General features: G+C 51.6%; 1 protein-coding gene across 3 annotated transcripts; it reads right to left on the reverse strand.

Annotated features, from left to right (window-relative positions):
* Positions 1–14231: 14231 nt before the first annotated feature.
* Positions 14232–121075, reverse strand: NECTIN1 (nectin cell adhesion molecule 1). Of its 3 annotated transcripts, XM_056322754.1 has the most exons (10): positions 120308–121074; positions 73083–73433; positions 72081–72383; positions 71541–71658; positions 67182–67333; positions 34175–34322; positions 32073–32160; positions 31428–31538; positions 25796–25980; positions 18337–18444 (listed from the first exon to the last, which is right to left on the reverse strand). In XM_056322754.1, the coding sequence occupies exons 1-9, from the start codon at positions 120387–120389 to the stop codon at positions 25840–25842; spliced, it is 1494 nt and encodes a 497-aa protein (XP_056178729.1). In that variant the 5' UTR covers positions 120390–121074; the 3' UTR covers positions 18337–18444; positions 25796–25839. The 3 variants fall into 3 exon arrangements, with proteins under 3 accessions (XP_056178727.1, XP_056178729.1, XP_056178728.1); XM_056322752.1 differs by lacking the exon at positions 25796–25980 and having other exon boundaries at positions 14232–18444; positions 120308–121075; XM_056322753.1 differs by lacking the exons at positions 18337–18444; positions 25796–25980; positions 31428–31538; positions 32073–32160; positions 34175–34322 and adding an exon at positions 55193–57463 and having other exon boundaries at positions 120308–121071.
* Between the last annotated feature and the right edge of the window lie 21243 nt (positions 121076–142318).

A 142318-nucleotide genomic window follows, 5' to 3' on the forward strand; every position in this document is an offset into this window, starting at 1 on the left:
GGCAGTCTAAGGGAACCCACAGTCCATGGGCAGACAATGGAGATGTGGAGAAGAACCTGTCACCCCTGGGATTCTTCTCCTGGTGTGGATCAGGCCAGTGTTGCTGAAGGTGCTTGTTCTCTTGGGGGCTCCAGGACCCCATCTACACCAGTCCTGCTGCCCTGAGTGAAGAGGAGCCCAGCTGCTGGTCAGCAGAGACAGCAATGGCTGGCTGGACCAGAGAGGCCTCCTGGCAGTGTCCCATGGCCCATTAGGAGAGACGCTGCCCTGAGACAGTGCATGAGTTGCCATAGTAAATGGAAATAAATGGCCTGCAGTGTTGCACTGGAACTTTCCATGAGGCAGCGCAGCTGGAGGGGATCTGGTTATTACATGTGATGGGCAGGTTCCAGTCTCTTCTCCTGCTTGAGGGCTCAGAGAGCATGAGTGGGACTAATTTCATTTCACCTAAAGCATTCAGTGAATCCTTTTCACCATGTAAAATCCATTGCAGTTTTCTCATTAATCCTCCAAAGTACAGACACTTACTCCAGGCCTAATCCCGCTCTGCTATTGTGTTTCTCTACTGCAGCCTTCCCTCATCAGCTTAACAAATTCCCTCTATTTCAATAGAATATCCAAAGCTGAACATGTTGGGCATTAAACTGAAACCGTCTCCTAAGGGATGCGCTACCTTCTTCATCGGCAGCCTCATTTCCTGGCCCGGGCAGGGAAGAATCCGGAAAGCAGACAGGAGAGGCGGAGGTCATGAGCTGTGACATTAAAAAATTGCTTCTCTGAGTCTGTGTCAGGTGAGACAAAAAATGCAGCATGTCCCAGGCAAATTAGAATTGATCGCAGCTTGGTTTGGGGTTGAGATTTTTTTTCCCCTTTGTTTCTCATCTGGGGCTGATACTAAGTCAGGTGGGGAAATATATCGTGAGCCCATGCTGGTGATAAGGCTCTGAATCTAATTAAAGACTTTGTCAGAGGGCTTTGTTTTAGAGGCTTAGCTCCGACTGCCGGCAGCCCCCCCATCCATCAAGTTTAAGCAGGCCCTTTCTATGCATAGATACTGCAGCCCAAAGCGAGCGATGTGCTGAGGACCTCCGACCCCCCCGGCACCTGCCCCTCAGCCAGACTGGTGACACTTCAGCACAGAGCTGCTCTTGGGAAGGTTCCTCCAAGGACATTTGTTTCTTCTCACTTGGGTGCCTGCTTGCTTTCCTCCGTGTTCATTTTGCCTTCTGTTCCTTTTCGCACAGAGGCAAGGCTCCCAGTTCCTCCTTTACCCTGGTTATTGAGTCAGGGTCAAGCTATTTCTCTCCCTCTCTGCATTTTTTAGTCAGTCACCTCCACAGTGGAGAATGCCTGCCCTCCCATTCGCTTGGAGATCCTGAGGGAAGGGCTGAAAGACGGCTGTATTAATATTTTCATCTCCAACTGCTTACGCCTTGCTCACCATGTAATTTCCACAGCTGTCTCCTTGATTTACACCATGAAATCATGTTTTTGTCTAGTCCACGCTGTGGCTGCCCCTTTCCAACGTGGCACCTGTGAGTCACGGCAGCTCTCAGGCGATTCCCCAGCTGGGGTGGTTCATCACACAAAGGATTTCAAGCCAGGAAGAGCTAAAAATCTCCCTCACTTGGGTGTCTGTCAAGCTCTAGGGCACGAAGGACCTCGTGACTACTCACCCGAAAATCAACTGGAGGTGTAACCACACAGCCTGATTCTATTGCAGGCTGCCATTTCCGAGCTGCCCCCTTACTTACCAACAGCCCATCCACAATTCATGGGGGACATGGGGTGACCGACACGGCTCAGTTTTCCTACCCTACCTGCCCCTGCTTTAGCTCTCAGGATGCACCTAACACCTAAATAAGTTTCAGAGGCATATCTGGCCTCAGACCACTTGTCAATAATACAGGCTAATACCATTTGCTGTGTTTCCATTTATAAGGTATGATTCCCATGTAAATGTTCCATTTGCTTCTGAAATTACTTTGATCTCTTTTGAATTTTTTATCTCTTTTTATTGCAGTCTGGGATCATAATCCTGCTTTATGCCCTGGTATCTTTTGGATAGGCCAAATGCCTGCATGCATTTGTTTTTCAGTCTGGCATTTTCACTGTGCAATTGCTACATGAGCACACTTCTGAGGGAAAGATTCACAGTGGAAATTAAGCACAAAAGACTAAATGCTCCTGTTGAGCTATGAGCTGTTGTGTTGTTTTGTTAAATTTTTAAGAGTATTTGGATGGAAATCGTCCCTTTTTTGGTTTAGTTTTTACAAATCTCCTCTGAGGAACCATAGCAGCCTTCTGGAATATGCAGGAAAGACTTGTCTTTTTTAATAAAAGTGAGAAGGAAGAAACAAAATAAACCCAGAAACAACTATATATCCCCTGAAATTAGTAATGTCAGGCATCCTAGTAGAACTAACTTGGGAATGATGGTGTGACACAGACAGAAATGGGGGAGAGGCTTTTTATCTCATCAGGCATCATTCAAATACAATGCTGGGTAGAAAGGCTAGTCTTACCCTAGTCAAACGCAGCTCCTGGTGTGATCTCTTTTTTAGAGCACAGCTCTGTCAGCACAGTGCTGAATTCATGCAGTGGGGGGAAATGGGGATCATTGGTCTGAGCCAATATCCGAGAGAAGAAATATAAGGATCCAAAGGGGTGGGAAGTAAGTGTAGGTGAAAACTAGGAGCAGATTAACACAGTGCAGAAGGGAGAACATGTATTCGGTGTATTGTGTGTGCCTGTGCTGTGAGAGAGCAGGATCTTGTTTTCCATCCTTGCTACACCCTGATTTGTAAAGTGAGCTCACCCAGCCGGGAGGTTGCTCTACTGCTGGCTGCTGAAAAAAGAGAAGGCGGCCTGTCCATAAAGGACCAGTCTGCAATTCCTGGCGTTACCTTGATAGTGCCCCACGTTTCCATGCAAGGTCTCCTGTGTTTCATTTTCTAGCACTGGTGAGCCACTTCTGCTCCCTTAGATTGGGGAGGGGATTAACCTGCAATGCATGATTGCTTGGTGAAAGGCCAGCTGAGGTCTGGTCTGCCCATTACATATGCATATGATCTTGATGTGTGCCATGAATGGGTGCTGAATTTATACAATCAGCCTCTGATCAGCTGGCCCTGAGGCATTACTAAAACATAAAGCACAGGACAGGCCTAGGGAATCCTAAAAGCACCGACTCGGCATGATCAAACCCGTCGGTCCCTGTTACGCTTCAATCCTGTCTTCCTGTGGATCTTTCAAAACAAAGTACAGCCAACGAGACAGTCATGTCCTTAGACAGACACAGCAGCCGCTGGTGCTATCTGTGAACAAAGCATTTCATGCTGTTCACAACATTTAAAGAGAAATCACTCTTTCCCAGCCCCAGCTCTCACCACTGGCAGAGGGTCCATGACAGCCCCTCTTACCCCTTTACCTCCCTCCCCATCATTGCAGCAAGTGGAACGTTTCCACTGCGTATTTGTCTAAGTTACAGTGTTATGGTTGTTATTAAGTTTGGATATTTTTATAGACTTCTCCACTTACAATATACAAGCGTGCATACACACATGACCCTTTTGCTTTAATTTAGTTCTCTCCTTTCCTGCACCCCATCAAGTGACTTCTAATAAATGATCGAATAAATGCATTCAGATAGTGCTGTAATGGAGAAAAATTCAGTGTCTAATGAAGAGATTGTTCGTACCCTGAGACTGTAAAGATGAATGATGGTGACTACAGTTTGAAAACTCCTTTTAGTTTAAAATATTGCTCCATGGTAAGGAAAAAAAAAAGCACAAAGAAAAAAACAAACCCAATCCTGTATAGTTTTTACCAGGAAGAAGCTGCATGCACACAGAACAGAACTGTCGCAGCCAAAATTGCTTCATATATCATAGACCAACACCAGGCAGATAATGGGAAACAAGTTCTGATCAGGGAGTGATTATTGCTCCGTGCTCCAAGCGCTGATGTGCAGAGAACTGACTACAACTTGATTTTCTTTAACTGAACTGACCTTTTGAGGTTGAAATTAAGAATGTGATCACACTGGCTGGTACGATGAGGTGCCAACCTCAAGGAAGATTCGTAAAAGCAGTCAGTCCTTAGTCCTTCCTCTCTCACGCTTCCATTTTCTGTTTGAAACAGGGTTCTTTCTCGTGCTTAAAGGCAAAAAAAGAAAGCTCTTGTCTTCCTGACCTGCTACTGGCAGATACCAAATTATCTCAAAATCATCCTGCATCTGATGGAAATCCGTGGTCAGACGAGTGATCAGATTTCAGACCCTGGCAGAAATAAGAAGCAGAGTGGAGGGAATTATGATGAGATCATTTAGTTTAGTATCAGTCTGCTCTCCCCCAGCTTACCTGGCGTGACACTCAAGCACCCATCAGCTCCTGTGCAGGCGCAGCCGCTCGGGTGTGTTTGTTTTGCCAATGCGGGAGAAGAGTTGTTCAGACAGAACAAAAGGCAGGCTGCTAGGAGCGATTTGGGAGCAGAGGGGCATGACAGGGGACGCATTTGCAGGCAAGGCACAAGGCCTGTTAGTGCTATGTCCACTGGCCAGGAACGTGTAAGGAGCGCTCATCCTTCTGGCCAGCCTTGCTCGGCAGCGTAGGTCCTTTGGAGGGGATATAAACCTCAGCAGACACCAGTGGACATCTGCTCAGTGCCATCTGCTCTGTTACACCCCTCTGGTCATTAGCTCATTTCCCTGGGCATCACTTTGTGCTCTTTGCTTTGTTTTGCTCTGACTGTAGGACTGGTGCTTACGAACACGTTCAGGCTTTTCAGACTCACAAAAGACACCAGGATCAGATGCTCTGGCACTGGAGGTTTAGGCTGGAACAGGGGAGACACAGAGGCAGGTCCTGTTCTGTGCCGCTACGATGGGCCCATCGATCAGCCCGTTTGGCCAGGCTCAACATTCTTCCCTTCTGCAAATGCTTTGTCTGGTTGGGCCATATGAGTTTCAGAACAGGGACACTTCCTACCTGGTACAGCACCCAGCTGGACAGGACCTGCAGAGACCGTCACAGTGCAAACAATAATCAAATGCAACAACTAAATTCCACCCGCTAACGACAGAGCTGTGAGCGCATCTCTCCTTCACCCCTTGAGCCCAATGCAATGGGTCTATACACAGTGTCAGGCTGGGTTTGCGGTTAATACGATGCCTTGACTGCGACTTTGTACCTTAAGGCCCGGTTGTTGGGTTTTTTTGCTTTTTTTTTTTTATGACGTAGGCATAGTCTTAGAAAGGATAGTAAGTTGGATGAACCTCAGGCTTGATCAAATTTTGCAATTCCTATGTGCCTGTTATTAACATTTCACTTCTGCAGAACAAGCTCCCAGCTGAGAAAGGCATCCAGTGGTTAAAGGAGCATGGTGGGGGCACAGCTCGATGGAATGAGACACACGCACATCTCAAGTACCAGGAGGTCTCCAGAGCAGGGGCAGTCAGTGAAGAGAGAAGCTCAGATTTCATCCTTGCCTAGAAGCTTGCAGGGTATGTGATATGTCATGTGCATCAGCCTGCATCTTGTGGAGAAAGAGCTAAGCCTGGCTGCATCTTCCTTCAGTGTAGATGCAAATCTAGAGTCATTCCCTAGAGGCCAATAAGCAGGAGCAAACGGAGAGTTAGACCCAGTGCATTCAGTGCCAATGGTGGAGTGCTAGGCTGCAGCTTGACTGGGTGCTCCGGTTCGGTACCTCTGCGGGGGCTGGAGGGGAGATGGTGCCTCAACCTGTGAAATGGTGAGGACAAAATGCCACTGCATTGCACTGAGCAGTTGCCCAAGGTGAGTCCTGAGAGGGGAGTTCAAAGTAGCTAGCAAATAATACAGCGAGAAAAGTCATGCATAGATGAATTTCCTGCTGCTAAGACAAGTCACACTTTCACCTTTCATGACTAAGACAGCACAATAAAATTAACTGAATGAGCCCCAACTTTCATGAAACGGATGTGCTATGGCTGTTCATCTGAATCCTTGCTTCCCTTCAAGATGCTTTTGTGTCTATAATCTAAACTTGCGCTGCTATACTCTTTCTTGCAAAGCACAATGAGACACAAAAGACCCAGGATCTGCCACAGTTTGTTATTGAGTTTGTAATATGCAATTGTGGGAATGATTATAATATCGCCAACCGGATTTCATCTGTCCCTGCACATTCAAACATGCAAGCTGAAATGAACAGTGACAGGAAAATGTTCTTGTTTGCACACAAATACTTCAGTAACTAGCAATTTCAGAAAGAGAAAAGTAAGAGAAAAAAAGTTGAAGGACAAAGAACTCGTGTTAAATTCTACAGTGAAGTTAACTCTTAAAACCAATATCATTAAAGCTTTCAATATTCCTTGAAGAGTGGTAAAAGCAACCACAAGGGTTAATTCTCCCCCTAATTCTCTCATCCAGCGACCACCACTTTGCATGCCTTTTAAGGCAGCCAGGAAATTACATTAATTTCTCTAATGTGTGCAATGCCATAAGTTCTTTTTTTAATTATGATGATCAAAATATTGCTTAAAATTAAAGGCAGCTGCATTTGTTTCTGACGGATATCATAATTGCAATTGTAAATTGGGAAATGTAATGTTTCCTGGTGCTGCTGTGAGTAATGGTTCTGAAATCATTATAGATAGGTAGATATAAATAAACCAAGCGATCTGTGAAAATAGAGCAAAAGCAAACTAAAAGGGTAATTAGCAGAGCGAACAGGAACAGAAGAATCCAGTGCTCAAAAAAAGTCTAAAAATCCTGTGGAGTTCTGTGGCTGTATTCGTAGCATTTTATGAAAAAAGGAAATTGCTCTCCAAAAAGGGAGGAAAAAAAGCCCCAAACAGAAAAAGAATTAATTTGAACTCTGGATTTACCATGAAGTTTCTTTGCTGTCTTTTATACCCTGCAGAGAAATAAATTCCTCCGCATGAGATACTCAAATGCAAATGTCACAAGATGGACTCCTGTTCCTTTTGGTTTGTACTGCCCTGGGGCTTGACTCGGAGCAATGCTTACACATTATGCTGACTGCCCTGCTCTTCCCTGGGGACCAGCAGGTGAAAAGTGAGTGGTCCTGGGGCTCAGTCAGCACCGGTGATGAAGAAAACACAAGTCACATCTTTCAGAGTAGCACAGAGGGGGATCAGCTGCCTCTCTTCACCTACTGCTCCCAAAGAGGGAACGTTGGGTGGGCTTGGGCTCCTTGCCCCGGGGCTACGCCTGTTCCCAGAGGCTGTCACCCTCTGGGAGAGGGATGGAGTGGCTTCAAGCCCAGGAAGCATTTCCATTCCACACAGCTAAGGAAGAGCTGAAAGTATTCAGAAAAACCCTAAGACACCCGGTGAGGTGCAGCTGAGCTCTTTTTGTGTCACTGAATGCCCTCCCAGCACACAGGGAGCCAGTTCGGCAGGGGTGAAAGCCTGGAGGAACGCACCATACATCACTTCAAGCCATGGGGTAGAAAACAGAACAACAGAAACAGTTTTAAAAACTGTCTTGCATTTGCCCTAGCCAGCACCCATCTATTTAGTCTCTAGAGGAAAGAGAGGAAAAGGTAAAACTAACCTTAATTTTAAGGTCTTTGGCTCCTTTTTTTTTTTTTTTTCTTTTTTTTTTTCCCCTTTTTTAAAGAAATGAAAAATAAAGGTTTTCTGGTACTGAGACCCTGACAACTGGAAAATAGCCAGCTTAAGAGCGACATTTATCAGTAGACCCTGAGATATAACAAGCAATCACACTCCAGCTGGTTTATCATCAATAAGCGAGGGATGGAATATTAGTAACAATTCTGTAGGTTTTAGCAGGTGAACACTGAAAAAAAGAGCAGTTGCAAATTGGAGACCTCAGCCTGGATTTCCCGGGCTGCTAAACTCACTTGTTCAACAGCTCCAGGTGGTGTTGCCATGTCACTACATCACGAGAGCCATACTGGAAATTGCCGACTGAATGGATGACTCATGGAGGAGATAAACAGACGGAAATGGGAAAGCAGACAGCTGTACAAGGCCCTGCAACATCCCAGATGGAAAGGAGCTATCGGTGGGCCAGCTGACCACAGGGCTGGGATTGCTCCTAGCACAGACAGAATGAGCAGGACACAGAGATCTAACACTGCTTTGAAGATACTTGCTAGAAAGAAAATCAGAGGCATCGGAAACGGCAAAAAAACGTGGAGCTCTGATGCTCTGGGACAGACCAAACTTGGCTTTTAGCGTTAGGCCCACAGAATTTGCAAGCACAAGTAGAGCTGATTTCATTTAACATCTGCTGAAGAAATGCGTGTTCTTGCATGCGTAAGAAGACACTTTGACCTTAATTGGAGCAAAACCTAGCACCAGAATTTGAACAGGCAGGCAAAATTCCAAGAAAAGCCGGTCCATCCCATAAAGTTGATTACCAAGAAACACTTTCCCTCTACTGGGGGCAGGGGCGGAAGCCTAGAGACTTCTCAGGGTTCATTAGAGAAATGAGAATCATTATTTTCCTTCTTCAGCTCATAGAATCACCTCCTGAAAGGATCTTTTGGCAGCCAGAAACGAACTTAACAAGGACACTGACCGATTGAAGAGCCTTTGTGGATTCTATAAACAGTATTGATTTTCACATTCACAAATAAATGAATTAGATGCCAATTGTATATGAACTGAGCCGCTGCCTCTTGTACGCAGTGTGTCTCACCACCTGTGTGAATAGAAGTAGGTCTGTGAAACACTGGGTGCCCTCAAGGAAAAAAAGGGTTGAGGAGGGAGGGAGTACAACTGTGGGATTAAAAAGGTTGTCTCCACTTTAGTCCTCGCTGTTGTCAGCAAGCGCCTTAGGGAAGGCCATTCCTCAACTAATCAGGCTGCTGTATAAAACCATAGGAAATAGATTTAAACTCCATGATACCAGGGTGTTTGACGTACAAGATTACAGACTAACCTCAGACATACCAGCTAAAGGGGACCAGAAAGGAGAGAAAATGATGGATACCAAGTGAATAAAGTGAACATGGACTCTCCTCTGCTTCACAGGACTTTTCACTTGCACAAATCCCGCTGCGTATTTATTCTCATGCTTGACAAATGGCAAAATAGACATGTGGGCATGGAGCATCACTATCACCTCTGTGCCAGTCACAACGACCTTTCCCTTCCAGAGCATCAAAACTGCTGTTCAGGACAGTTGTCCACCTCTGGGAGACAGAGGGATGCAGAGGTCCCTGGGAATGGACAGGATACCAGTGCTGTGTCCCCTCCTGGGCTGGCCACGTCTGACAAGGGCAGACCCGAGAGCCGTGAGAAATGACATGACCCCGTGTCATAAAGCTCTATGTCTTACTCTAATATTCATCATCACCATCAAAAAGAAGAGCTCAGACTCTGATAGTCGGGGCTGATTTAATCTTCTGCAGGTCTGTGATGACTCCGAACCCTCTGTCTAACATCCCTCAGCGTGACTGCTTAATTACAGTAATTAGGGAGCACGGTAGAAACCTGCGCGGTGTGAAGGAGGCACTGCACTCAGAAAATGGATTCTCTGTCAGTTGGGTCCATCAGGAGGTGAGTGCCTGTCACTTCCATCTCCTGTGGTGCTCCAGTCTGGAAGCTTGGGAAGCCTGCCTGGAGCATACTGGGCTGGACCTGGTGTCCTAGGCAGGGGACCAGCAGCTTCCCATCTTCCTTCCTTTCCCCCCCTTCCCAGGACTACCTTTACACTCCAAGATCAGGGCCACGAAAGCCCGATCCTGGCTACTCTTTAGAAGACTTGGGCACTGTTTGCTGGTTAAAGAGGTGCCCCCAGGAGAGATGGTGACAGCGAGGGACCTGTCTTACCATCACCCCCCTGGAGAGTGGGAGTGCTCACCACAGCCTGGCCACTGAGTCACAGGGAGTCCAGGTGGGACTGCACAGCAGGCTGAGCCCCGCGCCCCGAGGAAAAGCGTCTGGGAGCTGACGGGGGAGAGAACACGGGCATACCGTCACCCCAAAGGCATAAGGCCTTTCCCATCCATGGCGTGTTAAGGATGTGATCAGAACTTGCCCTTAAAGCAGGTGTGATGTCTGGAGAAGCATCTCACTCCTGTAGTCCAGCCACCTAACCAGGTTGCCTGAGGTCAGGCAGCATAAATCCTCTCGGCCCTGTGCTTCCGCAGGCTCACAGCAGCTCTGTGCCAGGCTTGGAGCCGGATCTCCCGAGCGAGCACAAGTACAAACCTTTTCCCACACCACCAAACATGTCCTTGTCGATCCTGATCCACCCTGGCACGCAGCCCACCTGCAAGTATTCCCTTGGCTGCTCTCACTCCGCTTGTCACACCTGATCTTCCCTGAACTGTAACAAAATGCACTTCACACCGGGTCTGCACCAGAGGTGTTGACCTTTCCCGTCCTCCTGTGGCTCAGAAACACGTTCCCTGCCTGGTGTGAGACCCCTCTGCAAACACACGCGACTTTGCTCACACTTCAATAGGCGATGCCGAGCGTGGCCAAGGGACACGGATTAAAACTTGCCCGCAGCCAGGACAGAAATAATCCTGGCCCCACACCAGCGCACCGAGGAAGGACTCTGGCTCGGAGTTAATGAACCATAAATTCCAGCTTAATGAGTTTTATACTGAGGAGAATAATTAATGTAATTAGTACTGATATGAAAATGATGGTACTCAAGCCTGGATTACAAGAGGGAGGGAAGGATATGGGGGTGGGAAGAAGCTTGGAGGAAGTTCATTCCGTCTATGGTGCTGTTCACCCAGAGGAACAGGGCTGGATGCGTTCTTGGCAGGCTTTGAAACCTCACCTCCCATCCTCCATAAAGGGAAAGAAAATAGAGCATGACAGCACAGCAAAAAAGGGATCAGCCATCCCTGTTTGCAGCAGAGACATGGAATCTTTAATGCAGCTCTTCCCTGTGCTGTCCTTTAATTTGCAGCTCCCCCACCCCACTCCATGCTTATGGTGCATCGGCTGCAATCCACGGTGCCGATTTTTTGCTTCCATAGGAAAAGCTCTATGAAGGTGACTAGCTCCAAGGATAAAACAACAGCTCCTTAGTGATATGAGCATTTTGATACCTTTGATATATTCAGTGGGGTCCAAGAGGCAGTAATACCAATATTTTTGTTTTATACATATAGATTGATACATAAATTTCTATATATACATAGTGACCCAGCAGGAGGTTCTCTGTTCTGAGTGAGGCATTGATCATAGTAGATCCATCGCTGGAGAAAGAGACCTCAAAACTCATCTTAAGTGCTGACCCTGCTTGCACATCTGATAGCGGTGGGGAAATAAAAAAAAGCAGGAACAGATGTGTTTCACAGCACCTCTGGTTGAGCAGGCATCTTTTCCACCTATTTGTGCAAAGAGTCTCTGATACTAGCCTCGGTGTTTGTGCGCCTTTTCAACTCAGATGAGCAAAGCTCTTGCTGGGCATTGGTGGGAGTCTGTGCAAATGGCACCTGTGTTGCAGACTGCCATGCACGAGGTAAATCCAGAGTCTCTTCCCCATTCAGAAAGTAAATACAGTCCCGGGGGGAGATGCCAGGTTCCAGAAATACAGGATAAGCTTGTCTGTCTCTGTGCAAAGTGAGGATAACTTTGCCAGCAGCCTGCTTTCACCATCCTCCACTAGTGCTCGGATCTGCACGCTGTCCTGGGCCACACTGTACCTGAGGCTCTCCTCAAACCATTCGGAGAAACAACCAAGAGCAATGCCGGAGCTCTCAGCAAAATGTGCCCTGGTCATGACAGCTTATCTCGTGCAATCCAATAAACACCTACCCGGTAATGACCAGCTCTGGCTGCTGCTGACGCAGGCTGTGTTCAATCCACTGGCTGCAAGGCAGAGACCTTTTTGCCCTCCCTTTATGACCCCCCACCCAGCCCCCTGCCATTTGCTAGCCCAGATCTGTGGCTGAATTGTTCCAAAAGGTCTTTATCTAGATGCAGAGGCTCTGTCCTTGTGCAGTGGAGCTTTTTTATTAAAAAATATCCTGGGGTTTTTTCATTCTCAGAGTTAGTGGCTTGTGCTAAAAATTCTGTAATGGTGTATTGATCAGATCTGTCTGATAGGGCACCTCCTAAGTGAGCGTGAGCTTCATGCTCAGCTGGGCTGGATTGGTGCCCCATTCCCCCGTGCGTGCACAAGTGCTTGCACAAGCACAGGCCAATGTGTCTCTCTGCTTGTAGCTCCTCTGCCCACCACGGATGTCAGCATGTTACATATCTGCTATTAGTTAGAATTAATTAACCACATGTGATTAGGAATATAGAGTTATAAGAAATATTTTAGTGGAGTTTGTGTTTGCATAGCAACCGACAGCTGCTATGAAATCCTTTGTACAGCCCCGTACCAAGGCCGAAAGAATAGGTCAGAATCACCTAGTAGGAATGATTAGAACTTAGATAACAGACTTAAGATTCAAAATGATTTGATACAGTATTTACGTGTAGACTAGGAGAATGCATTGAGATGTCAAAATGTAGAATTAATGGGAACTGGGGAGAGTCGACTGGAAAAACTCATAGTTACCTGCCAAGAAACAAGTAAATGTAGGTAAAAGATAATTCCGGCAGGGGGTAGCGCGGCCACCAACTCATGCACCACCTACCCGAATAACACCCCAGACCCATTTCTAGACCTTTCTAACCTTTACTGCGGAGAATTGGATATGGGAGGAGAGTATGTTAATGATTTTCGGGAAATACTATGTTTATACATGAATACTTAATGAATATGTATGAATAAGTTCTATATATGGAGTATGATTTTGAAACTCGGTGTGCGTTGATCGTGAGAGGGCTCACTCACGCACCCGGCCCTCAATAAAGAAGTGTCTGCTTATCTGCATCACGTTGGTGTTGATAAGTTCTTTATTCTGAGATTTCGGTAACAAGCATGCTCAGCAGGGCAGGCAGGCACTACAGCGGCGGTCTGCAGGTTGAGCGAGGCGAGCCCTAGCCATGGGAGCAGTGCTTGGGAAGGGGAACGGCCGGGAAATCCCGCAGCCTGCTGGGCCCTCCTCCTGCCATGGTCCCAGCCCAAGGCTGGGGTGCTGGGGCTGTGGAGACACGCAGCCAGGCTGGGGCTGTGCCACCAGTACCACGGCCACCTGTCCCTGGGGTGCTGCCCGGGGGCTGCAGGGCGAATCCCCCCGGACAGGAGCGCTTTCCCCGGCTCGTCCCCCATCCTTTCACCAGACCGCTTGCTTCTCTCTTTTTTAACTAGAGGACCCCCTTTCAAGATGGGGGTTTATTCTGCTGCCTCTTTCTCATGTGAATCCAGCTATTGCTAATCCCAGATCAGCCAGGGAGTGCTTCCTGCCAGCTGGTGCAGGGCCTGATCCTGCCCCTGACCGAGGTACATTTGATGGCAGTGTGCTGCTGGTGAGGAACCACCCGGGACTCCAGCGCTTGCCTGCTCACTGCACTGTGATTCATGGGTGTTAGTGGAGCATGTAATTAAGCAGGAGCAGAGATGGAGTAGTCGCCTTCCCCCTGCGTTATGGATGGGGTAGAGGAGGGGGTCTCTGGGCTCCCCATCCCTCTCTGACAGCTCCCCCACAGCGCACCAGAGCGCAGCAGGGGCTCTCCAGCAGTCCCTTGGAGCAAAGGCGGCTGCAATGCATTTGTTGTCTTAAAACAATGTTCAGTGTCTACCTGCATACAGAACCAGGACCGCTTGCTTGCAGAAGGAAATCTGGGCACTTGCAAGAGAAGCGGGCTAGAGAGGAGGGGGCTTCGGGGATGACTTCACCTATACCTTCCCTAAATAGCTGCTGGCCCAGGGGACCGGCTGTTTGTGACACTGAATCTATTCCACCCACTTGCACAGGGAGGCTGGGGGGAGGCTTCCCAAAAAGGTAACAAGTGAACCGAATGAAGTGAAAGAGGCATCTCTCACAGAGCACTTGGGCATCATAATTATGTTTGTATTGCTCTGAGGGCAGAGCTGTAGTAGTGAAGGGCACCAGGCACGGCCTTGCAGGTCACCTGAACGCTGCTCCTCTGTTTACCTTGAAGCCCCACATCCCCACCAGTGCTGCGGACAGTGAAGGAGGCAGCACGAAAGGCTGGTTAATGCAGCCCTGAGGACAGCTTCACGAGCTCAGCCAGTAACTCCTGGGGCTCAGTGCGAAGGCAAGGGGGGGTGGTGTGCACGTGTGTACGTTTTTGGGGAGTGAACCTGCAAGGGATGGTGGGTGTCGTGAGCAACTCCGGAAAAAGTCAGCACCAGGAGAAAGGAAGAGATCAAGCACCTCACACCAGTTGCACAGCTATGAGAGAAGTTGTCATAACTCTTCAGCTGACTTTTATTTAAGTTCTGTGATCAGTCTTTTCCATCTGCAAGAGCTCTTGTGTCATTGCCACCAACATATGGAACAGAAATTATGACATTTCACCCCAGTAACAGGAAGAATGGCTTCATCTTAAGGGTCTTTTCCGACTGAAATGGTTCTATGATTCTATGATTCTATGTCTCACACCAGTAAGACACAGAAATAAAGCACCAGTTCCTCCCATATACTGCTAGCCCACTGGATGCAGGATCACACTCCACCAGTTGCCTGTTCAACTTGGTCAGCAATCTACGCCCAACAGTGTTACTGGATGGCTCTGTTCCCGGAGAGGGGCTCTTCTAAAATCAATTTGCACCATGGCAGGAGGAGAATGCCTCTCATTAGCATTGCTGCAGCAGGATTTCTGTGCCTGAGAGGTTACCACAGACAGGGTAGCCTTATCACAGAGCAAAGCTAGCGTTGAGCTTGTGGCAACAGGTGCAGCAAAGTTTGGAAACGGCAAATATTGTGCAACTGTATGGAGAGGGAGGGAGGAATAAGAGCCCTGAATCAGAACCATTTCTAAATGCAGCTTTGTAAAACCAAAACATGGACCTGAACCTCACTATCTCTTTCTTCAGGGTTTTTCTTCAGGAGTTTCCCCCCTTTTCCTACAGTACAAGGGAATGTGTTAGTGTGTGGAGACTCCCTTTAGCAATTTTTTTTAGACCAACCCAATTCTTAAGGAGAAGAGAGGCAAAGAGAACCAAGACATTGCTAAGCTTAATATATGCGCTGGCATAAGTCAAACTACTGCTTTGAATTTAAGCTTTTCTTGCTTTTCCCCTTTCTAGGGAGGACTGAAATCCTTCTGTTTTGCTGAAAAGCACAGTAAACCCCTTCGTGGCAGTCTTCTGTGGGTAGCTCAAATTCAAAGCTGCACAAGGCAACGAGAATTTCTCTGTAACGCTGCAGCCTGCACCTCTGCCTTCCCCTTCCTCATCAAGGCATCGTCCCTCCAGCCACAGGCAGCGCAGAAAACCACCTGCAACATGTCCTATGCCTCCTCAGGCCAGCCAGCATTTTGTCTAACTTGGTTCCTTCTGTATCTGAAGACCTGACCATATTCTATTTCTTATTTAAACTCTTAGATCTGTCTGAAACTGCACCAGGCGAAGGCTGCCCCAGTCAAATCCACTCTAATTGCCACTGCGCAGGCAGCATCCTGCTATCACAGGCATGCAAACAGGGAAGCGTGTAATGGACTTCTGCTTGCTTTTTCTCCATGGTCAGTGGTGCTGGGTTGATTCCAGGATGTCAGAGACACCTGGGTTTTCCAGCACCTCATCACCTTTCCAGAGTGACCAAAGGCAGATTCGGCAGACTCCAAAGCATGGTTCCCCTGCTGGGGTGAATGTGTTGACTGTGGCTTCTGTTCAGAGTAAATCCAATTTCCAGCTCTGTGGTAACCAGAAAGTACCCCAAGGTATGTTGAGAAGAAAAGAGAGAGAAATACATTATCTGAATCGAGACACATAGCGCTTGAGTCCATTGGTATAGGGAAATGACTGGCTGAATTCTCTGGAGACTGGCAGGGGAAATGTGAATCCAAATGACTCCAGGGTCATTAAAGACCAAAAGGATGGTATTGGAAAAGTTGTGTTTAACGCTCTAAGGCTATGTCTGTGTAGTCCCCTGATCCTCTGGGAATGAGAGCGCTCCATGCACTAGCACGTGTGAAGCTGCTGTGCCTGTTGGAGGTACTGGCCACTTCAGCTTGGCCAAGAAATGCACCAGTGCCCTTTCATCCACACCGCACCCAGCCAAGCCCAGCCAGGCCACAGCTGGTACAACACTTCTCAGTCTGGTGGGAAACCAGCTCCCAGCGGGAAGCTACCTCCCCACATGGTGCAGCGATTTCCCACCACAGAAACAAAATCTTGTCCGCGTGACCAGCTACCATGCCGTCTCCACAAAGTACGAAGTAGCAACATGCACTGGGGAAGCAGGGGAAGAGGGGTGGGAAGAGGCAGTTCTCCACGGGTGTGATGTATGCCATGCAAGGGCACCGGGGCATCCATGCATGTGCCGTCATCCTCACACAGTGCTATATTGCCTAACTAACAGAAGTATAAACTTCTCTTTTATATACAGATCTATTTATTAGCCTGCAGGGAATCCACGAGGTAGTGTGAACACAGATGTGCTTCTCTGTGGAGGAAGAGGGACAAGCAAGGTGAGTCTCAAGGCTGCTCTAGGTGATGGGGACACAGAAAGTGCATAGAACAACTATAGCTGTTTAGATTCAGATATACAAAAATAAAATGGTACTTCAGTCCATGTGGCATGGCAGGAGCTGGGCTGGTAGCATCCAACATGGTATTCACGCCTCCTCTCACGGGGAGGCTTTCGTCTTGATGGTAGTTTCACTTATTTGTACAAGTAGCGCTGAAATGCTGTTTGGTGTCTGGGCAGCAGGATAATGGTGTGGTTCCCATGTCTCCCTCCCACATGCACTTTGCTCAAACATCCTCATGGTTTCCAGAGTGATATTACGTGTGCAGTGTCTGTGGAATGCCAAATACCCAACCCGAGACAAAGGAAAGTAAATGCCCATTCGCCAAGAAGGCATATCCCCTTGTTCAGAACTGTCCCAGACGTCATCTCTTCTATGCCATACCTGGGTGAAACAGATGAAAGTTATCCTTGAAACCAAGCTCGTATACAGGATGCTCATTCCTTTTTTTCCTCTTCCTCTTCTTTGCTTTTATGTACATTTAAGTGTATATCTATAGTTATTTTTCTTTTAATACAAGTGAACACAAATGTGATGTGGAGATAAATTTCCTTCTCTAAAACACTTTGTGGTCACAGGAATGTACACATTTGGATTTACACACCCACACGCATTCCAATATCAAAAAATGCGTAGTCCCAAAACTAAGATGCTTTTAAAAAAGTTAAAAGGCCAGATTCCTCTGTTGGCTTTTATCCTTCATTAAGAGCAAGAAGATTACCTGAAATGACGATTTATGCTTTATATTCTGCCTGAGTTCATTTTAAAATTCCAATCAACAGATGCAAGGAAGAGAGGGGGAAAAGCTAGTGGGGGGTCATGTTAGGCTTTGAAAAAGAAAATTAGAGAGAGTGTTTCCCTTTCTAATTCTTTTTCCCCTTTGGGTTTCAGGTTGTAAGACGGTTATTTAAAGGATGCCTTCTCCAAATGTGTTGATTTCAAAATACGTGTCTCCATGCTGCCTGGATTTAAAAGTCAATCCAAGAGACTGGGAGTGGGAACAGGAGGGGACAAGGACAGAAACAAAACCCCTAAACCAAACCCTTTTCTCTATTCTTGGGTTGGTTTTGAGCATCTTTCATTATAAGCATCTTATTTGGTTCAGCAATCTTGACTGTTCAGCCATTTACAACAGGGATTTCCTATCCCCATTGCCAAGGGGGAAACAAATTTCTCCAAAGGAGGGGGAAAAAATCCCAAACCCCACTACAGCCTTAGATTTGAGCACTGGCTGTGCTGTAAAACTTTGGACAAGCTGGAACAAGGGCTGTGAAGAATCCACAGCTGGCTGCTCTGGTGCAAACAGTGTAGAGATTGACACAAGGGAACCTACGGACATTTAATGAGGTTGGGCACGTCCCATCGGACACAGGGCAGCTGTCACCCACATACACATGCACACACGTAGCCAGCTTGATACAGGAGGGCCAGGATGAGAAAAGAAAGATGCAAGTACTGAATGAGACGTGGGCAAAGGCAGAGTGTTCCCTTGAGCATTAGCAAGCCAGGCAGATACTTAACCTAATCATGTCAATTACAATTGCACCAAAATTTTAAAATCAATAAATAAAATAAGCAATGGCAAAGGGGGTATCTAAAAGGCCTTGGTTGTTGAGCAACAGGGTCAGGAGAAGTGAAAAACATTAGCTTCTTCATTTTGCTGTGTTGACACTTTAAACATACTGTTCCTTAGGACAGATGTAAGGAGCCCGGGAACCGGGAGGTGGGCAGCAGAAGGAGATGTCAGAATGATGAGGATAAAGATCTTGTGGGAGATCTGACAAGGGGGTATAGACATGAGGGATCTTCTCCAGATATCGATCTTCATGTGAGTAACAGCGGGTCAGGTAATCACTCGCATTCGATATCTCTGAGTGACACTTTCCAAAGTTCTGTAAGTAGAGACAAAAGTCAGCGGGTGAAAACTCTGGGATTGTCAGCCATAAAACATACAACCCTCCAGCTCCTTGCTGAGACACACACATACAACAAGTAGGATGGAAAATTAAGTAGTTCTGCTTACTGCTTCAGGAAAATAGAAAGCCAGGTGATCAGTCCTCACATTTCAAAATTTTTGTCTCACTTCCCAAAATATCCATATGGCCCACACATATGTATAGGTTTTGCATGGTTTGCCCCTTGTAAATGCCTTGGCCCTCTGGACAAAATAAGCAGTTGGCCAAGAAAGGACAGTTTATTTTCAGTCTTCCTAACTCTTCCACGCCTCAGTTTTGAAAAAGCAGTGCTTGTACGCATCACGAATCTAACCCAGGCTCACGCTCTTCCATCGAAAGGGCATGTGTCCGGGCAGGGACTTTGGAGGCGACGTGAGTTATTGTGCCTACTGGTTACCTAGCAGGTAGGAACGCATGTGCTAAGCTCCACCTGTGTGAGCAGCTCCACTGAAAGCCTTGGGGCCAGTTTTGTAGGTCACATCAACTACAGAGAATACAAAGCACTTGCAAGATTGTGACTGCTCCGTGGTCCCACGACCCCTCCGACGGAGCGTACCCTTACGGATGCTTTGCAAACTCTGATTCTTCCTCTTTTAAGTGCCAAACGAAATGAAAACCCCTCCGAGCCCAAAGTGTTTTGGTTCCTACTGGGACAGTTTCGCAGAGGTGCAGCGAGCAGTGCTGAGGAAGCGCTGGGGGCTGGGGGCGAGGGACGGAGACCCCAGGCAGGGGCAGCTGCAGGGGCGCAGGGAGCGCAGATGGAGACCCCCGGGGGGGGGGCAGCTGGTGGGAAGGGTTCCTCCCTGCTCACAGAGCCTTTCCTCCAGTGTGCAGCCCTGCAAGATGACCCAAGCAGGAGGGACATCTAGCGAGGACAGTGGGTTTGGTTTTTAAAATCAACCCACCTTCCTGGGCTCTCGCCCAGGGGCGTCTCAGAGAGCAAAGGCACTGGCAGTCACCTCTTCTGCCTGTGCTCACTGGGGCTGGTTGAAGCGAGTAACTTGCCCTTGAGTCCTTCCTTGCTCTCTTTCAAAATACCAGAAACAGTCGGTTTAGAGAAAAGGACAAGGATTTGACCCTCAGGAGAAAATGCCTGAAGGAACAGAAGAATCTGCTTATCTGCTGCCAGTTCCTGGATACATATTTCACCAGGACACTTAAAAAAGTCATATAGAAAACAAAGTGTCAACAATAATTTATTGATGGTTCAGACTGCTGGAAAGAGGCAACAAGCAAGTTGGAGGGCTGCACGGTTAAAACAGTTTCAGGAACGGTCTCTCTAAGAGCAATGAAGGCTGCTAGAGGATGGAAAGTTTGTCTGCAAACCAGGCAAACAGCAGCAATGCTAAGGTCAATCTGATTTTCATTTCCCTTTCCTTGGCAAAACTGTATGTCCCACTGCTTAAGCTTTTAAAAGTCAGTGATCTTGACCTGGCCAGATAGCAAAGAATAACAGGCTCCAGGCCCCTTCTATTTAGAATTGCTCTGTTGGTATCTGACATTCAAGTGGGACGTCCCCACAGCTACCTTGTGAGGTTTCTGTCCACTTCTGGCTTTTAATTGCAAGGTGAAAAGGTGGAGAGGTGCTGTGCAGCATTATAGCTGTGTAACTGGAGGAACTCAAGCCACAGAACGTGAGGAAGCCTCGCTAACCTTACCTTAACCCCTGCCATCTCTTCCTAGCTGCTTTAGGCAGCCCTGACACAGCTCTCCCATTCCCAGGTGGGATCTATATTTACGCGGAAAGTTTATGCCTCTACACAACTCAAGGCTCAGGTTTACACTGTACCATACACAACCCTGTGGCTGGAAAAGTAGGCAAGCTGTGGCAACGCATACGTCAAGCCTGGAGACAGTTATCTTCATACAAATTGTATAGCATAAACAAGGATCCATACCATAAGGGAGGCAGGGAACAAGGAACAGCTGTTTGCTATTCTTCTGATTGCACCAGCTGATAAAAAGGGATAAAGAAGGGCTGACAGCTAGGGAGAGTGTTGGTTGGTACAGACTGTGCAAAAGTCCTCTCCTGGAATAAGCTACTCTCAAGAAATCTTAAACACAACAGAACTGCTTTCATACCTGCAAGGGGGTGGGGTGGGGGTGGGGTAAGCATTAGCTCTGTGCCTGCTTTATGGGGGTAAGTCATTAGCTGATAGCTCAACTTTCTGGGTAAAGCTAACCTGCAAGAGAAGTTGTTCCAATGATGGAAATTTGGTAAGACATGGCAGGCAAAATGTCTCTTAGCAAGGGTAGCAATCTGTTCCCAATTAAATGGTAGGGTCGGTTTATATGCTTTTTGAGCATGCAACAGAAAAACACGGGACTTCACACTAATAGGTGCACTCAAAAGGTCTAATAGACAGAAAGGCCTAATAGGAAAGAGCTTCTCAGTTAACGTAAGTAGACATCTTGTGTATAAATTGAGCTGGGTGTTGGCATTTAACACTGAAAGAAGCAGAAAGGGCCATGAGATGCTATTTTATGGGCTGCATATTGACAATATACTGGGTGAGGAAAGCATATTTCTTTCTGTTTATCTATCGGTTAATGTGGCATGAAACAAGCACCTGTGAAGTTGGGCTAAAGAAAATGAGTGCAATTTTGTCAGTGCTTCTGTTTGGCCAGGTGAGCATGAAAAAGTTTTCTTCCTTCTGGTCAGTGTTCTGTGCTCGCTCCCCACAGGTGGGAGTGGGGCCAGAGCAGGGCAGCTGGCAAACGGCAGCAGAGGGGTCAGGGGAAGAGGCTTCCCTGACTCCTTTTACCTTTCTTCAGCGTGTGAAGCCAGGAGTCACATTGCTCCAGCTTTGTTCCCTGATCTCATTTCTACATAGCAAAAGGGAAGAGAGCCAAATCAGCCTGGTGTTTTTTAACATATTTAGCAGCCACTGCCCTTTGACTTCCTTCCCCAGTCCCACTGTGACTTTTCCCAAATCTAATTTATCTTTAACAAAGTTTGAAATTAAATTAGGGCTAATGAACTAATTAAATTGAACTGGCACACAATTCTGCCACTTTCTCCCACTTGCCTTTGTTTCCAGCATGACTCCATATGATTCTTCATTATCTGGGTTACATCCTCCCCTCTCAGTTTTATTTTCAAGAGCTTGATTAAAGGGGATGTCAGCAATCTATCTGTTTCAGACAGCCTGGCAGATTACCTTTAAACAGTCTTTATCTGATTGAATTAGAGAGCTTTCATTTCTGCTATGACTTACTCACAACCCTTTTCCACCCCCTATATACCTGTCTCCAGCTTTTCTTCTATTTGCAGATCATCTCTTTGGTAAAACTAGGTGTGCTGCAGACAGATTTCCCTCCGATCTGACCATATCCTGTACTTTTAATCATCCCAAAATAATGAGTTCTTGCTGGTCTAAAGTGAAAGACTCCTTCTCAGGGTCCTGAGGATTTCTCTGCTATAGTCTCTGGAAAACCTGAAGACATGTGAGAGCTGGACGGATACTGCTGCAGAGGACTGTGGTTTCTGCTATTGCTCAAAAGCCAATTAATAACCTCTCATGCAATTTAAACTAGACATTGTGAGCCATGCTGAAGGCTAGAAGTAGGCTGGTTTTCTCTGCTTGGCCAGACTCAAGGCAAACAGTGCACGTTCGTGTCCCTATTGGCTGTGTTGGCCTGTGCCTTGGCTGGGAAAAGTCCCTGCTGCTCAAAAACGATTCAGACTTTGGGCTGCCACTGTCCTAATCATCTCCATCAGCTGATTTTGAGTTTTGGAATGCAGAACAGGCTGATGAACAGAAAGAAGCAGTTTTGTTGAGTGACAGCAGCAGAAGACTGTTGTCATGCTGTGGACCGCTCGGTCGAGAGGATGTAGGTGGTGTTAGAAAATATAATGGGAACCAGAAATAAGCAGCATGTCATCATCGTGTTGGGAGCCTCACATCCTCTCCTCCCTGTTTCTAAACTCCCTACTCAGTGTTTTTGAGCTGCTTTTCATGTTCCAAGTTATGGCCATAACTTTAGGTATCTCTTGGCACGCTCCTGCTCTGCTTGACACTTTATTGGTGAGGGACTTCCTTGAATAATCACTGTCCAAGTAACGAACAAACATTAACGTATCGGGGATGAGCAGGAACCAGTGGCCCTGAGCTTGCTTTAGCACTGGTGGACTTTTGTGGGGACAAAACTGAGGGCAAGTGGGATGGAGGGGCTTACCCCTGGGTTCAGGAAAGGAGAAGACTGAGCATGAGGAAGGCTGAAATTCCCCAAGTACAGGGCAGGGACCTATGACAAGGGATGCACTCACAGACACATGCAAGTATTACTTCTGCAGAAAACTTGTTTATAAAGTTGCATTCCATCTTTCAGCATGCTTTGAACTATTTCTCTTGCTGTCTATAGTACGTACCTGTTCTGCGTTCCTATAGCATCTTAGACCATCAATAATCTTAAACATTTCACTCCTTGCTGCTTCTCTCCTGAGTCCTCCTCTCCACCCTTTTGGAGTCAGGGCAGGACTGTTATCCTCATTTTCAAATGGGAAACTAAGAAGAAGCCACCTTAGTTCTTTGTTTTATTCCTCCTGAAAACTGGAAATGGGGATACTGACCCTGGCATGTGGGGTGGTATTCAGGCAACCCTGGTGTTGATAGGAAGGAAATGTGGCAAATGGGAACGGAGTCAAGGCTGATTTTGGTTCCCCAATATCCCCAGCTCAGTCTGCACCAAATCTGTAACTGATGCAGATTTAATAATTTTATAGTGACATTCAGAAAGCGGAGCTGGCAATCTGAACCATGGTCACTAATTTGCTGGGATCTTGGTGCAAGTCTCATGATTTTGAGCTTTTCTTTCTGTAACTGGGACAAGAAATTCCCAAACAAACCTGAGAGCAGATGTGGGGAGGTAAACGGGGAGGAAATAATTCAAAAAGTATTAAAAAAATTAAAAAAAATCACCCTGATCTGTGGTGTGTCTTAGCAGGGAGATTTTATGGCGGTGAGATTACACCTTCAAAGCACCATATGACTGGCTTTATTTTTACTTCAGAGAAACTGGGAGGATTTCCAAATTTGGATTTGGAGGATTACTGTCCTCTTGCTGACAATAAAATCCCCCATCCCAGGGAGGACAAGGCGAGACCTTCCAAGATGGATCAGGCAGCACTTGCCTTGTTGTAACAGAGGGAGTGGTTCCTCCAGCACAGCCCGAGAAGCTGTTGGGAGCTGGAGGTGAACGCGTACGGGAGGGTGGCTGCCTCAGCCACATCCTCTCCTGGACTGGCATTTTGGTCCTCTCTCTGTGTGCAAGGGGCTGGCAGGTGCCTGGGGGCTGACCGGCACCTCTCTCCAGCAACAGGCAGACCCCACAACCAAATGGAGAAAAGAAACCCCAAACCAATCCAAAACTTACTGTCCACTCTCGCTCGTTACGTCTACGAAGACCTTGATCCTCATTCTGGGAGCAGGGGTGGGTGAGACACCGCAAGAGAGAGAGGTTACCGCTCTGGTCCAGGCCAGGACTGCTGCAGACACTTACCTAGGAGGCTTTTGCTACAGCAGGGGAGCTACAGGGCTGCTTCCAACACAGGAAAACCAGGGACCACAGGGACAAAGGCAAACTGAACTAGCCCGCTGCACGCCTTCCACCCGGGGGTTTGTGCTCCACCTTCACCCACCATTAGCTGGATGTTCCTAGCCTGCAAGGAGGTACCAATCAACGGCCCTGTCCAGTGGGACTTCTTAAAAATGCTGGGTCTCTCCTGCTTATCCTCCTGCACAGAGCTGTCCCCCTCCTTCCTAAGGACCCAGTTCCCTTGCCTCTTATCTTCTTCTCCAGGCCACCCATCCCCATCCCAAGCTACTGCTGCTGTGTGTGCCTCCTGATCTATCCTGGGCGACCTGGGAGGGATTCAGTGAGCTGTAAAGCACCTCATCTCTCCCTTTCCTTTCTTCCTTGTCTCCCCATCCTTCTCTGCACCTCTTCATGGAGCACCCCTGTGGGGCTGTAGCCCCATTAAACCCACAGCTGCTTCCTCCCATTTAAAAGGCAGCAAGTTAAAGGGGAAGGAGCAAGTCACCACAACTCGGGGGATACCTGGGACCCAGGGAGAGTCAGGGCCAAGGACGGGGCTGCCAGTGGCAGTTTCTTGGCTAACAGCTCTGGCATCACCCAGCAAATGTCCCATGGGGCGGGAAAGTTGCCTGCCTTTCAGACAGAAACCTGGTGGCTTTAATACCTGAGAAAAGGGTGTGATTACAGGGTAAGGGAATGTAAGAAGAGCCGAAGACACCTTTTTCCACTGCAGACACCATTGCATTTCAAAGGGTCACTGATATCTAGAGATGGTCCAGAACAACCACTTGTAGGTTTAAATGCAAGCTGAGTCCTGAGCGGTCCCTGCCACAGGACCTGAGCTTGAAGGAGCTTGGTGGTGGTTAAAGTGGTCAGAAAAACATGAGAACAGGGAAACAGTCAGGTCTGGTCTCTAGTTTTGAGAAGGAGAGCACCAAAGAAAATAATTTCTCTCCCTCTCTCTCAAACATCCAACATACTGTCTGCATCAACCTCACGCAAAGCGAGCTCTTTTCACATACGTGGTCCCTCTCTGACTGTCTCTTATTCACTGACTCTTTCAGATGCAGGAACCTTTACATGTTCCCATATTCTCTCACATACTCTCCCACTTTGTTCTTTCACACATGCACATATGCTCCATCTTATCTATAGTTGCTTCCATGCACACAAACTCTTCTTTTTTATTTTTTCTTTTTTCTTTCAGACAACCGCCTTCTCTTTCCCTCCCCTTCTTGTACTGACTAGCTTGGAAAGGGCCTCTTAGCGTGTCCATGAGGCTTTTGGCTTCAGCCCCTGCACTTCCTAGTATTGCTGCTCTGCTTCATGCTGCTGAGCCTTACAAAAATGCCCCAAACCAAGTCCCACACCAAGAGCTGGACCCTTCAAACCCACCTCATTTCTCCCTGTGTCTCCAGTCACACTGACTGCAGAGGGGGCAGACCCCTGTTCTGAAACAAAGCCATTAACCCTTTCCCCCCCACATGCCTCACTTCGCTGTAGAAAGCAAAGGAAAACACTGCAAAGAGCATGCACAGAAGGCAAGACAAGGCAAAGGCATCCCTGTCGGCACCCCCAGAAATAAGGGTAGCAAAGAGAGCAGCCACGGTGGGCAGCGTGCAGGAGGTGGAGGGAGCGGGCAGAAGGACGGATGGGATGCACAGGGGTCACTCCACAGGGGGGGAGGAGATGCGGGGGGAGCACTGACTTCGGAGGGGTGCAGTGAGGAAGGCAGAGTGCGATCGTGTACCTTGAGGCCAGAATCTGAGGGGAAAGGGCCTAGAGTGACATGCGCTAGCGTAAGTTGGGCTGGATGGTTGCATACTCGACTAGGTCTCCGCCAGCATGGATGGAGGTCCGAGGGCTGGGTGACGAGGCCAGAGCTGAAGTGTCCAGCTCTGCATAGTGGACATCACAGTCCTTGTTGCCAGAGTTCTGGAGAGAAGAGAGCAGCAAGGCGATGGGGACACAGGAGGGAGGAGTTGGGGTTGAAGTGGGGAGGCAGGGGAGTGAGAACACAGGAACCGTGCAGAAGGTGAGGCGTGAGTGAATGAGACGGGAGAGGGAGTGTGTGAAGGGTGGAGGGAGAGAGAAGAAAGGGAGGGGGGGAGGAAGAAAAAACAGTTAAAAAGAGGGAGGTAGGGAGGTAATGAACAATCAGTCAGGTAAAATCTCAAATCAAAGCAAAGGTCCCAATGGCACTGCTCCCCAAATCCACCCTTGAGCTGAGCGACTCAGCCCAGGCGGGCAGCACTCCCAGCAGCTGCCCCAACTGCCCCTTTTACTGGGGCTGCTCCCAGCAGCATCCCGCTGCACTGATCTCCCCATCAACCCCTCGGGGATCAGCATTTTCCTTAGCCGGGGGTTGTTCGGTGAATTCAAACCTTATCGGATACCTGAGCTGGAATTCGGGGTTCATTGCAGCACACTGGAGGCAAATGCAGGGTTGGGGGCGTGAGTGAAAATCATGGGGAAGGCTTGAATTTTGGGTGTTGGGAAGGAGAAATCTGGAGGGAGAGGTTTCAAAGCCATAGCTCCAAGGGCAGGTTTGCAGCAGACGCATTACCGTAGGGAAACGACACTGCTTAGCCAATGCTGTTGTTTTGCCCTAGCGCGGGGGCTGTTAGAGTTCTTAAGTGCTACGTTTTAACACGAGGCTTGACTGCACCAGTATGCTACTCCAGATTAACTGTGCAGCATGATTTTCTCATTGTAATAATGTCTAATAGACGCTAAAAGCATCCTCCTTTGGCATGAAAGTATTTATGGGTATTCCCTTACTAAGCAGGCTTATCAGCAAGAACTGCATGAATGGAATATTATCCAATTTGCCGGATCGTTCCTATCCAGACATCTTTCACGTTTTGCACATAGTAATGGTCAGAGATCCCTGGAAGGCAGGATGGCCTGGAAACCTCACTGCTCAGTGGGGAAAATGAGTCACCAGGAGGAGCCCTGGTGTCAGTAGCCAAGGTGTGAGGGGGTCCTCTGGCTACCTGCCCTGTGCAGCTTCATTAATACTCACTTTTGGGTCTGGTTTCTGTGCCAGCATCAGCCAAGCATCTGCTAAGCCTCTCTGAGAGGAGAGAGTTGTCTCTTCCAAATGAAAGAGCTTTCCAATTTCCCTATCCCCTTTCCAAAATGGCTGCACCACATGGCAATTATGCAAAAGGTGTTTAATTTGAAAATGTTTTTCTTCTCTTTGTTTGGAAGAAGTGTCCTCAGCCACGCACCAGCTGTGGCAGAGCCGTTTTCAGAAGCCGTTTTATAGCCCTGTAATGAGCTGGTTTAATGCCCGTTGCTGGAAGGGGTTATTCAGTGAGTGATTCTCTCGGTGCTGTGCCCTGGCGGGGGTCGGCTCCCCGGTGGTGCCTCTCGGCCACAGGGATGAGGGGGAAGGGGAACAGGGGCTCCCCGCGGTGCTCAGCGGAGCTGGAGGAGGCTTGGGGTGCCCTCTGTCCTGCCCAGGGGGAGGTGACCAGATGGCAGTGGCAAGCTGTTGTGTGAAAGCTCTGTGTCCCGCGGCCTCTCTGCTTCGTGTCTGGACCCAGGCTAAGCGTCTATGGACACTGAAGAAAACTAGTAATGCCAACTCCATCTCCATTAGTCTCAAACCTAAACCTATGCTCCACAGAACTCTCCCCTTGAACTTTACATCTCGGTACTTCCTCTAGTCCCGGAGAAAGACAAAGTCTTTACTGCCTCATTTCTATCCTACTTTGCCTCACTCCTCTCCCAGATCGTGCTTCCTTCGCCCTGGAGGTGTTTTATCCACGGGATTCCCCTGCTTTCTGCCACTCTTGGGCTTGCAACTGCTCCCTGCTGCTTGTTTGGAGCAAAATTTATTACAATATCAATAATGTGACTTGTATACAAGGTCTAGTACTGCCACATGCAAGCGCTCTGTGTAAATCATCAGCATCGGCACCCTGGTAATTGCCCTGTAAACTCAAAGGAATTATTTTGCTGTCTGCAGCAATGGAACTTTCCTTTCTATCTGTGCAAATGGGTATCGCTGACACGTACACTAATCATACTTGTGCTCCTACAGGCACTTGTACCTCCACCTCTCTTGCTCATGTGCTCTCTCACACACAACACACAGCATCTACATGACACATAGGCACTGCCATATGCACAGAGCACACCTCTGCTTTTACTCACACACGTTACTCTGCACGTTGACATGCATAGGTACCAGCACTCTGACATGCATAGTCTTTGCAGGTGCTGTCTGAAACACACTCACCTTTCCACCCCATTCACGCCTGCTTAGATATCCTCACATAAACCAAAGCTTTTACCCAAGAGCTGAGACACCAATGCCACGGGCAACCCCACCACCCCTGTGCCCACTTCTGTACCTTTAGTCGTCAACTGCAGCCTCCTTGCCTACTTCTGTGCAGTTAGCTTCATGTTATCTTTCCCACAGTTTGCAACACATAAACATACATATTCATTTGTAACCTCTGACACAGTTCCCTTCTGCAGGTATCTTGTCCCAGCAGATGCTCCAGCCTCTCCCTTCCACCTGGTCCCCTGCCAGCACGCATCTGTACCTGTCCACACACGCGTGCCTGCGGACCCTCTCCGTGGATCCCTGCTCCACCTGCCTCTCTGATTTTCTCCTGGCACCTCTCCCATTTCCCCCTCCCTCGCTCTTTGCCATCTCTAATCACTTTCTGACTCCCATTCTAGTGCTGTGAAATTGTCAACCCCAGGCAGTGGCTTTCATGCTGCCTTGTGATGAAGCTGGTTTATCCCAAATTACGAGGCTTTGCACAATTCATTTAAAGCTGAATGCACCCGCCCCATTTTCCTGCAGAATCCATTCCCTTCAACTCTCATCTTCTTCACTACCTTCCCAACTCAAATCTACAGATGAAATACAAGCAGAACAAGAATATCCTGCCTGCCTTTTGTGTCTTCCCCTCTAAAGGATCCCAGAATCCCATATACAACAGAGCAGCTGCCTACATTTGCGTCTGAACACAGTTAGGAACGGGGTTATATCAAAGGGAGGTTGGCAGAGAGTCAGTGAAGCTGAAGGGAATGTGCTTCCCTCCTCATCCTCCAGCTGGCCCATCTCTCAGGCGAAGCACCGCGCAGGCCTAGCTGGCCTTGCTCACTCCCTTAGCACACCGCCGGAGTGTCTCACTGGGCCTGAGCTGAGCGAGCTGGTTTTGGTAACCACCACTATCGCTGCGGCTGCTCCCTGGAGGGCTCCATGTGAGCGCTGTCCCAGCCAGACACTCCTCAGCGTCCCCTCCGCAGGGAAGTGCATGTGTGTGACATGGTGATGCCCGTGAGTGGTCCTGTAGGGGGGAAGGAGAGAGCTGGATCCTTTGCAAAGCGTGGCTGGGCAATGTGATGCACACCTGGCCCTGGCCATGGCAGCACATGCTGCCTGTGTTTTCTGGGAAAAATCCAGCAAAACCAGCATTCCTTGGCAGCAAAGTGACACCTTCCTTCCCCTTGCCAGTCACAAACTTGAATAGCCTGCTGCCTGCCCAAAGGATACACTGATTTAGCAAGAAACGGGAGCAAGCCTCATCTCATTCCTGGGGCAAAAAGCCAAAGCATGATGTGTGCGCGCGATGGGGGAGCCTGATATCATTTACAGGGACGGTCAGCCAAGCTGACCAGAGGACAGGTCCAATTCACAGCTGTGCTAGACTTGTGCCAAGAGCAAGCAGAGCTGTGGCAGCAGTGGCTGAGTCACCCAGACATGGCATCCCTACTGCAAAGGCAGTTTCTTCATGGGCCAAATGAAATGAGGGCTCCACAGTCCATCACCTCTTGGCTAAAATCATGGGTAAGGAGTAGCGAGTGCCAAGCATGGGACATGGAAATGTATCATCTCAGACCAGGATTGAGAGCAGCAAACTCTGTTCCCATGGTTACAAAGCAGCTACCCATCAGGCCCCATCTCACATCACTAACTCTGCCACTTAATTAACTGACTGCTCGTTATTTCCCAAAATGAGCTCTTCCGTCCTCCTGCTTGCCTGAAATTTGGCTCTCAGATGCTCTCCAAAGAGCAGCCCATCTCGCTCTAGCACCCTCTCTTTCATTTAAAACTCAGTTACCACTCAGCAAGGATTAGAAAGAGCTGGAGACAAGCCCCAGGACTGAGGAAGGGCTCCAGAGGGAAGTATTTCTTTAGGGACATCAGCCACGTCCAGCCAGGATGAAGCAAATAGGATCACATCAACACAGCTTGGCACAGAACTGTGTCTTTTTATTTCCAGCGCCCTCAGCATCTGTCTCACTGCAGACTTCTGCTAGCTAAAGGTCACTGGGCCCTGTCCTTCTGTTATCTGCACAGGAATATGCATTAAAGGGTCATACCAGGATGAACTGGAGGGAGGGTTATAATTAGTTAATGTTCATAAAATATTATTCTAGTATGGCCTGGTATTTGTACTGTTTTCTCAAATAAATGGGCTCACGTTGCTGAGATCACCACTCATTGAGGAAGAGTTTGAGAGAGACCTGCAGCGTTTACGTGGGGAACCTGCATCTCCCATGGAGGGTGGGGGGAGCAGCCCCATGCCACAGGGTGAGGGAGGGAAAGGATATTGTCCCAGGCCTGGGAGGAGGAAGGGGTTTTGTTTTCTTGTCAAGGGAGGAATCTAATCCTACCTGTTTTCTGTTTCCTATCCCTTTGCATCTAACATTTCCTCCTTCACCCTCAGTCCTTGAAAACCAGCCTTTCCTGCATGGCTGCTAACATCTCCCCAGGACCCTTAATCTTGCTGCTGCTGCTGCCTCACATTAGCATCTCCCTATCTGAAGCCGAACAAATCCACACAAAAAAAGGGGGTTTAAAGAACTTGTTGTCAATTGAGAGTCAAAGACTGGCACGCTCTGCCCTGCAGATAATTGCTTTCTGAAGCTCTCACTGCAGCGCATGCTGCTCTTGGAGAGCTGCTTCATTCAGCTGCAAACTCTAACGGGGTCAGTTGCAGGAGATGAAGAGTAACCGGAGTGGGACAGATAGGCTTAGCTTTCATATCTAGGTAAAGATGAGACTACCACAGGCTGTGATAGTCCTCTGATACAGACTTGGAATAGGCAGGGCATTTTACTGAGGAATGACCCATACAGTCACACCTATAGGTCCTATGGAAACCAAGGGTAAAGGGGCAAGTGCTGAAACAGGGTCAGTGGTATTTCAGAGGTGGGCTGAGGTCAGTGTGGAGGTTCCCTTCCTCTGGGAGAGGATGCTCCTGGGCTGTGAAGGCTGCTTGTTCACCTCTGCGCATTGGGGGGGTCTTTTGTTTTTTAGGGCGAGAGACCCTGTGTGAAAGGCAGTGGGGGGGGGGGGGCGGGGGGGAGAACAAGGCCAGGCAGCAGTATCAGCACCCTGATCTCCTTACCAGTTTGTCAGTGTAGGGAGAGGGCTCGGTGGCTGCCATGTCGTAGTATGGAGGCTGCAGAGGGAGTTTCTGTATTTCCTCCTCGTGTTTCATGTTGTCTAAGTGAACAACCTGTAACAGAGGAGAGAGAAGAGGGATGAGAAGAGCAAGTACTATCCTTCTGTCACAGCCTGGGGCAACATCTGCTTCAGGTGACACCACCACAAGGTATCACGATGAAAGAATTATTTAAGTTGGAAAAGACCTTTAAGATCATCTCACCTTCCCCCTTGCTCCTACCATATTATTTGCCTTCTGTCCTCTTTCTTGTGTTCTCACACCCCTCTACCACTCACGACATTCAAAATGGTGGAGATGCTCCAAAGTCCTCCTAAACCCTCATACCTGAGAGCCCATCGAACAGCATCTCATTTAGAATTCAAGCCCCACAAAAGGGAGTAAACAGGATCCAAGTATAGCTTTTGATTAGTGCCAATCTTTGGGAATTGTGGGTAGACAAGTCCTTACTTTCTGCCCTCACACTTAGGCCATGGTCTTCTTTGCTTTTACAAACCCAGTTTTCCAAAGTTTAGGCACTGCTGGCACTGCTTGAAATCAGTTTTCCCGGCTGGGGAAGGAACTCGCAGCTGGGCTGGGCAGGCGTACCTGGATGTCTTCTGCAGTCAGGTGGCTTTTCATCTCCTGTTTCCTCTTTGGTGGAGGGGCAGGTTTGTGGGATGGAGGCAAGTCAATTCTGCAGATAAAGAAGTGGCTGCTGGTTAGAGAGCAAGAGAACGGGGTCTGCTTGCTTTGATGTGCTGTAACAAGCCGGATCTGCCATGTACCAAGGATTTGTGTTAGTCACCAAACTGCCAATATAATTATATAGATTATCCTCAGTAATGCCCCACCCATGCCCTTTTTCTCACCCCAATTAGAATTGTTAATAGAAATATACTCCCTCCTAGCATTCTGTTCCTAATTCCAAGCAAATCCCCATGTCGGATTGCAGATCCCGGGGGTGCAGCTGGGATACCTGTCTCCTGGCAGTGTTTTGGAATGGCTTCAAATCATCCCGTGGGAGCTGGCTTATTTTATGGCTGTAGGGTACCAGGAAGTGTCTGGCAGCAGTCACTGCAAATCAACAAGGTAACATCGCCCTCGATCCGGGAGCTTATCTGGAATGGTATCCCCTGCCACAGGCTTCTCAGTAGGACTTTGAATCTTCCTCAGAGCCACGCTCTGCCACGCAGGACACTGATCCCTGAACCCTGTCAGGGGATCAGCTTTTGCCCCAGAGCATACGGGTTGGCAGCCATTATAATCCCAGCCTAGAGACTGTCTCTGTGCATTCTGTTCATATGCACAGATGTGTCTAATCCTTTTACAAAACTTATTAGAACTCTGATGCACTAATTAGCTGGCTCCCCCTCCCTTCCTTTTGTACAAACTTCACCAGATCTTCTGATAGCAACGGGTGACTTTCCTTGGCAACCCAACGGATTCCAGCGTGGGATCAGAGTGTACGGGTGAGGGTAAAACGGGTCCCCGAGGCTCTGCAAAACACTGACTTTCTGGCTCAGAAGAAAAGAAATGCCATTAACTTTCAGAGGCTTTGGAGCAGACTCCACAATAGAGGCAGCACCTCTGCAGACTAGGGCACCGTTGTGTTTCTATTCTCAGCTAAAGTGGCTCTTCCCTCTGCCTGGTGGAGGGTCATTGTGGGAAGTGGATTGTCTGAACACATCTCTATCATCGGGCTGATGCTGTTGATGCAATTTCACCTTGTGGTGCTATTGTTTTGTTTGTGTGCCTTTCTGTCTCTCCTCCCGCTTTCCCCGTTCTCTTCCCCTCCCTCTGCTGTTATCCTTTGATGCCCTCTCTCAAATGGGATTAAATGGAGCACAAAATGGGGCCAAGATGTAACAACAATAAGGTGGGGGGCTGTGGAAGATAAAAGCAACTTCTGGCCTTTGGGCTTTCCGTGCCTCCCCTGTGAGGTGGGAGGGAAAGGAGGGAGGGGGTGCTCTTGTGGAAAGGCAGTGACAAGACGGAGCTTTTCAGGAAGAGGCCAGGGTAAACACTTCTGAAGAGGGCTCTGTTCATGCTGCATGGGCTGAACGCCACACCACCGAATTCCCTGCCTGGGATCTGTGCTGCACAGCACAGGGCACAGCAAAGCAAGTACCTGCCAAAGAGGGGCCCCTGGGGCGTCCCCTGCCCCTACTGCTACTATTGCCAGAGTTTGTGTCTTCAGGCTGGCACCATATGTATAAAACAGGAAAGCTGAGTGGATGTGAATCCATTCTGGACTCTTTGGAATACATTCAGAGGTGCTCAGGGTCTATCAGGAACCCCTCTCTGACGATGGAACGTGATTCAGCCTAATTCAGGAGCCTGAAGCCATTTCTCTGGAGAAGGAAGGATAGGATCCTCTCCTACCACTGGAGGTGAGAGTGGCGCTGAGCACCATGTCCAAGGATATGCTACAGCAAAAGCAGCACCGAGTGAACATCATTGTGCTTCAGTTTCCACTTAAGGTTTGCGATAAGAATTTAAAAATAGGACACGGCAGGATGGAAAGTGCTAGGGGGCCCCAAGGAAGGGAAGAGACTCAGAAGAGCCAGAGGGTGGCAGGCAGGAAGAAATGGCAGGAGAAACGATTTGGTGCCAAGATTTTCTTGTGCACAGGTGCTCTCTGTCTGCTGCCCCATCCGATAGCACCTGCGCCACCAGTGCTGGACTCCTGTGAGCTTGGGGCTACTTACAGGTCATTGTCCGTTTCAGTGCGGTTCTTTTGTTGCCGCCTGTAGACAATAATTACGGTGACAGCCACGCCGATGATGAGAGCTGCTGCGATGACTCCTCCCACGATCCCAATAATGCCTCCTGGAGCACCCTGAGGCAGTGGCTTATCTGCAACACACAGGGAAGCACAGGAGAGAAGGTTAGAGCATCAGACAACACAACTGGGAAGGCACAAAGACCAGCAGAGCCAGGGACTCCAGCAGAAAAGACACCGATGTGCTCTGAAACCATCTCAGGTAGCTGTGTGCAGGCAGCTTCACGGAGGGAGACAAGTCACACTGAAACGCAGTAGTCAGAGCTCAAGGGGAACAGAAATCTGTGGCTACAATTGCAGCCCACTGTGTCTCCAAGAGCTAACCACTTCCTTACTCTATTCTGCAATTTCTCCTTGAATCAGGTGGTTATTCCTGAATCTGTTTTTCTGCTTTTGTTCTGTCCTCGAAGGAAGAAGGGTTTAGAGAGTAAAGGGGTTTCCAAGCAGCCACCCCATGTGGTGTGGAGGGACTCGTGTGGATCTGCCACTTGATATTTAACTATCTTGAAAGCCTTCTGCAGGGCTTTGTCACAGTGTCTTCACTGAATTCCTGGTGCTGTTGAAATGAAGGAGAGCTTTGCTGTTCATGTAGACCTTAGAAGAGCTAAGGACCAATGCTCAATTTATCGAGGTGGAGCAGAGGTATATGCACCCCTAAACTTTAACAAAAAGCTGTCCTGAGCATAGGATTTAGGAGCAAGGGGGAGATACATCGCATCTTGCATTTCGTCTTCTGCTTGCCCCATGGCTGGAGAGCTCTGTGACCTGGGCCAGCTCCTTGGTGACTAACATGGACCTCATTCAAAGGAAACCTATCCCATGGGCCTGACGGGAAAGCGCTTTGAAATGTACGATAAAAGGATTTAATTTGCTCTACCTTCCAACCTAATTAAACTTGAAAACTAGCTAATTGGTACTTTGTACTTACAGCTCCGGCAATGATGAAAGAAAGAGATAATTGGAATGGAGGAAGAAGGAGGAGGAGGAGAAGGAAAAGAAATTCAGGGGAGGGGAGTGAGACAGGAATGAGGGAACAAGGTGCTTTGCAGAACTTGTCTGTTACACCTATTTTTTTACTTTTCTTAATGCACTGGCTGGCTACTCTTACGAGACTACATACTGGACTATGTGGACCTTATTCCGTAAGAGTAATGGCTCTGGGTATCACGGTGGTAGCCACTATCTCCACTAAACTACATATCCCCAAGGCCTCAAAATTCTACCCACTTTACATGTGTGCACGGTTATAAAATGTCTGCACAGATTCCCAAACCACACAGGACAACTTATACAGGACTTTTTGGGGTGAAAATCTGCCACCTACTCCCACCTCACATCTATGGATTCAGCGCTTGCTTCCCTCGAAGGCTGGGCTCCCTGAAATCCCACCTACCGGGTGCAATTGCAGAACTGACTGCGCTGAATCGTTGCCAACAGCCTATTCCCAGACCTCACCTCACAGCCAGCCTTCTTCACCTTTCTGATTTGCTGCTGTCATCCCGGAGTGAACTGAGGTGTATAAACATTTCCCAGGGAAATCCACTCCCTGGTCAATACTGACAAATTGCACAGCAGAGAACTGGCTTGTTTACCGTATCAGTACAAAACGCTTGAACTCCCAGCACCGTGCTGAGACATTGCTACCAAGGAAGAATTTGCCCTGGGAATTGTCCTGGTACTGATCCCCCATCCCCTTCCATGCAAACCTGGCTTTCCCTTGCCTCGCAAGGACACCCCGCAGCCTCTGCTGGTCAGCATCCCATATCCCACCTTCCTGTTCATTAATTAAGAGCTCAGAGTTGTGGGTCTTTGAGTGACAGGATGCCATAATCATCGGAATGTGAGGCTCTGCTCCCACTGTCCTCAGCAGTGGCAGTCACTTTTCTTTCTCTTCCCTTCTCCATAAGCCACATTATCTTGTAAATAATATTTCTGCCTTGAGACAGCTCACTTACAGCCATGCTCAGGCAGACAGCTGACATGCTGCAATCCAAACCCCTGGACAGCATTTGAGATTGTGGCAGGGATGGTGACTGTAAAGAATTTTCCAGTCACTTTGGCTGGGGCATTTCCATGATGAATTGGCCCCTAATGGCTCTCTGGATGGCAGGTAGTGAGCAGAGAACATCAGCCTCCTGCTACTGCTGTAAATCAGTAGGTGTGTATATGTGTGTGGTGGAAGGAGAAAGAGGGAAATAAATAAATAAAGCTACAATGAATCTCCAGGAACTTGAACAGGGCTGTGTAATAGCAGAAAGGGGTGAGGAAAATTTAAAGAGGGGAAAATGCAGCCATCAGTTTGCAGAAGAGAGAAAGGTAAATACAGGGCACTGGGTAAAGACAGTAAGGGGATGAGGAGAGGGGAAGAACAAAGGAGCACAAGGAGAAACGCAAATATTCCGGGGTGTCTATCAGAGTGTGTCCTTCTTGCCAAGCTCTCAGGACTATGGTATGAGCATCCCACTGGTGGTACCCATCCAGCTGCCTAAGAGGGGGCTGTGTGGCGGTGCAGTGCTTCCACAGAACGGCAAGTACCAAACAAGGACACAATCGTATGACAACAAGCCTGCCCCTACGTGCAGGTCTCTCCTGAGGACAGGCTGAGCCATCCTGCAAAAGTGTTGGTCACGTCTTTGCAGGAGTCCAGCTAGGAAGCTGTGAAAGGTGACAGGGATAACTGCCAACAATAAGAGGAAACTCCAGGAGACAAGGAAGATAAATTAGAGGTGAAGGTCCTGAGAGAGCAAGAAAGTGCAGAGAACAGAAGAAAAAGGGAAGAGGTAGAGAGACACCTTCCTTTCTGCTGGCTCTTCCCTCTTTCTTTTTTCTATTTTTTTATTTTCCTTTTTAAAATCTTTCATTTGCATCTCCAGCTGTTTATTTCCTCAATCTCTGCTTCCTGGGGAAGAGCTGTGGCTATTCTGATTTGGAAGGCTCATCTGCAACCCAGCTGATTTCCTTCCCTCCTCTGTCTGCATTGCCTCTTTAACAGGCAAAGCCAGAGGCACCATGAGGATTTTTCTGGAGGGCAGGGTGGCTGCAAGAAGGGGTGTTGTAAGTCAAACAGGAGGACACTGGGAAAGACTCACGAGAAGATTATAAGAACTGGCAGATGTGGATTCAGTTACATTGACAGGGCTTTTGGGCAGCCCTGGGAAGATGTTTGCAAGGCTTGTGAATCAGGATCAGAATAAATTGCCAGGACAGCTCAGGGGCCTCCAGACTGGAGTGGGAAAAGGCTTTGCCAATTAAGAATGCAAAAGCCCTTGCTCTGTGTCATGCTCGAATAATTTAAAACTCTCAAAAAAGTTTTGTGTGAAGCAGTTGGCAGTGAGGCAGGTACCAGAGAACCCAAAGGGGCTGAACGAACAGCTCAGCCTTATCTGGATGTCTAAGGGCTGCTGGGAACTCCTTGTTCCTGCTGGAAACTGAATTAATTCACAGTATTACAATTAAGGAGAAAAGAAGGACACCCCATCCCCCGTCTCTTTCAGAGAATTTCTTTCATTACTTTGTTCTCCCACAGCTCTTCTGGAGATGCGAGCAGACACAAGAAAGGAAGAGAAAGTGGTTATCTATCTGTAAAGCATCCTCCCCAGTCACCTGGCGGTGTGTGTGTCTGGGTTTCCAAAAGTAACCGGTAACAGATGAGGATCTTTCTACCAACCAGATCAATTAAACCATTTTGTGCGTTGCTGATACTGTAATTCACCAGTCCCAAGACTCCGTTAAATCTCGTCCAGCAGTCCAACGCTGTCAGTTGCTCACATCTCCCAAACAAGTGAAGAATGTCCACGAGACAAGAATGCCCATCCCAGAGAGATGCATCAGGCACAATCGCAGCGCACAACTGACACATAGTTTCATAGCACTGACTATGAAAAAACCCTTGTCCAAACAGCCGCAGGGCTGACGAGTCTGTCTGTATGGACAGAGCCGTGGCTCAGATTTACTGCAAACAGCCGTGGTGGTGGTTCAAAGCACAGAGACAAACGGACGGGGCTGTCCACACGCGCCGTGCCCACGGGGTGAAATAGCACAGCTGCAGAGCGCAATAGTAAATAATAATAGAGGAACAATGAAAGCTTTGGAGAACCAGCTTGCAGGAAAGCAAGAGAGATGTTCCCAAAGGGAACTTGAAGTGAGGCAAAGATGGATAAACTGGAGAGCTTCCAGAGAAGGGTATGCCAGAGCAGAAGTGACTCACTTGCTATTGGTATGGAACAGAGTGATGTGGAGGATTTTGCAAAAAGAAAGGAAAGAAGAGACGGCGTCTGTCACACTTTTGGAAGTAAGGTCTCTTCCCTTAAGGCTACTTGTGTGGCTGGGACATTTGCATCATGAAGCAGTCTGGACATTCTTGGGATCAAGACCTAAAAGCGAGATACGTTACATCCCCACCAAGGGTCTGTGCCTGTCTGGGATTGACTTTTTATGCAAAGCTGGGATCAGCCAGGTAATTGTGCGCTTGCTGCACTGTGTGCACAGTGACAACCAGCCTGAGCTGGTGGGGAGGAGCAGATCTATGAAATAGAGTCCTGGACAAACGGCACAGACAGCTGTGGGGTGGGACAGAGGTGCTGGCAGGCAGGAAGGTTTCATTTGGATGAAAGGGCTGGGTCTCACCCCGGTTCTGTCTTTCTATCCTGTCTGCTGTGTATTCAGCTGCCCCAGGGAGAGCCCCATCTAATCGCTGGTGCACTAACTTGCATCCCCCAGGTAAATCTGGAACCCGAGTCAGTCTCTGGGCCCCGTTTACTGCAGCTCTGAGTGAAGCTGGTTTGCTCAGACAGAAGTGCACACTCTTCTCCTGTCCTTGCCTCCTCCTCACTTCAACCTGATCCCTCCATGCTCTGCAGAAAACCAGCATAACCACACACAACACCTCTGATAAGCCATTTGCTCAAAGATCTGCCTGCATCTGTAACCAGTAGGGTTCCCTTTCCATTTATCACCTCCCCACACAAATCCCCACCTATTTCACAGCAGGCTAGCTAAGGCACTCAGCAATGTGCTGCCTTGCTCACAGACACGTTGCAAATCAGTGGGAAGGAGTCGGGATTCTTCTCCTTTCTTTATGCTGGCGGCTTTGAAGCCTTCTAGCTGCCAGCCTTGCTAGAGTTAATGTTATGTTTGTGCTGTTGCACCACTGTTTGCAGGCTGATACAGGCTGCCTGTCCAAAGCAGCCTGTCCTGGCACAGAGCCAGCTCGAGGTAAGCCTGTCTGTGACCTGGACTGTCACCCTGAGCCAGTGGAAGTAGTTAGCACTCGCTGGACTCTTCCTGCCTGCTGAACCTTTGAGCCAGACAATGAGATCAGATGATGCATATTTATAATACACCCCACCTGACACATTCCAGAGAGCCTGAGACATGGCAAGTTCACAGAGCTAAATTAAACTGAGTTGAAAAGCTTGGCAGAACAAACACATCTCCAGTTTGGTTTTAAAGACAAGAGCAGGATTGGCTAATTTGAGACACGCTCCAATAGCACACACGCCCCCAGGCACAAGCGGGTTCAGAGCCTCATGAGCCTTGTGTTTACAAAGAGTTAATGAAATGCTGTTCCCAGGAGAGCCGGAGACTGGAGCTGGTAGAGCTGATGGGCCAAAGGGTAGGATAAACAGCAGGGCTTGCAACTCACTGGAGATTTTAGAGATCTTCAGTCTGAGGGAGGAGAGGTGGGGTAGGTTTCTCTGGGGGCAGTTCCCTCACTGTGTATATTAAGTGAATCTCTTGCAGGGACAGCTAAGCATCCAGAAGATAAAAGGGATTAAGAAGGGAAAGACACTGCTTGGAAAGCTGAGCCAGTGGCACTGGACATTAGCATGTGAGGTCGAAGTGCCACCCTGCCTCCTCAGCAGCAGCATTGCCTTCATCCATCAGAGCCGGCTCCAAATCTTCGTGCCCCTTCCTTTTGTCCTGGCCTGAAGTGAGAGGAGAAGGGGAGCGCAGCATCTCATTCTCCTACCACCTAAGCTGTGCTCAGGCCTTGCTCCAGCTCAGATCCTTGCCTGACTGCAGGTGGAGGTGACCAGGTTGCAAGAAACATTTGCAAAAGCACTTCAGGGTGAGCAGAATCCATCCCTGTGCAAACACAAATCAACGTTTGCCGGTCAGTTTGCAGCCTGCAGCACCACTTGACCCCTGCAGTGTCCAGAACCAGCTCTATCAGCCAGTGCTGTTCCTCTGGTGACATGTAGCGAGAGAAATAGTGGGAGTTAGACATCAGCATGGGCAAGAGGAGCAATTTGGTTAGCAAAGGTGGCTGACAGGGTTTTCTGAGCAGGAGGAGTGTCTGAGCTCTACTTGGTGACAAAAGCATAGCAAAAGCAGAGCTGATCCAGTCACCCTCCCCATCCCTGCCTCCCAGACACTCCTCCAGCTACAGAAAGGGCTCAGGACCCCACTTACTGCAAGAGAAGGTGCTTCTGGTTTTGTGCCACCCCACAAGCTGGAGATGCAGCCAGCCAAACAAAGGTTAAACACCAAAGTGAAGGCAGAGCTGCTCTTCTGCCTCCATGCCCTGATATAAGTCAGAAGGAATTTTAAAGCCGTCACAGCCTCTCCCCAGGGGTGTTTGTTGATGTAACTCATTTACACAATTAGCCACCACACATGGGAGTGCCAAGCCATGGCTGCAGTCCCACCGCTGCACAGGGCTTCAGCCTCTTTCCCCTGGAAATCCCCCCTGCCCAGGGATGCTCGCCTCCCACAGCGGCTGCTCCGCTGGCTGCTCTGCCTCCCCGTGCATGGCCCAAGCAAACGGGGGCTGGGGGGGTCTCGGTTATATGGTATGTTTTAAGCGGGGCCAAAACCCAGTGTCGCCAAGGGTGGTTAGGTAAACAAATGCTCCTGACCACTCTCTGTGTTGTCCTTCCTCTCCCTCCCACAAGTGGCAATCCCTCACAAGGGCCAAGCCCCTCTAGGAGTGACCTGATACAGCCCCTCTCTAATTCCTCTCTGCTGCAGACCAGATGACCGGGTAGCCCCTGGGCCCTGAGTGCATTTGGAGCATGGGGATCCCACTGTCTGGGTACTAATCACAGCATCCCTTTAAGATCTCTGCCCACTTTGCTTTCATCTCTAATTTCTGCTAGCCCAACCAGCACTTAAAGACTTCGCAAACCACCTGCCTGTCTGATGAGGTTTTGGGAGAGCTTGGCAGTGTGATGCAGATCCAGCCCTTGCTGGGGTGCCTGCTTTGAAGAGCATGCCCACTACAAGGGGACACATGGATATGCTTGATATTAGTGGAGATTTCACACACATTCCAGCAAAGGCAATTGCTTTGCCATTCCCCGAGGGTGGAGGCATCTCCGCTCTCTCCAGTAATGACCAGCTTTCTCCCTTTCCTCTCCTGCAGAGGAAGCAACAGAGTCATCCTTGGTTAAGTAGCATCTGGTTAAGTAGCTGCTGGCTGCAAAAGCATGTCTGGAATGCGGCTTTAACTCCTGGTGACCTTGCCTTGCGATGCTTCCCAGTGGCCACTAACAGGGATGGGGTTTGGATAGCAGCAACAGGAGCAGTGTGTTAACCCCATGGGATCCAGCAGGACTGACTTCTGCAGAGTAGCTGTTGTAGTGGGAGGTCCCCTGCAGATACCTCTTACTGGGCTGGTTTTTCTTCCACTCCTGGAGCAAAATGTAGCAGTTGTTAAACAGCACCTGGAAATGTGGTTTGAGAGCTTAGGAAGGAGCTTAGCAAAGTCGTTACTGTGCAACAGCGAGAGCCAGTTGTTAAGAGGGTGCAACAGCAAGCAGTTATTTGCAGTGGTGCCCACCCACAGAAACTGAGCCCCTCTGTATGTGCACACGCATGCTACTTCACTGCGCTTTCCACCCAGCCAAGGAATATCTGCATTAACCCCGGATTCTGGGATGTCCCTGTCTCTCTGTGCCACTTGGTGGCTCTAGCAAAGAGGGGCCAGAAGTGACCTTGTTGCCTTAACCCATCAATCCAAATCCAGCACAAACCTCACGCTGCCTTTCCTCCACCCCGCTTGGCCAGCTCCACTGACCCCTCTGCCTTTCCAGAGTCTGGGGCCTCACAGCTCAGTGCAGCAGTATGGAGAGTACCCCAGCCTGTTTTGGGGGAGAAGATGGGCCCTGGAGAAGATCGGAAATGTTATCTGACGTTTCCTCTGCCTCCCAGCCCTTAATTTTAGTTCTGCTTCATTTCCTTGCAGCTCAGCAGAGTAATGAACAATCAAATCCCTTTAGTAATTTATTTCTTGTGCTGTACGGTTTCGAGGAGGTGATGACACTTGAAATTGCCTCTCCTGGAGGGATGAAGGGGCCAGATCCTGAACCCCATTACACCAGAGTGTGTCTTTCTTGATCTTAGCAGCCTGCTATAGCTGCCCAGAGCACAGCGTGGTCCCAAATCCATGTTTAGCCAGAGATACAGCCCTGCTCCCTTGATGAGTCCATTAAGGTCATGCTATTACAAGCAGCCACCAGATGAATTCTGTCAAATAGAAGGTACAGGGACTGCAGCTCAGACTCTTATCATTTGCGTTAATAGAGTTAATTTGCTCAACAGTCCTCAGCAGCACTCCTGGGAGGTCTCGATCTGCTTGGCCACATGCCCTGGGCCATATTTGTCTCCTGTTGTCTCTGGGGTGCTTAACAGCACGGGGCAGCTGTATCTTGGATGTCCCCAAAGGATGAGATCAGCTCTCTGTTAGCATCTATGCAGAGAGACGGCTGGGAGTTAGGTGCAGACACAGGGTATGTGCGGCAGGGCGAGGAGGAACTGCTCCGCTTCTGTCATCTGGCCAAAAGTGCACGAAGAGTTGCGCAAATGGGCAGGTGGACAGGGCTACAGTTCCCCCATCTCCCCTGCTAGCTGCAGCAGCAAGTAGGGCTAGAGGCTGCTGTGTCTCTTCACCCCCCCCCTTCCCTTCTCTCCTCTCCCACAGCTTCCCAAATCCCCCTGAGACCTGCTGCAGTCCCGACAAAAGAATGACTCTTCAGCTCCTGGAGCAGGGAGCTGCCAGCCATTCTGGAGTGATGTGCCAGAACGGACCTATTGGATGCTGATGTGGCTCTGACCTGGACCCTAGTGCCAGCGCCTCCCCTCCTGCTCCTCACACACATCTTCCTGGCAGTGCAGAGGGTGAGAGCTGCTTCTGCCAAGCCAGGACAGTGGCTGTGCCTGCACTGACTGCCCAGGGCAGCTGCAGCACCTCCTGGCTGCCCCCATCCAGTCGTGCTCCAGCAGAGGGACAGCGATGCAGGAGGCAACTCAGACCATGTTCCTGACCCTCTTCCTGATTGCTCCATCCTGTTAATGGCAATTAAAGACTCCCAACATACCTTCCCTCCTAACTTATTAAAAGCCTTCCAAGCTCTGCAGGATATCCTCTGCCTTAGCGTGTAACCGATCTTTAGCCATGTAACCTTATTCAGCTGGGTGTTTGTTAGCATGCACATGGGGAGCTTCCTTCATTTCCAGTACAGGTCAAATGGAAAAGCTGGGTATGAAGGAGCAGTTGTGAAGGACAGGTGATTGATACAAGAGCTAGGGTTACCCTGGGGAATACGACAGGAATAACCAAAATCTCTGCAATGCTCTACAGGCACTTTACCAGATGGATGTGGCCAAGAGGATGATTCAGAAAAGGCAAAAGATTGGAATAACTATTCATGACCTGTCTCTGGAGACCAACAGACATTTGTTTGTGGTTTCTGAGATGACAAAACAATATCTGCGTGTTTGAGGAGAACAAGCTGAGGAGCTTGCTGGACATCATCTCCTTGGATACTTCACTTATTATAAGCAAACAGGCTGAAAGACTTAGCTGAGGAGATCCCTAACTCACTGCTCTTAGTTTTTATTAGTTGTTAAAATAATTAAATTCTAGAAGGTTAAATTCTAGCAGACTGGAAGAGGACTGAGAATTACTTGAATACTATAGGGTGATATGCTGGCACCAAAGAAAAGCCTAACACAGGTTCCAGTTAATAAAGAATTAAAAGGCAGGAATACAGTCGATGCCAGTCTACATGGTTCATGGGAAATAGGTCTTGTCAGTCAAACACAATGCCATCTTTTGCCTACTAAACCAGTCATCTCATCAAAGTAAGTGTAGAGATGGAATAGAAAGTAGATTAAGGATTGCTAACTGACAGGTCTTAGAAGGAGCTGTCAAGAAGGAATCACTGTCCGTGGGCACATTTCTACAGAGTCCGCAAGGAGGGGTGGTGGGCCAGATGCTGCTCAGTCCTTTCACAGGGCTTGTGGGAGCAACGAGCACCTCAGCGCCTTAGCAATGCCTGGATGAGAGAGGGGTCGGCGGATTTGTAAAGAAGCCCGTTAATAGACACAGGACATTGTAATTCAGCCATTGCAACACTCCGCATCCCTGCTGCAGCACCTGTATTTTTAAAAGGAAGAGGACCCAGAAGGGAGGAACAGAGAAGAAGCCTGAGTATAGCTTTTTGGTAAGTCTATTGAAACTGGACTTTAAATGATGTTCCCTAACACCTCCCTGGTGAGAAAGAAACTGGTGCCAACCTGCAGCAGGGGAACAAGCAAGGTCTGGGAATTGAACGCAAGAGTCCCAGAGGCTGCCAGAGCTGATCAGTCACAAGGTCATGCTGGAACCCAGGGACAAGCCTTCCCCCCCTCTACATCTCTGTACCCTCTCCGACACAGGGAGGGTTAGGGGCCTTGAGGAAAGAGCATTCTAAGGGGGGGAAAGGGGTCTCAGAGCCCCTGTGGAGGGTGCAGAGCTGCCTGCTCATGCTCCTCAGTCCCCTCCACGCATCCTCCTCTTCAGCTCCCCCTGTTCTGTTGCTCAGGTAACACTTTCAAGGCAGGTCCTCCAAGCAAATTTTTAGGTCAGTTATAATTGGGAAACCTTGCATGGAGCTATAAAACATCAGTTAATATGCTGGAACTATCTAGTTAAATGCCAATTATAAAACCCCATAAGCTCCTCAACTCAAATATATTAATAACATAATTAAACATTTATTGCTTATGCAAATTAAAAGTTAAGTTAATCGGACATCAACGAAACCCCAGGAAGTGACCATTTAAGTGACTAATTTCTATTTAATTATGTTTCCTTCCTATTATAAAGTCCCCATGCCATTAGTTCTGAACTGCTCTGCAGTGTTTACTCGAGCCATTCAGACTCGGCATTCCCGCTCCGGTATCCATTGATAATACCAGACAGCTGCAGCAGTCGTATCAACAGCCGTGGCCCTCGCACAGCTGGCAGCAGCTGGATGGGGTGCCCCTCCTACTTGTTGCTCCTTCTCCTACCTCCTCCTTGGCTAGGCTACCAGAATGGGCACGGCCAGAATTAAGTCTCCTCCAGATTCTGCAGATCCAGGCGGGATGGCGGAATGGGTATGCGCCAGAGCCGTGGAAAGGCACCTGCTGGGGATGGTGACAGCGAGTGTGGTTTGTGTGTGTCCCATCAGCAGAAGTGTGCTCCAATGAGCAAGATAAGGATATAGATCTCTGGATTTAGATCTCCTGAGTCCAGCTCTGAGCCTTCTCCCTGGTCCTCCGCACACCTTTGCTGAAGTCATTTCACTTCTCTGTATCAGCCCTGCTTGGGGAAGGGCACCCTTCTGCACAGCGGGGAAATTACGGACCTTGGGGGATGAGTGTGTCATGATGGGATCAGCTCCTTGGGCAGACAAAACTCTGTGCCAGCAGAAAGCTACTGTAAAAGCAGCAACTGAAAGGGCTGGGAGATACAGTAGGACAATGAGATGAGGCCAGGAGATGGGAAATGAAGTGTTTTTTCCCTCGTGGGATGGAGACATTTCCCCTGGTGAGCACAGCCTGTGCAGCCAGGGCCATACAGCTGGACTCCTTCCCTCCAAGTGACAGGCAATCAGTTAAACCTGACAGGTGTGAAGTTGGCAATTTTCTTTTCAAAACTGTGAGATAAACAGGCTGGCAGGAGTTTGAGAGGAACAGAGAGATAAGGGAGAAATGGAAACATTCAGGTACCCTTTTACCATGGGGCTAGTGGTGTCTCACAGGCAGATGGACGGGGGAAAGAATTCACTTTGCAAAGCTCCAGATATACCAGGGACTCAGGTGCAAGGCTAGGAGCAAGCTTGACAACCAGGCACTAATGAAACAGAGAAAGCCCTTCCTCTTACAGCTCCTCAAAGGGTACTGCCTTTGATCTCTTAAGGTTTGATCCATACTCATCTCCTGGGATTCAGCCAGCACTGAACTGCTCCTCCTGATCTCACCGGCAAACCACAGGACGGTGTTTTCTGCAAAAAGAGCATTTAGTGCCTCTTTCCACGCAAGCCATTTTCTTCCCCAAATTCCATATAGTCCAGACAAAACCTCTGCGTGTTTCCTATGAGGATCTGGGTTTGGTTCAGCAGTTGTGAAATCTCTGGAGCAGGGAGCGTGCCTGACTCACCTGGCGCTGGGCTTAGATGAGGCCACAACATCTACCTCAACTGCTGCGGCTAAGGAAGCAACTCCAATGGCTGGTATCCATAAATTACTACCTTTCAATAACTAGTCCCTGGGGGGGCGGATATAACATTGTAAACCTACATTTTAATCATGTACACATTTATCTTGCTGTGCCCCTGCTTTGCTTGCACAACCATGCCCGACTTATTTCTGCTAGCTAGCATGTAAAATTTTAGGAGTGCAACGCATACCCGGTTTTTTTTACGGGCTGATCCTTGTTCTGCAAATACTATGTAAGAAAGAGCCTGCAAGTAAACACGTCTGGGAAGGCTGTGAAATGCCTTGTTTGGAGGAGGAGTGAACCAGCCCTCCTTGCCTTCTGCCAGGCACCGCTGAGGGCATTTGAGGCTCAACAGCACTTCTCCATGTCACAGGTCCCCCGGCTGGAATACATTTGCATAAAATAATTTCCTCTAACAAATATGTTCATACAAATCAAACTCAAGATTGCAAATACTCTGAAACCATGAAAAAAACTAATCAAACGTATTTGTTACTACAAGTAATTCACCCCGCACTGTTCTAAACTGGCAAGTTTCTCTCAGTTCAATTTATCCAGCACTGGCTCTAGGAGAATTAAATATGTCACCTTGAGTGCTCCAACTTGAACTCGAGCATAGATTGCCTCTTAACTCACAATGAATTTTGGATTGAAGCTCACATATTTCTGGACTGCTGCTCTATGACCTGACCTGTCTCCAGTGCCCCTCAAGCTCCCACCTCGTCACAGCTAGCCCGGTTTAACATCTCCTGGTTAAACATCTCCTGGTTACACTGCTTTTCCTCTGCCTCTTGGAGCCCTTTGGCTCTCGCACTTCCAGTTCTGACTCTGTCATGAATTCGGATCCCTGGGAGATCCACCTGGTTTTGAGCGTTGTGCCAGGCATTAACCCAGGTTGCTTGGTAACTCCCTGATTACACTGGACTGTATCTCACTCTCCCTACAAATCCTCCTTGGGTCACATGCATTTGTATGGGTGTAACTGCACCACAGTCGGAAAAGTTGGACTTGCACCAACTGGGAACCTGGCTCTGTATCTTCATCACGGACACTTCATCCCTGATCTCTGTGTACATCTCCCTCCCTGGAGATGTACTGGACACATGCTCAGCTGTGGGCATACAGCCTAAAAGCAAACACAAGCTTCTTGTTCATCTCCTCCTGCCCTGAGCCAGCGCCTCCCCTGACCCTGCTGGCACCTCTGCTGATTGCCAGGGCTCTGAAGTTGCTTCTGTGGCCAGCAGCGCTCGCCTGCAGAGATGTGGCTTTGAGAATAGATCCAAGCCACGCTGCCATTTTTCCATGGGCTACAGGCGTTCTGGCATTCCGGTCCCCAACGTGTTTCTGTTTTGTTCCAGAGAAACACAATACTTAGGGGCTGCATGGGAGTCTGTTCCCGCTGTGTTCAGCTCTCTGCAACCTGAGCTGCTGAGAAGAGGCCCCATGCAATGGGTTTTATCCATCAACGCTTAACTGTAAGACGTGGCCTGGGAAATCAGCACAGCATTTCCCAGGGGCTCATCCCAGTAGGACCATGGGCAGATAGCCCCTCCTATCCTTCTTTCCATCTTAGATCCCCCATCTCGGCTCTCTGGTGCTCTTCTTCTTCCTCCCCTTTCTCCCCACCCCCAAACTTGGCTGATGTGGCTGAGCCAGCGACTGGGGATCCAGTTCTGTAGGATGCTGCCCCTCTGCATTGCTGTCGTGGTCGCTCCTGGGGCTACTGTCCTGAACTGCAGCTGAAGCAAAGCTGCACTTCCAACAGCTGTCATTGCTAAGAGGACCTGGCAGAGAGGGGCAAATGAGAGGAGTAAAATACGTGGATATATAGATACAGCCCAGACAGTGGTCACAACTCTGCTGGCCACACAGAAGCCTGATAACAAGTGTTCCCGGCTTTTCCTCCCTTTTCATCTGAGGAAAGCCTCCCCCAAGGCTATCCCTAACCTCTTCCAAAGCGAGATGCTCAGCACACACCTTTTTCAGCAGAATGACTGAGAACTGGCTCCGCTAGTGGCATGGGGTTTGGATGGAGCCTGTGCCAAGCAGCACACAATGCATTGATCATCGAGCCTGTTATCAAAGAGCCTCCTGCTGCTCTGGCACATGCTACAGGCCTGCTTCGCTGCCGACGGAATAAACAGTCTGCACCAAACCACTCCTTTCCAGCCTAATTCTGAACACTTCCCTCTCCATCCAGCTCAACTCTTCAAAATAGAGACCAGTTCAAGTGCAGATCTGGATCAGGATCCCTCTCACTCTGGGGAGTACTGTGTTTTGGTTCAGATCTCCAGCAGATCACCCACAGGCTGAAGCTGGGTGCAAAAACCCTTTTCCAGGGAGTATTCCACCCTCTAGGCCAGGGGCATAGCAAAGTGCCAGTTGATAACCGTGCAAGGACGAGCACGCACGTTTCCTCTGATTTCTTGCTTGCTTTGCCTCTCCCTCCCTTGAAAAAGTCTGGGTGTTGCAGAGCTGTCCGGCTCGCTCTTTGGGAACAAGGCTTTCTTTGTAGCGTGTATTTACAGTCAGGAAGCAGGAGGAAAGGGGAAAGGCAAACTGTTCTTCCCAGTGCAGGGATCAGTAATGGAGATACAGGGATGCGGTTTGACTGATCCCACCTCCCAATGGAGCCTTAGCATCCCTACAGCATTTAGATGTTTTTGACGCACAATCGTCATGGTAGTCCAGTATTGCACTATAGGAACATCCTGCTGTGTCAAATCAAAGATTGGCCTAGACCAGTATCCTGGCCCTGACATCAGCTCACATGCCTAGAGAAAATGTAAGAAGAGAACAAGCGTGTACTGACATTTTTCCAATAGCCTGTCCCATCTGCTATAGCAAACAGCAACTTAGTGACTTCCTAAGCTAGAGACAGTGTAGTAACTTTTAATAGTTTTTGATGAATTTTTCTTCCCTAGGTTTCTCTAGCCACTTTTCTAGCTCAGGTTAGCTTTTGGCATGAGCAGCGTCCTTTGACAAGGCATTTCTCTGCTTACATCGATAAGGGGAAACACTCCCACCTCCTCTTGTCTATCTTAAATCTGCTGTCCAGGAATTTCACGCAATACCACCTATGTCAATGGCAAAACCAGTCATTCCCTGCCTACCTTCTCCAGGCTGCTTGCTGTTTTGGAGATCTCTTAACCCTTAGCCTTCAGCCTTCACCTGCAAGCAAGTCCCGTTACAAAATACAGCATATCATGGGAACAGACCGAGCTTGTTGGAAAGCAGATGCCGTTCTGTGGCACAGAAAGCAGTTCTGCTGCTGTGACTCTCCTTACAGCTACCAGTCACAGGTTGCGGAACGACGCAGTCATAGATGCACACACAAAAAAGAAGAATGCCTCTTTTTTTTAAAATTCTTTATTTATAAAAAAGTACATTTTTTTCCACAGCTGAGCCACTATTGGTTTTTATACAAGTAAAAGGAAGGGTGATGCAACACCCCGCCCACACAAATTATAACCATGAAAATGCCCCCCCCCCCGGACCCCAAACAAACAAATTACAAAGGATGGAAAACAAAAAACAAACAAAAATCATAAAAGTCCATTACATTATTATTATTTTTATTTTTTATTTTTTACAAAAGCACTTACAACACAGATTACAAAAAAAAAAAAGGTGGGGTTGGGGTTGTTTGTCTGTCTGTAGTCTTTATTCCACAATGATAATTACAGCAAGAGAAAGAAGAAAAAGCGAGATAAAATCACTGGAGTTAAGGAATCATGTTAAAAAAAAAGAAAGGCAAAAGAAAAGAAAAACCAGATCCTCAGCGAGAGTACCTCCACCAATAATAGTTCATGCTAGTGGAGGATCTGACTCCATATGCTTGTTACATTCACCCCCAGGTAAATTACATATGGAAAGTCACACTGGTCCGAAGTACAAACTCATCCCCCTCTCTAAGGCTTGGGTTTCCTTCCCTTGCTGGTGGACTGAATTCTCCCCTTTGCCCCGTGGCAGAAGGCAGCACCCCCTGCTCCGGCACCCCAGCCCTGGCCGTGTTGTGCCCCGGCCCTTCCGCCAGGTCCAGCCCTTGGTCCTCCCCACCCCGTGCTGCAGCCCCTGGGCAGGGGCCGGGAGGTTTAGGAGTGATGGTGAGGCAGTGGTTGGACCCTAGACCTTCCTTCGCACCCTCCCCTGCCCCAAGGCTTTCCCTGCCTCTCCCAAGGAGTAGCTCAAATTGACAGCAAATTGCATTAAATACGAAGGGGAGGGAAAGAGGGGGGTGAAACTGCAGGCTGGGGGAGGGTAAAGTGCTATCGTAAGCCCCGCAGAATAAAGAACATGCATCAGTGCACATGATGCTGGCAGCATCTCCTCTCCCCAGCGGGGCTCACCGCCCAGCAGAGCAAACAGACCCAAGTGAAGGTGGCCGCCTTGCAGTGAATTTGAAGCTGCTGGCAAAAGGCGACAACCTGCCCCACTGCTTCTCCTCCTAGGACAAGATGGGCCTGGGATGCCAACCCCATTTCCACAGTAAGAAACCTCCGAGCGCCGTGCAGTCCGCAGGCGTGCCACTCGTGCCCACCACTCGTGCCCACCTCCCGCACTCAGCCGGGCAGGGGGTGGTTCCCCTCCGCTCTTTGAGCATCACCACCAGTGCTGAAACGCCGAGAAGCTGTGTGTGCGCTTGTATATAGAAAAGAAATACAGCAAAGGAGAGCAGCAGCCCCCATTCTAATTGCATTCCCTTCTCTAATTGCTTGGAGATCAATCTTTTGCATCCCTCTCTCTCTAACCCTCAGTGATTTCTGCTGAACAGTTGTTGTGTTTCTTTTTTGACTCAACATCAGGAAAATGGCTCCCTTTGTCCCCTATGTCTTTGCAATCAATTTGGTGCTACCATTCCAGTTTGTTTGATTTTTTTACTAAGAAATCTTCAAGTTTTTTGGGGGTTTTTTGTTTTATTTTTTTCTCCCTTGGCTGAACAAAAATGATTTAACAACAGGGGAAAAAAAATCTCATAATGAAATAAGGGAAAATAACATCACTAGGGTGAATTGCAATGAATAATCCTAGAGATAAGCCCCAGCAGGAAAACAGCTGGGGTGTCTTTGTACATAAACTACAGGCTTGTTTTGGGTTGTGACACAGATGTGTCTGCTTCAATAGGGCTCCCCGAGTACACACAGGGAAGGAGCTGGGGGCTCAGCTCAGCACAAATTCACCTGCATTTTCTTCGCTGAGGTGGTGGGGAGACCCTGAGTGACGTACCACAGGGCTCAGACTGACCTCCCTCTCATCTGCCTGTTCAGCTTTCCCATCTGCCCATCTTAATCTTGAGGTACCACAAGTTTTGCCTCAAGTTGCCATCCAAGATCAGGGCTTGGGAAGGGAAAAGCTCCACACTGTTATGTCTCTTCACTGGCAAGAACCCAGCAAAGGGATCTGGACAATGATCCCTTGCAGTGAAGGTACAGCAACTGGCCATGCCTCCGAGGCCAACACCCAGTCCCCAAGCAGTGTGACGGTGCTTCCCAGGCAGAAAGCCAGCTCAGGTGTAACTAATGTGACACACCAGTTCAGGTCCAGCGTAAAACCGAGCTCTTCCTGGAGAGCAGCAGGTCCCTAGCACCTAGGCAGAGAGGCAGCCAACGCTGTGCCCACGGCAGTGCTGGGAACTGAGAGAGGATGGGGATGTACACTACCCTGGCTGGAGAGGTAGCCTGGGGTCCCCACCCCATCCTCCACCGCTGGCTGTGAAGCAGGGATGCCACAACGAACACCTTCCATCTCCCAACTGGAAGCTTCCCCTTGCTCTTTGCTGGGTCCCACAGGGATGTTTTATACCGTCTTAGCACCTCTGCCTCACTTGAGGCAGCCGGAGGGTCCCTCGGGGAGGTGACCCAGCTGGCCCAGCCTGCGAGCTCACATGAAAAGTGCGTCACCATTTAAAATCAACAGCTTGACTCCAGCCTGCCAGAATCTGGCCCGCTGTGAGGAACAGGCACAAAGGGACAACCACCACCATCCCCCAAGGAAAGAACAGGTTTCCCCTCTGCATCCTCCCCGCAGCCCTGGCACCAGGAGGCCCCTGGGGCCACCAGGCAGATTGCCCCTGCAGGTCTCCAGCACCCTCACCCTGCTGCAGAACCTCCCAGGAAGCAGGATGCACATGGTCTTCAATTTGGCATCTCCCCTGAGCTCACCCTCACATTTGGGTAGAGACAGGTACCACTTTCTTCCTGATGCTGGTGGAAAAGCTGATCTAATTCCCTCCAAGGGCCCCCGCAGAGCAATTTAACCCAGAGAAGGGAGTGATGCTATTACTGGATCAAAATGGCTCTCAGATGAAACATCAGTCTTTTTTTTTTCCCCCACACTTCTTTTTTCTTCTACCTTGCTATGGATTAATGGCTAATCACTTGGCTAATTACCAGCCCAAGAGTCTCTTGGCCAATTAGCTGACTTTGCAAGGGACAGCAAGATGCAAATCACTGCACAGAGGTGGCATTACTCCATGGCTGTGGGGATAATTGCACCAATGGACTAATGCTGAGGGGCCCACAGATGAGCAGAATGCACTGCTGAACCTTGAACTTGCAGGATACCTTGCTGCTGTGCCAGGCAATACTGTCTGAGGATCTTCCACTCCAGTCTTTCCCAGGTTCTGGATGGAAAATAATCATTTGAGCCCTCTTCTGAACCACTCCGATAAGCTAAGTGGCTGAGCTCTTTCCTAGACCTGTGCTGGTGCAGTACTGGGGAGCAAAACGTGATGCAGCAGAAAGAGAACTGTATATAGGCTCTAGCTTGGAAATGCCGTATCGCTCCGCTGTCTCCTTTTCTTCCTCTGAGTCCCACTGTTTTTCTGAGCCCCCATTCCGCTAACTACATGGACAGTGTGTGAATGGGCAACGAATAAGCCAAGGAGGCTACATCTCAAAAAATGACACCTCGAAGTGCAAGGCTAATAACTACCAAAGCATATTTCTTAGGGCACCTTGTTCGTATTTCCTGCAAGCCACATCTTAACTCGGGAACTGAGTCATACTGTCCCTTCGCTCCCAGGCCCTTCTGCTCCATTTGCAAGGCTTTGTATCTTTGGTGTTTAGGACACAGCTTCACTGTGGGCTAAGGCCCCACTGTGCTGCGGAGTCAGTGCAGTGTGAATTCACTATATCAGATCAGTGGCCCCTGCCTGTGACTAATGCAGAATGTGAAAGAATTGCTGCTGGACCCTGCAGATTTTATAAAAGGTTGTTTTATTCCAAATACATCTCCTTGCTGTTTTTATCTGTGCTGGGGGAAATTTGCAGAAGAGGGTCTGTGCCACCAAATTCCACTCTCTGCTTGGTCATGAACCACCCAGAGTCTGGTGTTGGAGGCGTTGTTACAACCCTTTTTAGAGCCTAGTTGTGAAATTTAGATCTAAAGGATTATTCACTTGAGAGATGGACTTTGTTGAAAATTATCTTTGAACCACAAACTGTGCCGGCTCTGAGCACACCCCATGTTACATTAAAGTAAGCTGTGGCTAAGGTTCAGTGCTCAGCAATGCTGCTCTGTCCTGATCCAGATTACCGGGTTCACACTTGGGGGAGTTAAAGCCCTGTGTATGCTGTTATCCCAAGGCACCAGAGGGAAGTTAACCCAGCATTGCCAAGCCCACCACTAAACCACATCCCTAAGAACCCCATCTACACGTCTTTGAAATACCACCAGGGGTGGTGACTCCACCACCTCCCTGGGCAGCCTGTTCCAGAGCTTGATGACCCTTCTGCTGAAGAAATTCCTTCCAATATCCAATCGAAACCTCCCCTGGCACAACCTGAGGCCGTTTCCTCTTGTGCCATTGCTTCGAAACCTCCCCTGGCACAACCTGAGGCCGTTTCCTCTTGTGCCATTGCTTGCTATTTGGAAGAAGAGACCCACCTCGCTAGAATAATCAGCCCCTACTAGTAATCAAGATACAGAGAGATGCTAGAGATTTCATTTCCTTTACTGGGAGGATGCTTGGCAGCAGGGTGCTCTGTTGGCACTGGACAGACATGTGAAGGTTTAGCCGTGTTTTTTAAGGTTTGGCCGAAGAGATCGCAAGGGAACCTCTGTGCCCTGCTTCCAGCGGACATAGAGCAGCCTTCCTGTGTCATTTGGCTGTTCCGCCAGAAGCCAGGAAGCCTGGAGGGCTGGCAGGAACAGCAGAAAGATTAGAGTGTAACAATTGGATTTCCCACTCCCCTACACCACTAACGCAATAAGAGCAAGCTACAGACTGTGGATGGCTCAGGCTGAGCTTCACGTTGTCTGGACCAAGCACCACACACTAAAGGAAAGCATTGGAGGCTGCCTGGATCAGAGATCTGACCTTGACTCATCTGCGTGGGTCTAACTCTCCACCCTCCCTTTTGTAGCAGGATAACTGCTGGATGCTATGGAACAAAACCCAGCGGGTAAGGCAGGAGGAGAATTAGTCCTGCTATTTTTAGATGTGCATGATAACACAGCTCAGAAAACTGGGGGTTTCTTTTCAAACAAAAGATTTATTTATACATCAAATTAAAAAAAAAAATTAATCAACCCACAAAAAGAAAAATAAGCCCCAACCCAGTGAATCTTAATTTGGATATGGTCAGTGTGAGACAGAGGGCCCTGAAGTCTGGAATCCCATTTATTCACAGAGCAGAGATAGCAGCAATCCAAGCCTCCCCATCACAATGCAGTGGCTCAGGGGGAGGAGGACGAGATCAATACCCCAGGCTCACTCACTCCTGTGCAGTCTACCAAGCCTTTGCTTAGAAGTGGGATGTGAAACTGAAGAAGTGGCAATCAATGCAGACTAAGCAATATATCAAAGGGCTGAGGCTGTTGCTAGGAGAGTTAGAGAAAAGCACCCCCGTGCTCTGACCCCAAAGAAAAAAAAAAAAAAAAAAAGAAGTGTAAACACATGACAATTAAGTCTTAGTGGTATAATAAAACTTAGGGGCCTGATCCTGTACTGAAGCCCTCAAAGACACTGAATGGTACCCTGGGAGATCTGCCCTGCCAGAGTCTGCAGACCAGAGCTGAAGGCAGTGAGTCTGTGGGAGAAGCAAAGTGGTATCGGTTGGTCCCCTCCCCTGGCAATGGCAGCACGGTGCGAGCATGACACGCCATGCACGACTGTTGTGCCAGAGTTAACTGCTCTGTGGCTGGTACTAGCAACAACAGCAACAAGAACAAAAAGAGCCAGCATTTCTCTGAGCCATCACAGGGGAAAAAATGTCAGCAATAAATACTCCTTTTCTTTCTTTTAAAAGAACACTCAAACAAAGACAGAAAATGAAAAGCCAGGAAATAATGAATTGTAGGAGAAAAATGGCAGCTCTGTTTCCCTGCCCTGCTATCAGCCCATGCACCTGGGGTTTGTTCTAGGGCTTTTTCTCCCCCCTTTCTCCTCATTTTCCTTCTATTGAGTCATTAAAAACTGGGAGTGGATCTCCCCAGGCATGCAGTGGGCAATGGGAACGCTACCCAGACCCCACTGGAAAAAAAGTGATCAGGAAAAAAAAATAAATCAGTTCACCTGATAACGGCACCTATGTTTCCATTGCCATAAGCTTTCCTGGCCTCTGCCCCATAGACATCCCACTTGACTCCCTCCCAAGGTCAAAAAAATACAAAGAAGACAACATACAAACAAATTCCAGTGTTTCAGGGGAGAAGTGTGGGAGGAGGAACCTCGGGGAGGGAAGTGGGGCTGAAGGGCACTCTGAGACATGAAGACACAAACAGAGTGTAATATACAGGCTGGGCAACAGTCGTTAAAGCAAATAGTAACACCTAAGCCACCGACCAATACAAACACCACAGAAGGGGACGAAAGTCGTCAAGAGAAATTAAAAAGCAAAACCAAAACCGAGAAAATAATTACCCAACCTCCCACCTCCCATACGCCCCAAAAATGATCTGTAAGCAAAGCTGCCCTCCCGCCCTGCTCGCCCCAGCCCGCCCGTCCTGCCAGTGCTAGAAGTGTCCAAAGTCTCTGCTGAGCGCCTGGGGCTGGCCGGGGGCGTGCGTGCGTGTGCGGGGGGTGGGCGTGCGTGCAGTGTGTGTGCAAGCGGCCGCGGCACGCTCGGCTCCACTCAGCTCCGCTTGGCAGGGATGCAGGGGGAGTGGGAGGGCATCACTCGTGTGTGTGTGTCTGTGTGTGTGTGTGTGTGTGTCTGTGTCTGTGTCTCTGTGTGTGTGTGTGTAGCAATGGGGTGCCGAGCTACACGTACCACTCCTTTTTGGAAATAAAAGATCCATCATTTTGTGAGACCATGTTCTCCGCTATGTCGAGCTGCTCGGGGTCGTACTGGAAGCCGAGTGTCCTTTCGTCGTAAGGTTCAGGGTGCGCCTCCCCCTCGTCTACCGTGAAGTAAGGCCGCTTAGCATCCTCCTCATATTTGTTGGGGCCACCCAGCTTGCGCTCGCCTCCTGCATCCTCATCCTCGTCTTCATAGGTGCTGCCGCCCAGCGGGCCTGGCTTTTTCTCGTCGTCTGAGTCGTCAGGGTACTGGAGGTTTTGGGCCATGGGGGGGTGATGCTGCGGGATGCCGGCCTTGCTGTAGCCATTGCCGTACACGTGCTTCTTTGTGCTGTAGTCACCCTTGAAGGTGTGACGCCGGCGCCGGAGTACCACAAAGAGCACCACGGCCACCACCAGGACCAGCGAGACTCCTCCCACTATGCCCCCAATCACCGGTGTGGGGATGTTCGGCTGCACCATGGATTTGCGATCATCGATTGGAGACGGGGTGTAGGGAAATTCTGGGTAGGAAAAGACAGATGGAAGGGGGAACAGTGTCAAACCATGCGGAAACGCGCCCTCCCTCCATGCTTTCATTGCCATTTTTGGGGGGTGAGGGGGTGGGAAGATGAGGGTAAGGAACAGGGAAGGGAAAAACTAGGGAAAGGGGAAAAGGGTGCATCCTCACCAGGGGTCAGCGCACAGGAGCTCTGCCTTAGCAAGGGGAACGCAGCGTGCCGTGCCAAGCTCGCCAAGCCTCATGCAGGAGCCCAGCAGGCTGGAAGCAGTGTTTCCCTCCCCACCCAACCTGGTTTCTCCAGACGTGCTCAGATCCCACAAGCCCAGTGCCTTGAGTCCAGACGCTTTCCGTTTTACTGGGTGACACTTCAGGTCCAGTCTACCCAGAGTCTCCTGCTGGGGAGCATGACCCAAACCCCAGCCAATGGTAGGCACCAAGCTGACACACCTGCTCCCGTAGATGCCACGCTAGGCCCACCAGCTTTGCATCCCCCTCCTCGGCATCCCAGCCTGGCCTGACCCCAACCAGTCTAGGTCAGGCCAGAAGGCAGCAGCACCTTGTGATCTCCCCTCCCACCCACCCCACAAGTGATCTGCGGCTGTACGGTGCTGCTCAGCGTCATGGCTGGCTCCCGAACCCACTTGCTGTCCTGGCTGTGCTCTGTACCACAGCAACACAGACCTCCCCACTGTTTCTTTCTCTTTTGCTGTTACTGGGGCCAGCATAGCACCGCTACTCATGCTAACCTTGTTCCTACAGTTACCCTGACCTATTTAAAAAAAAAAAAATACCTCAAAAGAGAAAGAGAAAAGAGATGAGAAAGATTTCTTTTGTGCAATTGAACACTTACACTTCGGCACAGATAAAGTTCGATCCAGGACTTAAATCAACCTTCCTAACACTCCCTTGACACAGTTACAGCCCCTGGCCAAACTCAGCTTTCACACGCTGCCTGTTGAGCATCCACGTCCATGAGGCATTAAGCACCACGTGGCTGCCTCAGTCCTTCACCTGCCTCTGAATTCTGATAGCAGGCACCTGGTTAATGCCCTCTGGCAGCCTTGCCCTTCCTTGCACACCATGCCCAGACCCCTCACACCCCATGCTCTGACCCCTCACACCACTTTTTCCACCCCCAAGACCTGTCTGCCAGCCCTGCTCTAAGCTGCAAGCCTTTACTGCTGCTCTGGAGTCTTCTGGCCCTCACTTTTTACCCTGGCAGACAAGGAGAAGTGCAGACCGAATAGTAATTTCAGCACGCCCTCCCAGAAGAGCCAGGACGGGGCACTGGGGAAGGAGGGGCTCAAAGGCAGCAAATTCGAAAGGGATATGAGGCAGATTCTGCTTCCTGCTCCCTCTTCATGTGCCTGTGGGACTGCCTGCTGCTGGCAGCCACCTTTCTGCATCAGGGCAAGAAGTCCTGAACAAGCAAGAGCTGGGCAGGGAGTGGGTTTCCCTGAAGCACTGCTCAGCCCATCAGCTGAGGGAGGGGAGAAAAGAGCTTCCCCCGGGTAGAGGCGGTTCCTGAAACAGCTGCAGATTTTGGACAAGGATACTGAATTCAAGCAATTGCTGGCCTGATCCTGATCCTTGCAGCATAAACGTTTCGCTTGTGTTTGAGAGCTGTTTCATTCCCACCTTTTCTGAGACATCATCCCAATAACAGCATCTTGGTTTCTGCAGTGCTGACTTGCCTTGAGCAAAGCCTCACGAGCCTGAAACCACACACAGAACAGCACACCGGGCAGACCAGGCTGGGGGACTGACAGATGGAGGGGGTCCCTGCTGCAGCCAGAATGAGGAGCAAGACACTGTGCAGGCAGCATCTCTTTCCAAAGACAGCCTTCAAGGCAGGAGCAAGGGCATGTATTTCAGTACAGGGAGCTAGGGTTGGGTTCTGGAAAGCCAAAACCACATGTTGCATTAACAGAAGGCTTGTCACAGCCAGCTGGTTAATGCAAAACCTCTCTGCAGACACAGCAAGAAATGTCACGTCCATCCCATGGTAGTCCTGGTTGCTGAGGGCTCAGCTTGAACCACACAAGCATCCACACAGCCCTTTCCCCCCCTGCCCATGCCACCTCCCCAGGCCTGTCCCTTGCCACCACAGCCTCTGCAACCCTGGCGCCCAGTTCCCCAAACTGGGCACAAAGCAGGGGTCCACCTGGAGCTTAAAGTGAGTGTTGGGAAAGGTCCGCAAGCTGCCTCAGACCCCAGGGGCTAGATGTTTTAGCTTCCCCAGCCCCACAGCCTTGATCTGAAGCCTCTTCCGACCTCACTTTTCCCCACAGCGCACAGGGTCCCAGAGCCACCCTGCGAAGGTGGCGCAGCGTCCCAAGGGCCACCCCGGTCCCCGCTGCCTCCCCCTCTGGGACAGGCACAGCCCAGACGGGAGAAGCCCGTGCACAATTTCTGAAGGAGCTTGGCCCACTCTTCTCTTAAAAGCTTCCCTAACAGCCCAAGTTGGACGCATGAAGCCAAAGGGGGAATGTTTTCCTGCCTTCTCCATACAGATTTCTGGGCCCAGCACTCGCCCACACGCCAGCCCCGCCGCTGGCGGCCACGGCAGCGACACGGCGCTGCGTTGGATTTCACACGTTGTGCAGGGAACAAACTATTTTCTGCTCGGATCCCATCCCCGTCCTCCTCGCAGCGGCCCAGTAACCGTGCCAGAGAAAACAAAACCCAACTGTGGGAAGAGAGGGAGAAGAAAGATGGGAAGAGTGTGAGCCCAAAGCAGCCCCTTGCTACCCGCACGGCTTCCTCCCCCCGCCTCGGCCGCCCCCCGGCGCTCCCCCGCAGCTGGGAGAGCCCAGTGGCCCCAGGGGGCGGCAGGGGGGAGCCCGGCCCGGGGGGCGGCGGGCGGCCCGGGGGGCGGCGGGCAGGCAGGGGGCCTGAGGCAGGCAGGGGGCCTGAGGCAGGCAGGGGGCCTGAGGCAGGCAGGCCGCGGGCAGGCCGGCCTGAGGCGGCCGGGCGGGAGCGGGCCGGGCCGGGCCAGGCCCAGACCTGACACCGCCGCTGGATGGCGGCACAGACCGCGCCGCTGGCTCAGGAGCGGCCCGGCCCGGGGAGGGAGCCGTGTCCCCGGCCTGCGCCCCGGCCCGGCTCCCCCGGCACCCCGCGGCCTCCATCACGGCCCCCCCCGCCGCGCACGGTGCCCCGGTGCCAGCCCCACGGAGGGCATCCACCCCGCTACCCACCGAGCGCCGTGCCGGGGGTGCCAAGGAGGGGACTGCAGCCTGGGGAGCCAGGGGGAACTGTGGGAAAAGGATCCCCTTTTTGTGTTCAAGGGGTGCGTGAAATTTCTGGAAAGTGGTGCGAGGCCTGAGCGTGCTGGGGGCCCCATGTGAAAAATCCATTAGGAAGAGTCTGGAGAGAATTAAAGCTGCTGTGAAAAGCGGACTGGAGAAACAGGAGACAGCAGAGAGGAGGGAGGGGGAACAAGCTAAGCTTTAATGCCAGCATAAAAAGCCTCCCCCCCCTGCTACCCCCCCCCAGCCCTCATAAAAAGAGGGAGCGCTGTATGAATAGGAATTAAAGCAGCAACACTATCTGCCCGCTGCCCGGCGCTGCCAGCTGTTGCATTCAGCCCCGCTTTCCTGTCCCGGTGCCAGGAGCCGGGCGCTGGGGCGGCAGCTGGGAGCGCAGGCAGGCGGGGGGTCACCCTGGGCTGCGCTCTGGCACCCGGCCCAGCACACAGGGTCGCTTTGATCCCCGCTCCCTGCGAGGCAGAACGCTCCGAGCATCCCCCTGTCCCAGCTCCTGCCTCTCCCCGCAGCACCCAGGAGCGCAGGAGGCAAAGCAGGCCTTCCCCGCCGCACGAGTGGCTTCAAAACCACACGTTTTAAACATCACATCTTTCTTTTAATGCCTGGTTCCCAACAAAAATGAGACGTATGCAAATCATCACGCCTGTCCATCAATTCCTTATCTAATGCTTTTTGAACCTGCTGGCCAATTTCAGTGCTGACAGAAGAAGAGCGAGCCAAAATTATCCCCATCCTAAAGGTCTTGGAGAGAACTGGAGTGGGATCCCTGGCAGAGGTGGGAGCTAAGCCTCATTAGACATCAGAGAACCCACAGGGACAAGAGGCTGCTCCCAAGGGCAGGAAGGGCCCAGATCAGAAAAAGGATATTTTTAGTCACCAAGTAATTCTTCTATGATATGCAGATCCACAGGAAACCAGCTTTCAAAAGCCCTTCTGCTCATCGCACTGCTTAGACATTTTAAAAGATACTACTTCCCATGGACACATTTTTTCTTGAAGTCACATCTCCAACCTTTTCCCTTCAATCATAAGGGCCAAGGAAACAGCCAGCACCAGCTGAGATTCTCACTGTAGCCATGGGCATTGAGGAAAATGTCAAACCCCATGAGAAATTACCTTCTGGATATGTGTCAGCCCAAGGGACTGACACTCAACCTCCTCCAGAGGAAGACCCTGGCTTTCCTTCTGCCTTGCAAAACCAAGCACCCACAATGGGAAGCAGGGGGCCCTTTGGCTGGCTCCAGCCAGGGCGAGCAGCAGCTCCGGGGAGGAGGAGGAACAACCTTCATTCCAACGGGTTCATGGAGCTTCCCAGTTCCCAGATGGCCTCAGCAAATACAGTGGTGATCATGTGGGTTTTTAAGAGACAGATTGCTGACGGCAAACTTTCCCTGCCAGTACAGTCCATGCCAAATTATCCCAGGACTTTGACCTGCTGTGTTACAGACGTGGACATGAGTGAAGATAAGGAGATGCCTCTTGGACCTGCCTCAGCCCAGACAGCGCTGCAACTTGAGAAGCCCACAGCACCTAACTGCTGTCCTTTTTCCTTCACAACAGCCGTTGCACCGACCAATGCATGCCCATCTCCAGCTTCAAGCTATCCTGCCTTCCCTCTCCCTACCAGGGATTTCTGCTATCCTTGTGCAGACTGGGGTGGAGGTGGGGGGAGAAGAGGCGGTGGGGGTGGAAAAACCACTGGCAATTAATCCAGAAGTTTAGCAGCTGCCACTGGCATTTCAGAGTGTGACGGCTTTTAGGCCAGATGCCAAACGTGTCTTAGGTTTTAATCTCTCTGTCAGGTCACCTATCGCTTGTCAATCAAGCGCTGCTCCCACAGGGGCCGTTGGCACAGATGCCATCAGACAGGATGCAGCAGACGCTCCTGCCTGCCATCCGGAAGATTAGCATCAGAGAGACCCCCGAGGCTTGCTCCTCCCTAGCCCCCAGCCCTGTGCCTCCCCACCCAAAGCAGCCACAAGCACTTGCTGTCGCCCCTGGCCAGTGGCTGGGCTATGGGTGCACCTGCTCTGGGCTCGGGATTTAACGCTTCCCAGAAAGGGCTTTCTCTTAGCAAAATAGCCTTAGTAAAAGCCTGCTGCCGCATGGCACAGGGCTCCAGTGAGCCCCACGGGCTGTTTGCAGTGACCTTGCTGGGATGAGATCACTGGCGGTGTGGAAGTAACTCCCTGCTTCAAGCCAAGCAAATGGGGGTGGGCCGTCAGCCCCTGCCAGCCGTTCCTCCTGCCCCACAGCCTGTCTCGCATCCAAGGCCAGGGCTGCCCGCCTTGGGCAGGGACCTGCACAGAGCCTCACACCCTCACAGCCCCTCCCCGGGGCACCCACAGATCGCCTCCTATCTCCTGGAAACCCGGGGGGTGCAGAGCTGGGGCTACACCAAGCAAGCAACTGGGGGAGCCCACAGTATCCCGGCAGAAGACCCCTTCCTGGCCTCAGGAAACAGGTGGGAGCAGTGCAGCAGGGAGGCTGATAGCAGTCACTGCCTCAGCACAGGCTCTGCTCTCCCTGCTCCCCCACCTCCAGCACCGTGATTGTCCTTCGGTTTTGATCTTTGCCTGGTGCTTGAAGGCCCAGAGGGAGAAAAGATGTTTTAACAATATCTTTCTCCTTGTGCTTCCTCTGGCAGAAGCCAGAACACAAATGCATGAATGTCCCCCCTGCATACGCACACAAATGTGTATGTACACACACACATAAGGGCTGGGGTATGTATACGCATTGCTACACACAAGCCCATACAGCCAAGCACATGTTCATAAATACATGCATATTCACTCACGCCAGTGCGCTGATGCACTCGTGTCCTGCATGCACATGTGACTGTGCAGCAGGGCATCCCCTTGCAAGCATGCAGGTTTGAGAGGCCCATTTGCATGCCAGGATGCACATCAGGGTCACACGTATGTGTGTATATGTACATGACCAGCTGTCTGTGTTAGGACCACTGCAGCCGTGTGCAGGCACACAGGGACACACACATGCAGTCTATAACCACAGCCTTTTATTATGTCACCCAACCACCTGTAATAAATAGTTACATGTCACACTACATGGCTTGGCTGAGACTGACAAAGGTCCTGCAAGGCAGGAGACGCTATTATAGGAACAGATTGCTGGAATAAAATATTAAATTTCCACTTATCAATCTCTTTAATGCGCTGTAACTCTAATAGAAGCATTCAGCCTTCTCCCTTTGAACGAATCACTCTCCCATGAGTGGGCTGAACTAGCCCCGCACTCCTCCTCTCTGGGCCCGGGGCTGGGAGGAAGGATGCTGGGTGGCAGAAAGGGGGAGGTCTGTACCCAGGGAGGCAGGAGGGGGAAAAGCCGCTGCAGGGTTTTCTCTGCATCAGCCTTTTGGTTTTTTTTTCTCCCAAGGCTGGCTGCTCACTAGATTGAACTCCATTTATTGCACAGAGCTCTTGAAAGAGGTTTTGTGGTCCACTGACAATCCCTAAATTGCCTGCAAGACCCAAACAAATGTACCTGTAATAGCTGAGCAAGGATGGCGGAGCCCTCCCCAGCACTGGCCTAATCGGTCCTTAGGGAGAGCTGGATAAACATATTCAGATCCATGAATTATTGAAACGTTTTTTTATGTGGTGGAGCCTGGCCTAATGGGTTGGCTGCTAATCCCTCCTAGCAGGGCAGCTGCGGGTGTGCCCTTCCTTTCCTCATTTAACCTCAACCCCACAATTCGGACCTTTGAGAATAAATTGAGATTACAGGCAGGCAGACATCATCCCAAAGTCATTCCCCAGAAATCCTGCCAGTCCTCGCTTCCCTTCCCAGCACTGTGCTGATCGAGCATGAGAACGATGCTCTACCAGTCCCCTGAGAAACCACCAGGAAGGGAGACACTTACCAAAGGCCAGAGGGGAACCCACAGACCCTCATCCCTAGAGGAGCATGTGCCGGTGCGAGCGAGTCGGTGCAGCCCACCCAGGCTGCGATGCTAGTGTGGCGCTGAGACAGACCGAACGCTAGCAAGTGGCAGCAGGAAATACGAAGAGAGGGCTGTACGTGGTGTTTGGGAACATGTGTCCTGACACCGCAAGAGATACAGGGCGGTTGGATAGACAGAACGAAAGCAAGAGAAGGATATACAGGCTATGCAGAAATGGGAAATGAGACATGGTGAAGACAGCCTGTTCCTCTCTAAGTCTCCTGCAATACCCATCCCACCTCCTCTGCAACTGGGGACTGAGCTCAGAGGCTTCTTCTCTCCGATCGCTGTTTCAAACGTGACCCAAGGTGCTAGTTACTGCACGGGATGGTTTTCTATTGCCGATGGCAAGCAAGTCTGCTCCGTTTGTACCAGGCAGTTGCCTGCACTGTCCCAGAAACACAGCACCTTTGGTGGCAACTCCCATGGAAAGGCTAGTGGCTGAATGGATTTTGGGATTTTGTCCATGACCTCCCCTCTGCCCGCCACCCCCCCCCCCCCCACTCCCTGCTTTGGGCGGTGGGCAGGGCTGGGCAGGGTGGATGCTGCTCCATGGCTGCCCTGAACAAAGAGCTTTGCTATTCTGGTGCCTTTCACTTGGCAAATGAAAAATCCCCCAGAGAAAAGCATATATCAGGAACAACTCAGCAGGCAAGGATCCAGGACAGGAGGTGTGAATTAAAGGCCTGCTACAGTGATAATGATCATAAATAAATACTTGGTAATTAGCATCTAATTAGCACATCCCATCCATTGACCTCCAAGCGCTTGGATAGAGGAAGATTAGCCTGGTTTACCCATGTTACAGAACAGGGGAACTGAGGTGGTGAGGGTGCCAAACTGTGTTATTGCTGATTTCAGGAGGTCAGCTGCCTGGGCTTCGTCTTTATGCTTGCTCAGCACTTACCACTTAGATAGCGGGTGGAGGGGGCTGAGAAGCCCATTTCATCACTCTCAGGTTAGTCAACTCTTCAAGAACTGGGGTGGCTCAGAGAGGTGGCCTGCTATCAGAACAGCAGGCGCTCTGATTTGCTTCGGGCTGGACAACAGGAAAGGCTAACGACCCCGGGAACCTGGCCGCTATCTCCCATGCCTTGCGAGCCCCCAGTGCGTCTCATTCCCAATGGAGCCCACAGGCACCTGTGGTATTTGCAGGACGCAGGCAGCCGGCTGCTCTCCAGCTCATCCAGCTGCAGCCACAGTCCTGCTGGGCTCCCCAGAGAGCAGGTCTGCAGCTCCAACACCCCACGGTCCGGGCTGTGAGCCCAGCTAGAGCAGCGGCCGTGTGCCGTGATCTGTGCTGCCTGCCCACCTGGGGTGCTGGGGTGCAGGGGGAGCACCTGAAGGAGACCAGCGCTGAGTCCCCACAGTGCTGCTGCCCAGCTGGGGGGCCAGAGGGGAGCCCCAGCAAGTCACCCCAGGCGTGTCTCCCAGGCAGGCAGCGCCATTTCATCAGAGTCACTCCCTCCCCTGTCCCCTGACAGCCCAGAGCCCACTGCAGTGTGGCAGTGCTCCAGCTCACTCCTGTAAGAGGTGCTTCCATCTCTCGTGAGACCCACACGCTGGTCGCTGCCTGTCATTAACCCACTGACAAAATGAATTGCTTCTTTTACTCCAAAAGGAAAGGGGTAAAGTTCCCTTCCCTGCTTTCAAGGCACTACCACTTTTCCCCTTCGGTGCCACCTTGCGATATCACTTTGTCTCTCTGAAATCAGGCTACTATGATATGTTATTTCTCCTCTTTAACCTATTTCTTGACATCACTTTCTCTCCCTGACACTACCTAAGCGTATCCACAGGTCTTTTCCTCACTCCTATGGCTACACTGATCTGCAAGTCATCAAAATCCTTCTGTCTCATATGACATCACAGAGCATCACTTCCCACTGTCTGCGTCCTGTGACGTTATTCCTTTCTGGAGCCCAGACAAAGCTAGTCAAGTGCTCACAGCCTCTTGGTAATCTGTCGCAGCCAGGTGAGCAAGTGCACAGACCCAACATGGCACTGGAAGGAGCACAAATGAAAAATCATGAGAATTGCCTAACATCAGAAACACCAAACATCATCCTGAACAAATGACTCATTCATCTTACACTTTACTGCCTCAGTGGCAGTCTATATCCTCATCCTACTCCTTCTTCTACCTTCTAACAAATACATCCCTGACATGCCTTCGCTTTTAACATGTCCACCAATCTCCCCGAATCCAAAGCAGAAGACAAGGGGAAAACAAATTGAACATATCTTGGTGCAAGAAAGGAAAAGACAACAAAAGGAAAGGAGAAAAAAACCCAAGCCAAACCAGTGCAAAACCAATAACTTCACTGCTCCCTTTGCATCATGAAACTCCCCACCCCTAGAAGGAGACACTGGTGATTGAGACTGATGTTAAGGAGATTTAACTGACTGGTAGTTGTCAGCTGCTGACACTCTCCTCATCTCCTCTTCTTCTGTCTTTCAAAGCACACCAAGTGTTTTCCTACCTGTGACATTGACTTCCACCAAGCCCGACCGTGTACCGATGGCGTTGGAGGCCTCACAGATGTAGGTGCCAGCCACATTGTAGGAGACGGGCCCTTTAAAGTAGATGGTGTTGTTCTGGATTTCCACGCTCCCTGGCAGAGTCCCGTTTGGCCTAGGAAACACAAAAGTCATGGTTAACCCCCGAGATGATACTCAGTGGGGTCAAGCAGTATTGCAGAAGTGACACTGGCATGCTGGTTCTGCGCTTGCCTTTGGGCAGCTCTATAACCTGGTGGTGCTGGCTAGAAAATACCCATTAATGTAGTCAGCCTTGAAACCAAACCCTCAGACAGCAGCATTACAGAAAAGAATCAGTAGAGTGTCTCCAGGGTAAATCCACTGCACGATGAGAATCAGGTTCTTTACATGGATTGGGGTTTTTTTCCTTCTCTGTGATTACAAGGTAGATTCTACATACTTGGGTCACATACAGCCCCTCCTTGGATTTGGCTAATGGGATGTGAAGCACTTCTAGTCTATGTTCTCCCCTATCCAGAAAACAGAGTCAGAGCCTTAAAGCAGTTAATTTTCCAGCACAGTCCCCATGCAGGTACAAGCTTAGGGTAAGATGTCCAGGTCACTCTCTTGTTTCGGGTGGCTCACCTCTAGCAGGCTCATCTTCAGAGCGCTGCTCCATCCCTGACTTTCCATTTGATGGAAAACACAAGAAGGGGACACCAATCTGACCCTGCTTTACTCCAATTTCCTGCCCATGTAACTCTCCTGGGCAGCTGATCAGCCAGTGTTAATTGCAAGTCAAGCTCGAGTAAAGTAGTGCTGATTTAGAGCCCTGCCACCTACGAACCTCCCTATGTCAGAATAGTCAGACAAGTGTGAAACTGGAATAATGCAAAACTGAGTCTGGAGATACATAGATTAAATGAACAAAGGCAGATGAAAAATAAAAAAAACCTTGTGTGTTAGGAAAAGACACACATGGCCTGGTTATTCTTAATTACTGAAGCAAAGTAAAGTAATTACTTCTCTTAGGCAATTAAAAATTACTCAAGTAATTCCTTCCCCTCCTTCCAATAAAAATGTGCACATATTGTCAGCAATTTGTAAGAAACAAAAGGGAATAATGGGGGTATAATTAGGTTTGTGAAGAAGTACCTAAATGCACACACACATATTTTGCCTGCCTACATATACACACAGGCACACATGTACAGCAAACATGTTAGTCTTTCCCAGCTACATCAAGCCAATCATCCCAAAGCTGATGGACGAACAGAATTGCCTACAGTTGGTCCTCTGCCTACAGGGACCCTGAAGCTACAAAGACAAGGGCACATCTAAAAACTGTGGTATGGGATGCTAAAGGCAGCTATTGCTTCCTCTAACAGCTCCCCTGACTCTTGCTCATCATGATCCAAATGGGAGGAAAGGAAAGCATGGCTGGTTTTTACATTCCAGGCAGGAGCAAACCAGCAGCAGCAGTAATTGCTTCCTGTCCCCCAGGAAGGGGAAGAGGCACATATGAGCACATGGATAAACCAAAGATGCTGATGGCTATTTCTCTCTCTGCCCAGCCAAAGAAATAAGGAATCGGTTTGATATTATGAACGTGGCACTGGAGGAAGGAAGGGGATGACCATGGATCTTATTCCCGTTCCTTACCTCTTTACATGTACACACGGGCCACATGCCTAGGTAGCTGGCTGCAGTACAGTTATTTATCAGGCTTTCACCCCATCTGTTATGCCTGCCTCTTCCTTGCATGCCCTGCTCACAGGCAGCCTGCAGCCAGGACCGGGAGAGCAGGAGTCTGGGCTGAAAGAGCCGGGGGCAACTCTGTGCTCCAGCTTTTCCCTCCTCCTCCCTTCCTGCCTCATTTCCCCCAGTCTCACGCGCTCTCTCTCTCTCACTGTCTATTATCCTCTTCTTCTGCCTTCATGCTCCTCACCTTCAGCCACACTCCATCTTTCCTTTCCATCCTGTCAGGCCAATAAACCTATACTTGGTCCTAACTGACCCACCAAGTGTGCAACAAGGGAGAGGCTGGTGCATCGGACTGAAGCGCTGTCAGGCTTAGAAACCTGTACTCTTCAATTTTGTGCTTTCTCTCTCTCTTGTTATTCTCACAGTTCCTTCTCAAAGCAAAGTATCGATACTCCCAGTCTCTTAGCTGTAAGTTAAGAAACGCTTGCAGGCTAAAGACAGACAAATGGACATACAGCTCACAGAGAATCCACAGGAAAACAACTCTTTCCAGTGCTAAAAAAAAAATAATTTAAAAAATCATCCATCACACAAGCACATAGGGACCAGCTCGATGCCTGGCTCAAAGATGTGCTGTTCCCAGGAATCGCTTCTGCCAGAGCTGAATTTATTACCAGCGCAGTGTGTAAACCAGGTGTGGAAATGACACATCATATTCACTCAGTCATGCAGCACCACGCTCAGTCCTGACACCCGCATCCCCTGCTGTGTTTGAGCCTAGCTGGTAACTAACCCTCTTTCTTGCCCTGAGCTATAGAAACATCACCTGGCTAAGACATTTGGCACCTGGTTACCTTGTGCTTCAGCTTTCAGCCTGCTTTCAGCATCATTATCACAGTAGGAGCAGACTGCCCAACAGAGATCAGGGTCCGCTTGTGCTGCTGGCTGTGTCTGTACACAGTGACAGAGCTCCTGCCACAGACAGCCTGGTGCCCAGGGAGCCCAGCAAGCGCTCAGCCTCCAGCCCTGCATGTGAGCAACAGCAGAACAAAGGGGTGCAATGACTTGTCCAAAAGCAGACCAAAAACCTGCCACAAACCAGCTGTCCCCAGATCCATCTCACAAGGCTTGATTCAGCTCCATTCTCCAGCCCTGCTACACAGAGACAGCCTAAACCAGGATCTCTTCTGCTTTGGGTACCACAAGGAGCATCTTTGCCTCTAATGCTTTCCTGGTAATGTGAGGAACCCCGAGAGCCCCCTTGGAGTTTAAGTTTAACTGGCAGAACCAAGAGAGGGAGAGAGCTGAGGACGAGAACTAGAAAAAAGGCAAGAAAAACAATTCTCTTCAGACTTTCACTGTGAACAGTTTGATCTGGGAAGCGAAATGAGAGAGAATATGCCTAGCTCCTTGCAAAGCCATTTTGAGAGCCTCTTTCCTGATGACAAATGCCAGATGAAAAGAAGAAAGGATCCATTTGATCTTTCTTTTTTAAAGCTACATGAGTGCTTATAGAAAAGAGAGGGAGAGAGAACCACATCAGGTTGCATCAATTCCCATCTGACTCCCCACACACCCCTCGCTCACTTTTCACTCCCTTTAGTATGTTCAGCCAAAAGCTGAAACCCTGGAGGACGAGGAATTGCTGCTGTTTAATGTCAGTCATGTGGAGATGTGTGCTCCAAAGGGGAGCTCCTGCTTACAGTGGGGCTGATTCTAGAGAAAGGTTTTTTCACACGCAGACAAATTTTGTGCTGTTTGTGCCCCTTTAAGGAAGGGAACTCCTGGATTCTTTTCCAGCTCTGCTACTGAAGCACTTAGTGGTGCTAGGCAAATGATTCACCTTGTCATACCTCAGCTGCTTCACATCACTGGGGCAGAATATTATTCCAGTGAATTGAGAATAGGAAGTTACCCTGGGTACTGAGGTGGCACTGTGCTGGTTGCAAGCTCCGTCCCAGCCTGGTGGAGAGGGGGTGTGTATGATCCTTACCCACTGCTCTTCCCTCCTCAGCCTGAACTGGAAGATGCTGGAGGAAGACCCAGCTGAAAAGCAGGGGGTTACCCCTGTCCATCACAAGGTGAGGTGGGTGTGTGTGGCTCAACTAAAATGCTAGTGCCAGCTCTGTCAGCTGGGGCCACAGGAAACATCTGATAAAGCCCATCCACCCAAAACAAGTCCCTTGCCCATGTCGCTTCAAAACTGCACTGCCTGCCTCGAAAGCATCAGCTGCCCCGTCGGCAGGGCTTGCAGGGCAGCAAGCCTTGTTTCGGGTCTGACAAGCTCAGCCTCAGAGGATGGCCAGCACAGGAGGGGTGAGCCAGAAAGGCCAAGGCTGAAGACAGCAGCTTCCCAGGTCTGCAAATAAAGATATTAGCTCCAGTCCCTGTGCAATGAAGGCCTCCTGGCAGAGCTGTGCCAGGGAACCAGAATCATCTCCGAGCGTTCTGCAGGAGCACGGTGGCTCCAGCAACTACAAGTGTCCAACTCCCCGCTCACACGCACAGGTTTTACCTTGGAGTGACACCGCTGACAGTAATGGCACCATGCCCTAATTGACCAGAGGGTGACTGAGGTTTCTAGAAACTCCTTAGCCCTGCTCGAAGACTGAAGATCATTATGTGCTACTGAGAGCAGAAGCAGTGTAGGCACTTACAGCTTCCATTCATAGGTGTGAGCTGGGGGGTTGGCGTCAGATTTGCATATCAGCTTCACATCTTTCCGGTTGAGAAACCAGTTGCCATCAAAGCCCTCAATAGTGACTTCTGGCTCATCTGCAGGGAGATGAGAAAGATAGAAAAGCAGGATGGAAAAGGAAAGAGTTATGGAAAAGGAAGGGGGAGAACATGAAACAGGAAGAGATGAGGGGGCAGGGTGGGAGAAGGTGGGAAAGATTATGGGAGAAGGAGTGAGAGAGGGTGGATGAAGGAGAGAGGAGGGAAGGAACAGAGGGACAGAGCAGAGGCAGAGAGGAAAAAAGGTGTGAAAAAGAAAGCATATGATTATTCCAAGGGATCACTTCAGTTTTCACTCTCCAGAAAAAGAGAGCAGCCCTCCACCTTCACCCCCTCCACCAGACCAACACCTTCCCTTCAGAAAAATCCTCTTGCCAGACTTTATTACCCACCCCAGGGACTGACCATGGAGCATTGCTCTCCAGCCCTGCTGCACTCACTCACACTGCATGCTCACTTACACTGCACGTTGAGGGTCATGCTGTCGGTGAAGCGGTCCAGCTGGTAATTAACCACGCACATGAGCTGCTGCCGATGGGCCTCCCGGCTCGGCACCAGTCGGTACCGGCTAATCACTGTGATGGTGCCATTGCTATTCCGGATCTCCTGAAACTCCGCTTCCCCTTTGAGCTTGGTGTCCCATGTGACAGTGCTGGGGGGCTTCCCATTAGAGGAGGTGCAGGTAGCTACCAAGATCTTTTCTGTCCTGCCAGACTTAGCAATAAGTGGCCGCTTGGTGCCCTCCATCCGATTTGTGGGCTTCGCTGCAAGGAAGTGCAAAAAGGAGGAGAAGGAGGAGAAGAAAAGAGTACAAAGAGATGGTTAGAAAAGCCATACTACCTTCTCTACTACAACCAACCCAAGAGACACCTAGCACCACTGAGCCTGTGACAGACCTTGTGGTGAATCCAGAGCTGCTGCAAATTGCCAGCAACCTGCTCTGTGGAAAGAATGGTGGAGGTGCCCTAGATGCACAGATCCAAGATGGAAAGTCAATCCTTTCCTGCTATAGGTTTTCAGCCCTACGTTAGAATGAGAAACTGAAATAAATCGTGCAGACCTTGGGTGGGGTCTGTTCACGCACAGCCCTAAGCCCCATGGATAAGCTCTATCTGTGCTTAGGGTATCTGTAGTCTTCTCTCTCTGTTCACCTGACAGCCACCAGCTCATTAAAACTCACCACTCCCTTAGGGAACAGGTCCCTGTTATTGCACCTGCATTAAGAGATAGGGGAAGTGAAGCCTGACAAGGGAAGCGGCGTTCCTGTGATAGCTCAGTGAACCACCTACCCTGCGTTCCCTGCTCTTCACCTCTTTACAGTCAACTTGAAAGATCATCACAGATAAAATTTACACCCGAGATCCACGTTTGCCCTGAGCTCTCAGGACACGAGTTCTGTGTTCCTCCAGATCTGTTTAACTGGAGGCAATGGTTCATACTACAAAGCTTGTCCAGTATCTTACCCAGCACAGTGAGGTTCAGTTGACTTTCCCGGTTGCCAGTTGGGAAGGTGGCAAACTCACAGATGTAAACTCCCTCATCCTCCAGCTCTAGCCGAGAGAGTTGAATGGTGCCATCTTTGAAGGAAGGATTCCGGAAAGTCACCCGCTCTTTGTAGGGAGAGAGGATGGAGACCCCCATGGCAGGGTTGTAGATGGCCACATTCTGCTTGGAGCCGTTGGTGGCTTTCTGCCACGTGACCTGCGTGATCTTCACATTGGGGAGCGGATTGGTGAAGCTGCAATGCAGGACCACGTCTGTTCCGATAAACCCCGAGACTGTGTCATTGACTAAGACAGTCTGAGCTTGCAGCCCTGCAATTAAATGGAAAGGCACGAATATACGTGTACTTCTTAGACAGAGAAAGACAGAAAAACAATGGTTCTTGGACATCAGGCCCACAGACCCCTTTATTCCATTTGCTGCTTCTTGGCGTGGCTGATACAAGAACAGTCTATGACTACAGGCACTCAGTACCTTCTGCAACTACCTGCATCCACCTGCAGCTTCATTCCTGCTCATAAACACCTTCCTTCCCACAACTGCTGTTCATACATCACTACAACCAGCCAACCTAGGGCTTGTGATCAACAAAAAGCACAAGGCTGAATCAATAAAATTTTCCTTTCTTTTGTCTTCAACTTTGGATGACACTAAATCGGTTATTGTAAAAATACAGGGCATGCATATCTAGAGGCATATGAAAGCACTGATATTTATAAGCATAGCATATCCTAACATATGCTAACACACACTCAGACATCCATTTAATCCTATTGGAAATGCATCAGTAATTAAATGAGCTGCAAAGACTCAGGCTTGATTTCAGAGTAGCAACAGTTCCCATATAAGAACAGATTTACCGCGGTGCCTATACACCTTGCGCGATCTACCAGCATGATCTAGGTCGTTTCTGTGGCCTTTTTTTAACCCCAGAAGTGGCTGCAATTAGAAACCTTCCATCTTGATTCTGCAGGGTAAAGATGAAAGGTGCTTGGGAGCAGTGGTGGCTGGTGTCCATGTCTGCTCTTCTGTCTGTTGATTCCTCCCCTGACAGCTGGAGGAAAATGTCTCCCACCAGGACTGACCCTGAAATTCATCTTTGGCTGCCACTGTGTCTTTCCCTAATCTGTACGTTTAGAGATAATGCTCTGGTAATTATACAGCCAGTATTTATATGATAAATACAATAGAGAAGCAAGGTGGCAAGAACAAGAAAAGCGGGTTTTGTCACTGCTGGCAGAATCTGAAATTGGATGTATTCTGGGAGACTGAGAGTAAAGGAAAGAAAGGGGTAATATAAAAAGAAAGATGTACAAAGAGTGAGGAACATGAAAGGGTAATGAGAGAGAAGCTGGGAAAGAGAAAAATACGTAGCAAGAGAAACAGGACAGCATCTTCTAACTGAGGGGACAGAGCATTTCTGAAATGTCACCCCTACTCTGTTCTTCCAGGGGACAAATGGGCTCCCTGTGCAAGGCCAAAATGAAGTCAGTCTTAGCCCCTGCAGACCCCTGAAGACATGCCCAGTGACTTCTACAAGTGAACCTGAGCAAGAGCCTCCTTCCTGCAGTTTTACACACACACACACATGAATGCAGGCATACAAAAGTCTTCTCATGCACAAACACTGCCTTTACCGCTCTCTCGGCACTCTCCCATGTTGCCAGCTCACTGCCTGCCTGCTGTTCTCGGCCTGATCTCAGTCCCCACATCTCATCTAAGCCTCTTCTTTCTCCCCTTCTCCTTCCCTCCGCACCAAGCCTGTGACCCTGAGGACAAGCCTCAACAATCCAGCCCGGCCAGGAGACGCCATCAGCTGACCACAGTCACCAGCAGTTAAGACCGAAACTCATGTCTCTAGAGCTTTGTGTGAACTTGCCCCCTTCCCTGAGTCAAGGGCTGGTTTGCCCCACACCCTAGCATTGCAGCTGGGTGCTGAGGAATGTTTTTCAGCGCTGTTTACAGCCACAGCAAAGCACTGGTGCCCTCATGTGCCTGCCTGCATGAAGCCGTCGAGCCCTCGGAGGCTGTCTGCTGAGCTGGCAGGGTTGCACGTTTCCCCTCCCAGTGTACCCAGGGCCATTTTTGCCATGCACGTCCCTCCAGAAACCAGAAGGAAGGGACGTTCCTGCGCTGATAAAGTCACAGCTGGACCACGTCTCTCCATGCCAAGGATGTCCTGGCAGTAAGACACAGTGAAAGACTTCCCTGAAGCTAGTCTGGCCTGTGCCTGGTGGGACCCCGTGGCCCACAAAAGCCTTCCCGATGAAAGGAGGGCACTGGGTGCAGAGCAGGGCTGAGTTTAGATAATGATGTGCTGGGATCTGAGGAAAGAATGGGTGGATGGGGAGGGGGGAGATGTCTCCAACATGCTTTGCAGCATATGCTGCTCCTTCTACCCTGGAGGTGAGAGAGCCTCTTGCAGAATTGCCCACACCCGCGGAGGTGAGCAACAGCTTTGCCAAGCAGTCTGGCTCTGAAGTCTTTCGAGCCTTGCAAAGCGTGTGGGAGCTTGCCGGAGAGCAAAAGCAATCACGTAGCAAGGGCCCTGGGAACAACCTGCCACCCATCTCACGGCTGCCGGGCTGTAGGTGTGCTCAGCGCTCCCTCCTTCTCCCAAGGCTGGAGGAGAACAGATTCATCAGCACGGTCCCCACCTCTTTCATGAAGGGCCCAATGCCCCCAGGCAGAGCCTGCCGGGGGCTGGGGCGATGGCAGGGCTGGCCCCGCTCCCACACAAGCTCCCTGGCCCCCCACAGGCCTCAGCGGCTCCCTTTGATCCAGGCTTTCGACATCCCAGCAAAGGAGGCCCCGTCCGCGACAGCAGGAAGTCATGGCCCAGAGCCTCCCCACAGCGCCAGGAAAGCTAGAGAGAGCTGAACCCCAGGGAGGAGAGGATGGAAAGCCACCAGCTTCTCCCCGGAGTCACCCTTGCAGGGGAGCCGGGAGGACAGCCCAGTCCCTCCCTGGCAGGGCATGCGGCCTAGCACTGCAGGCAGAAGGCTATGCCAGGCCGAAGGCCACCACCGCCCAAGGATGGGCACCTAAGACGTGCCCCTTAAGTAAAGGTATTGCCATCCAGCCTGGCAGAGAATGGGATATATATCACTGGGCAGAGATCAATCCGATCCCTTGCTTCATCATTACTATGCCCTTTCTTTATGCTGTGATATCCCTGCAAATTAATGAATGACCCTTTTAAAAATCAAGTGATTCTTCTTGACCTTGAGTGGTAGCAACAATTCCCAGTTCTACCCTCCCCCAGCCACAGGATCCATGCATCAGCGCAGGCTGCACCTGGACACAAACTGGAGGAAAAGCAGACTTTGGTGCTGGCAAACCTGACCCTGAACCAGACTTCAGGATGGTCCTGCAGAACCCTCCCCTGCCCAGGTGTACAGAGTCAGACTTTCGGCTAGGGAAAAAGCTGGTGCCAATTCAGGACTGCTTGCCAACAACAAAACGCTGCCAAAGCTGGGATTCAGGCCCCTACATGTAGCAATTTTAACAAAAACACATTCCAAACTTTCTAGAGGCTTCAGGGGAAAAGGGGGAAAAAAAAAAAAAACCAACCCAGCAGAAGAAATAACAAAACAAACCAAACAAAAAATACCCTAAAAAACCCCAAACACTGTGCGGAAATCGTGTTTCCTTTCCAGGTGATTGAATAACTCACGGCTCTTTTGCAAGATGGTAAACTATTTATGTTCCGCTCCTCCAAGCCTCTCATCAGGGAAATAACGCACCCATTGCTCTGCTCCGTACCACTGCAACAACACCCACACCCCAACAGCAACGATGAGGAAGGGGAACAGACGGAGTAAAGGGGTTTTTGCAAGTTTGCCTGATCAGCTTCCCATGCTCCCCATCCTAAATCAGAAGCCAGAGGGCAAACCAGCTGCCGTCACACTCTGGGGAGCATTTGTTTGCAAGGTGACTGAGCTGGGATGGCGGGTCTTCCCTCGCCCCGTTATGCACTCAATAATTCATCAGGGCAAATGCATAGATAATTGATGGCAGTGAGCATGCAAGGCCATGAGAGGAGGAGAAAATAAAATCACTAATCAGCCTCTGGAGAGGCTTGAACATATTAAGCAGGGGGTGTGTGTGCATGTGCAGTGCTGGGGTTTGCCTCGCTTTTTCTTTGCTGAATGATCTATGTGGTTGGTATGGCAGAGAAAAGGCTTGGGAGCAGCCTGTCATGTGCAGCTCCTGTGCCAGATCTCCCAGTGCCCACCAATCCACCCTGACACCTCCCAGGGGGCAGCCAGCACACGAGGAAGGATTAGCTGTATAGGTTGAAGCTTGTCGAGTTGCATTTTACTCATTAGTTTTTTTGGTGGTATATTTTGTGAAGGGCCAAAAGCAGTAAAAAGGCCCAGCTGAGTGCCAAAGACATGTTGGTGCCAAGACCTCATTAGTGGAGACCTCTGAGATCCTACTCCTCCACCTTGGCCTCTGAAGTGGTTTGCGCTGATGCCTTTCCCCACGATCCCAAACCCAGATATTTACTAGGTCATGCAAGGCCTGGGGGGCACTGTGCAGAAGGCAGGGTGCCCTGCGGCACAGGCAGCGGGCTGGGAAGGAAGGTCTGCACTCCCTGGGTGCGAGGGGCGCTGGGGAGGGAGCAGGCTAAGTGGCAGCTGGTGGCTCTTGAACCTGAAAACCCTTTCTCCCTAAAAGCCCGGGAGATGCTGTTACATTGAGGCTCCCACACTTGCAAATCTGGTTCTTGCTCCCCCATATAGAAAGCTCTGGAAATGATCTCCAGGCACTAGTCAGCTCTGTCACAACAGCGAGCCTCCAATCAATGCCTCTTTGTTAAGAACCATGTGAACTCCACGCCGCTTTGCACAACCTTGCCTCTGCTGAGCCTCCCACCGATTTCTCTCCCTCCTGTTCCCTGATACTCATCTCACCCCAAGGGCACTGAAACAGCCCTTGGCAGAAGTGTGATGAGCCACCCTTCGGTGTGGCAATACCAGGGCTGATGCAAATGTCAGAGGAATCAGAGCTAATACTCCTTGCATCACTTAGAACTAAACTGAAGGGTCACAGTAGCTGGACCTTACAAAAACACAAAACAAAGCATCACGATTCAACCTGCAAAACCCTACACAAAGCACCTGATTTTGAGAGAGCCCCTTGCACTGCACCTCAGCTATGGGCAACGACTGTGCGTGGTTCTGTACACCTCACAGACACTCCAAACAGATCTCCAAGAACTTTCCATGAGGGGAAAAAAACTGGATGGAACAGGAGCTCAAAACTTTCCAGCTGGTGGCGCATATAAATCTTTCTTCTGGTATTTCTGAATTCATCTTGCAAATCTTCCCTATTTTTAGGTGGAAATCAAGGTCTGAAATGCAACCCTTGTGGGGCAGAACACAACCAGCCTCCAACAGCTCAAAGAAATGCCGCAGGTGTGTTAGGCAGGGTGGGAAATGGGAAAGAAGATCCTAAATCCCAGCAGGGGGAATTCAGGTGGCAAGAAGCAAAGGTTTGAGCTGGCGCTTGGCCAGGATGTTGGGGTTAATACCTCTCCTCTTGCCAGAGAGGCTCTGTATTGATTGCCAGGCATTCAAATCAGTACTCTGCTGCTCTTCCAGAAGAGCACAGTGCCTGCCTCACCCTGCTTAGTCAATGGCTTGCAGCCGACTGCAGTGAAGGAGTGGTCTCCAGTGACTCACCAACGTGCTCTTCCCACAGCAGCAGACTCTCACTGGAGGTCTCTCTGTCATGCACTGATTCAGTCCTGCCCCACTGAAGTGTGGAGTTTGAACACCAACGGGATTAGAAGAGGAAGACTGAGTTTCCAACACAAGGGGAGGGGGCCTTAGAAAGAAGATGAGGAATAGATGTGGCAAGATTATAGCTCCAGGTGACGTGGCTGCACATGAAAGTGAAAGGCCTGAGATAACACTGTGACTGGGTGGGGGCACAGCAAGAGAAACTGCAAGCCCAAGCATCCCTTCCCCCAGCTGAGAGCTTTATAGGAGCTGGGAAATGGCAGCGTGTACAATGGCCCATCTGGCTCTCATTCAAATCCCTCTCAAAAAAAGAGAACCGGCTTGGCTTTGGCTCGCAAATGGGAAACACAGGGCCTTTTTCTCTAGGTCACTGGTTCATATCCAGAACCAGCACATAGTAGCAACAGCAGAGATGTTATTATCTGAGGACCAGTCAATGGCCTGTATTGAGTGAGGTCTCTAGACAGCCTGCCATTGGCTGTCTGCTGGGACAGGACAGTGGAGATGCCTTTGGGATAGAGCAGGGTTGCCTTCTCCTGCCTGTGCTGTATTTCCTCTTTGGATAAACAGAGCACAAAGCAGCCTCAGGATCCACTTGAATGAAAGATCTTTCCTAAAGGGCCTGATCCATTGATGCTCTGCTTGTTGCCTGTTAAGGTTCGGGAAGCCTGTTCACACAAAGGCCCTAAGCCAGGCCAAGGCCATGCTTGTCCTAGGTGTTCTTCACAGAAATAGATGAAAAAATAGCAAACGCCAGGGTGAGACCAGCCACAGGTTAAACAGAAAGCGAGAAGCAGAGCTGAACACCCAAGTAGACCACTAGTTCTTGCTGTCTGTACTTCAACCTTGCAAACAGCCTCTGTTGCAGCCAACCTTCTAGTGCTCTAGGAAAAGGGCCGCAAACCAGAGGAGAGGGAAGGGAACAACCATGCCTGCCTTTGCTCCCGGCTTTCACTCTTTGCCGTACCCTTCCTGGCTTTCACACAGCTGCTTTGCTTCACCCCCAAGTCACGGGGAGGGGAACATGCCCCATGGCAAAAGCAGGAAGGCTGGCAGAGCAGGGCTCCTGCTGAAAGCGCTGACACAGCACTGGGAAAGGCCTTCCTGCAATAAAGCTGTGAAACCCCATGCTCAGCAACAAAGCACAAAGGCTCCTCAGTCACGGCTCCTGCCGCCCGCCCGCCCCGCCAGCATGTCGGCTAATCCTCCGGCGGGAGCTGCCGGTTCCCACACACCTGAGCAGGGAACCAGGCTGCCCCTCGCCTCCACCTGACGTGCACCTGTGCTCAGTGCCTGGCCCCTCTCCCCTCCGTGCACCCTGTCCCCCAGCCTTCTGGGCTGGACCCCGCTCCAGCTCCTTCCGCAGGTCTGTCCCACCGCACACTCTTACACCCACCCAGCGCCTGGGTGCAGAGGACTCCCATCTCCCTTCCCCTGTGGCCTCATGCAGCTTGTTACAGCTAAGTCACAACTCCCTTCTGCCCCTGCCACCTGCCTCCGTAAGCCAGGAGAGGGCTGCCCCAACTTGGTCTGCAACGCTTGGTTTCTTTGACTTGCCCTCCCTCCATTTCAACCTTACAGGTTTTCCCACCCCTCTTGTGTCTCCCCAGCATCATCATCACCACACCCCAGGCCACGCACTAGCCTCTGCTCATCCCTAGCCACTGGTTACTCTGGAGGGGAACCAGGGAATATGTCCAGGATCACAATTCTGCACTAGGAAAAGCAGGCAGCCGGCCAGGCAAAGGCAAGGGTGGCCAACGAACAAAAAAGCAAAGGCCCTCCTCTCAAGAGCCACCTCTCTGTCTGCTAGCAAGGAAAAACCAGGGTCTTCTTGCTTACCAGCTCTGACCTGTAAGCAAGAGGGAAGACTGAGAAAGGGGACGACGTTCAGAGCCAATGCTTATTTGGTGGTTGGGTGGGGAAGCGAGGGCAGAAAAGAACAGTACAGCTGGAAAATCAAGCATGGAGGAGGGGAAAGAAGCTGAAGCATTGAGCGAGGAGAAGTTAATTAAGCCGAGACTGTCCCGACACCTTATCTTGATGGGCTGAGTCCCCAAATGTACATGAGTATTTTCTCTGCCCTGCCTCTTTCTTGGACTTCCGCGTTGCCTTGGATGTTGTTCAAGGAGCCCTGGTCCAGGACTAAATATCTCGCTATTAGAGCTCTCCAGGTGCTAAGAAGGAGGGATTTAATGAAGAGCTGTGAAGTGAGGATCAAGATAGTAACCCATAGAGAGTCTCATTTCCGAAATGAAGGAACTTGAGACTGAAGAGATTCAGTGAAAACAAAAATAAACTTGATGGCACAGAAAGAGAGAACATCAGATCCGTCCTTCTTTCCCTGGGCTGACAGCTCAGAGCCGAAGCAGGAAACCAGGGAGCTTGCAGGGCTCACGGGGGTGACTCACTCGGCTCCGCAATGGGAACGCGACAAAGCCGAAACTCTGCTGACTCAGGCGTGACTTCAGCACCGGGGTTAATAGCTGGCAGCCCTCCTCTGACTGCCCCCGCCAGCCTCGCCACTCCTGAGTCTCTGTCCTCACTCAAATCAAGCCTCTTTTATCAGAGGGGTAGACGCCAGGTCAATGGGAAATAACCAGAGGACACAAACTCTCTGGTCTTCTGTCCAAGTCATGGTGCAAAACACATCCCTGCCAAAGCACGCTGGTGCTGGCCAGCCCTGCAAGTTTTGTGCAGAAGATCAAAACTCCTACTTTCCTGTAGGTTAAATGCATGTGAACCCGTCACAACTTTCTGTGGTCTGGCTCTCCTCTTTCCTGCCATTATCATTTCAGTATATAATGCATTGCTGATATTTCAGTATCTCCTGAAACAAAATGTTTTCTACTGTTGCAAATAGGAATGTTATGCTCTGTTCTACTATAAATTGTTTGAAGATAGAAACAACTTTTTTTTTTTTTTTTTTTTTTTTTTTTTTTGTAGCCAGGAAGATGTGATATATATTCTGGCAGCTCGTGACCCATCAGAACTGACAACTAGGAAAAATCTAGGAAAGAAATTAGTGAAAAAAACCCAACATGAGCACAAACATGGCACCCAACAGATGTAATGGACAGCCACCCTTCGCTGGCTGACTGCCTGCGATTACTCTCGTAATGTGTTTTAGCTTGCCCTGGAGATAATTTCTGCAGGAAGATGGAAAAGACTCAGACCTCGAACTTTGCCTTAGTTGTTTAAGGAGTCCTGCCCATGAACAACAGGCTGGAAAGAACAGTGTGTACATATAAACCAAAACTCAGTGCCTTGCCTGATTTCCAGCCTGCTGCTGCTCAGCTTTCTTATCAAGTCCTGTGCAAGGAACTAATTTTACAAATTTCAGCTCTTCCCGCATTTATGATCTCCACAGTGCAGACCTTCAGTCCTACCTGGACCCCATCTGTACAAATAAGTCTGCATATTTATGGAAAGCTTTGCATCTTCAAAAGACTTTTCAAACAGTAATTAATTAATCCTCCAACACCCTGAGAGGCAGGAAAATATTTTACCCCTGCTTTCAGGGATGGGAAAATCAGAGGTGCTGAATGACAAAGAGATGTGCCCAGGGCCAGCCAGGCAATCACTGGCAATCTCACTTGAATGGCTTGGTTTACATGTGGGTATCTGCATTTTATGGTGACAATTCTCACCTAATGAAGCAGGTATGGAGGCGTCTTACCCCAACCCCACCCACCACTCACGCAAATAGAAAAGGTCACCCTCATTTTTATGGCTGAGGAAATGAAGGTGCAGGGAGATGAAGTGGAAAACCCATTCTATTGGCAGAGCCGGGAAGCAAACCTGAATGTTACCCAAGTCAACAGCTAGAGTAAAGGTTCCCAAAACATGGCTCACATTTTTCTCAACGATGAGCAAAGTGGCTGCGACCAAATACAAATCATTTTGTATTAAGAACATGCAAAGTGGCTGCGATCAAATACAAATCATTTTGTATTAAGAACATGCCAGAAATTATGAGAGATGTTGAGGCTGACAGTGAACGTCCCATTCAACCGCTGAGCAAAGCCAGCTCCACAATTCCAGACCCCACTGCCCCGAGCAGCCGACATGCACTCCGGGTTTGCCTCATCTCTCTCGCTTGCCAGATCAGGGGCTGCCGCCACCCCCCCAGCCTGGGTTCAGATCTGGCATGGCCTGCTACAGCTCAGCAGCAATGCCATCTCAGCGAGGAGAGAGACCTGAGCAGGGCACATTTGGGTGCACGGGGGTCCCTTTGACTCCAGACCTCACAGCAGCTGGTGGGGTTGAGCGGAGGGCAGCTGGCAGGTCAACTCCACACTGGATGGAGACGCAGCACTTGTATCTATTAAGGTCACAGACTCCATCCAGGCTGTCTCAGGAATGGTTGCTGAGCTTCAAAACGCCTGCACAGGTTGGGGCTTAGAGGAGCCTGCTGAGCTTCTAAGACTCAGGACTGTAAACAAGTGACAAGACCACCCATTAAAGGCAGCTGTGCTGGCCCCAATCGTGAGCATCAGAAGGAGGGGGGGAAGGCAGTGAGTGAGGGTCAGAACCCTGCAGAGAGGCCTCCCCCAGGGGTCATGCTCCCTGCCTCATCCTGCCTGGTCCACAGCTCTGGCATGCATGGAACAGTGGCTTTGCTCTTCTGGGGACAGTAAGGGAGACCAGCACACCGTCACAGCCACTCTTCCCTGCCCAGGAGGGTGAGGGCAGTCACCGAGGGCTCACTGCACTGTAAGGACAGGCAGCATTTAGCCCAGAGCAGAGGGCAGGGCAGGAAGAGCAGGAGTTCAAAGGGACTACTGCAGAAAGGTCTGTCCTCCAGCGAAGAGTTTGCCAAGTAGAGTCCATGCTGGTCCTACTGGGAGCAAGGCTTGCTCTTTCTGATGGGGCAAAGACGGGTAACTGGGGACTTCGATTTATGAGCTGTATATGCTTAGTGACTGTAGTGCAATGGAGGAGGCGAGCAAACTTCCAGGAAGAGAAACTAAGGGCTTCTCCATGCCTTATTATCCCCTCCTCAAACAAGGTTGGCTTTGCGCTTCCAGGTAGCCCCAGGGAGGGAGCTGCGTTGTGATACAACACCCAGGGGAATCTGATGACAAATGCCACTCAGGAGGCGGCATGACATGCTGTGCTGAGTGACTCATCGGGCCTCTTATGCCCAGGTACAAAGATGTCCCTTCCTAAGCATCCTGGGAGGCATTTCAGCTGTGCATCACCCGGAGTCTGATGGATGCATCTGCAAGCATCTGCACTGGGTTGCTGCTGCTTGGGCTGGTTTCTGGGGCCTCTCTCAGCATGTTTCGCTTTTTTCCCCAGTCTGGGGATGCCTGAGCAGGAAGGCTGGGATATCAACTGTGACAGGAGCTGCGGGTAGCTACAAGGCCTGAATCCCTATAGCAGGCTTGCATCACCATATTTCCTCCAAACCTAACTGTTCTTGAAGTCTAGATGGATGAGAGGGCAGGCCAGCACCAAAAAGCCATCAGCTCCCCATAAAGACAGTGCAAGCTGAGAGGCAACATCCCATTTCCAGCCTCATGCTGGAGAATCTAGGCCCAGAGACTGAGGGTTAAATAGCTCAGTTGGCCTTAATTGACATATTTCATTGACTTTCAGAGTTATTTCATTGACTTTTGTCAAAATTGCATCAGCACTAGGCTCCCCATTTCCTTCCTATGTAGCAACAGGCTGTGTTCAAAAGGCTGGCTGTGGGGATGGGAACAGCAGGCTGCTGGGGGCGGGGGGGGGGGGGGGAGGGCGCAGACGTATTTCCCTCTGCACCGCTGGGGCGAGCTCCAGTGAGTCATCCTGGTCCTCAAAGACCAGGAGGTCAACTGCTCTCTTGGGGCTTCTGCATGCTTCCTCCTAGCTGAAACTGGGGACTGACGAAGTTGCCACAAAAATGGAAAGCATGTGGAAAAAAAACTAGAGCCAGTGGAAAATTTTCCAACACAGCATGTTTTTCTGATGGAAAGTACCATTTAGTCTGAGCCAAAACTGTCCACTGGAACGTGCTGATTTTGACAAAATTAATTTAAAAAATAAAAAAGCCTTTTGATAAGATTGAAATGGTCTGCGCTAACCTTGGAACAGAATGTTTCCTTTTTCTGCGGTTTTAGTTTTTCCCATTTAAACAAAAAAGGTTTTTCTCATTTTAAGACTTATTAAATCTATTGTAGAACAACTTCTTTTGAACTCCCATTTCTTTTAAATGGTATGTGGTAAAGCACTGACCAGAACTGCAACCAGAATGAAATATTTCGGTTGTAATGCAATGGGACGTTTTGGATTAAGCCAGGCCAAAGTTTTCTTTTGAAATTTCATTTCCGTGGAAATTCTCAAATGCCAGTTTGTTTCAAAGAAGAAGGAAAATTCATCCTGAAACACCCAACATCTCCACTTGCAAGCCCATTCTGCGTTACAGTCATCTTCACATCTGACCTTTTCAACAGCTTTCACACCCAAAGAGAAAGCACCTCACGCCTGCCTATGACTCTCCGCACCGTTTTCCACAGCCTGCTCCGAGCTCCATCCATCTGGATTCATTCGGCAAGAGTCTCATCCCGTCCTGTCCCCGGGTCAGGTCCCTGGGGCCTGGGGCTACCCCATGCAGCCGTGTGCCGCAGCCCAGCACGGGACCGTGCGGCCGCATTCTGCGGGGTGCCCGCGCCAGCGCCAGCCCCTCTGACTCCCTGTCTCGTCCTCCTTCCCGACAGACGGATTTGCTCCCACCCTCCACCTGCCTGGTGTGTCCACCTCCTCCTCCGTCTGCTGTTTGTGTCTTCCCACTTGCTAACAGCTACATGGGAGGCTATTTAAGAGAACTCATGTTCTTTTCAGATTGGGGGAAAAAAAAGAGGGAGAGAGAACACAAACCAGACTGTTACATTTTTTAGCGGACATGACAATACGGACACAATTCCTGCAGAGCGTTGTACATTTTTCAAGACAAATTTTACCCGGAAAATGTCAGCCAGCTGCCCTGGTGGGAGGAAAAATGAAGAAAAGAAAGGGTCCTCCAGGTTTCCAGCAGAACTTCTATATTTTCCCCTTGGAAAGCTGTGAACAACTGGGCAAGATCTCTCAGCACCTGGCTGCACAGCCTTGGCTACTGCCCGCAGCAGCTGCTGTGTACCACGCTGCGGAGAGCCTCCCGCCTGCACCCCCACCCCAGCACCAGCATCAGCCAGCACCCCGGCCCCCCGACCTTCCTCACCAGCGTGCCTCCCCGCCTGCCCCCCCGGCACCGGAGCGAGGACAGACACTCCCCAGAACCACAGCACCGCGCAGCCAGTGCGCCCCCAGAAGCAGCCCCGTCCCCCCTGAGGATGGGGGAAACGGCCCCGAACACCGGAGGCAGAAGAGGGAGGCTGGGAGGTCAGATGTGATGGGCTCTCTCGACCTGCCATGCCCAGTCCCATCACACAAGTGCGGGAGCAAGGGAAGGAGGAGCTGTGCAGAATGAATCCCCAGGAGACAAGAACACCTCCCCTGGGGTCCCGACACTACAGCGAAGGACAGGACAAGCCTGGCCAGGGCTCCTCTTGGTGCTTCACCACCTCTGGGCATGGCAGCTGGGCTTGAATTGCTTATAAGCTGCACAGCAGCTCGAGTGTCACTTATCTGCCACCCCTGCTCTACAGCAGCCATTGCTTGAGCTAACAGCTGTTAAGAAACATCTTTACTTGTTGCTTAGGTACCAAGGTGACAGATATAACACAGCTGGATTCTTGACTACCTAAGAAGATGGATGGAAGGATATAAATAGCTAACAGCAAGAGAAAAGAGGACAAAAGTCCCATCTCCAATTTTGTAAAGAATGACCAGAATAGTAGTGGAAAAACAGTTCCAGAAATAACCACCTGGGTATTAAATGAATGCAGAAGAAAAAGAAAAGAAAAAGGAAGGAGGAAAAAAGAAACCAGGGAAAAGTGATAAGAGATTAAAGGGAGCTTCTTCATTTGTTTAAACAGCAATTCTCCCATCCTGGAAAAAGAGTTAATGTCACTTGGATGCCACAAACCATTACTGCCCGTAAGGTACCCAGATACTCCAGTGTGAGGAGTAAGGAGTAGGCAGTGGAAAAGAAAGATAAGCATGTAGATAAATGTCATTAACTCCTATTAGTGCAGGGGTTAGAGAGTTCAAAGGGTCAGTCTTCAGTTAAGGGTGGAGGTCTGGTCTGCAGAAACCCTGGGAGGAGGCAAAGGTGGGCACAAAGAAACACCAGTTTTAAGGCATGATGTCACCTTGTGTGAACACAGAGCGGAGCAGGACATGTCCTCCTGGCACAGCACAGTGCCATGCAGAAATAGATTAACTTGCTCATTAAAAGTAAGCTCAGGCTCTGGGAAAATGGTACAGCCATTCTGTAAAGGACTCATGCTAAGCAGCCTGGTTGATCTTAAGCAAAGGGAATATTGCTGCAAGACACAGGCTGGTGCCTTGCCAGTATATCCGCAAGTGGATGGAACGAAAGAATCATTAATTAAATCAAAAGCCAAGTTTCTTCCTAGTTCTGGAAAGGCACCAGGCTTGAGAATCTCGTTTCTGATGCTGTCCCAGCACCAAATCTACGACAGTTCTACGGAACAGGGCTTTGGACATGAAGTCTCAACAGATCAGTAGTGTGGCGAGCAGATCAGTTATGGGTTCTGCATGTGAAGTCACCCAGTGCCCAGAGCCAGCGAAACACACAGGCAGTGAGATGGAGGAAACAGAGGGTAAGGATGATGTGCCCCAAAGAGAAATGAAGAGACTTCATTTAGGGGACAGACACACCTTCCTCAGGAGAGATCCCATCAGGAAGAAGTAACACCTCTGAAATAGAAAATAACTACCTCTTGGCAGGGCTGAAGGCAACCCGAAGGGGCAGCCCAGCCTTATCCCCAAGGCTGTTTTCAACCCTGTGGGCTATACAAGCTCAAAAAGCACGACGAAAAGGGCTGGGATTTTTTGCTGTGGATCTCCTCAAGTGAAGGACTCAGACAGGGAAGCAGCAGGAAGCCCAAGAGGAAGAGGAAGTTTACAGTTGTCCTCAGAAAAGTGAATGCAGTCTTTTCTCTCAGAGCTTCCACATCCCTTAGGAAAGCATAACAGCTTATATGCAAGTCTGCACAGGACCCTTTGGGAGCCAGAACCTCAGGCCTGACAACTCACTGGCATAGTGTGCATCTAAAGTAATTGCATTGTTTGCTCTGGAAACACTCCAGATAAGCTTGGCATAACTGAGAAATAGACTTCAAATTCTCCTGTTGTAAAATCTACAAATCCCCTGCTCTTTCACATCCCTAGGATCTGTATTTTCTCTTCTCTCATGTCCTCTCTCTTTCTGTTGCCCTGATCCCAGAAAAAGTTATTTGAGTTTCTGCCTTCACTCTCTCACTGTGTAATGAAATCCTCGTCTCCTCCAAACATGCCTCACAGTTAAGGGGTTCTCTGGAGCAGACAATGAGCTAAGGGTCCCCTGGGCATACAGTCGAGTTATCTGCAGGCAGCTGTTTGGGCTGCAGGGTTAAGCCATTTTAATTACCTGTAAGCAGAGCACCAGCCAAAGAATGGTCAATGTGTAAAGCAAGCCCTGCTGTCCCAGTGGGGCTGGGATGTCTCAGGAAGGCTGCCTGCTGATCTCCTGCTAGATTAAATTCTTCTGTGAGAGCTGGCCTACAGTTTTATGGCAACAGGGATAACTTCTTTCCTGCACCCTAGAATCCATTGTTTGGTTTGGGGCAATGCCTGTAATCCCAGAGCAGTGCAACTGCAAACCTCCCATCTGGATGACAACATGCCCTGCAAAATCCCAGGAACTGTGACTTCAGCAGGGTTTGAAGTTGCTTTTCCATTCCTATCGCCGCAGAGAGGCAGATCCCACTGTCTCAGAGCCCTAGAGCTTCAGGATATCAGTGTTTCTTCCAGGATGTGTCATGCCCAGAAACAGCTGTTGTTGGGGCAGAGGCAGTGGACTTTCGTTTAGCACAGTAACCCTACAAGTCTGATAAACGTTTGGCAGGGGAAGATTCTTTTCTTTCCAAAGAAAGGACAAATTAATCAGGGGAAAAAAAAAAGGGGGGGGTGGGGGGGGTGGGGAAGCAGCATCCTGAACTTCCCAACCTGTTTTCTATTTGTTGTTTTCTTGAAGCTCTAAGGATTCTGATCACCTTTACGCCTCCTGGCTGCCTCTGCAGCCTCAGTTCAGGTTGGCACCCGCTGTGGAAGTTTTTGAACAGCTGTTCTCGTACACACTGTCCTCAAGTAAACTGGTGCCAGGCCAAACACCCTCACCACGGCTCAGCCTAGATCTAAGCGCGAATGTGGGACGGAGCTGTGCAAGGGGACTCACCCTGTCATGATCCTGTCTCACCCACTCAGCAGGCTGCTTGCGCCTCTGGGCTCCATCTGCCTATCTGAGTCCATCTGTCCCCATCCTACCTAACCCTACCCAGCTCCCAGTAGTTCCCTACGGCTTCTGGTCCCCTCGTACCCCTGCCACCTTTCTCACATGCCCACAGCACACCCATGTGAGAGAAAATCGTGTTTGGGTGTGTTTATATGTGGGCAGAGGGAAGGGAAGGAATAGATCTTTCCCAAGAGACTAAGATGGTGCTGAACAGGAGCTCTTCCCAAGGCAGGGATGACCATTTGCCTGCCAGCTGGGTTGCCCTGGCCCTGTCTGAAGTTACCTGAGGCTATGGCAGTGTTCCCTATCAGAGGCTCAAGTAGCCCATACGTGGCATATTGCTTGGCAAGCTGTGCTGCGCCTCTTAAAATTCCTGCACATGCCTAACTCCCTTCTCTGCTCTTCCCCTGCCTTCTTCCCAAGCGCTCTGCAGGCAGTTCAAGCCCTGCCGATCCAGGGAATCCAGTGATGTTCCCCAGGGTGGACCTGTCCCCTCCCAGCTGGCAATGGCTCTTCTGCACAGACCCCCCCATAGAGCTGCTCTGCTGAGGGGAGCATGCCTTCTTGGCTCCCTGTCTCCTTCCCTTCTCCGTCCACGTTTGCAGGTACTAGGGAAGTCACAGCTTGGTCCCACGGGACTCAGGGTCTCCGGTACGCTCCTGCTTCCCGTGCCCGGCCATGTGGGAAGCCGCACCCTGACCTCTTCGAGCTCTGACTTGCTTTTCCAAATTTGCCTGGTTACGGGTAGGACATGCTGGGGCCTGCTGCTCTTCCCCGTCCCTTTGAACGCAGACACGTAGGCAGCGAAGCACACTGAATGCAGCTGCACACCGCAGGATCCAGCCCTCAGACTTTCATGTGGAAAAACCACAAATCCATGAGTCACCTGGATTAGCAGAGAGAGGGGCCCGCAAATGTTCCTGTTCCCTTTCTCAGTGGGACAGACACACTCCCAAGACATCATGCCTCCCTCCTCCCTCCCCAGTAACTGGCACAAGCTCCCTGGGGGGACAGACTCCTGCCTGCCAGGCTGTGCCGGGCCTTGGGAGCAGGATCTCGGACCCAGACCTCAGGATGGGCAAAGGGGAGCCCCCTGTGCAACCTGGTGAGAAAGGGGAAGGAGAGAAAGGACAGGGGTGTCTGGTGCCACAGCAGGTAACTGGAGCAGGCGGCGCTCTGCAGAGCCAGCCGCAAGTCACCGAGTCCTGGTGTGCTTCAGCCTCGACCCCGCAGCAAAGGGGCCTGCCTCCGCTGAAGGATTCTCCATGCCCAGCACCAACCCCCTCCCTTTTCCCCTTTTTCTGAGACCCCCTCTCCTCCTCAACTCCATTATCATCCCATTCAGGCGCTCTCCTTCTTCCACCAGCTCTGCCAGTGCCTCTGCAAGCGTGAGGGATGCGGGTGAACTGGGTGTGGGAAGGTTCCTGCCTGCACTGGTGCCATCTGCCAAGCAGCGTACGGAGCAGGGCGTGTGTAGAAAGAACAGTTCAGGGAAGAGGAAATCCATGCTGTATCACATGCACACACACCGCCTTTCAGGGCTTGTGCACAAATGCTTCTCAGCTTCCAAGCCCAGCTACAAATCCCCCACAAAGGCCATTTTCTCAGCCGAAGAGACAATAGAGATCTAACATAAACAACCTAGTACAGTTAGCACACTTGCCTGCCCCCACTGCTGCTCCTCTTCCCCCTCAGTGGAGTTGAGGCTAGCACGACACAATGTGTAATTAGGTTAATGAGCTAAGCGTGGATTTTAATTGGGATTCCCTGATTTACTGGTCTATCTCCTCCTTTTGTTTTACTGTTGGTGAAGGTTCCTAAAAGCTGCCCTTGCTAAAGGCTCTGATATCAGAAAGGTCTTACGGATCTTTAATTGTATTTAATCATCAAGGTAATTAATGATCCTTGAGCAAAATGGAGATTGCATCTAGAGTAGTTCAAGTCTTGCCCTTCAGCATCTGTTGTGTCTGGGCAGAGGCTTTCTGCAGACACGTAGGAAGGGGGTTGAAACAGAGAAAGACAAAAGGGTAGTAGGGAGAGGAGAGGGACGGAAAGAGAAAGGGTTGGGGGAAAAAATCCACATTTAAAATGGAGAAGGAGCTGAATAGAAGAGAGGGAAGTGAGGAAAGGGAAACAATGCCATTCCATCTCAGCGTATGTGAGCACTGCCCTGTCTAATGGCTGATCCATGTGATGGAGAGAAACCAGGACCCTCAGCCACACGTTCAATGTGCCCCACGATGCTCCCCTGCCTTTCTTACAAGCTACCCATCCAATGTCCCTGCTATCTACGAAACAGCTTGAAGCTGCACAGAGCTCTCAGCAGGTACAGCAACAAGGCAGGGGGGAGCCTAGACTCAAAGGCAAAGATCCAGCTGTGTGTGGGCCCTGGGAACCCAGAGGACCTTCCTGGATCCACATGGCCTGAGCTACCAGAGGTGGTACGCCACTGGGGTGGCATTCCCCAAGGGGACAGGAGACTCCAGAAGCCTGGAGCACTTAGCTCATGGGGGATGGCTGGTCTTCCCTAAGACTCCAAACTGCACAGCCTCAACAGGTGCTCAGTGCTCAGACTCCATCAAGTTTACTCCCCTAAGACAGAATCACCTGCTTCTGCTGTTCCCCTTTTTCCTTCTTTGCTTCCCTCCAGCACCATTTCACATCCCTTTTTGCAGGAAGACATTTCCAAAGTTCAAAAACCAGAGAGGGAACTGGGGAGAGGGGGAGCAACGGGCAGCAAGTTGCAACAGGTCCCCACTCTCCCCGGCCACAACTGCTGAGCTCCCACCCCAAGCTGAGGCCTGCAGCCAACCTCTCCGCTTCTCCCAAACAAAGCCTGTCCAACCAGAAACTGGGCTGCCTGCTCTGACTTGCCCCAGAGATGCAGCTTTAGTTCAGAAACATCAGCGAGAAAGCAGAAGGGCCACAGAATTGGTCCCCATTGCTTGGGACCCATCAGACAAGGGCCATCGCAAACCCAGGGATGTGCAAAGCAAGGAGCAGCATGCGTGACGGGAGGGAGGGTCTGTGCTGGCTTGTTGAGGAATGTACTCTGGCTCCCAGCCCTAATGACAAGGGATGGTTTAATGCAGAAAAACCATTGCCCTCGCCTCCTCCAGCCTCAGCAAGGGCGGGCAGGCTAAGCACAGCTGCTCTGGTGCGAGAACCAAGGACAGTTGCAAATATTGCATATGAAACAGGGGAAGGACCAGTGGAGCCTGGCAGTGGGGTGATATTCGGGGCTTCATGAGTCCTCTGTAGAGGAAAAAATCCAGCTGTCACAGCAGGATCCACCAAAAAGGTTTTCTCTCACATTCCTTTTCTGGTGGGCTCTCCATGGCTGAGCACAAGTGAAAGGTCCTGGCATGGTGCTACAATGAGCCTGCTTTTATACTGTCACAGTAAATTAGCCCTAGCGTCGCTTCAGATGGGACCCAGATAAGCTCTCTGAGTTGTGACTTGCAGAGAGAAATTGTTGGGCTGGGCTTGCATTTCAAACTGGGCATTAACTGGGATCACAAGCTTCCTCGAGCTTGGAGCAGCCTGAAATCAGAGTGATGGGTTGGGGGCAGAGTTCCCCTCCAGATACTGAAAGCCCAGTTTTTCCTGGAAACCTTGGGCTCCATTACCATGAGAAAGGGACTGCGCAGAGCCAGTCCTGACTGAGAATCTGCCCCTTCCCACTCTGGAACAAGCCTCCCCACAAGGCAGGTTTCAGCTTGCTTGGGCCATCAGCTTGGCGGATCTTATTTCTAGTGGGTTTTTTTCCTCCTTTATTGCCTACCTGTCTGCCCCAGGGCTTGAGAAAAGGCTGCCTCCTTCTTTATAGCATTAGCAAATGTGCCAGTTTTCCCTACTTGGAATATTTCATACACAGGCTCTTTTCTCCCACGCTCGCTCCCTACCCACCTTCTCCGCCCTACGTTCGGCTGCGGCTACCGCAGGCGGGCAGGTTGTGTGCCCGTGCGCTCTGCTTTATCCCCCCAGCCACCGCACAACTGAGCAAACAGGAACACTGGATGTGAGATAGGGGGAGAGACGGAGCGCCAGGAGCTGCACAGCGAGGGGGGTCACCCAGGAACATGGGACGGGGAGCAAACCAGCACGGAGAACAGGAGCGGGGAGGAAGTCACAGGCTGGCTCGTGTCTGTCCACAGCGATGGGCTTGAAAAGCATGGCACGGCAGTGGGGAGAAAGGAGAGGGCTGGAAGCCTGGGAAAGCAATCTGGCTGCAGTGGCAGCGTGACATTGGGGTTGGTCGTGCTCCCACAAAACCTCCCCTCCCTGCAGGCAGAGCAGGGTCTCGGTCTCCCTGCCAAGGCTGATCTCTACAGACCCTGATCCTGGGAACGGCTAAGCTGATTGCAGCAGCAATGAAGATCTGGATCAATCCTCTCCTCCCTCCCAACACACCAGATCCGGCTGCCTGATTGTGTCACTTCTTCCCCTGCAAACAAAGCAGCCAAAAGAGAAACCCAGCCCATAAATGAGAAACCTTCCTAGAGACACAGCTCAGCACAGAGCAGCTGGGCAGCGCAGGAGGAGAGCAGGGCTGGGGCTTCCTGGCCTGACCTCATTTGCGCAGGAGCTACCTTGGGCTGCAGCGCGGTGGGAGGCACGACACCTTCATCTGTATCGACTGCCCTGGTGGCAAAGCCCCTGGGCTGCCTGGTGGGCCTGTCCTGCCCCACAGGACGCATACCCTGCTGCAGACCACACACAGAGAGGTCCCTCTCCACAGAAGGCACCCCCCAGCCAAGCAAGGGGGTGATCTGGCAGATGCAGGGGGAGCTGGCCTACGCTGTTACCATCACAGGCACGTTACCGTCACGGACAGGCTTCCCCTTCTGCTCTGGGCAGAATGCAAACAGCGCACTGCTCCCATGGGCCATGTCCAGCTCACCCCCTCCCCCACAAACCCAGAGCTGCCCTCCCCAGGGGTGCCCCTCCGGCAGGTCCCAGGTCCTGCTCCTGCAGCCTGCTCTGCCCTCCTGCTTCCCAGTCTGGCAAAGGAGGGAGGGCACGAGGCTGGAAATGGCTTCTGCCATAACAGCTGTGCCTCAGCCTCTTTCTAGGGTGCCCTGCCATGAGCGTCCTCCCTCTCCTCCTGTCCCTCGAGGCAGGCCACCTGCGGGGCCCTTAGCCAGGGCTCAGGAGCAGAACACGGCATCTCAGCCCCTGTGCTTCACAGCAGGAGCTGATCACGGCTTGGCATGCCAGGGAGGAGCTGCCCCTTCCAGGCATGTTACTTACTGCCCACTCTTTCCTACTGCTAATACCAACCACCTTCCCTTGGCTGAAAGGCAGGACCTCGGTCCAAAGCCAGTATCTGCAGAAGTGGGGCTGCAATCCTGCTGCCTGCTGGCAACTGGGTTATTTTATATCCCATAAAGGAGAGACTTCAAAAAGCTCCTACGGCTCCCAGCATCCTGATGGGATGCAGACTGCTGTGCGGGGTGACTTGGTGAGTCACCCCCACTGACAACCACAGCTGAGATCTCACACCAGTGTTCAAAATTGTCCCACTGACCACTGCCTCCTGCAAACCGATGTCTGCAATGAAGGAAATGCCAGGTACTATCAGCACCCGCAGAGCCGGGAGATCCTCACACAAAAGGAGGTGATGGGCTCCTCTGTGAACTTCGACCTGTGTTGTGGCTTAGCTCTGACAGACCAAGAAGCAGCCCCAGCTCCCCCCCAGATGTTTCTAGGAGGTAGGGCTGGCCTTCCAGGGCCAGGGTCCTGAGCTCCAGCATAGGCTCCGCCAGGGCTGTATTGCACCAAGCAAAGCCCGGGGCTCAATTTGGAGCCGCTCAGTGTAACTGTGGTGCCAGGGCCGGCTGGCAGCATCCATGCCTTCTCCTGGGGGATGGCGTGCAGGGGAGGCAAGCTGTGCTGGAGCTGCTTGCCTTGGGGTCCCTGCCAGCACGGTGATTTCCCTCTTGCGTGTCAAGGGCAGCCAAAGCTCCCCCTCCGTCTCTCAGCTCTGCCTTCCCGGGAAGAAGGGGAAGCAAGAGTGGCAGGCTCAGAAACACGCACCTGACTTACACTTTCTTTATTTTCCTTTTCTCCCACCCTCCACACTGTCTCTTGCTCTGCCCTTCTGGCACCTCTGCACACAACAGCATGGTGGTTCTCTGCCAGAACCAGCAATCTGCAGCAGCAAAACTCAGCAATGGAGCACAGGGCGCCAGGTGTGTGGGAAGGGGAGCGCTGAGCAGGCCCGCTTGACCCCGTCTCACTGCAGAAACTTCTCCGTGCCCACCCCGCCTTAAAACATCTGCATTTAATAAACATGAACGCAAAGACATCCAGCAAACTGGAAGCACCACAACAGTAGTTTCTAGCCACAAGTCAGCAAACAGCCCACGCTGTCCTTTTTTGCTACTGCCCACCGAGGAAGGATCAGGCCCAGGTATGCAGAGAGCTTGTTTGAACACTGATCTCAATCTGCTCCCTCTATTTTTTACAAAGACGTAGAAATAGAGTGACAGATCTTGATGAGTGCAGAAAACTCAGTGACTGAATACACAGCCTACGAAACTTCACCAAGACACTGTGAAACCTCTGAACCGTCACTCAAACAGATTTAAAATAGAGTCCCAGCCCTTTGTACACTGAAGGTGACAAAGAATAAAATGAACCAAGAATTTTTCAACGCACACATTGAGGACAAATGGCTTTTCCATTGGTAATGCCAGCAGGGGCTGAAGCCAGGGGATCCATCAGCATGCTCTGGCATCCCGCAGGACTGCAGGATTCTGCCCATGCTCGTGTTAAGTAACACATCAACAGGAGCAGGAGTGCAAGCAGGAGTGCAAGGCCTCCCAGCAGCTGAAAGTACCACATCAGCTGTTGCCAGACGCACCCGGGAGACTTCGGTTTTTAGAGTCAACCCGTCCTTTAGATGAACGGAAGGTAACTCCTGCAGCGCGGACACCACTTTGCAGCCAGGTCACTTGGCTTGGATTGTCCTCTGCAACACTACTGCTCCTGTCCCTGAGGAAGAACTGCACCAGGGATTACCCGCAGTGAGCACAAGCAGCTGAAAGGGAGGCAATGGCTTAGCTTCTGTCCACTCATTCCTGCTCTGTCTTAACCTCAGCCTTCTGTGCACACCCAGCCTGAGAGCTGAGATGCCACCGTGCTGGGGTGCCACCATGCCCTCTCTGCCCAGGCTGTGTGTTTTGCTCTTCATTCTCCTCAGGAGGCTCTTCCCAGCCTTGCTGTCACAGTAATGCGACTCTCGGGACCCAGTCACTGGCATGCAGGAGCCCAGGGAAGAAGATGAATCTTGGAGAGACAGTAATCAGTTCTGTCATATTAATAAATTAATAAACCTCTCATTTATTCTCCAGATTTAATTTCCCATCCCTGTGTTTTCCTGTCACACAAACACACTACTAAAAAGTGCTGGAAGGCACAAGGAGTGATTGAGAGAAGCAGGGAAGGGGAGAAGGAGGTTCCAAGAAAGGGGCCATCTTCCCCTCTGTGGAGCTGTTTAGCATCTCCAGCAAACGATGCCAAGCTACTGAAACGGCTCCTGAAGTTGCAGTGGCAGAAAGGTGAGAGGAGTAGAAACTCTGCCTGCACAACAAGCAGCCCCCCTCGTGGAAAAACACAGCTCATGCCACACGGTGCAGACACCTCCATCCTAGCTGGCTGGCTGCACTGACCGTGGAGTCAATGAAGAGAAATTCCTACTGCGTAATTCACGCCGTGTGCACAAGGAATCTACCCTGGGCTGGATGAATCTTAGCCTGAAAGTGCCTTTTTATTTCCTTGGGCACGCAGCCTGGATGATTAGCTCCATGTTCCCATTTGATGTCAAAGCAGGGTCTTGCAGGAGCCTCTCCCCAGTGAAACGGAGCCTTTCTCACTGACCTGGACTAGCGAGAGGGCTCCACTCACTCAGTGACTTGCCCAGCAATTGCTCAAAGCACTCCTTCAGGAGACCTTGGCCTACGTGTTCTAAAGGGGCTGCCTAGCTGGAGACCCCATTTCATGAGAGCCTGTTCTTTCCAGAAATTACCGACAGGCGCTGGCCTCCTTAACGGTCTTAACCTGGACAGCCCAAATCACAAGCCACAAGGGGAACATCGGCTGAACCCACCTCCTCCCCCAGAGCCGCCGCCTCGGCAGTGCTAGTTCTTGCCCAAATTTCTGAGCAAAGCACTTGTCTTTTTTCTTCTCCCTTTGCAAACACCCCCTCTGTGAAAACTGACACTGCCTGTGGATCAGATTTCTGACTCATCACTTAAAGATGATGCATTTTGGCCCAATGCTCAATCTAGCCTTTGTAAAGTGATGCTTGGCCTCTTCTCCCTCCCACCCCTTGCTGCCCTCCCGAACGGCCAGCCTGAGAGACAGAGGCAGTGGGAACCCAGACATGTATTTGTTGCAGGCGAAGAGGCGCTGACAGCCTGATGCTGCAAGGACCTGTCCATGTTTCCCACCTTAGCAGCGAGAGGGGCTCAAGAGGCACATCCGTTTAACAGTAATAGGAAGGGGAGAAAACTTAAGGTTCTAATGTGGGCCATCAGGTCTTTTCTACTTCGAAGGCGCACAGCCCACCTTACACCTCCTGAATGATCCTGTACCTCTCCCTACCCTGCTTACAGTTCCTTGCTGGCAAAACCACAGAAAGACAGGAGGTTTTTTGCCAAAAAATACGTGATGAGAGCAGGAATAAGAGCAGGGACATTACAGGAGTCCTATCCACAGTCAAACGCTCCTGCTCAAAGCGTTCCTCTCCTGCGCACCTGACACAGCAGGATGCTCACCTCTGCAGATGCAGGGCTGAGCCCAAGTTTGCCTTCCTCGTTGCTTTGGGGAAGCTGAAGGGAAAAAAACCCAAACCCCAAGGATGGCTGCAATGATGGCCATGCTCTGGCCACGTAAGGTAAAAAAGCAAGAACAAAAGAGAGCAGCCCTTCCCAGCCCCCTCCCCGCTGCCTGCAGATGCCTGCTGTCTGATCCCCAGAGCCTCCGCTCTGGTCAGCAGTGTCACCCAGCAGTGTCACCCAGCACCAGGGAAGGGTGGCAGAGCAGAGGGACCAGCTGTTCCCAGCCCAGATAGGCTGGGAGGTGGCTTTGCCAGGAGCAGGAACAAAGCGATGAGCCCTGGAACTGAGAGCAACCAGCAGCATTTCTATGCTAATGAGAGCTCCGAGTTGGATCCTGCCGCCTGTGGCAAATTGGAGTGAAAATCCAGGCTTGAAAGGATGCAACTTCTATGTCCGATGAGCGTCGCTGGGCTCCAACACCAATCCTTCTCCCTTGGTTTATTTTTAATTGACTCCCACTAAGCCGGAGTACGCGTTCATCCGTTCCAAATGGAACAGCTGTTGAAACTGAAAATCAGCATCATAAAGTGCGGACGTATATATTTTGTGGTGCTCACTTCTTAGCATTCCATTTCCAAACCTCAGCAGCCTGCCCAGAACAAAGGATGCCTGGCAGAGCATTAACCCCATCCTCCAGTCCTCACATCCCCTTGCACTTGTGCGGAAAGGGCTGCGGGCTGGATCCTGCACTGAGCATCACCTGTACACTGATCAATGTGGCAGTGCAAGGTGAGATTGGAAACGATCTGTCCTACAAGTAGCTCATAAAGGTTGCTGCACTGCAGTCAGCCCTGTGCTACAGCCCCAGCAGGGAATGTTTTGATCAACAGGGTCAGAATCAAGGTCTCTGTCCATGGACAGGCCAGCGCACAAAGCTCTGCACCTTCAGAAACAAGACCTGACAAGGGACTGGCCCCTGGAGGTGGACTGCTGGACTCCATGACCTAATACAATCATTGTTTTTTAATAGGCATGATGTTCTGATCATCAGGCAACAGAGCTGACATGCTGGTGCTTGGTCCTTCTCATAAATAAACCATGCCCTCCTACACAATGAAAACACCAGCTGCCTAAGTCTTGGCCATCCCACTGCTTAGTCTCAAGGGATAATAATCCAGAGACCTGGCACTGCAAAATATACCGGAGAACCCCATGGACTGGCAAATTCCTACAGCAATCTGAAGTTAACACGGAAATGTTGCACATGGGAGCAACCAGGATGCAACCCCGGAGCTGCTCCCTGCAGAGGGACAGGATCCATCAAGCAGGGCCTGAGCTCTCTGCTAACACAGTGCTGTGGGGTCTGGCTGGCTCCGAGTACAGACAGGGTTCACTCATATCTCCCTGGAAAGAGACCATGGACTTTGAGGTGAAGAGGGGGAACAGCAGATTTCTAAGGCTGGTGTGCCGGCATCTTTCCCAAATGAAAGGACAAAAGGAGCAACAGAGGGGACCAGGGGAGGCAGGCTGCAGACCAGGTGCGCGGTATCCTGCCTCTGGTACCCCAGCAGGTTCAGGGCTTGGGAAAAGGAGCATTGCTGGATGCTTCTCACTAAATGTTAGAGCTGCTACCTTCCAGTCTGGCAACAGCCCCCTCAAAAGCCTGTGTGCCTCTTCTGTTCTCTGACCTTGGCCTGAAGGAGTCAGAAGAAATGTGGGCGATGCTCCAGACAGCCCGGCCATGGAGTCCAACCGTAGATACCTGCTGGAAACATTTCTGTAGGCGGCAGGAATTGCGAATGGGGGAATCAAAGCTCAACCTTTCTCCCTTAGGAGTCTGTGGCAGGGTTTCTACACCAACACTTGCAAAGGGACTGGATCCCTAATACCAACAAAGCCAGAGGGAAGACCTCCTAAGAAAGCCAGATCCTGTTGCAGGAAGCATATCCCTCTTGCCTCCCACCTGTATCCTGGGCAGCAGAATCCAACCATGTGAACAGACCAGGAGGAAAACCCCAAGAAGGAACAGGAGAAGGGGGAGTGGATGCAGATAACACTTTGCTAGCATGTGTCAGAAGGTCTTTTTCTATAAATAATATTTCACACCAAGGGCATGCCAGATGCCAGTCACTTCAGATGCTTTGGCATTTATTAGGGTGGTTTGCTGGGAGCCGAGGTGTTTACAAAACCTGTCACTGACCAGTGTGCTACAATCTTAAAATAATCAATCAATTAAAACCTGACCCTGAGCTTTTCTGAAAGTCTGGCCCTATCTGCCTAGCTCTAAAAACAGAAAAAGCAATTTTTATGTTTTGCCAACCAAACAAATCCACCTTCAGACCTCTGATTAAATATTAACTACTTTGCACAGACCACAAGCAAGATCCACAGCTATTTATTGCTCCAAAGGCAGCTGCAGCAAGAAACAAAACAAAACAAACAAAACCAGCCAGGAATGAACGGTGTCATCCACATCAACAAGTTTCCCATGTGTGCTTGAGTCAGCTCGAAGCCAGGAGGCATTTAAGAGCACGTTTCACTGGGCTCAGCGCTCAGGGAGCCGGCACTGTCGCTGCACTGCTCTCCCAGCCCCACTTGCCTCCCAGCACCTCCCGCTCTTCCCTGCGCCGCATGAGTGCACCAGCTACGGGCCCAATCCATAGGCACATGACGTCAATGATCCTCACTTTGGAGCTCGCTACAAAACCCCTGTGATGCCTGCAGAGCTGACAGCACTTTGGGAGGGTAAACTGGTGACTGCCTGATTTATCCCCCTTTCATCCCCTTTTCCAAGCCCAGTCTGGAAGCCACAGAGGCCTGACAATGACACTTAGAGACACAGAAGGGGGTGAGCGCCTGCCAGAGGCACAGACCCCACGGTGGGATCGCTGCCTGGAGGGGTGCTGGGCCAGCACCGTGAGCCACAGAGGTCAATGAGGTTGCTATTGCTGCGACGCTTGGCCCTGTGCAGTGACAGCTAGGGCACAAGCACAGGACACCGGTGGCAACTTGGGTCAGAACAATGTTCCCATGCCCAAACTGCCCATTTCTGGCAGCGCTGTTAACACCTGATGACACCACGACAGAGATTTGTCTCTTTTAAAAAAAATGATCGCACATTTCTCGGGATGGTAGAGCCTTCACCTCACCTCCTCCTCTTCCCAGGAGGAGGGGCGGTGGCACGGGCATGAGGGCTGCTTCCAAACCGTCAGGCACCCGCCGCCCAGCAGTGATGGAGGGCAGTGGGTGCAGGTCTGCGCATCGCTGCAACCCCTGTCCTGCAGCACGCGGTGCTCCTGCAGCTGCCGCTCCTTTGGGCTCCTCACGTGCTCAGAGTGCAGCAAGTGCCGAAGGGCCGCAGGCAGCGGAGCTGCCCTCCTTGCTGAGCATCTGCTTGGGCAGGTATCTGCAGCCCTGGATGACGGCAGCCTCCGTGCAGGCAGGCTGAGCTGGGGCAGCACTGGCTCGGCTGTGTCCCATTGAGTGGCTTGTACGCCCCATGAATGTCTTTGAAGGCTCTTCCCCGGGCTTCCCAGTATCATTTGATGCCCTCAAGCAACAGGACAAAAGGTGATTGTTCCCCATCTTACTCCTAATTATTATTGGAAATAAAAAAGCAGCTGTGCTCCTATTTGGGCCCTGAGCCAGCCCTGGTATCCCCCCCCCCCCCGTCCCCCGATTTCACAGCCATATGCTCAGGTTTCTGACGCACAGAGATCAAATAACCCATCACTCACGGTAAGATATTATCCCCTATTACCAATTCAATGCAAACAGCTCTCCTCTTCCCCAGATTAAAAGCCAATTAAAGAACTTTGCTTTTCAAGGGGACAGGAAACTGAGAGGAGGTTTTTTTGTGGGTTTTTTTGTTGGTCCCTGACAAGGAGGTAATATTCCCCATAAGTGTTATCGATGAGTTCTTTTCAAATCGCATTGATTTTGCTCAGAACCATTTGGGACTTGTGCCTCCAGAGAAGACGAGAAATACAGAGAGGGCAACAACAAAATCTCAACAACCTGTGTCCTAAAAAGGAAAAAGAAAGAAATTTTACTTGCTAGAGGATCAATGGCATTTGCTTAAGTCAGCAATTGGTGTTTTGGCTTTCAAAGCTTTCTCAGGGCAAGGGAGCCTTCCTCTCAAGGTGAAGAGCAAGCTCATAAATCTGGAAGAAGCCTCAAGACCAGAATATGCTGATTCCCCACTGCAGGGAGGGCAGAGCCAACAGGAAAAGGGCATTTGCTCTGCAAACAAGCAGCAGGATGAGCGCTTGTAAATCTCTAGTCACAAGGGAACAGGTGACATTCAGTCCTGCTGCACTCAGGTCTGGGATACAAGGGGAAGAGAAAAATGACTTTAAGCCAGCCCTGCACTCACAGGGGCCACATGAGCCCCTGGTTTCTCCTCCCAGCTCCCAGAACAGGCCAGGAAGTCTCAGGTCTGATACTCCATTTCCCGCAGCTCTCAATGGGAAACCGAGACTTATCTGCAAGGCAGCAGACTCAGCCCTGGCCCCGAACGCCTCCTATTGCCTTACTGCCCTGGGAGCAAACATGTCCAGAGACGTGTCCAGTGCAGGGGTAAAGCCAGAGATCGGAAAATCTCCCGGCTGGGACTGCAGCCAGCACAGCGGGACTCTGACACAAAGGTGTACAGTGATAACTGGCTTCATCGATCCAGTTTCCCTAGATTTAGTAGAAACAAACAAAAAGCCTCATCATCGAAAACCCCAGACTGCCTTTCCAGCAAGCATCGTACCCAAAAGGAACTCTGTGTTTAGGCTTCCCCCAGCTTGCTACCGGTTTACTCACTGCCTGGTGACCCCCTGCCCCCCTCAGGGCCCACGCTGCCCACCGCCCCATGGCCATCGGTCCACAACCAGCACGCAGGGGCCGCCCGGGCGCAGGCTCGCAGCTCCCGTCCGCCAGCGCCCTGCCAAGCCCTGCCACCGACAGCCACCTCCGAGCATCCGCCGCAAGGGAAGGGGCATGGGGTTCTCGATGGAGGGCGTTCAGCATGCCCACCCGCTCTGGCAGGGAGGCAGATGACCTCCCGAGGTCTTCTGCAACCTGAATTATCTTCGGTTTCTATCAGGAAGCTAAACTAGCACAAAAACATGTCTGTCTTTCTGTCAATCTGTCACTTTGCGTTCATTTCATTTTTGTGTCACACATTATCTCAGATCTTACTGTCTACAAGCAGATAGTTATTTATTGTTTCCTCTTTTGTTTTCTTTTTAAAAACAATTTCCCCTTGAAACATACCGACACACAGCAGACACAGGCATACACACACAAATAGCAGGGCACTATTTTCACCAGGGTTACTCTCTATTCCAGGCTTATTTAATGAGAAAGACTAGGAGTAACTTGGTCTGACAAGTGACTCTTTGCATTAAAACCAAAAGCCAAATGGCCACAGCCTCCCCTTGGCTGCACAGGCGGGTAGGCAAGAGGATCTGCCCAGCCTGCGCTCAGCTGGTGCAGAGGCAGAGCAGGAGGCCAGGTCGTGCCTGCGCTGCCAGCAGCAGATCTCGGCCCATTTGCCAGTCCACACTTGCCCACCAGCCATCATGTTCCCATTCAACCACACAATTTGCGTCGGGAGAGGAGGAGCCCGACCACAGCCCAGCAAGCAGAAACCCAAAATCTCGCTCTCACTGCCTGGGCTAAGCATGGGCACAAAGCAGCCAGCCACCAGCGGCCATCCTGAACGTCCTCGTGCTCAGCATCGCACGTGTGGCTTCAGCCCGAGCGAGTCACCAGCCCAGACACCAAGTGGGGAAGTGGCGGGACCACAGACACGGCCACAGCTTGTCGGGGCCCGCAGCAGCTCCTCTGCAGGGTCAGCAAGCACGCTCCCATGCACACGTGCCGGTGACGGGTGCTGGACGGGTGCAGAACTGGGCTGGGGGGAGGCAGAGCCCAGCAGGACTGCTCGGGGCGGCACCACGGCCCCTCCTTGCAGCACCCTGCGGGCTCGCTGCCTGCCGCCATGCCGGGGGAGGCAGGACACCTCCCCGCACACCCCTGCACGGCCGCAGCCCCGCTCCCTGCAGCTGCATGTGTGCACGGGAGACGCAGGCTGGAGGGAAAGGGGGGCACGCAGGAGGAGCCCGCGGACAGGACAGCCGTGTGGAGCATGGCGAGGAAGGAAGGAAGGGACACAGCCTCTGCAGGGAGGGTCCCTCCCTCTCCCCTTCATTTCCGCCCAGGAAAAATAGGAAGACTTTGTCCCTGCCTGGATTTTTTTCCCAGCGTCCCCGGCCGTGCTGGTGAAACCCCATCTCAAGCCACCCCATCACCATGGCAACGGGCCGAAAGGAACAGATGGTCCAGGCAGCCAAATCCCAGTTCGAGGGGGAGCGGTGCTGGGGCGCGGGGCAGGGCAGGAGCGGGCCCCGGCCACATGCTGGGGGGACAGCGAGGTCACCCCCACTGCGCTCCCCTCCTTCGCCCCCCGGCCACGCTGAGACATCCATAGCCTTGGTGCCACCTCGGGGTGGCCTCGTGGGAGGGAGGGACATGCCCGCTCCCCTCCCAAGGGGCACGACCCCTCCAAGACCCACCATCCCATGACCTGGGCTTCCCCGCCTATGGGAAGAGCCACATTTTCTGAGACATCTGGAGCATCCCCCTGCCCACCTACAGCCGAGCTCGCCCCCTGAGAGGGGGATTGCGCAGCAGGTGGGCGCGGGGGCCAGACCTTTTCATCCGTGAAGCGAGCGGGCACGCGGCCCAGCTGGCACAGCCTCGCCGGGTCTCCCGGACAGATTCATCTGAGCAGACCGGGGATGAGGACCCGGCTGGGTGAAGATAAAACTCAGCCGCTAATCTCCCTGCAGATTAACTGTCAAGCCTGCCCACGTGGGGCCATGGTGTGGGGCTTTGGAGCAGACAAACAACATCTAAAGCCCTCCTGGAGGTACCCACGACGCCTCTGGAGTGTTTGTGAGCAGCAGCCAGGCATGCCCCAGGCACCCAGAGAGAAGAGGGTGTTTCTCAGGGGCGCAGACCTCTTTCTTCTCCCCAGATTTGCAGGGTGAGCGGCAAACCCAATACAGCTTGGTGTGGGCAGCCCCAAAACTGCTTGCATTCTGGGGCAAAGCAGCAAGTGTGAAACTACACTTCAAAGCCTACAAAGCTGTCTGGACCTGCAAAGGCGAAGGGCTCTCTATGGGGAAACACAGGCCAAAGACGCCGAGGAACCTTGCTGCAAGAAAGAAAAAAGAAGTGGCTTTTCCTTTAGGAACCTGAGATCCTAGCACCGGCTGTCTCAACTTCTCAGACGCATTTTCTCCTGAAAACCCCACAGCAACGCTCGCTCTCCAGAGCCGGTTTTGGAGCTGTTACCATGATTATCGCAACTTCCTTCGATCCAGACAAGTTAAGCCTCTGTGGATCATGGCAGAGTTTGCAGCCCTGTCCCCAGATACACGGGGGCCAGGCAGCTGCTTTTCTTGCTCACAGAGTCCCGGGGGGGCTTTTGTCCCACCTGGGAAGCAGCGTTTTTCAGGGCTCAAGGGCCAGAAGAGGCTGGGGATGGAAAGCTGGCGGTCCCAGGGCGAGAGATGAGCGTGTTGGGAGGCTGCATGGAGCGCTGCAGGGAAGGGGGAGCAAAACCCCCTCCTGCCTAATAGCAGCGCCTTCTCCCTGCGCCAACGGCTCCCGCGCCAGGCTGCTCCCCTTCCCTCGGCCTGGCACGCTCGCAGAGATCCTGGCCCCAGGGGCCCGGCCCGGCCCAACCGGCTCCCAGCCCACACCCGTGAGAAGAGCAAGAGCCCGTCCTGCCTCTCAGGTGTGGCCCATCGCCTCCGGGCTCCTGCCCGGCGAGAGCGCTGGTGCCAGCCTGGATGCGGCCACTTGGGCTGGTGGGAGATGGGGAGCAGGAGCTGCTGGGTGGCAGCACCCTGCCATGGAGGTCCGTGCCCAGCTCCTGGGAGGCTGCAAAGCCTCCTGGTGTGGAGAGGGTTGGCCCAGCACCCCTTCTCTGTGCGTCTTCTCCCTCCGAGGGGGTTCCCAGTTGGTTTATTTTCTGCTGGCGTCTGGGTTCAGCCCTTTCTTCCCGACAAGCCCGGGAAACCCACATCTTTTCTCTGCAGAACAGGTTGGGTGCAGGAGCAGCCGTGCCCGCTTCCCACGCATCAGCACAACCCAGCCTGGCCCACACCCTCCCCCTGCCCCAATAGCCCATCTTTTTTTTTTTCCCCTCTGCTCTCTTTCCCGGATCAAAGCTGCCTCCCCTCCCTGTATTACAAACATTATTCAGCTGCTAGATAAGAAGCTCTCCAGCAGCTCTTTATTAATCCCACTGGAGGCGGAAAGAAGGCAGAGTGAAAAGGACTCAGCATGGCCAGGACAGAGACGAATGTTCCACGAAACACCTTCGCAAAAGAGAGGCATGGCTTTTTCTCAGAAAGTCTCATGGGAAGCTTGGGTAATAATTAACAATTATCGGACTTTAAACCCTCCGTCTCTCTCCCTGTCCTGACCAGGATTTTGTAATAACTCATTCAGTCTGAAACACTCCCAGCCTGGTTTGCCGAGGCACACTGGGGCAGGAGGGGAAAGGAGGGGGATGCAGACAGACTCCAGGGCAGGCAGTCGCTCGGCCTGCTTCCTTGCTTTTACACCGAGTTGCAACCTCCCAGCTCCAAGCTTCCAGGGAGTTTGGTTACGAACCTCCTTGTTTCCCTCCTTCAATGCATCTTGCAGCTCCTTTGGCCACAAAAAGAAATGGCTTGTTGTGATACGCATCTTCCTAGGCAAGTTTCCCCCAGCCTTGGAATACCATAGCCTCTTGCATATGACTAAAACCATAATCTACCCAGGAGATAGACTAGAAAGCTTTTATAGCATAAAGACACTTGTTTAAATCCATCTGCTGTCTGAGGCAACTATAATCAGTACCATGTGATGGCTCACACGTGAAACAAGTTGAACGGCTCATAGGGCCTGGGTTTGCACTGCTGCCCGCCCCTCTTCATGGAAGGACCACCGAGGTTTTGAAGCACTTGTTCATGCAACAGGCAGGGTATTACTGTTACCTGCATCCTACAGTGGGGCAGCTCAGGTGCTAGGAAACTTGCTCACAGGCACCTAGGAAATTGGTAGCAAAAGCAAAACGCAGTGCAGATACCCAAAGACTTACATCACTGTCCCCAGGACGCAACCATCCCTCCTGCCCCAGCATTCACAGCAAACCCACCCAGGAGAGGGCACAGCCCCTGTCACCCGTCCTGCCTGGCGTGTTGTCCAGCAAAGAGCCAGGGTGAGGGTGGAAGCTGCCCCCCCCCGGGATGGCAGCACAGCAGGGGTGCAGAGGGATGCCCAGCCCGTGCCTCTCACCTACCTGCAGCCCCCCCAAGATGGTGACTGGAAACCTGAAGTGACCCAAATGCAAAACTAGTGGAGCGAGAAATCGAGAGACTTTTGAATGAAACCAGGCAGGGAAGCCAATGGACCATGTTCACCCACTTCCATGATTCCAACCCACACATCACACACTCAGAGCAGTAAGAAACTGGGTCCAGTGTTTGCACTGACAGAATATTTGTACATCAATCTATGCGAAACAATTTCTTGTCTTCTAAAATCCCCGGACAAGGAGCTGTTGGCTCCCGGCTGCTACGAAAAATGACAAAATAAAGGGGAGTCACCTTTCCCTGTGCTTTGCAGATGGTCTCCTGCTTGTATAGAGTAACGTCGGCAAGATGAGTTGTGCAAGGCACCCTGCAGACACAGGGCAATACGAGCAGAGAAGAGAGGGACTGCTACCAGCAGCTTTTGACAAGAAAAGGCACACAGAGGTGAAGTGAGCTAGCCAAGGGTATTCCAGGGAGCTTGTGGCACAGCCAAGAAATGATGCCAGCCCTTCTGAGCTCAGCCTGCCTTTGCCATCACCTCCAGGCCATTCTTTCCCTTTAAGTAAAAGCTGAATCATGCCTGGTAGAAGTCAGTGTGAGGCAGCAGAAATTCCCATTTCCAGTGGGGTACTGTAAGGTACTCCACAGGCATGGCCGCAATCGGAATGTCAAGAATACAAAAAATGTATTTATACTTAAAAAGAATGATTTTAGCCTTGTATTTCCAAAGTGAGTTTAGAGGCAGTGAAAGGTCTCAGATCAATACCAGCAAAACTGCAAATTGGAGTCCTCCCCTCAGCCACAGAAGGGTACAGCTGAGCCAGCATCTGCACAAACAGCCTGCCCACAGCCTCTGCCAGCCTGCCTCAGCTCTGACCTTGAGGAGCTGCCTTGAAGTGCAAGAGGGAAACTCCCCCTTCCCCCCCCCCTTCCCCTGAGCCCTGGGCTTTTGTTCCCCGGCAGGGAGATCACTGCTGGTTTATTTGACTTCGGTACATTCCTTCTAAAGAAGAAACCGAGTCTTGACAAACTCATTCCACATGCACAGCCAGACAACCTGCTTCACCACGTGGGTAGAAAGAACCTAAGGGGTTCAAGGGGATTTTGCAGCACAGATTTTGAGGCAAATCCAGCCCTAGAGAGAGCCTAGCTACCGGGCTGGCTCTGGCATTTCAGATGGTGGGTTGCAGTTGCCTGTTCATGTGCTCCATTATCAACAGGCCTTTCTTCCCCTCTCCTGCCCCACAGCTGCGCATGTGCTCAGCCCCATGCCCCAGGGACCTTTTGAAACTGCATTATAGGTTCTCCCCATACAAAGTTTGGATCAATACAGCTGTCAGGCTTTGGCCACATTACCCCTGCTAATTGGAATTACAATAGGCAGACTGCAGCCTTCACTCCATTTCTCTGTTGCTTGTCATAATGTAATCAAAATCTCTCTCACTCTCTCTTTATCACGGAGCGTGACGGGAGCAGAGGCGCTGGCAACCACACGGCCTCTGGAGACTGCACATTCCTGTGGATCAGACTGGGGCTGGGAAGCTTTGCCACGGGTGGGGGGGAAAGAGCCCCTCACCGCCAAAACTCTCTGGCCTGCCTTTGGCCAAGCACATCAACGGGAGAGCCAGCCTCAGCCCCTGAGCTGGGCAGGGACCTGGGTGGGCACAGCGGGGAGATGGAGATGGGGACTGAGGGGCGCTGGCGGAGCAGGTGCTGCGGGAAGGAAGTGCAGAGTCAGGCTGAGACCAGAAGCACCCACAGCCCGATTGCAGAGCTGGGCACTGGCCAGCAGCAGAGCCCAGACGCTCACCTGGCCATGCCAAGGAAGAAGCCTCCCGGCGCCCGTGCTGACCAAGTGCATGGGGAGGGCACTGCCTCCTCACTGCCCCCTCACCCCCTGGCTCCTGCCTCTCCCGCAGTGCTCAGCCTCCCCCACAGCAGCGGCTTCCCACCAGAGACAGAAGCGCACAGGGGGTCACGGGATAAGCAATGCAGCAGCTCGGCACGGGCATGGCAGCTGGCACCGACCAGGGCTCGGGCGGTCGCACAGGAACGAGCCAAAGCTTTGTGCTTGCATCAGGAGCTGCCTGCTTCTTGCCTAGCACAAGCAACGCTGAGGCAGCACCTAAAGGCTTCAGCTAGGTCAGGAGCCCTGCCACGCTGGGTGCTGTGCAGAAGTCCCTGCCCCAGCAAGCTCCCCACCAGGCTGACTCACAACCCCCTGCCCACATCCCCGCTGGCTCCCGCCTGTGCGCAGCAGCCCTGCCAGCCAGAGGCCATGCATGTCTCGCTCACACCCGCTCCCAAGGCTCCGCCAAAGGCTCGGCCAATTTACAGAGCCAGGGTGATACATAGCGGGCAATAGATACAGCATCTGTGATTTGTTGATCATTATCAAACGGCAGTAATGCAGGGCTGAATTACCCAGGCGAGGGAAGGATCGGCAACCCGGACCTACTCAGCTCCCCAGAGATTGGCCATAAACAAAACTTAAATAATTAGAGTGCTTGGGCGGAGATGCAGCCTCTAAGTATTCTTAGGTTCACGCAAATAAAGGAAATAAATTCCTGGAAGGTACCAGGCTGGATGGGGCAGAGGGAGGCTCATTTTCCACATCACTTGGGAGCAGCCGTTATAAATCTCACTGAAAGATGCACCTCCCCAGGCTAGCGATATTTTTAAACTCCGGGAGAGAAGAGAGAGAAAAAAACCACATTTTAGTATTTACACCACAGGCAAAAAGGGTATTTAAAAATCAAGGTACATTTTTGAAAGTCTGTTCCTGCCATGCCAAGAAAGGCAGAATTTTCTTTCTATAGTGTGATAGCTGGAAATATTAACCCCAGAGGATTCACTCCTACCACCATCGTTCTGTTGTAGGCTGAGAAATCCAACTCCCAGAAGGACCTGGGGGGGTCAGGGGATAAAGGTTCTTTCCCTGGCAAATTGCTAGGTCAGTTCCCAGCTGAACCAGTGGCAAATGTAAACCAGCTCCTCTGAATGCTGAAGGGTGACTTCTGCACTGTCCCTGCTTACTCAGTGTCTGCAATAATGTCCCATAGGCAATGACACAACGTGGCTCTGCACAGCGGCACCCTCACGGGAACAGCAGCCTGGTTTGCCGGGCCAGGAGCCCAAACGTGTAACCAGACACAGCGGGGACGGGACACCGGGACACGGGGAACAGCTCATGGATGTCAACTGAAGGACAAAGCCGTGGAGTTGGAGCAAGGGCACCACCCCACGTGGTGCTTGGCCCGCTGGAGCAGCGTGTCCCAGCTGTTCCCCATGGCAAGGCCACCTGAGCTTTGGGGCAGGGAAATCCATGCATTGGCTTGTGCAGGATGGCCAGGCCAGTTTTTCCTTCCTGATGCCTTATTGTTCCTTGGGTTGGGTAGTGTTTCCTTCCCTGCATAGGGTGGGGAGTGGGGTGGGCTCCTTTTTTGGCAGGCATCTAGGAAATCTTGTCAACAGCTGACTGATCACAGGTCAACCAATCACAGGTTGAATGATGCTGCACAGCAACAGCCTGCCACAGGAGGTGTAATGATGTGGGAGTTCTCAGCCTGGCTCCAGAGGGGTCCTAGAGGACCCAAAGATAAACAGCCAGAGCGCTGCCTTCCTCTGCAACCACAGCTTTCCTCAGTCCTGCTCCCTAATTCCCTCCTGGGTCCTCAGGCACTGAGAACATTCTCCCTTTTACAAGCTGTGCTCTGTGCAAGCCTCTCTCCCTACCATCCCTCCCACCCCTTACCAGGACTGCAGTCATCCTCCCCAGAAGGATCCTCTTCAGCTTGTATCAAAGGGATACATGAGCACACCCATCAGGCATCAGAGCATCGAGCAAATCCCCAAACAAGCCTCCTCTAAAGATCAGAGCACACTGTAATCACTCCCTCTGCAAGGAGATCCCAAGAAGCCTGCCCCCACTTTCTCTGGGTTCTTGCAGAACCCAAGCACATGAGATACCTTTGGCAGGCTCAGCCCCATCACTAGGAAAAGTCTCTTCACAGGAGCTGCACACGCAGAGCTCCTGGCCTCTCCCTGCTCCCCTGCAAGCCCTCTCCTCCATTTCAGAGATGCAGCAGCAGATGTTCAGAGGCTGCCCCAGCGCTGGTGCCCTGCAGCAAGGAGGGCATTGCTGCTGCCCTGAAGGTCTGGGTCTCGCATCCCCACCCGCAGCTGCAGCGTACCACCTGGGCTGGGCAAGGGGGGCTGCCGCAGATGGCACAAGCGATAGCAGCAGGTCCCCTCACCCTCGCCGCCCTCCCCTCCCTGCTTCCCCCTGGGAGACAGCAGAGAATCAATGCAAGCCCAGGGAGAGGGGAGCGCTGGCAGTGGGTGGATATGCTTGCAAACACCGGGACATAAGTGCTGCTCCAGCACACGCGTGTTGATTCAGATGTTGGTGCATACAAGTGTCTTTCACAACCATGGCCTCAAAGAGAAAAGCAAGAAGCTTTTTCTAAAGCCTTTCATAAGACACCATGCACTTCACCAATATGACACAACAAGCGCAGCAATTGGCTTTGAAGTCGTGACGATAGCTGTGCTGTCGATTTACCTCCCGGGCTGGCCCCAGACTGCCCTTTCCTCAGCCCCTACCGCCTAGGTCTCAGCCCCTTGGTACACAAAAATGAACTCCCCCTTCCCAAGTAAAATACACAGAACTCCAGCGTGTCCAGCTGCGGGATGCAATGCACAAACTAGCAGCACCCAGCACCACTGCCTACAGAGCCAAGGGGGGTCCTGTATCCAACGGGAACTGTGGCAGCTGATATAAATTACAGCATGGCAAGGATGCTGCTCCGCAAGACATCCCTGATCCTCACTGACCATAAATGGGCACAGCCTTGGTTCTGCCCCGCACCCAGAAGATGCCCCATCCTGCAGCGCAGTCCCCAGCCACCACCCGCTGCAGCTGGCAAGAGGAAGAACACGAACAGGCCCAGTCATGAACAGCTTGTGCAGTTGTCTCTGCTGTACACCACCAAATCACTAGCTGCTGCCTTCTGTTCCATCCCTTAGAACAACATTGCTTCTCAAACGACACAGGCCTTGGCTAAGTGAGTTAAGACAGGCAAGAGAAGCAAGGAAATACCATGTGCTGCAGCCTCTCTGGAACAGGGGCAATCATCGTCCTGTGCATACTTACAACCCCTAAACCAACTCTGATTATCTGTCCTTAACATTTCCTCTGGTTTGGGCACCCTCCCCACGGGCTAGGAAGGCCATCAGCACAACTACTCTGGTGGGAATGTCACTCTGGGCTTGCCTACAAGGGGTCTCAGTGCTCATTATCTAGCCCAAGAAAAGTCACAGAGTAAAGCCCATTAGATGCCTCTCCTTAAGAAAAAAGTAGCCATAGCTTGATGCAGCTTAATTCTCCACTGAAGACAGTGTACTCCTGACTGCAGGCTTCGTATGGATGTTTAACGTGCTGGCAGCAACGCGCACCCTTCTCCTGCCCACCCACAGCATTCACTTTGCTGGGCATATAGCACACATCAGCCTCTGACGCAGCGGCTGTGGCTGTGGCAGTCAGGAAAGCCAGGGCTGTAGCACACTGAGGCACCCAGACAGTCTCTTTATTTCTATTCCCAGCCCGGTGGGAGGGCGAGGAGAAGTTTCAAGGCAGGGGGAACCTCCGTCAGGGCCATGGGTTTGGGCAAGGGGTGAGTTATGACTCCGCAGTGTACTGATAACTTATCCGGACCCGGACCCTGAGCTCAGCTAGCTCGTTTGCTTGGGTTGCTCAAGGACAGGGCAGGGTTCATTCCTAGCTTGCTGCTCTCCCCTGACCCGAGTGCCACAGTGCCTCGCACAGGCCAGCATAACCATCGTGTGTCAAGCTGCTCTACACAGGAACCTGGAGAAGACAGTGTCAGAAACCCTGACCCGTCTCCTCAGCTACCCAGCACGTGCCTCCCAGTAAACCCTGTTCGTCGTAATAAACTCTCCTCTAGGTCTGACTTCTGCCCGCCGCAGACCGTTTGTAACCCCTGGCTTTGCTACAACACTCAGCACAACAGCCTCTAATTATAGACCTCTGCTTGAGCTCTGGAGTCCCACCAGCCTCTGCTACACATTAACTTAGTCCATAGCCAGAACACTGCCCCCAGCCTGCCCCCTCAGGCTGCCTCTCCTAGGGACAGCGAATGTGGTCGGTGAAAAGCTTCTCAAGCAGTATATCCCCCTAGTCCAGAAGGTATCTTGCCAGGGGATACAAAAAAAACTGGTTTTACCACGTGTGGGATCCTCAAAAGGATCCACAAAAAGGAGATACCTATAAGGCTGGCTGAAATCCAGCATCCCCCCCAGATCCACATGATGTGGCTACGGACCCTCCACTGCAGCGGGCTGATCGGGTACCGTGTCTTTAGCCTCACACAGAGAAGAAGGCTGGTTTAGCTCTCAGGTGGCCACACGATGCTCCGCTCCAGCCCCCTCGTCTCCCACACAGATGGGCCTTTGTGCTGGGAACCGCTCTCGCCTGTCACCAGAGCAGAAACGCTGGATGTTAGCCACTGGCTGTGAGCTGCATGGACCCTCTGTCGTTCCCGGCCGTGCCTCCGGATGCCATACTCTAGCACGGGGGAGGAATGGATCTTCCATGGGAAAAGAAAAACAGACTCAAAACCAAGTCTGATTACAGGGGTTTCCCAGGTAGAGAGAGGACTGCTGAGAAGAGAGATGGAGGCAGAGTCCTCTTGACTAACCAGGCTTGGGAGCACCTTCTGTCTCATAGCCAGGTGGTCCATCTGGTACCTGCCGCTGCTTCAAGGCAGTGATGTGATTTGCAGGTCCTTCTGTAGCATCTCTGCATGGTCGGGAGCAGATGGAGGCACTTTGCTATTTCGTGCAGTTAGAACGGCAAACAGGCTGGGATGGGGAACAGAAAACCCCATCTTCTTTCAGGCAGGAGAGCCGCACGGATCTTGCCTCTCCAGAAGCTCTCCCTCCCTGCCCACCTGTAGGTCGAGTGAAGATGGGAAGCAGTGCTGTGCACCAGTCTCCAGCTGGACTGGCCCAGAGGCAGGGAGGGCAGGCCTGGAGCGGAGGGAGAGAGGCAGAGCTGGGCGGATAGTGCTTAGAAAGGCTGTCCTCCTGCATCACACCAAATAATGTCAAAGGGGGATTATAAACGTCCCGCAGGGACAGCTGTATGGTGGGGGAATGGAGTAGAGATGGTTCACTGAGTTGGGCCGGTTCCTCCTATCCCTCCCCAGCACTCCACAGAGATGCTGAAGGGACAAGAGACCGCTGGGCAGATTGCCCCTGGCCCCGGCCACTTCAGACCTGCGCCACGCAGGGCACAAGCAGCTGCCCTAGCCTGGGACCCCTGTCCTCCTGGGCTGGGCAAGCAGCAAGGGACCGAAGCTCTTTCTCCCCCTCACATGCCCAGTAGCTGTTGTTCGCCTGCCTCGGGATTGCTGCAGAGCCGAGAGCTGCCGCAGCTTTTGTGATGCCAGCCTGCATGAATGGCTGCATCAGCCCCAGAGACGGGGACAAGCAGTGAATGGGGACAAGCAGTGAATGGAAGCCAGGGGATTAAACTCCCCACGCTTCCCCGGGGCCCGCGGAGGCAGGGACACACAGAAAGACACGGAGCACACACAGTGCTGGGAAGGGCAGCAGCCCTCGCGCCCGCAGATTTCGCCTCCCGTTTCTGTGAGTGACAGAGACAAGATAAAGGCAGGACTTCAAGCCTAGCATGGTGGCACCGTGGAAGGCCAGGGAGGTGCCTGCCCGGCTGCCCCGGGATCTCACTTGGGGAAACTCTCCTTCCGCTCGTGGATGACACTTCTGCATTTGGGCAGCTTGGGCAAGAGTTTCTCTTCCCCTATGCAGCCGAGGGGTTCCCCTTGAAAACTTCGAGGGTACGTGCATGTGTGCTGGGAGGGTACGTGCATCAACCTAACCTGGACTAAACCTGCACTGGGAGAAGTGAAGAAAACTGTAAGGCCAGGATATATCTGCGGCTCAACAGCAGCCAAGCCGAAAGCAAGAGGATGTATCATGAGAGGTTTCATTCCTTAGTTAAAACAAGTTTTCACCTGAAACAATAATCTGGGTTAGGGAGCGTTCACTGCAGAGCTGTGAATTCTCTGTGCTGGGACGGCTGTGCTTTGGTAATTAACACAATAGGTGTCTCAAATGCAAACTGGGTCCCAGCTCCAGCGGCTGGCGGCACCAACTCACCCTGCATCAGAGCCGCCCTGATTTAATCTGACTTACTCAAAAAAGCAAGAAGATCTCCAGGGGTTGCTCAGATTGGAGTACCTTTGTCCCTCTCTCATCTGTTTCTGCTTTTTGCACCGATACGCCTTGCTAGCCTGTGAAAGGGACTGAGCAAGCGCCATCACCACCTCGAGCAATGATGTTGCAAGACGCAAATCTTTTCCCACAGGCCCCGAGGATGGTGGCCGTCCATCTGAGCACTTACCAGCTCATCCCTGCAGCACTCACAGGCAGACTGACTTCTCTTCTTCCAAAAAATAAAGAAATCATCTTCCCGGGGTGCTGCCCCACCATCTCCCCCCCAAAGCCTGTCTGCTGGCAGTGCTGTGTAACTCCCCAGGGGTGCTGGAGGTGGGAAGGAGCCTTCCCCTGGCTAGTGGTGGCCACACGCTGCTCTCCCCCAGCCTTATGATGGGCTGCCCCAGTTGTCCTCAGCCTTAGCAGCGCTAGCAGAGGGCAAGGGGTGCCAGTGGAAAGGCAGGCCTGGGAAGCAGGTCACGACAACCGGCTCTTCTGGTTCCCTTCGTGATTCAGCTGAGGTGTGAGCAGTGCCCAAAGGATCCTTTTGGTGCCTCCCTGTAAACTTGGCTTTGTGGCTGGTACAGCTGCAGCCCAGAGGAGGGGCGATGCGAGGAGGGATGTGCCAGGCTCCGCCAGCATCGGCATCTTGTCAGCCACCAGTTAATTGCGAGTATTTGCCTCGCGCTAGCTGCGTTGCTGGATGTGGCAATGCCCCCGCTCCTGTATGTCTCTGCAAATGGATCCGTGCGCACTGGGCTGGGAGCTCTTGCTTGATTAACGTTGCCGGTTCAGAGAGCAAATAGCATTAACCACGGTCGTCCCCTGGCTCTGGCCATGGGGCAGACACTCTCCTGCTTGTGGGCTGAGCTGGCTCTCAGTACAGCCTGTCGCCTCAGCCACGCTGACACATGCATGAGCTCATCAATTCACTCCAGGTTAAAACTCGATGGGTCGGTTCCACCACAAGAAGCGAGGTTTAATGAGAAAATATCAGCAAAAGACACACTTTTGCTTCCTGAAATAGCCTGATGATGTCAGTTTTGAGTTTTGGGAGGAGATAGGAGGAAAGAAAAAGTAACAAAGAACTCAAACCAAAGGCTGAACAAAACTCTGGCAACTTTTTGCCTTTAGAACCTGCCTTGGGATGTTAAAGCAGCTTTACAGAGCACAAGGCGGACCAGATCCTGCAGTGACACGCTTTGACTAGTGCCAGCACTCCAGAGGGCTGTCATACCTCCCCAACAAGGAACCCTCCCTCCAGCTGCAGCCAAGTTTGACCTAAGGCCTCCAGGTCACTACAGCTCCATCAAAGCCGCTTTCAAGCACGGTGATGCAAAAACCCTGTGTCAAACCTTCAGCCACCTCTCCCGCTCTCCCCTGCTGAGGATCTCAAAGCACTTTGCAAAGAAAGGCTCACAGGCCCCCTCAGAGCCCAAGAGGTGGCCCAGTGGTAGCAGACAGGAATTTGTCCCCAGACAGAGGGGAGCACTTGGAAATAGAGGCCCAGATATGCAGATGCAGGACCAAGCACAAGATGAATGCCTCTGCTCTGCGTGGTTGCAACTCAAGCTGTACCGAATTTCATGGCGGGGATAAACAGACAGATTGTTAAGACATGTAAAGCATAAATTTAACTGCAAGTGTTCCTAACCTCTGAAGATCAGCCGCCTAGGATCTCTCCTCCCCAGCACCCCATGGCTTTTCAATAAGCCCTGCTCATATCAGTACCTCGAAGCCCTAAAGCCGTAGCCTGAGCTGATACCCGGTTAGTGGCTCCAAATGGACAGGCAGACAGATATGCATGGAAGGCTGGAGGAACCCTGAATTGAATCTGTTCTGGACGACTGAGCCGATCACATTAAAGACGATTTGTAAGGCAGATTTTTATAAGGGACTCCTTCAGCTTTTACAGCAGGGAACTTTTATTTCCTTATCAGAAAAAAAGCTAACATTGTCAGAAGGGGGAGGTAGTATACGTGGATGGCAACAAAATGAAACGGCATTGATCAGAGGAGCAGGAAAGGTTTTCCAGAAAGCAGGTACTGTCTCCTGCCTTCCTCTCATCCTCCTTTGGTGCTAGGTACCAAAACACATTTTTCAACAAAGTCCACAGCTATTAATTTGCTTATAATAGAGGACCCCAAGTTCTCATCTCCGCTTCTCCTTTATAAGCAAGCCTGTCTGCCCTCAGAGGTTACATACGGCTTGTTAGATACGTACCCTCGGCTGATTTTGGCACAATGCATTGCAAACCTGAGGAACTGCCCGCCTCAGTACAGCATTCAGACCTGTGGTGTAGGAAGGTCTGTCCGTCTGCTGCGGCTTTGTGCAGCACCTAGCACAGTACTGTGCTGGTCCCTGCCCACAGCTCTGGGATGCATCCACAGTACAAATAAGCCCACGAATGAATGAAACGAATGAATGAATAAATACGTAATTGAGAATCAGGCATTCCTGCAAACGTGGTGCATTCACCACTAAACTGGTCCAGCCGAAAGTCTCGCCCACACAGGCTGCAGGGTACTCGGTGATCACGGACAGTGGTCAGGAAGGATTATCTTCCCGGAGCATTGCAGAGCTGGCTGTACCCTCTGCTTGGCAAAGCACCACTAGATGCACCACTGGCTTATCCTGGCAGAGCTGTCAGCAGGACAGTGCAAGACAAACTACCAGGCTACTGCAGAGTGGCAGGAGATGAGTTTGCCTGACTGCTGGCAGCAAAGCCTCGAGAACAGCCAAAAATAGGATAACTGGGGTGAAAAAAGTGTCTCTTGGCAGGGCAAGGTGAGATGCAAGGCTGCCTCAGGGGTCACTGTCGGTGCGTCTCCTTGGTGAAAGCAATTCCTAGCGGGACTGGGGGAGCATAAACCCCTCCTGGTTTACCCAGCACAGTCACCACAGCACTACTCCACCTCCAGCACCTTTCCTAGGGGTTGTGGGAAGGGATGGGAAGGAGGGAAGACCAGGTGAAGAATGGCATGGAAAGTTCTGAGACTCCTTGTGAGGAGGCAGAGCTCAGCCAGGCACCTGCCTGGAAGCACAGAGCGCAGGGAGCCCGAGGCTGTCCCTTCCCTCACCTCTTTTTGCAATGCACAGCAGATCCCTTTGTCCTAAGAGTACAGAGGTGTACCCAGACCTGGTTTCTCATCATTTCTAACCTCTTCCTTCCCTCTCACAGTTTTCCTATTTCCTTGACCACCACCTCCTCCCATTTCACCTCTGTCCTCATCCATTTTAGCTGGACCATCCAGCCACTGCTCTGTTGAGCCCCCAAGCCCTGGATGTTATCATCACTGTCTCTGCTAGCATTAGAGAACCCTGGGCCCTGGCATTTGCTCCGATGGCCGGTCCTCTGGCCCAGACCCTGCTAACGGTGGCCACAGTGGTAGCCCAGGTCTAGGATGCTGCCCCAGCCGAGCCAGAGGAGGAGCGGAGGCAATTCCACCCTGCCTTCACTGCAACATCTCTCCAGCTGCAGATCCCAGTCCTGCAGGCACAGGCTGCCTCTCTCACCCCTGCAGAAGGCTGGACACCGACCGGGAGGGGGGTGGCACATGTGCCCGCTGCCAGCCCCTCCAGCCACAGCCCCCAGGAGCCTGGCCTCAGCAAGGCAAACATCGGTGCTGTTTGCATTCCCCAGTTCATTCACGAGCGCTGTAAGCCCAGCCTGCCGGCTCCCCTGCCACCTCTCCGACAGCCGGCTCCGGAAAGCCCCCCAGGATGGCATTAACCCACATTGCACTGGAGCAGGATAAAAGAGCCCCCCGGGCACTGGGCGAAGGGGGTCACCCTGCGCCCCCCCGCGCTGTGCCAGAGCCCCGGGCAGGACCGAGCCGGGGGGCAGCGGGGCTCTCCTGCAGCCACCAGCGTGGGGCGAGGGAGCTGGGGAGAAGGCGATCCAAACCTTTGCCCACCTCCTCATTCCCAGGGGGGGCTCAGAACCGGAGGAGGGTGGGGGCTGCTCAGAGCCTGCGGGGGGGGGGGGCTCAGGACCGGGGCGGGGGGGAGCTCAGGACCTGGGGGGGGGGAGCTCAGGACCGGGGGTGGGGGGGGGTGGGGGAGCTCAGGACGCCGTGGGGCTCCCAAGCACAAAAGCAGTGAAGGGGAAGGTCTGAGCCCCGGGAGCAGCCCAGCCCCCCCGCCAGAAGCGCCCGGGGGAAGCGTCTGTGTGCGCCTGGGGGCAGCGGCGGGTTCAGGGATGCTGGACAGCCCAGGGCTTCCATCCCTCCTCCCAGACACCGCTGCTCATCGCCCAGCCTCGTGGCCCCCTTTCCCGGGAAGCCTGGCTGCTCTGCCTCGCTAGACGTTGCTCGATCGAAAAAAGCAAACAAACGGCCTCGGCTCCCTGGCCGCCGGAGCCCACTGCCCGCAGCTGCTTCCAAAACAAACGATCGTGTTGTTCCTCCCCGAGCCAGAGGCGAAGCCGGCTCCGGCTCTCTCCCACCCTCTCGCAGATGCTTCCACACCTGCTCCAGCCCCGGGCGCGCACCCCCACCAGCCGATCCCAGCCTTCCCCGCCGCTCCGCAGCACGTCCCGCACCCCTTCCCCCCCCCAAGGCACCCCGCAGCCCTCCCCCGGAGCTGCCCCGACCCCCGGCAGAGCCCACCGCCTCCCGGGGGGACCGGCCGGCAGCGGCTCACCTGGTAGGAGCGCGGCCGCCAGGATGCAAACTCCGATAGTCCACCAAGATGCACGGCAACTTGTCTGCAGCTGTGAAGCCATGAGAGTTCCTTAGGAGAAATGGGCAGGGGTCGGTCTGGCAGCGTCGCTGGGCCCCCCACCCTCCCCGCCCCCGGTGGTGATCAGGGCTGCTTAAAAAAATTTAAAAAAAAAAAACAAACCACAACCGTAGGTGCAGGAGGACAAAGAGGCGGCGCGGGCCGAGCGGCGGGGGGCGGCGGGGGGCGCCTGGCACATCCGCGGGGCCCGGGGCTCGGCGGGGCGCGGGGCCCCCTCCGCGGGCGCGGGGCGCTCCGGCCGGGCACCGCGGGTGCGTCCTGCGGGAGCGAGCACGTCCGCAGCGCCGGGCGGGCGAGAAGGGGAGGGGAGAACTGTAATATTAAAAAAAAAAAAAAAAGGAAAAAGGAAAAAAAAAGAAAAAAAGCGGGGCCGAGGGCGGGGGGGGAGGAAAAACAAATAAAGGGAAGCGAGGGAGAGCCCTCCGCGGGCTCCGCAGCGGCGGTCCCGTGGCTCCGGCGGCGGGGCTCGGCAGCCCCCGCCCGCTGCCTGCCCTCCGGTCCCGGGCGCCGGCAGCCCGGCGGCTCTCAGGCGGCGGCGGCGGGCCGGCTGCGGCGCTCCATGGCCGGGCGGGGGGCGCGGGGCCGGCCGCGGGGCGGGGGGCGCGGGGGCTGCCCGGGCTCAAGGCACGGCCGCTGCACACGCACACGCACACGCAGCGCAGCGCACTCCGGGCGGGGCGGCGGCGGCGCTCGCCCTCCTGCGTGATGTCAGTGCAGGCGGAAGGAGGGCGCTGCGTTAACCCTTTGCCTGCCACGCGGCCTGGGGACACGGGGACACACGGCTGCTTCCCCGGGGGCCGCGCCCGGCCGCGGGGGCTGCCCGCCTCGGCCGGGGGATGGGGGCGGCCCGCCTCGCCCCCCGCCCCCCCGGCTGCCGCCGCTGCTGCTGGCAGCTGCCCTTTGTTCGGCAGCGCCCATCGCCCCGCGCCCCCCCGCCCCCCCCGCTGCGGGGTCCCGGTGTTCTCGGGGCACCCGGGCTTTGTGGCCTTGGGGCTGGTTTGCGGAACCCCCCCGGGGTGGCGGAACGCCTGGGCTGCTGGCAGTGGTGGCAATGGTGGCAGTGATGGCAGCCTACCTATGGGGCTGCTGATCTGCCACATAAAAGACCCTTTCCGTAAACCACGCGTGAAATAGATGCGGCTGTCCTATGGGATTCACACTTCTGAATGCTTTGGATGGAGATCCTAAGCGATACACAGCTTTCCATGGGGCCTGCTGGAAGCAGGAGCTTGCTCTGGACACATCCTGCGCGTGCCGATAAGCGAAGCACAGCACTGGTTTGCTACGCTTTGTATCGGCCCTTGTTATGTGGACACGGACGTGGGTTTTGTGGCTCTTTTGCTAAAGAGGTGTTTAGCCTGCTCATGCCAGTCCTGAGCTGCCCCGGCCTCCACCAGGTTGCTGAACCCCAAACAAAGATGTGAACAACAATGACAACAACCAACAACAAAGTCATGTTGATTTCAAGCTCCATTAGAACAACACAGGAATAAATCAATGCCTGGCAAGCAGAAAAGGACAGAACCAGTGGGGAAGGATACCACACGTAGTGGAGAAGGGAAGAGGGGGGGGCGGCAGCCAGCAGCTATAAAAAGATACCTCTAAGGACCACTTCAGCAGTCTCCTCCTCCTTTTAATTCCTTTAGAAGTTAATTCCTGTTCAAGGGAAGGATGGGCAGCTCTGTAACAAAGCGGATTAGCCAGATACAAGGTTTGTTCCAAAATAACAAAAGTTATTACGTAGTAATGCGGTTTAGTTAATAGATTCGCAGACTTTAAGGCCACTGGGATTCCTCTGGACATCCTGCTTGTGGAGCGGAGGCTGCTGAGCCTGCCCCGGTGATTTCTGCCTCCCGCTGCCTCGGTAAAGCTGCAGGCCGGAGCATGGGAGCGTGACCCCCTGTCCTTGTGGACAGGCAAGCTATGGAGAGCTCTTCGCACCTTTGCAACGGTTGTTTCAGCGGTTGGTTTTCCTGTCCTTGGAGTGTTTATCTGGCTAGTTTCACTTTTAATCCATAAAATCTCATTATTTCTTTTCCCGACTCCATTAAAGAGATACCTCCGATGAGACATGACTCCCCTGGGCAGGTCTCTCTAAATTTCGATCGAGTCCCCCACATTATACAACGTTCTGACTTATGTTTTTCCCAGCGTTTTATCCTCTCCCATCTCCCTTTCAAAGCATTACCACCGGCACCTGGGCTAGCCTCTGCGGGGGTGCGTGGGGCAGGCCAGACCTCAGCACCACTGCTGCAAGCTCCCTGCACTCCCACGGCATTGACACCCTGGGTCGGTTACCCTCGCTCCGCACATTCAGCGCTTGCTTCACAGGCCCGGCAGCTAGAGGTTTTCCTCTGGGAAGGGAAAGAGAACGGCCAAAGCTGTGATTATGCCGTACACCAGGCAGGTCTGTTCTCACCCTTGCAACCCTCTGGTGCAGTGCTTGGCCACGGGGAGCGGTGATGGCTTGGCAAACACCAAAATTGCCCGAGTCGTTTGCTATGAGGGAAGGGGAACGCTGTTCCTGGGGGCTTGCGGGTGACACAGAACAGACAAGGCAAACACACAGAATTCCCTCCTGGTTAGTTGCAAAACTCACATCTGAAATCAATCGCAGGAAGAAAAACTTGGGATTGATCAGAGCTTGATCTAAGCAAGGTGACATTTCAGTGCGACGTCTAGGGTACGATTGAGATTTCTCTTTGAGAATAGGGCAATATTTGATAGAGCCTTGGGCCCTGGCCTCCCAAATCACAGACCTCAAACATCTGAGACAAAAAGGTAAATCCATTAGCAGCAGCAGCAGCAGACTGTTAGCCCTGGTGCATCAGGCCTAACTTATTAAGCCAGAATGTATTATTTTCATGATCCTGCGCAAAGCAAAACCCATCACATTTGGCACAGTTCTGGCTGTTAACTTCTAAGATTTATTACACAGTGCCATGGGGCCCCTGTTCTGCAGCTTTTTGCGAGTCCAAACTTTCCGTGAAGCCCAAGGGGACTTCTGCATGAGCAGGAAAGGCAGGGGTAGAATACTTTGGTTTGGCAGTCTTTGTTATTTCTAGGGGAGGAAGATCATAATATGTAACATATTTAATTGCATCATACTTATTTTTTTGATTTGGGGAGGTCTCTGTGCATGTCCTCTGAGGGGCTGCTGGGGCTGCCTTCTGCCTTGCTATATCAGCTGGTTTAGCCAATTGTTTCTTTCCTTGGTTCTAACCCTTGAAGCAGTAGCTTTCTAAAGAGCATCCTAGCCAGAGATGCGGAGAAGCCCAAACTACTCTGTATACCATGGTGCTTGCAATGATAGGGCAGGGGTTTCAAAGATTGCCCATCCTTTCTACTCCTAGCACAGGAACACATGAACCATGCTGAGGCTCAGAGATCCCTTTCATAAATGCGTAAACATATCCCACTAGAAACAAAGAGAGAAAAAAACAACCCACCTGGTGCTTCAGATAGTCTGAAGGCCTGGGCTGTGAGGAATCCCCCCTTCCCCACAGCAAATCATCTGCAATACTACACAGAAGTGATATTTACCCCCTCTTGGTTTTTAGGGATGGCAGAAGTCTCATTCTAGATGGCAACTAGCCATCAGAACAGAGATCCAAAACTTATACAAGCCCCTTCCTCTATACCCCTGTGAAATCTGTTTTGGGCACAGATACTAGAAAGGGTGTAGTAACTTGGCCGACACTTACATAAGTTGTCATGCTAATATAGTTCTTGAAAATTGCCATTAAAGCATGAAACAACATTTGGCTGGGGGAGAAAAAAAAAAAAAAAAAAAAAAAGGCTTGCTTGAAGTCAAGCACTGTCGAGTTTTGTCCGCCCAGCATTTTGGCTGTTCAGCCAGCATAAGAGTTTTCTGCTGATGCTGACATGTGAGGTAACGTCTCTGCAGCAACCTGCTGTAATAGGACGTTTCACACGCACCTCCCCAAATCCTTCCCACTGGCTACCATGGTTGAGTGTGGTCTTATAGCGATGTGCAGGAGGAGACGGGATGGTTTGGTAAGGGCTCTGCAAAGACACAGCTCCTTCGAATGCGGTCTTCCCTGGCAAGCTGATACCCATCCTTCCCCAGGGCTCAAGAGTTGCTGGGCTGGAGTCCGGGCAAAATGGCTAGTCCAAATCTTTTGGCTGCCCCAGATCTTTGTAAATGCAGCTCCTATCTGCCCTGGGACGAGCACAGCACATGCTCAGGAACAATGGGGCTGTGCTGATGGATAGCCCCCAGGGGACCACTTCGTTTCCATCCTCAGGGCTGCTGCCTGCCTGTGGAGGAGGAAATGTCACCCAGGAATTCCCCCACACTGGCGAACTCCAGTTCCTCCCACCAGTGTCTGGGGCTGTGCCACCGCTCCCCTTCCCGAGCAGTGGCCGCTTTCCAGTGGCTGCCTGCACACCCGCAGTCTGGCAAGGCCCTGCAACATGAAAGGCTCAGTGGGAATGGATATCTTGTATTATTTTTGACAATTATGATTACCAGAGGGGACTGGAAAAGAGGGAAGAAGGGGGGGAGGAGCTGCTCTTTAAAACATTCCTCAGTGGATTTTTTCAGCTGCTTTTGTTTGATGAAGAGCCCGCAGCAGAGGCCTGTCATTCTGAGCTGGGAGCGCTTTTGACACTCCTGTCTCCGCTGTGTACCTGGTGTGTATTTGCTGCAGTGCTGATTACATTAACTTCTGTGTTTATAAACATTTTGAATCAGTGCAGAAGGCTGTGCTGAACAGAATTCTAAAGCCGGCATCAGTTTTATTTTTGCTTTTTCATCTGTAAACACACATAATGTGTCTGCGGCACAGTCAACAATGAGGGATCAGAGGTGCAAAGGGCTTCCTGAGCTGATTCTCTGCTTGGCTTCACTTCTGAGCTCTTCTGATACAGCCTCCTACATGCCTGCATGAACGCACATACGTACCCACACATATACACCAGACAGCAGACACTCCTTCAGATCTGAAAGCACCGTCCTTTTAAAAGGCAATTCGGTGCTGGTAGTAGCTCCTGTCCTGCTGTTCTCTGGATAGGGCCAGCAGCTGGAGAAGAAATTAAATCTGAACTGGTGAGAAAATTGCCTCCCAGTTAATGGAAGCTGATGCGAGTTGTAAGCAGCCTGCAAACAGCAGTGGGGTTTTTCTGTCCCCCTCTGCCGAAGGGTTTGTAATAGCCTTGCTGCAACGCTGAGTACCTTAACCCTCTCAATCTGCACAGCACCCCCTTGTGAGGCAGGAATTAAACCATAATCCTCATTATACATGGAGAAAAGCAGCCCAGGGAGATTAGGAATTCCAGCCTTGCAGAGAGCAGTATGAGTTCTGCTACGGGCTGTCGGTGGGAAGCAGCTGGAAGCGCAGGGCTGGTGGGCTTGGGAGGACGCACGTGGTGGAACGGCCGGCAGCAGCGGAGCAGCGGAGCAGGTCGGAGCAGCCTGCCCCAACGGGGAGCGACTGGGGCCGGGGTGCCCCTGCATGGGTGCGAGCGCTGCGGGCAGCATCCGCGCCTCGCCCAGACCCGCTGCGCCTTCGGGCCACGCGCCTCCTTGGCTGCCTGCGCCACACGCACCCACCGCCCGGCCACCGGGCACCGGGCCACCGGGCACGGCCAGCGAGCGGCTGCTGGGGTGGTCCGGGCTTGTGCCCTCCCGGAGCGGGAGGCTCGGGCTGCTGGGCGCTCAGGACAAGGGGCCACCGGCAGGAGGGGCCTTCCCGGTGGGGCGGCCCGGTCGCAGCACCTCGCCGCGGCGGAGGCGGGCGGGAGCGGCCGTGCCTGCCAGCAAGCCCCCGGGGCGGCCCGGCCCGGCCCCGCGGCGCCCAGCGCAACCGCCGAGCTCCACCTAGTGTCGGCGGGGCCGGCTCCGGCCGCTTCCTGGCGGGAGTGGGGGCGGCCGCGGCCCCTCGGCCCCACGGCCCTTCGGCCCCACGGCCCCTCGGCCCCACGGCCCCTCGGCCCCACGGCCCAACAGACTCAGAGGCGCGGCCCCTCGGCCCCACAGCCCCTCGGCCCCACGGCCCCACGACCCAACGGCCCAACGGCCCCACGGCCCAACGGCCCCTCGGCCCCACGGCCCCACGGCCCCACGGCCCCACGGCCCCGGAGGCACAGCCGGTGCCGGCTCACAGCGCTGCGGGCCCAGCCCCACCGGCTCCTGCACCCCCCGGCTCAGCCTCAGCCAGGAGCCGCTGCTGCGGGAAAGCTGCCCCAGCGCTGCGGAAGGAGCCACGGCCTTCCCTGGCGGAGCTGGCCTCTCCCAGGAATTAAAACTCCTGTCCTGCGTGTGCCCCCCATGCTGGGCAGAAGGTTTGGGACAACACGTACAGGGAGACGTGGCGTAGAGAAAATAAATGCTGGGGAGAAATATACAGTGAAATCAGCAGAAATATTTTGCAGGGCGTGTGTTCCCGGCATTGCTAATGCAGTCCGGCAAGGGGAATTTGCTCGCTCGCTCTCCCCTGAAGACTTGTTCCCTCGGCCCCAGCATCCGCACTGCACGCTCTCCAGCACTGGCACAGCTCGTTCAGGGTGTGCACAAGCCTCAGCAACTGTTGTATTAGAAAATGGTGTGCATTATTGAACAGCGCTGTAGCCCTGCCTTCCTCAGCGCCTTGGCAGTGCCCATGCGTGGCGAGGAAGGCAGGACACAGAGTCCCAAACCAATACCCGGAATAGCCACCTGACTGAGGGGTTTAGACACCGCTGTGCAGTCATCCGTAAGCGAAAAGCCACAGAGAGGATTTCTTCTGGACTGGAAATTCACTGACACGCTCTGCTTCGGGTTTGAATTGGGATCAGAACTTGCTGTAAATTTACAAGTGGAAAATACTCTTTGCTTGGGCAAAGAGGCTTTACTTCTTGCATGTGCTGTTCTGGGAGACCTCATCTCTGGATCACGGGGTGAGAAGTCAGAAGGTTTGCAGGCCAGTCTCGTTTGCAGGCTGTCAAGTCAATAGCACAAGAGTGTAATTTTCATGCCACGGCAGCAGAGCTGCTGCTGTAGAGGGGAAGCACAGGGTGCCCCCGCAGCCAGCACGATGGGTCTGGGGGGACACACCGCTGTCAGCAGGGTAACTTCACTGTCACCCCGCTGGAGACCCTGGAATCGAACCAGATCAACTCCCCCGTGTAGAGCTGTACCTCTGGAGCAACTCCGATGCATCAGCTTTAGCAAACCTGCAGCAAATCCAGCCCAGATGTGGAGATTTCTAGTGGCACTCTGGCGTGAGCCCAGCTGTGGTGCGGCAGCCCGCACCTTGTCCGTGCTGGCACGGCTGGACACAGCAGGCAGCTCCAACCCCATTCCCAGCCCAGCCGTGCGGGTGCAAGCTTTGCTAAAATCCATATCCAGGTGGGGAAACATTTCTGCTGCAGAAGCAGCGTCCCCATTCAAACCTTGCCATTTGCTCCTGAGGCACATCCAGCAAAGACTGTCCTCTCTCCCCTCCGCTTCCAGCCAGGCCATTAATTTCTGGCTGTCATAAACAAGCTGTTTCTCTGCGAGCAGCCCCTCTGCCCCCCTCCACCCGGCGAGGCAGGCATCAGCCTTGTCAGCGTCAGAATCGGCCACAGGAATCAACACATCCCAGTGATGCTGATTTATCTCCCTCTAGGTTGTCAGCATAAATACTTGATAAATACAGATATGAATAATACAGGCTGAGTTTACCCTGTTGGCATTAATGAATCTCCTGTTGGTGAGCAAGAGGAGACTATTGCCAGGCTGGGCATGCAGTGGAGGTCTCTTCTGCATGCTCCTCCACCATCCCAGGGAAGAGAAGGGGGTTTTACTCCAAACAGTGCTTTTGTGAACCTAGAGTAATCCCCCTTGCAGCCTCTTTTGTAAATGCCGACTGGTCCTGGCTGATGTCTGTTCAGAGGAATTTTGCTGCAGTCTGAGGAGTTAGCCATGTGAATTTGGAGGGACTCCAAGGGAAATGTTTCTGTCAGCCTAGAGTAGCTGCAGAGGGGCCAGTGAAATGACATTACTGTTCTGTCTCAGAGGACAAACCTCTCCTCATGGGCCAGTTCCTTCCTACTGTCTAATTGTGGGAGCAATCGTTCTCCTCCATCCATTAGCTTCTGCTTTCTTCTGCAGGTGCTGGAGGGAGGAGGTCACCTTCCTTATGCTGAGCTCCTGGGAGATCGTGAGACCTGTCCAAAGATGCTGGATAGGGTGGCTTTGCCCATCTCCCTGGGAGAGCTGCTGGCCTGGCACTGAGGACGAGCATTTGTCCCCATGGCAAGTCTACCCAAACTTTCACTCAACCAGCCAAAAAGCCAGCCTCTGCCTACTAAATCCTACTAGCTGTTTGGTAGAGGTTGTTGGGTTTTTGGGGTTTTTTTTTGTGATGGAAAAAAGATACTAGGAAAAATTTGGTCAATCTGTGGTACTTTACAGCCTTCCCATGAGGAGAAGGGATTCATGCAGGCCTGGGACTTGAGAGAGCCAGGTTTATTTGCCCTACCTCCTAATGTTTGGGGATAATACCACTATACTTCAAAGTGCTGTGAGACCCTGCCATCCTGGGCGCCCAGTAAGAGTTGTAGACTGACTTAATGAGTCATCTCTTTCCAAGCTGGGAGAAAAATGTCACATTAAATTTTTGTTTGCAAATTTTTCAAACGTGTAGCTTGAGTTCTTGACATAAATGAGCTCACAGTGGAAACTGTCTGCAGGGCTGAATTTTCCATGGCCATGTTTTTGGTGGGGATTTGGTGATGTTTCTGCGTTCCAAGCCCCCCGTCTCACAGAGTGACAGCTAAGCCAGCATCTACGTGGAGTTTCGTGGTAGTAAAATTCAGTGTGTCTTCTAGAGATCTGTGGCAAGAAGACAGAAATCTTTTAGCAGTAGAAATAGACTCTTGAGTTCAACTTGTATTTCTGACACATATGTTCCCATGTGATCTTTTGTGTGGTGTTCAAGGCCAGATAGAGCTTAGTTATATATATATATATATTTTTGCCCTGGTATAGGCAATTGGGACAAGAATTCACTTTTCAGCAGAGCTACCAATGCCTGTCTATGATACCTCTTCTGCTAGTGTATCTGAGCATCCAGATCTGGGTCTGACTCTTCATCATTTCATGCCTCAGTTTACCACCAGACAATGCATCACAGCTAACAGTGAAGTTTGGAGGCCAAAAGCCCTTAGTGGCTGGAACACACTCAGCCAGAGCTTGGATAAATGAATAGATGGTTTCCATCTGGAGCATTATGGGAAACTGGACCTCTTTAGAGGTGACGTGTTGTGAGATGGATAGTAGCAGAAACAAGCTGTTAAGGGCTTTCTGTCCTTCTGTGGGCAGCAAAGGTTTCTTTTATCTTTTAAGATAACGTGAGAGGAGTAGGATGATGGGCTCGCTCCATTTATCAAGTGATTTTTTTTTAACATATTTGAATACTTTTACAGTGTCTGTTAATGAAACTTTGGTGACCCTGGGGCTCCTGAGGGAATCCATCTGCATCTAAGTGATGGAAAATGAACTCGTTAATGGCTGGGGCCTGCTCAGTCAATATAGAAAATCGATCCCCAGTGATGAAGGGGCCGTATGGGAAGGGGCTTGGCTAAGTGGGTTTTATCCTCAGGATGAGCAGGGATGGGTGGGTGAGTGGCCAGTGCAGAGCGGTGGCTGATGAAGTGGATCAGGTGGTGGCTGGGAAAATGCCTCATTTTCACTACCAGCTGCAGAGATTTAGAAGGGCTTGCCAAACCAAGATACTTGTGCCTGAAAGACAAGTGGGAAGCCTGTGTAAGATCTGATTGCACTCTCTACTTCTCTTCCATGCTTGTACACCACCTAGCACCACAGAGGGTCTTCTGTCCCTTCCTTCCCAGTTTCCCTCTTGGAAGGAGAGATGTCTCTCCAAAACCACCCATCCCTGCTCCCATCAAACATCATTTCCTGCTGTCTCAACTGATTCGGGATGGGGAGGGAGGCTAGAGCTCCTGGAAGCGCTCACACTGTGCATAATATCAGAGGCTAAAGGCTGGCACTACCAGAAAGCCTTTGGAAAGCCATGTGGCTGGTGCCTGGGTCCTCTGAGAAGTGCTCTGGAGCAGTTTGGAACATCTGTCCTGCATCTAACAGCAGTTATTTTGGGGAAGGGCTTGTCCTGATCTTGCCTTCACTTGGGCTAACAAACTCCCATGAAAGCCATTTCCAGTGACTCTGGGACACTTGCCTCTCTGCCCTTTGCTAAGCCCCTTCGCCTGCAACTCATTTCGTTCCTCTGTGGCCTTTCTACTCTGCAACAGGGACACGGGTTCCCCCACCGCATGCTGAACTTGTGTGTGAGCAGGGACTTGCAACTCCAAGGGTAATGGGGGTGGTAGGGGTACATCATTGAGGGAAAGAGGCAAAGGGCAGAAGGTCACACCTGGGTATTTGGCAGTCTGCTGCAGGAAGTGGGAATTGCCTGGGTGGCTGTGGAGACCCATTGCTCCTGCTTGAGGGGAAAGGAATGAAGGTGGGGAGGAGGATGACAGATTAGAAGAGGGAAGAAGGGAACAGGAAGCATATTTTCCTGTATTTGGGGATGTTGCATGTGCAAGCCTCCTGTACATACCATCTGTGCACTGGTAGAACCACGTTGGGTCTTTTAAGAGCACTGATCCACCCTTTCATCTCTCACGCAGGGCAAAACACGTACCCATAGAGCTGGGAACAGAGCCTCAGACAGAGTAAATTGGTCATGTTCTGCTGGTATCCACAGGGTGATGCTGATTTTCATTACAGAGGCGGATGGCCCAGCAAGATCAGAACAGCGGGGCTGACTATGCTTTTGCTCGGGGTCCCTTTACACCCGCCTCCTGTGCATCGAGGGGATCGCCCTGATTTAAGGCAGCTGAACCTTCAGGGAGTGTAGGAAAAAGGCAAGTTTGGAAATGCGAGCAAAACCTTTATGGCTCTGAAGCAGCTTTGGACGTCTGCAAAATGCTTTGAGATTTGCAGCAGCCGGTTGCCAAAGATGAGAAATTTTATTATGATGTGATTGGTGCTATGCCCTTCAATGATTCGCACATCCCGTGGGTCAGATCCTCAGCTGATAAAAGCTGGGAGAAATGAACTGATTTATGTCCACCGAAGATCAGCTGCAGCAAACCCACATTATACCATTTGATGAAGAGTCTGCTCTCTTTTCTCTCTCCTTGCCTTTAGTCACTAAAATCTGGTTCATTAACAAACTCTCCCTAATCACTGCTCCTGAGCAGCAGAGCACTTTGCCCCGTGGGGCTCTGCATGAAGCTTCTGCCCAAGGATTGTTCCAGCGAGTCTAACACACAGTTTAATGGCTTTGCTTCTCCTTAGCCAGTTGTTTGGGGATATGGAGCAGTGATTCTGCAGAGCTCGCTGTGCCGGGAGTCCCTCATGGGTGGCTGGAAGTTAGCTGTGAATCTGCTCACGTCCTGAACAATGAAACATGTGCCTTCTCTAAACAGGGGACAGTCTTTTAGCTAAAGGCATTTTTGCAGAGTCAGAAAGTGAAGGCTAGGTGGGTGGTGAAGGTGATACTTCAGGTTTTAGGCATGCCACGGAAAGAATTTAGGGGTCTTTAAATCAAATTAAGCTAATTTTTGTCCCAGGATTTGGCTGGAGACTTTTGCCAACAACAACAACAACAACAACAACAACAACAAAAGTTTCCTGGAAATACAGTTTCCTGATCTGAAGTGAGGAGATTTTGGCTATGCCATGAGGGAGGGAAAGATGGGTATTGGGAAGAGCAGGTTCAGACCTGGAAGCAGGATCAGGATGCGTGCTCAGCAGTGGCTGCTGATGCTCTCCGCCCCATGGGCTGTGCTTGCAGCCCCGTTCCGTTAGCGTGGCTGACAGAGACCTGCCCCCAGCCCCGCGATGCAACGTGAAGAGTATAATTTAAGCTGTTCTATTCCTTATCCGGCGTGGAGCCATATGTTGGAGACGTAAGAGTCTCCCCGACACAACCCTCTGCAGCAGCGCTTTGCCGTGGGGAGCCACGCACTCCGCTGAGGTGCTGGGGGAGCAGCAAAGCTGCGAGGAGCAGCCCAGCCAGCATTATCCTGTGGGCGGCTTGTTTTTCATCCTTCCCACACTCTCAGTGATGATAAGGCCTATTTTTCTCCCCTTCCATGTGCAGAAATAGCTTGCATTTGTCGTAAATCACCTCGGCTGCAGATGGTGAGTCACTGGTTGATCAAAGGCAGGACCCTTTTCTAGGTCTGGGTGGAAGAGTAAATGCTTCAATAAATCATTAGGTATCGGCAGTAAAGAGAGTTTCCCTTAGGTTTAATGAGAAAACCTCACCACCCCCCTCCTTTGTTCCCCCATGCCCCCTGGCTTGTGTAGTGTTAATTGCAAATTTTAGTGACACGAATAAGGATACCTGATTTAGGATCCCTATTGCAGCTATTCCTGGGCATCAGGCAGTGGTTTTCTCTCCTAACCAACAAGTCTGGACAGCAGCAAGGGGAAAAAAAGTGCTATAGCTGCAGGGGGGATAGATGTGAGTGAGCTAGGACCAGGGAATTAGAAAGGACACAGAGGGTCAGCATGTGTCATTCACCAGCAGGAAACGAGATAAGAAATGCGGAGTCCAACGGGATCAGCATCAGCTGGGCACGAGCTTGGCCTGAGCTAGCATAGTGGTGACAGGAGCTGGGATGCAGGATGAGAGAAACCACAGGTCTGTGACATAACTGCATCAGGATCCAAGATACCACCACACTGTGTACCTGCTGCAGGGTGGGATGAGGTGGCACGGAACGGGACAGCTCAGTCAGATGAGACAAAGAGCAGTAATACGGCAGTGGGGAGAGGAGGAGAGGTGGATCTGCCAGCTTCGTGACTGCAGTGTCCCGCCCAGAAGAGAGTCCGGGGTTACACGGGCACAGAGGGTGGCATGAGAGCTGTCAAGGGAAAAGGGAAAGACGTGGAATTGTTCCCAGACACTACACACTCCTTTCCGCACCCCTTGCATGTCTCAAGCCAGCCTCACCGGGAAGGAAGAGATCAATGGCTCTTGAGTCAGAGACTCCACTGAAAGCTGAGCAGATGAAGGGTTTGCCATCTGTGAACAAGTTGTTCTGATTGAATTAGGGAACATTTAACATTTGCAGATAATTAGAAACAGCCACCCATTACAAAGGGAGTAAGCAGCAGCAGAGAGAAGGGAAGCTTTTGAAAGGCGATTGGAAGCTCCTTGACACATCAGCCAGGGGAGCTTTTCACACACAACTTCTGAGCGTTTCCAAATGCTTTGTGTTCGTTACATCCCCAGATCTTGGGAGCCAACTACCTCTTTCTCTCTCTCTTTTCTGTCTTCTCCTTTATTTTTTAACTGCCTTTTGCATTTTTCTCCCAGCCAGCGCTCAGCCAGCTGGCTTTCTGGGAGATTTTAACAGGATGTCCCCTTTGGTCCCATACTGGGCTGTCAGCTGTGAAGCAAAAGGGAAGGAAATTTACGTTTCTTGATGACTGTCACCATCTCCTTGGCCTGGAGTTGGGCAAGTGCAGCCGTGGGGAGGGACAGTTCGGAATGCAGAGGCTCCTATGCTATCCTGACCTCTACAGGATAGACCTGGATGTAAAGCTGGTTAATATGTTTTCAAACTAACTTTATTACATAGAATCCCTTGGAATATAAAAAAATAAAAATTTTTGGTTACCGATTTCAAAAAAGAAAGTAAAATATGTAAAATTATCTCTTTTTTTCCACTCAAAAATAGCTTCCCTTTTACAAATTCCTCTTTTTTCCTTGTATCTCCTTAATGTGTTTTCACATCAACAGTATTAAGAAAAGCATGTTTCTCATACTTTTCTTTTGAGAGAAAAAGAAGCTAGTGGAAATTTAAAATTCCCCAAAACACAAAGAGAGATGATTTCCTTCCTAAATTTCCTCTGAAAAATAACTGGCATTTCTCAAGCAGCTCGAGCAGTAATTGCGCTTACATCAGTGACAGTAATTGCATTGCATCTGCTGCTGAGAGTTACCCAAGAGGTGAAACCATAAAGATGCAGCTGCCCTTTTGCTGGAAGAAGCCTCAGTGATGGCTCCTGCTGCATGACTTGACCCCGCTGCCAGCACCAAGGGCGGCTCCACGAGCGGAGGCAGCTGCAGCCGCTGCCCCAGCGTGGCTGGGACTGCTGCACCTTGCAGCTCCTGGGTCCTCTTCCTCCCTCTCCCTGCCACGTGCAGAGGGTCTGCTGGCCCGCTGCTGGGCTCCCACCCACAGGAAAGAAAGCCCAGCTGGGGAATGAACAGGCACGCGTGTTTGCATGGAGGTGGCTGCTCCCTCTTTCTGAGCCTGCCGTCCTTCCCAGGGGTGCCCAGGACTCAGGGTGGCAGGGGTCAGGTGTGTGGCAAATGGCAATTTCTGAGGGCTCCTGTCACTGTGGTTCATGTTCCGGAGTAGCATTGGCAGAGTGAGGCCAGATTCATCATCATGGATTCATCATCCATTCCATCGATACGGAGGGATGTGGCTCCCAGCAGGACCAGGACAGGTCCCCCAGGATGGCCAGGCCAGGGCAAGGGGAAGGTGAGCAGTGCAGGGGTAAAAGGGGACTGGGAGGGCGAGAGGGGTGAGCTCGGGGATGTCTTCAGAAGGTCAGCTCAGCCATGATGCATTCAGGACAGGACACATTCATTTGGCAGTGGGATGGCAAAAAAGTGATGTAGCCTTTGCAAAGCATCCTCAGCTTTTCAAAGAGCCAGAGCTGCAGGAACGTTTTGTCCTTCTAGGACTGATTTTGAGTGACCAGCCCTGTTACAGGGAAGGGCTTGTTCTGTGGTTGCACAGCTGATTTTGCTCTTGGCTGGTACTGGAACAGCATCTTGTTGTCCGTGTCCCCATGGTAGGGTGCAGCTGAAGACCTTTCTAAGCAGTGCCTACCTGGAAGTCATGTCCTGAGGGGAAACTTCGAAACTTGTCTAAAAACAGCTGTGATGAAAAAGGAGAAGAGCTTATGGTACACAGAGATAATGCTCAGCATCCCTACATTTCTTAGGAGGAGATAAATGAAAAATCGAGATTTTTCCACAGGTCCAGAAATATCAGCAATCCTGTCTGGGGTAACGAAGTGAGGAGCAGGCGCAGCTTTCTGCACAGCTTGCGCCCCAGCCGCGTCTCCCTCGTTAACCAGGGCTGTTCCATGCGGCATGTGCAGGGCCCTGACAGACATCTAGCGGCATCGGGCTACAACTACAAGCACATGTGGCTGGGGAGGGGGTGCCTGGGGGGTGGCGGGGCGTTGTGGTAAGGACATGGTTCTGCTCTCCAAATAAATAACACACTGCAGTCACAGGGAAATACAAGCCCCTGTCCCTTGCGCTGGCATCCGTCTTGTAGAAGAAGAAAGGGAGCGATCTGTGATCTAGCAGCGGCATTTCTTGGAGATTTAGGCTGAGCACAAGGGAATCGCTGCCGACGGCTCACCCTACGCGACCCCATCCCACTGCCACTAATACTCCGCTGCTTGGTGGGGAAGGGGAGGCTGCGGGGGGCAGCCCCTGCCATCGGAGACGGCGCGTGCTGGGGGGATCTGCACGTGCCCACATCTTGGCTGGGAGCATGAGAAAATGCCTCCAAGGGGGTGTCAGACACAGTTACAGTGAAACGTGATATTTATAACAAAGTGTGGGGGAAGGTGTCACATCACATTATGCTGATGCTCCGGCGCCAGAGATGCAGGGACAATGCTGCGGAGTGGGATGTGGTGAGGGCCAGCAGGCAGCAAGATGGGTTTCTCTGCAAATATTGGTTCTTTGCTGGGGTGCTGGCAGCTGGCAGCATGGCACACTGAGGCAGGGTTCTCCTGGAGGCAGGGGGGAAAGGCAAGCCTCCGATGGGTGCTGGCATCAGCTGGTGGTGTCACTTGGCACTTGCATTCCTGTGCCTGGCCCTGCTTTGCTTTCCAAGGGACAGCAGAGCTAGGGTCTACGGTGGTAAAATGGGGGAAATAAAATCCAGCTATCTCAGATGTCCTTAAACACTGCTCTGCTTTTTCTTTTCTGGATGGACATGTTCCATTTGCTTTTGTGTCAGTGTGAGGACATTGGCCCAGGAGCCCAACCTTGCTGATAGACCTTCCCTTACCAAGCTGGCACTAAATGCTGTAATCTTTTGAATGAACAGTTCTTTAGAGAAAGCTAGGCTGTGTCACTGCAAGCATCTGGGATTGCACAACTCCCTCCCTAAAGAACGAGTCTCGGAAAGCACCAAGCTCTTTTGAGCTGCTGCAATGAATGGGCCAAGACACAGCAAGCTGAAGCCAAGGGCCAGGTCTCAGAGCTGCAGTTTCCCCGTGCAGCGGGAGGAGGTCTGGATTCCCATGTGGAAATACCCTCACGCGTTGTAACAAGAGCACTGGGAGCTCCTACACATACACACAAGCATATTTCTGTGCATTCAGCTCCTGCTCCTTCCCCCTGCTCTGGCAACGGTACAGTAAAACATGGATGCAATATAGCACAGCAATTGCAGCCTTCACCGGCCTCTTGGGGCTAATTGCCTGGGAATAGCTTTTGCCAGCTGCCGTTTCTCCCTCACTGTGAACACGTGAGCACCTCTTGAGAGAGCAGCCAGCACACGGGCAGACAGAGCTGGAGCCTGCTGCTTCTTCCCCTCTCCCCAGTGAAGGTATTTGGTGCAGTTCTGGTGGCTGGTAAACCCTCTCCCCACGGTGGCGAATGGAGCCCAGTCCCCACATGTCCAGGCTCAGGGGAGCATGCGGGTGGGCTTTGCACACCCTGCAGTGGGCTGGGAGCCCTTCCTTCCCTCTCTGCCCTGCCTTGTAGCTCTCGGTGACTTGCGCAACAGAGGAGGCAGCCATGCCACCCTGCAGACCTTCATGGACCAGTTCAGCCTCTGCCCACTCCAGCTAGCCCTGCTGTTCTCCCTGCTTCTCCCCCCACGCAGACAGCCCTGCCATCTCCTGTCTGGGGATCCAGCTGCCCGGTGCCTCAGGGACTGATGTTCTTTCCCAGGGTGGTTTGAGGCCAGTTTGAGCATCGCAGCTCTGTCTGGAAGTGGAGACCTTATCACTAATGGCATGTTGGTGCCAGCTTTTATTCTTGTGGGAGTGCCGCGCTGACTGCTCTCACTCGGGTGCAAGTGTGGACACAGGTGACCTTGGCCCCTTTGCCTGCCCTTACGAGGCTGCTTCCAAGCGCCTGCAGCGCTGAAGCCGCAGTCCCTGAGTGGAGATGGCAGCAGCGGCTGCGGGGAGGGAGGCCGGCTCTCCCGAGTGCCTGCAGGGGAGTGTTCCCTGCGGAAGGCACCGGCTCCTGCCCCTTTGCCAAGCGGGCTTGCACGGGAGAAAGCAGCTATGAATTTTCCTAGGGAAAGGAGCACTCTTGACCCCAGCCCTAGCCCAGGCCAGCCCTGAACTCCGGCGGGCTCCTCTTGCCGGCTGCTGTGCGTGGTGCTCATCAGCAGGTGGATGTGAGAAGCCCTCGCTGGGCTACAGCTCAGGCCTGGGCGCATTCCCTTGGGGCATGGAGATCTCCACGTGAGGAAGAGCCAGGATAACAGGGGCAGGAGCACAGGCTGGCATGCAGTCCCAGCAGGGTGAAGGGCTGGAGCAGCTGGACAGGCATGGCCCACTTTTTCCACTGCTGTAGGGGCTGCTGGTAGATCTTGGCTGCTTCTGGGAGGAAAAGGCTAGTGGAGGTGCTGGAAGGGTGCAGGTCACCAGGTAAGAGTATTCAGGTTGTAGACTGTGTCTTTGTGGGATAGGGGTGTGCTGGGTGCGTACGTGTGGTACTACATGCATCTATGTGGTCTGTGTAACACACACCTATTAGTTTCTTTCACGCAGCTGTGTTGCATGCCTACTGCGACACAGGCCAGCACATGCGCTGTCACAGATGCTTGAGCGTGACTATGCGGGGAAATACATTTGCACAGGCTACACCTTTTCTGTGCTATGTTTGCAGTGGGATCGGAGAGGGACACAATAGCTGTATGAGCACAGAAAAGGGCTGGCTGCCTGCTCACCACCTCCATGCATGGGTGATACACGTAAGCATTGTCCCTTGGACATATTTATGCTGATGTCTGAACGCAGACGTCATGTCCACGTGGTGTGAGAGGCTGAGGAGGGCTGGCATGTGTGTGGCTGTAAGGCATTGCATCTCTCTGCATCCTGGTCGGCAGATGAGTTTTTCTGCAGATCTCTAATATGTCACGTGTGAGTCAGTGTTTGCACAAAACCTAAGCATTTGGTTAGGATGTCCCTGACGATGTGTGTGGGTTATCCTGCTGTATGTGCCTAACACGTGCTTGTTTTGTAAGGCACGTTCTGCAGCCTGCGTGCTCCCGTGTGTCTGTTCGCTGTCGGCCCAGCCCTGCCTGCGGTCCTGCCGGCTGTGCGCCCGCAGCAATGGCACAGTGCTGCAATGCAGCCAGCCCTCTGATGTGGCTACTGTTCCTCTTACTACACAGGCAGTTTAAAGGAGGTCGTCCTTGTCCAGCTAGAGCTGGTGACTAAGGCAGCCTGGCATTTACCCAGGATTTATTTGGACACTCTAGAGCCAGCTGCACACTTTTTTTTGTTTGTTTTTGTTTTGTTTTTTGTCTGACTTCATGCCCTTTTGGTGATTGCTTATAACCCCAGCACAGAGAAGGGACCACTCCTCTGCTCTCAGGGGAAGGAGAGTCGTGCAGCATCCATCAGATGCAGACAGGCCAAAAGGGAAGCAAGCAAGAGAGAAAAAAAAAAGCAACCCTCATGCATTAGCTGTCCTGGAAATAGCATGTTCTTTGTACAGTTCCCCCTTTGACTTTTTATGGAAAGATTTATTCTCTCCTTTCTCATGGCAGCAGTTTGCAGTGTTCCTGCAAGTTTGGACCAGCCCAAATTAACTGTGCATCCTCAGTGTCTGATTAGCTCTACTTGCTGTGTTTTTATTGACCTATGCAAGAGAAAAACTAGGTCAAGCCAGGCTGATGAGGCTAGATCTGGCTCTGTAATATAAATCAGTACAAACGAGGCCATCCATTCACTGAGCCATCAAATCACGCTCTGGGGTGGGTCGCCTCCAAAGTGTCCAGGGGACATAATTAGGAACTTTCCCAAGCTGTCAATCAGAAGTGAAGCGTGGTTTGGAGGTAGAGGGTGGGTAGACTTTTTTTAGAAGCTTTTTTTGTGTCTGTGGTGAGGGGCATTTTATCAGCAAGTGGGTGAAGCACAGGCACCGGGATGGCTGCAAATAGAAATAGCCCCTGCCTGCCTGAGACTCCCGTGCAAAGTCTCTCCACAGAGAAGGGATGGAGGCAGCTAAAAAGCCTGCAGGTCTGAGAAGAGTTTTTTCTACAGAAGCAGGAGAGGACAGAATCTTTTACCCAGCCTCCTTGCTAGAAGACCTTATTGATGGCTTTTGTCATGCACAGCCAAAGGCTATACAGCCAGCCTCTGGTATGGAGAAGCTGTTGAGACTGTCTGCTCCTGGCAGTTCTGAATCTCTAACGTTGCCTCTCCTGGTTCGGTTGCATCAGAGTAGGAATCAGCCTGTGACCCAATCTGCTGCTGCTGAGTTAGCAGCCCTGCTCTGGGGAGAAAGGAGGCGGCAAAGTCTGTGACAGGCTGCTTTCAGATGCATTCAAAAAAACCCTCCATCACCCTGGAAAAGCTCTTTACAGGGAGACTTAGGTGTCTGGTGCTGGAAGTTTCCAGGACAGGAAGCAGGGAGCAGCCTCAGCTGGTCTCATCTTGGGTGTGCGATGTGCCGGGAGTGCGATGTCACACAGCATTATCTTCACTTTCAGTGGGGCGGAGGTGGCTGGCAGTCGCCACGAGAGCTCAGGGCTCACAAAGCCACGCTGCAAGGAGGGGCAACGGAGCAACACGGCAAAGCAGAGGGGGGCGAACCCCAAACAGGTTGTGCTGGTGTAGCACGGGGCTGGAAGAGGGGGTGCTGGGAAGAGGGTGGAGGAGGCTGGAGTGCTGTAAGCACAAAGGGCACGGCAGGCTCTCCCCGCTCATCACCATCAGCCGGAGGGCTGTCAGCCAGCCACTGCTGCATTGGCCTCTGCTTTGTGGAGCAGCAGCCTGTGCGGGAGGGAAGCTCAGGTCAGCGTCACATTGGGCTGCCAAGAGCCACACATAACGATGGCCAGGCGGCGGGGTGGCTGGGGGGAAGCATCCCTGAAGAAGGTCACCTGGGTGCGGAAGCCAATTGGGATCTGCTTTTTGAAGAAGCAAGTGGTTTGGGCAGAGCCATGCAGGGTGAAATCAGCCGTGATAACAGATCAGGATGTTTTCAGTGCACGGGGGGAGGCAGAGCACTCAGCGTCTTCCAGAGTCTTTGGGGATCTTGTGCAGATGTCAGGCCACAAATGCCTCATTCACCCCTGAGAATATCTGCAGTCCCTTCCCACTTTGGGGGATCTGAGGGGATCTTGTGTGTTGCAGTGGGGCAGGAGCACCTTCAGTGGGAGTGTCAAGATGCTGCTGGTGGCAGAAACTCACTTGTTATTAACAGGAACAATCCACCAGCTTTCGTACAGCTACATGCCCAGCTCTGTACGGCCCGTGTCAAACGTCCAGTAATTGGTTTTCCTCTGGGGAAAATTTGGTCAGCAAAACAAGAGGAATATCAGCTTTTATGGAGAGAGACAGAGCTGATGAGACCCGGCTGTTAAAAGCCTGCTGGAGATGCAAGGTATCCTCCACAACCCAAATGTCTACTCAGCTGAGTCAGCTTCCAAGGAGATGCTTCCCATCCCCTTCTGCAAGATGCTGCCTTCGCTGGGTGAAGCCAGCGGCTGATGGGAATGCGGGCTGCTGCTGCGCTCACGGGGCCGGAGCCGGCATGGGCATCTCTCTGCCCATGCAGCCCCCAGACCTGCCTCTCCAGGCTGAGCTCAGCAGCAACCCGATGTGAGTGATGGCCCTGGCTTCCCGGATGCATTTACATTCCCTTTGCATGCTGCTGTTGCCTTCCCTTCTTTATGGCTGTGATTTACTGACGTCACAGGCACAGCATCACGGAATTGAATTTACGGGAGGCTGAATTTATGATTAGAGAAATGAACCCTTCACCACTTCATGCTGCTCCCCCCTCCTGTACACACATGCACGCAGGCGCACGCACCTCGCTCGGCTCCGCAGCTCCGCAGTACAGTGGCAGAGGGGGAAGAGAGGCCACGGAAGACCCTAGTTCATGGAGGGTATCTGCTCCCCTGGCTGCAGGCAGAAACGAAAGCATCAGGGAAAGGGTTCAACAGAGGTCTGGACATCCAAAGTTCCTGGGCTCTGCCCATAGATCTACAAGCTGGCACTGCAGCCACCCTTGTAAGCTGGGCTCCTGGGTTTTGCATGTATGTCTGGGTGGAGGTGTGGGTTGCACCCACCAGGCAGGGCTCCTGACTGCTTTGTTCCATGTTAACAGTCCTATTAACAACGAGGTGTTCCTACTTTTGGGTCATTTCCGAAGCGTTCCCAGCAGGCATTTCTCAGCCTTGCCATCTCCTGTCCTTCCTCTCCAAATCTTGCCCTCTCTCCAGTTGGATTTCTGGGTAAACTGCAAGATCATTAAGCCAAACAAAGAAGGAAGGGGATCAGAAATGAGAGTTTACCAGTCATAAGCCAAAGTCATAACAGGGCGCAGCTCCGTGCAGCTTGAAGCATGGCTTACTTTGTGTCTGGGTGTGTTGGAATAACTCCATCCTCGGGAGCTAATTTAGGACGTCCTCTGCTCCCTGCCTGGGGAGGAAAAGGCTTCTGTGCAGAAGGCACTTGTCTGTGACAGATCTCTTGTAAACAGCATAATGGCTTGATGTCAGACAGGCTGAAGACATCTTTATCAGGTACTTTGCCAAAGCCCCCAGGGGGAAGCTGTAGGACAGACCTTGGTCAGCAGAGATTTTTCAGGCACAGACTGGCTGAGATTCAGTCGGGCTGCATGGAGCCCTCAGTAACCCAAA

This window comes from Falco biarmicus, chromosome 20, assembly GCF_023638135.1.
Source record: "Falco biarmicus isolate bFalBia1 chromosome 20, bFalBia1.pri, whole genome shotgun sequence".
NCBI classification, from domain to species: domain Eukaryota; kingdom Metazoa; phylum Chordata; class Aves; order Falconiformes; family Falconidae; genus Falco; species Falco biarmicus.

Coding starts and splice junctions, on each gene's coding strand:
- NECTIN1 (XM_056322752.1), bottom strand. CDS start 120,389: ATGGCTTCACAGCTGCAGACAAGTTGCCGTGCATCTTGGTGGACTATC. Junction 72,384..73,082: donor ACTGAACCTCACTGTGCTGG/GTAAGATACTGG, acceptor ACTTCCTTGCAG/CGAAGCCCACAAATCGGATG. Junction 71,659..72,080: donor CATGACCCTCAACGTGCAGT/GTAAGTGAGCAT, acceptor ATCTCCCTGCAG/ATGAGCCAGAAGTCACTATT.